Source organism: Schistocerca cancellata, chromosome 1, assembly GCF_023864275.1.
Source record: "Schistocerca cancellata isolate TAMUIC-IGC-003103 chromosome 1, iqSchCanc2.1, whole genome shotgun sequence".
In the NCBI taxonomy this organism is placed as follows: Eukaryota; Metazoa; Arthropoda; class Insecta; order Orthoptera; family Acrididae; genus Schistocerca; species Schistocerca cancellata.
In genome coordinates this window covers 280,082,626-280,226,804 of record NC_064626.1, presented here as the reverse complement: position 1 = coordinate 280,226,804, position 144,179 = coordinate 280,082,626, and positions in this window count along the sequence as shown.

The following is a 144,179-nucleotide window of genomic DNA, read 5'->3' as shown; positions in this document are numbered from 1 at the left end:
AGCCTTTATTAGTTCCCTAGTTCATTTGTACTGGGTGAGCGAATTCTCTATTACATTTACAAATGTCACTTTAGGTGCGATGAGAGTTTAAGTGGCGCTCCTGAGGTGGGGAGGTGTGCTATCCCAAATCTAATCCGCCCTGCTGGTTAAAGATGAGGGCTGGTATACTAGCAAGCCTGTATGTCGGTTTCAGATGGTTTGCCACATCTAGGTGAATACTGGTACATATAATCCATTCAGGGGCAAGGGGATGGCAACAGGAAGGACATCCATCAAAAAGGAGAAGGGAACGAAACTCAACTGTCATGGCCTGAAGACGACGCTGTAGTCGACCATCGTATCATCCTCAGCATTCATTGCCCAATGCAATGTGGAGGAACACAGGGTCAGCACACCGCTCTCACTGCTGTCGATATTTCGACCTGGGAGTAGCTACCTCTCAGTTACCCAGCTCCTCAGTTGACATTTCATGGCTGAATGTAACCAGATTTAGTCCTCCCGTCACATATAAATCGCTCGCAGTATTGGGAACAGAAGCTGGGTCTCCCACTGAGCCTAGGAGGTGGACAGAGTCATTCGTTAAGCTAATCGTTACAAATACGTGAATAAACATGCTGTCCCAATGCAAGACAAAGGAGCATGAAAAAGAAGGAAGAAGAGTTTAGATATGGTGTCAAACATGTACAAAAAATTTCCATCAATCGCTTCTCATCGATCCTAGACAGAAGGTAATAAAATGTTAAACTTCTTTTTCGAACTAATTCAGTTAATCTATGATTTTCTTTGTAAAGTTATTCATGTCCTTGCAACTTATCCATCTTATCACGACCTTTGGGACCATTGTCTCGTAGATGGTTTTACTCTCAAACATCTCAGCCACTCTTAATCATGACGAATCTGTCATTCAAAATCATACACTAGCATAGAAACACTTGATTTTTAGTACTATGTTGTAGTGTTTCAGTTTAGCTCCCCTTCAGATGGCTTTATTGATGTATGGAATATATATCATGGGAAAACTAGTGTCCATTATGTTTTGGCTACTGCTGTAGACATCTCATGTGTAAAGCATATATCCTGCATAAAACCACGCCCATATATTCTCAGCTAGTGTTAAAGGCACATCTTTCGCTAGTTTTCAATTATACTTATTCTCCAAGATATTTAGAACTGTCAGTCCTTTCTTACCATTTGTTTTGTTAATGAGAGCCTGTTTATTATGATTCAAAACATGAATACATATTATTATATACTACTATTACATATTACTGTCTCCTAAAAAGCGAGTAGCTTTTGCAATGGATAGCAGTATATTACTAATTCCACTTGGCATAGCTTCTTCTAGTCCTTCGTACGTTCCAGAGGTACGTTGCACAAGATTGCTATGCAAACGTCAAGCAGATCCCTTAAATTACAAGCCGGTGGTTTATAGGTGGGACCTGGTGCCCAGAAGTGTCCCAGATTTGTCCATAGAGCTTATAACGCGAATGTCTTGGTCAAAACATTGTCTTCAAACCACCACATGAATCTGGCCTTAATATGTGGGCATCTTACTGGAACAAGCTGTCACCTTCAGGATGGACCTCAAGCATGCATGGCTACCCGTAGACCAGAATAATATTCACAAGATGTCTTCGATTATTACCACACATCTTACGGAAGCCCATATGAACGTCCCCTGTAGCATAGTAGTATCCCACTAGCCAGTGTCCGTGGAGTAGGTCAAGTCTCGACGAGCTGTTGCCCTCGATGATGGCGTATCAGAACATGACCAACGCCCTTGTGTAACAAGAAACGTAATTCACCAGACCAAGTAAGACGTTTCCATTGATCCACGGTCCAGTCTTCTCAATTATGCCACGCTCACAGTGTACGTAAATGACGAGGTTCCTGGTTCAACAACGGAACACCTAGTCGTCGTCAGCTGTGGTATCCTACAGAAGACTTGTGCCTGAACGAACATTGTTCTTCATTGTCATATCTGCCAAAGATCACATGTGTCCTGTTTTACAGAGCGGGAAAGCCTCAGACTAGGACGTTCCGTGATGAGGCGTGAACATCCAACACCAGTCGCCTATTCGTGGTTCCCCTCATGCGTCTTGACAGTTTCACCTAACAGTCGACCAGACTTATCGTTCTGAGACGCTCGCTCCCAGACAACAAGGCATGACTACCTGCACTCTGCAGAACTAGCTTATGGTAGTGGATTTCTCCATTTCCGGCGGACATCGTTGTTAGAGTGAGTCCCCACTCGCAGCTCAGCTCGACGTTACTGTTGAGAATGTTGACACACTGTTCCACCATTTGAGGTACCCAAAGGTATGTCCCCAGAGGGTTCCTCACCTGTTAATAGAAAGCCATTAACGGCAACGAAAGACCATCTATTTGGCGCAACCGAGGATGCAGTACGTGGATAACAGGGCAGATACTGATGAGCAAGGCATTGGCTCCGACGTTGACAAGTAGAGTGGTACCATGGCGGCATGCTGGTCTCCCAATAAGAAGGCATAAGGCCGTCACATTAAACGGAGCTTATGATGAAAATAAGGTTTCGGTGGGCAAGAGAGTTGGGGAATAATTTGGTGTATTGGAATCCTGAATAAAACCAACCTGCAGACAGAAAAAAGTATCACATAACTTGTTGAACGCCCTTCGTATTTATCTACCCTGTAGCTGAGTTAGTGTTGTTAAACATACTCGCGAGATAGCCAATACATGGCATTTGAGGTTGATATCTCTTCTGCATTCTTGAAAGCACAGTTTGACGAGCATTTCTTCGCTGTCCAGCTGTTTTTCTTATTCGCTGATGATAATGATATACAAACCGCTGTCGAAGAGAACTGGGGACACTCTACCACAATGCCTGACCCCTTCTTGAGTATCATATTGCTCATATCGCTTGGAGAGCGCATGTAACTCCCTCCCATCCTGACTGTTACTTTCAAACGAATCCTCGTTTAGACCTGCTTGATAATTATCATTCTTTTATGGCACATGTCTGTTCTTTTACTCTACGTAAAACAGTATTTGTTGAGATTTCGAGAATTATTTCCTGGCTCTAGGTATGTTCACGCGTGATCATTATTGTCAGAAGTGCATTTCGTAATTCTCAAGTTGATTACATATTTGTTCCACAGGTCCTAACAAAACAATAGGTACGAGATTTCTAGAACCTGATTTGTCATCTATAATGGAGGAGGTTGTCATGTCCTAGCAGAGGATAGAGGGATAAAGAGGCCACAGCTCAGTTTCCTATTCACAAGTGGTTAGGACCAAATGCAGGAAGACTAACTACTAGTGATAGCATTGCTTGGAAAAGTGCCAAACACTGTCATAGGGAACCTACTAGAGGCGTGGATTTTGAGACTTGATAAGATACTCGTAGGGGACGCAAGGGACTTAAGGGTCCGAATGAACTAATAATTTTCTTCACACTAACTAATACATTGTGTGTCGATTTTAAGCGCTGTAAAAACAAAGTTTTTAACTCATTACACAACAGAAATCAGTGCTTGAGTCGCTGAGGTGAGAGCTACCAGAAGTGGCAATCATTAGCACCACAGTAAGGTAGACAGATTGAGAGCAACCTTCTATGTTATGAAAATAGATGGAGCTTATGCGATGTTGGCAACGAGGGACACGGTATGACTGAGAACACTTTTAATATAAAAACCTTGGGAGTGTAAAGAACAGTGATGGAGCACTATTTCTCCCTATCTATAATCTGTAATCGAAACCAAAGACACTTTAGAGACATCGGCCAATCTAACGTAGAGCTCTTCACCTGCCTACTGCCTCTGGCCTATCACGTTCAAATCATTTGCTCCTCATACTCTGTAGGTTCCCCCCATGAACCATGGACCTTGCCGTTGGTGGGGAGGCTTGCGTGCCTCAACGATACAGATAATCGTACCGTAAGTGCAACTACGGCGGAGTGGTATCTGTTGAGAGGCCAGACAAACGTGTGGTTCCTGAAGAGGGGCAGCAGCCTTTTCAGTAGTTGCAGGGACAACAGTCTGGATGATTGACTGGTCTGGCATTGTAACACTAAGCGAAACGGCCTTGCTATTGTGGTACTGCGAACGGCTGAAAGCAAGGGGAAACTACAACCGTAACTTTTCCCGAGGACATGCAGCATGATTCAATGATGATGGCGTCCTCTTGGGTAAAATATTCCGGAGATAAAATAGTCCCCCATTCAGATCTCCGGGCAGAGACTACTCAAGAGGACGTCGTTATCAGGAGAAAGAAAACTGGCGTTCTACGGATCGGAGCGTGGAATGCCAGATCCCTTAATTGAGCAGACAGGTTAGAAAATTTAAAACGGGAAAGGGATAGGTTAAAGTTAGATGTAGTGGGAATTAGTGAAGTTCGCTGGCGGGAACAAGACTTTTGGTCAGGTGAATAAAGGGTTATAAATACAAAATCAAATAGGGGTAATGCAGGAGTAGGTTTAATAATGAATAAAAGAATAGGAGTGCTGGTAAGCTACTATAAACAGCGTAGAGAACGCATAATTGTGGCCAAGATAGACACGAAGCCCACGCCTACTACACTAGTACAAGTTCATATGCCAACTAGCTCTGCAGATTATGAAGAAATTGATGAAATATATGATGAGATAAAAGAAATTATTCAGGTAGTGAAGAGAGACGAAAATTTAATAGTCATGGGTGACTGGAATTAGAGAGTAGGAAAAGGGAGAGAAGGAAACATAGTAAGTGAATATGGATTGGGGCTAAGGAATGAAAGAGGAAGCCGCCTGGTAGAAATTTGCTCAGAGCATAACTTAATCATAGCTAACACTTGGTTCAAGAAGCATGAAAGAAGGCCTTATACATGGAAGAACCCTGGAGATATTGAAGGTTTCAGATAGATTATATATTGGTAAGACAGAGATTTAGGAACCAGATTTTAAACTGTAAGACATTTCCAGGTGCAGATGTGGACTCTGACCACAATCTATTGGTTATGAACTGTAGATTGAAACTGAAGAAACTGCAAAAAGGTAGGAATTTAAGGAGATGGGACCTGGATAAACTGAAAGAACCAGAGGTTGTACAAAGTTTCAGGGAGAGCATAGGGGAACAATGGACAGGAATGGGGGGAAAATACGATAGCAGAAGAATGGGTAGCATTGAGGAATGAAATAGTGAAGGCAGCAGAGGATCAAGTAGGTAAAAAGACGAGGGCTAGTAGAAATTCTTGGGTAACAGAAGAGATAGTGAATTTAATTGATGAAAGAAGAAAATACAAAAATGCAGTAAGTGAAACAGGCAAACAGGAATACAAACGTCTCCTAAATGAAATCGACAAGAAGTGCTAAATTGCGAAGCAGACATGGCTAGAGGACAAATGTAAGGATGTAGGGGCTTATCTCACGAGGGGTAAGATACATACTGCCTACAGGAAAATTAAAGAGACCTTTGGAGAAAAGAGAACCACCTGCATGAATATCAAGAGCTCAGATGGAAACCCAGTTCTAAGAAAAAAGGGAAAGCAGAAAGGTGGAAGGAGTATGTACAGGGTCTATACAGGGGCGATGTTCTTGAGGATAATATTATGGAAATGGAAGAGGAGATAGATGAAGATGAAATGGGAGATTGGATACTGCGTGAAGAGTTTGACAGAGCACTGAAAGACCTAAGGCCCCAGGAGTAGACAACATTCCATTTGAACTACTGACAGCCTTGGGAGAGCCAGTCCTGACAAAACTCTACCATCTGGTGAGCAAGATCTATGAGACAGGCGAAATTCCTTCAGGCTTCAAGAAGAATATAATAATTCCAATCCCAAAGAAAGCAGGTGTTGACAGATGTGAAAATTACCGAACTATGAGTTGAATAAGTCACAGCTGCAAAATACTAACCCGAATTCTTTACAGACGAATGGAAAAAACTGGTAGAAGCCGACCTCGGGGAAGATGAGTTTGGATTCCGTAGAAATGTTGGAACACGTGAGGCAATATTGACCCTACGACTTATCTTAGAAGAAAGATTAAGGAAAGACAAACCTACGTTTGTAGCATTTGTACACTTAGAGAAAGCTTTTGACAATGTTGACTGGAATACTCTCATTCAAATTCTGAAGGTGGCAGGGGTAAAACACAGGGAGCGAAAGGCTATTTACAATTTGTACAGGGATTTTCTCTGCCTCGTGATGACTGGGTGTAGTGTGATGTTCTTAGGTTAGTTAGGTTTAAGTAGTTCTAAGTTCTAGGAGACTGATGATCATAGATGTTAAGTCCCATAGTGCTCAGAGCCATTTGAACCAATTTGTACAGGAAGCAGATGGCAGTCATAAAAGTCGAGGGACATGAAAGGGAAGCAGTGGTTGGGAAGGGAGTGAGACAGTGTTCTAACCTCTCCACAATTCTATTCAATCTGTATATTGAGCAAGCAGTAGAGGAAGCAAAAGAAAAGTTCGGAGTAGGTATTAAAATCCAGGGAGAAGAAATAAAAACTTTGAGGTTCGCCGATGACATTGTAATTCTGTCAGAGACAGCAAAGCACTAGGAAAAGCAGTTGAACGGAATGGACAGTGCCTTGGAAGGAGGATATAAGACGAACATTAACAAAAGCAAAACAAGGATAATGGAATGTAGTCGAATTAAGTCGGGTGATGCTGAGGGAATTAGATTCGGAAATGAGACACTTAAAATAGTAAATGAGCAAAATAACTGATGATGGTCGAAGTAGAGAGAATATAAAATGTAGACTGGCAATGGCAAGGAAAGCGTTTCTGAAGAGGAGAAATTTGTTAACATCGAGTATTGATTTAAGTGTCAGGAAGTCGTTTCTGAAAGTATTTGTATGGAGTGTAGCCATATATGGCAGTGAAACATGGACGATAAATAGTTTAGACAAGAAGAGAATAGTAGCTTTTGAAATGTGGTGCTACAGAATAATGCTGAAGATTAGATGGGTAGATCACATAACTAATGAGAAGGTATTGAATAGAATTGGGGAGAAGTTGAGTTTGTGGCACAACTTGACTAGAAGAAGGGATCGGTTGGTAGGACATTCTTTGAGGCATCAAGGGATCACCAATTTAGTACTGGAGGGCAGCGTGGAGGGTAAAAATCGTAGAGGGAGACCAAGAGTTGAATACACTAAGCATATTCAGAAGGATGTAGGCTGCAGTAGGTACTGGGAGATGAAGCAGCTTGCACAGGGTAGAGTAGCATGGAGAGCTGCATCAACCAGTCTCAGGACTGAAGACCACATCAACAACAACTCTGTAGGTATGGATGTTTCTGGTGTTTGTATTAAAAAACTCGATGTTTGGTAGCAAAAATACTTCTCTGAAAGCTAAGCGTCGCTGCCCATCCTATTATGGTCAGCAACGACCATGTTTTATGACAGTTCTTCCCACCCTGAGGGATCTCGTGAATGGGACCACTGTTTTAGCAGTTTTTCCTGTTTCCCATCATGTGGCTTACGGAGAATGATGTAAATGTAGATATATGTTCCACTACGTTTCTATTGTTGGCAACACTGATACAGAGAAGCGTAAATATGACTAAAATTTAGAAATATTATACAAATAGAACGTAAAATTCCGAAATCAAAAACACTCTTAGTACACAGTATTAATAGTATTAAAGAATTCCGCTTTCTCATCAGACGTATGTAATTGTGGCTCTAAATATCATGTATGACTGGGCGTTACTCATTAAGAGGAGGCAATTAAGCTTTGTATGCGTGTGTTTTCCTACATTTCATTTTTGACACATGTATGAAAGTGTGTGATTTTATTTACAGCGTCACGAGTGTAATATTTATGATATGTTAAATATTACTTCTCTCCCTAATACCTCAAGCATAATTAAGTTGCACCGAAATTGTTATTCTAATGGTAAATACTAAACAAGGGATTACAATGAGGACTCTGTTTCAGATGAAATTACGCTTACGACTGCTGCAATCCTCAACCCGGTTGCAGCGTTCCTTTTTAGCCGAAAACAGAAAAACAATCTAGCTTGAGTATTTGGGTCACAGTTTTCAGGTTTTAATTTCTCTCGGTATTTATATCTAAATCATGACAGTCTGAAGTGGACTACTCTCGTTAATTCTTTCTTAACTATTTCTCAACACGTACAAAGCTTACGCATACTTGTGCGGTATCTGGATGATGAGGAACTTGAATGGAGAATTCGTTCTGTGGTCCTACGATCTTGCTCAAAGTTTCAAACTTTTTTGCAGATGGATTATGTCATCCACTCGAACTGTGGTACTGCATTTCCGACCTTATAACGGGCGCACGACAGGAATTAACAGACCTTGGACGCAGAATGGTAGTTGGAGCTAAACGAATGGGACAATCAATTTTGGAAATCGTTAGAGAATTCTACATTCCGAGATCCACAGTATCAGTAGTGTGGCGACAGTACAAAATTTCAAGTATTACCTCTCACAACGGACAACGCAGTGAACGACAGCTTTAATTTAACGACTGCGAGTAGCGGCACTTGCGTGTGTTTGGTCAGCGCTAATTGAAAAGCAACACTAAGTAAAGTAACCGAAGAAATCAACATAGGACGAACGACTAACGTATCCGTTAGGACAGTGTGACGAAATTAGGTGTTAATGGACTATGGCAGCAGACGACCTATGCGAGTGTCTTTGCCAACAGGCAGGGACCTAGAGCGTGACATGGTCACATGAGTTCGGTTTCAGTTGGTAAGAGCTAATGGTAGGATTCGAGTGTGGTGCAGACCTCACGAAGCCACGGACCCAAGTTATCAACAAGGCACTGTGGAAGCAGGCGATTGCTCCATAATGGTGTGGGCTGTGTTTACGTGAAATGGACTGGGTCCTCTGGTCCAACTGTACCTATAATTGACTTGAAATGGATATGTTCGGATATTTGTTTCCAGACAAACAGGCAATTTTTATGGATGACATTGAGCCATGTCACAGGCCACAATTGTTCGCGACTGGTTTGAAGAACATTCTGGACAATTCGAGTGAACGACTTGACTACTCAGGCTGTCAGACATAAATACCATCGAATATTTGTGGGATCTAACCGAGAGATTAGTTAGTGCACAAAATCGTGCAGCTGCAACTCTTTCAAAATTACTGTCAGATATAGAGGCAGCATGACTCAATAGTTCTGCAGGGGCCTTCCAACGACTTGTTGAGTCCATGCCACGTCGAGTTGCTGCCGTACCCTATCGTAATCAGGACGAATCCCATGACTTTTGTCACCGCAGTGTAGAAGGACGGTGAGGTGTAGCCCATCGCCTTACCCTGGGCAAGGTCGCTCCCCAACAAGACGTATCTGAAACTTCCTGGCAGATAAAAACTGTGTGCCCGACCGAGACTCGAACTCGGGACCTTTGCCTTTCGCGGGCACGTGCTCTACCAACTGAGCTATCGAAGCACGACTCACGCCAGGTCCTCACAGCTTTACTTCTGCCAGTATCTCGTCTCCTACCTTCCAAACTTTACAGAAGCTCTCCTACGAACCATGCAGAATTAGCACTCCTGAAAGAAAGGATACTGCGGAGACATGGCTTAGCCACAGCCTGGGGGATGTTTCCAGAATGAGATTTTCACTCTGCAGCGGAGTGTGCGCTGATATGAAACTTCCTGGCAGATTAAAACTGTGTGCCCGACCGAGACTCGAACTCGGGACCTTTGCCTTTCGCGGTCAAGTGCTCTACCAACTGAGCTACCGAAGCACGACTCACGCCCGATCCTCACAGCTTTACTTCTGCCAGTATCTCGTCTCCTACCTTCCAAACTTTACAGAAGCTCTCCTGCGAACCATGCAGAATTAGCACTCCTGAAAGAAAGGATACTGCGGAAACATGGCTTAGCCACAGCCTGTGGGATGTTTCCAGAATGAGATTTTCACTCTGCAGCGGAGTGTGCGCTGATATGAAACTTCCTGGCAGATAAAAATTGTGTGCCCGACCGAGACTCGAACTCGGGACCTTTGCCTTTCGCGGGCAAGTGCTCTACCAACTTTTTTTTTTTTTTTTTTTTTTTTTTTTTTTTTTTTTTTTAAAATCTAATGAACCGCTGCAGGAGCAGGACGACGGGTAGGGCAGGGGTCGACACCCGAAGCCTGGCCATCCCGCCGCCACGCCCAAGCAACGTGTTCGAGTTCGAGGATCGAAGGATCAGGAAGATGATGTAGTGGGTTTGTCGATGTTGTTTTATTTATTCATTTCTTTAATTTTTATAACATTTTTTTATATATTTATTTGTGTTTCATTACAAAGAAAGATCCTACAACTGCCGTAGCCGTGCGTCCGAGTCGTCTTCTCGTCTGTTGGGAGGGGTTCCCTCCTATTCCGTCCGTAGAGGATCAATAAGCTCCAGGATTCTTCTTCATTTTCAGCGTCTCATACCCGGAACGCCCCAGTGAGCAGGAGGATCCGCAAATAATGAACCTAAATAATTTGCGAAACGAGTTCTGTACTTCGGGTGGCGGCTGAAAGCTGCATGTGTCGTCATCAATAGGGACCAAAAGTCGAGTGTGCCTTTGGGAGCATCGCAAAACATGTAGTAAACAGCCATGCCTTTGAGCCAGTTAACGGCGTTCGTTCTCGTTGATGGAAAGTATACGCTGTCGGGGCGCAATACTTCATCAGGGGAGATAGACTCCGGCAATCGCCGCAAGAGTAACGCCAGCATGCGCTGCGTCAGTAGCCAGCACTCGCCGGTCGCGGCACACGTCAGACGGTGTGCATCCGAGTCAGCGACGGAGCATGTCGGACACAAGGGGTCGTCCGTCAGATGTATGGAATGTAGCCTCTGACGAGTAGCGAACTTCCCATTCACAACCACGTACCACAATGAACGCACCGTCGTAGGTAGAAAAGGCGTGTGTACCGCTCGCCACACCGTGTTCCAGGCAACTTCAGGGTGTCTGTGGGTGACCGTATTTACAGGTTGTTGCTGTTGATAGAGGCGATAATAGTCTTTTGTGCTGGGCTTCCGTGTCGTCGGAAGTTCTGACCGTAAGTAGCTGAAGTCAATCAAGAACTCTCTGATGTGGGTGAGTGCCGGTGAAATGTGTCCTACAGAAACCGGGGGATGCAGAGAGTGTGGTGTCACTTCCGCTATCAGGGTGCCCGTCAGAGTGGCGTGGGCAGAGGTCCACTGGCGACGCATAGTGTTGAGATAAAGCGATCGCGCACGGTTATATACATGAATTAAACCGATACCGCCCGCTCGCTGCGGCAGCGTCAGGGTGGCGTATCGGACTTTAAAAACCAGACCGGTGCTTACGAAATGTCCATATGCTGCTTGAAATCTGTCGGCCATCGTAGCCGTCAAGGGAAGGATATGCGCAAAATAGTTCAGTTTTGAGACAAGGTAGGTGTTGACATAACGTGTTCTGAGAAGCATATCCAAGCGACGCAGTTTGTTGTCCTGCAGCAGAGCACGTGTCTGGTGTAGGAGCCGGCGGTACGTAGCCGCCGCCGTGCGGCGGACATTGCTATAGAATTGCACTCCTAAACACTTGAGTACGGGCACCTTGTCAAAGGGCACCGCCGTTGTGTGGGAAAGCCCCCCTCCGACATCCATGTATTTTGTCTTCTTCACGTTGATGACGCTCCCAGCGACAGCCCCGTACTGGCGTAGCCACTGTAGCGCCATATGCATTTCATCCTCTGATCTGGCCAGGAACACCACGTCATCGGCGAATGCACCACAACGAAAGGTCTCGTCCCGCAAGGAGATACCAGTTAATCGCTGTCGTAGACCATGTAAAGCTGGTTCAAGTGCTGCAGCAAATAATATACCCGACAGGGGGCACCCTTGTCGCACTGACCGTCCAACAACAATGTTACCGGACTGATAACCGTTGACCATCATGCGGGAGCGCGCTCCGTGGACCAGTCGAAGGACCACCTGTGCAGACTCCGGAGAGAGGCCCATGCGTTGCAAAACTGCGCGTAAGAAGCCGTGGTCGACGCGGTCGAATGCGTGGTCAAAATCTACGGCGACAAGGGCGCCCTTATTTTGCAGGCCGCCGTCAAAGCAATTACGTCGCGGTATGCTCCTAACGCCGTATGAATGTTGCTGACACCACCTAAGCATGTTTGATCGGTGTGGATGGCTTTCCCGATAGCGGTGTGGAGACGCGCGCGGAGGATACGGGCGAAGATCTTGTAGTCGTTGTTGAGGAGTGTGAGTGGGCGAAAGTCCTGCCACCTACAACCACGATTCGGTTTCGGCACTGGGATCAAGATGCCTTCAGTGAATTCTGTGGGGACAGTGAAATCAGGGCGGATCAGGTCTTGAAACATTTGGAGCCACTTGTCACCCATAAGGTGGTAAAAAGTGCGGTAGAATTCCAGGGGTAAACCGTCCGGTCCAGGCGACTTGTTCGGTGCTCCACGTGCCAAGGCCGATGTCAGCTCGTCGGGTGTAATGGGCAACAGCAGACTATCATCGGGTGCCACGTCCCGAGGGGCGGGAAAATCGTGCAACAGCTCGTCATAATCACGTACATTTCGCGGATCTTCCATATACAAGGTCCCATAGTGTCTGGCGAACGTGTGCGCGATGTCCGTTTGTGTCACTGCGCGGCCGCCCTCCTCCGTGTTTACCGCCGTAATGAGCTGACGTTTGCGGTGGCGCCTCTCGCGCACAATGTGATACACTGACGCTGTTTCGTTGGGGATACAGTCTTGCACTCGCGCACGGATGCGGGCACCTTCGAGCTGCTCGGTCCTGATGCGAAGTAGACGAGCTTTGATGCGTTGTACGGACATCTGACGTTCGGGAGACGGCGGCTGCGTCGCCAGCTCACGTAACGCTGTATAGTAAAATTCCGATGTTGCCCTTTGCCAGTTCGATCTGTCACGCCCGTAGGCCATCAAGGTCTTTCGGAGTGCAGGTTTGACACATCCCAGCCACCACAGCAGCGTGGAAGCATACATGGGCAGGCGCCCGATACATCGACGCCACGTGTCAGTGACTGCTCGCCGACACGCTTCCTCGCGAAGGAGGGAGACGTTCAGCGTCCACGGGCCCCTGCTGCGTCTTGTGAGTTGTCGGGGTAAGGTGACAGTGCAGATATACGCGAGATGGTCCGTGAAGGCCGTCGGCCAGAGTTCTGCATCACGGGTTGCTGCGCGGAGGGCACGCGAGACGTATATCCGGTCCAGACGACTGGCAGAATGGCTGGTAAAGTGCGTATATCCACTCTGGGTCCCATGATGTAAGAGCCATGTGTCGTGGAGCGCGAGGTCACGTATCAATGCTTGTAGAGCCGGGCATGGGACGTAATGCGGTATCTGGTCCTCGGGCCGCAGAACACTGTTAAAATCGCCGCCCACTATGTAATGGTCCATATTTCCGTGCAAAAGTGGGGCTACCTCCTCCGAATAGAAGACATGCCTGTCGCCACGGTGCGAATTACCGGAGGGAGCGTAGACGTTAATGAGGCGGACTGCTCCAAGTGTGAGTGCGATGCCTCGCCCGTTCGGCAAGTACGTCGCGTCTGTCGCGTCTATGCCATCTCGGAGAAGGATGGCCGTTCCTCCTGCACCGTCACCTAAGGGTAGGCTGTAGGTGGTGTAGCCATATAGGTCTAAACGCAGCTCGGGACGGACCTCCTGGAGAAGGGCAATGTCCAAGTCTGCCGCTCTGATCATGTCGTGTAACATGCGGGTCTTGACAGTGGAGTGGACACCATTTACATTGACTGTTCCCACACGGTATGACTGAGACATATCAAGTGGCGGAGGCAGTGTGCCGGTGCAAGCCCACAGTGATCTCACACACCACACAGCCATCCATCTGCATGCCGTTCATTACTGTACTGTATGAGTCCCTGACTGGCAGAGCCCTCCGGGCTCAATGTCAGCCATGGGCTCTGGCGGAGATATCAATGTTTGCTGTGCATCATCTGCCTCCATATCGTCTGCCCAATCACCAAGAGACGATTGTGATGTCATTGGGGGCTGGTCGGTTTCACAGGAGTCGACGCAATGCGCCTCGTTTTCTGGGCCACCAGATTTAGGAGAGTGTTCCTTGTCTTCAGGCACCTTCTGGTGAATGATGCCACTGGAGGCCGTTGCAATTGTGGACGAGTCAACGAAGTCGATGTCTTCCGCCGGCTTCACATCCCTGTCCTGTTCTTCAGCTGACAATCGCCTCTTCTTGTGTCGCTTGGGTGATCTTTGCTTTCGGGTCCGAGATTCGACATCCACTAAAGGGCGGGGCTCGACACAGTCTCGGTCGCTAGGAACACCTGTGTCAGATTCCGACAGTGACGGTGGCTGGGTGCCCACGACGCTGCGGTGGGCAGAGGCTGTAGGAACCTCTGCACCGTTGGGCTGCGGCGTCGTCGACGGCGCTGACTCTCCAACGGAGCTGGCAGCGGCTTGAGGAGGTAGCAGGTTTTGATCATCCATCACATCATGGCGTGCCGCCTCCACGTATGTTAGCGGGAGAGAGGTCATAGTGGATCGTTGGGGAAGTTCATTGCGGGGCACCTGAACGAGGCGGCGCTGCAGACACTCAGTTCTAACATGGCCTTCCTGGCCGCAGCCCGAGCAGGTCCTCGGTTGTCCATCATATATAACAATTGCGCGGCAGCCACCAACGAAAACATACGATGGAACGTGCTTCTTAAGTTCTATGCGCACTTGTCGTACCCCGTTAAGGACAGGGTACGTTTCGAATGTGTTCCATTTCTCCTCTGTGTGGCTCAGAACTGTGCCGTATGGCCGCAGCGCATCAACGACTAGGTTGGCAGGAACTTCGAACGGTAGTTCAAAGATGCGCACGGTACGCACCCCCAGACCAGCATGGTCAACTCCTACCACGCTCACGTTACCGTCTGCGTGACAGAAGCGAAAGCCGTTTGCAGATCGTTGGAGTAATCTGTCGCACGCCGCTTCGTCAATCAGTTTGAGGTACACTGTGCTGGTTACAATAGACAGATGAATTCCTATCAGTTCTTGTGGTTCTATGTGCATGATGTCTCGTAGAAACCGTTCAATTTCATGGGCCTTCGGTCTCGTGTACGATGCGTTGAACGTTAGTTTGATTGTAGCTTTTCGATATGAGAACGCCATGTCGGGTCGGTACAGGTACTATACGGCAATACAACGACGCGACCGCGCGCTAGCGGGTAAACAACAACACCTGCGGAGCACTGCCCGGCGCGCCGAGCCCGTCCGCACGGTATCACGGCTGAAAGCCGACTGAGCCCAACTGAGCTACCGAAGCACGACTCACGCCCGATCCTCACAGCTTTACTTCTGCCAGTATCTGGTCTCCTACCTTCCAAACTTTACAGAAGCTCTCCTGCGAACCATGCAGAACTAGCACTCCTGAAAGAAAGGATACTGCCGAGACATGGCTTAGCCACAGCCTGGGGGATGTTTCCAGAATGAGATTTTCACTCTGCAGCGGAGTGTGCGCTGATATGAAACTTCCTGGCAGATTAAGACGTATCTATTCCACAACGCCGTACAGGGGTAAGGCTGCTCGACTAGCTGCTGAATTTATGAAAGCCGTATATGATTAAGGCCGCCACAGATTCTAATCCTCCACAGTCGTAAAGACATCAGGAAATGTCACTGAAGTCATCATCGACGTCTAATCCCTCCAGTCACAGGCTTCGTTCTCTGTAATGTTGAACGCTTATCGTTGTAAGCTAGAGAAGACTATGCCTTGCAATACGAAAGCGATTATGCTGAAGATCGTAAATGGGAGAAGCCGCAGTCTCCAAACTCTCTAACTAACTTAGCTTACATGACCTGAAAATAGTATGTGGACGCCTACTACCAGCAGAGTTAGTTTCTGGACTGTAAAAACTGACCAGGATTCGGTACGAGGGTATCTAGTTTAAGAACTTCCACGTACATAGTAGGCTACTCCTCACACTTACTCTCTCTTTATCAGATAAAACTGAAGCTCCTGTTGCTTAAATTTACGAAATATTCCGCTTCCCCCTTTCGAAAACTAGAGTGCCCAAGTATGCCGACCACATCCGCGCTATCCATTGGCTGAGTCAAACTTTGTCGCCAGACCTCAGGTTAAGATGGCGGCATAGTAGTAGAGAAAATGCGAGAAACGGTCAGTGCGTTGCCCATATAAAGGGAAAAGTATATGCTAGTAACCAACATATAAATAGATGGAACATATAAGAGATGGCAGATCTAAGCAGAAACCTTTCCACTGCCGTTGTTCAAAGAGGTAGGTCTTCTTCTTCCACGCTCGCTGTAAAGATTTGATATATCGATTGTCCGGCTCTGAGGTTAGGTGGTTAACAGTATTGCTCTGTCTCTTTCCCAGCTATTCAGTGATGCTGAACGTATTTTTGTTTATATAAAGTACTCCGTCTTCAGGCCACGAGTGGCCTACCGGGACCATCCGACCGCCCTGTCATCCTCAGAGGAGGATGCGGTTAGGAGGGGCGTGGGTCCAGCGCACTGCTCTCCCGGTCGTTATGATGGTATTCTTGACCTAAGCCGCTACTATTCGGTCGAGTAGCTCCTCAATTGGCATCACGAGGCTGAGTGCACCCCGAAAAACGGCAACAGCACATGGCAGCTGGATGGTCACCCATCCAAGTGCCAGCCGCGCCCAACAGCACTTAACTTCGGTGATCCCACGGGAACCAGTGTATCCACTGCGGCAAGGCCGTTGCCCGCGTATATATACAATTTCATTTATTCTGATTTTCGGACAAGCGTGAATACGTCGTTTGACGTTACTTGTTGAACTGCTTCGAAATAGTCAGTAATTTCACTCAACCATCTCCGATTTATTTCCCTCTCTTAGCCATTTATGAAGTTGTACTGCTTTTGAGCTGCGCTCATATGCAATATTTGAGACAGTACATTATTTCAGAACAAACTATTCAAGTATTCCGTCATCAATAGCAGTATTTTGAATTCTTACTTTTACAGCCTGTATGGAAAGTCAGCATTAGCGAGGCCTTAAGACTTCGTGTCGTTCCAGATTATCTTCGTCATTATCATTATATTTAATGTTCTTTGTGGACAGACCTTTCTATGTGGGATTTTACGTCCTCATAGCACTAGAACTGCCTATACCTGAGGTCACGTCCACACTTCCATATCGTGCTAGGAAACCACCAGGTGTGATCGTGAACTCTGAGTCATTCAAACATTCATTCATGTCCCCCTTTCTTTTCCGTTGCGCAGTGAAAGTATCGCATAATCCTGGTCGGATAGTGTTAGTTGTCGTTTTTGAGTCTAAAGTATGTGTAATAGGCGAGCATTTAAAGGCATTTTACTGATGTCACATATATCGTGTACTCAGTACCTCTCAAGAAAAGAGAGACGAGGCATTCAAACTCTATGACCTATAGGGAAGTAGTCACGCAGTGATTGTATGAATTTCGGTAACCAAAAGCCGAGTATGGTTTGATAACTTGTTCACAAGGTGTCATACTACTCTTGTTGCAGAGGGGTACCATACTTAGACGTTTTCCTGAACACAAGGAACGTGGCCGGTACCGGGCTGTTGCTGTACACAGATTGCTGTAGCACTTCTGATGGTCAAGCACTGCGAGCTGTGATGTGTCAAAGAGCTCAAATTACAGTGCAACACCTAAAGACAATCGTCGAGTGGACATGAAGCTTAGCATGTGTAAATCGTTACCAGCTACGGCAGTAAATGGGTTCATGTAACGTCATCTCCATTAGGTATTGAAGGATGTGTTACGCAGAATGTCTTTCGTTCAGAAGTCGCTTCTGAATGTTGATATGGTATGAGAAAATGCTGTTTCACATCAACCAACAAGTGTCGATATTAGACGGCGTGGCTTTTCGTTCCATGACACTGTATTTTGAACGTTACAGGGATGCTAGCGGAAATGCTGAAGCTCAAGATCGATATAGCGGGAGTTAGTGAAGTGATCTAGAAAGAAGATAAGGGTTTCTAGTTAGACGAATATGGGATTATATCAACAGCAGCAGAAAATTGTATAACTGGAGTAAGGTTCTTTATGAATAGGGAAATTGGGCAGGTAGTGATTTACTATGAATAGTTCAGTGTTAGGGTTGTTCTCATCAGATTCGACAGCAAACCAACGTTAACAACGATAGCTGTGGTACACATACCGACGGCGGAAGGAGAAGCTGAAGAGGTAGAGATAATACATGAGCATATTGAACGAATAATTCAGTATTTAGAGGAAGATAGATATCTAATTTCGTGGGGGACTGGGACCTGGTTGCAAGGGAAGGAACAGAAGAAAGATTCACGTGAGAATATAGGCATGGTAGTAGTAATGAGAGAGGAGAACGGCTAACTGAGTTCTGCAATAACTTTCAGATGATTACAGCAAATACTGTTTTGAAGAATCACACGGAGAGCTAGAGTTTAGGGTCGCGTTGACATGGATGTCATTAGAGGCGAAGCACAGGTTCAGATTGGTCTAGGGCGGAGAAAGAAATCGGCAGTGCACATTCAAAGACAAACCCCGTCATTCATTGGTGCGACTTAGGGAGATCACAGAAAACCTAAGAGTAGATCTCCAGACACTGGTTCGAATTATCGTACTTCCGAATGTGAGCCCAGTGTGCTAACCACTGCGCCACCTCTGGGTGTTCAGTAATCACAAGACGGGGAGGTGCATGGAGAGGACAAGGAGACACGAGATTGTTCTAGCTCGATTACATCATGATCAGACAGATATTTAGAAATGAAATATTGGATTGTAACGCATATTCATGAGCTTATGTACACTCAGATCGTAATTTAGTAACGAGGATGAGTACACTGAAGTTTAATAGAATCATCCGAAAGAGTCAAAGTGGAAGGAAGTAGGATACTGATCTACTGGAGAATGATTAGACGAGTTTGAAGTTCACTAAGGATGTGGATACTGCGACAAGGAATATCAGTTCAGTTAAAACGAACTGGACATCTATAACAAGGGTAACCACAAATGTGGGACAGACATATGTATAGGGAAAATAGCTGCGAAGACACCATGGATAACAGACAAAATAATTAAACTGATCGACGGAAAAAAGAGGTACAAAAATGTTTAAGGAGGGTCAGCAATGTAAATCATTTAGAAACGATATAAATGGAAAGCGGTGGAAAGGAAAGGGTTAATGGCTGCAGAAAAAAATGTGAAGCTATCGAAAAAGACATCATCGTCGGAAGGACTGACTCAGTGGAAAAGACGAAACAACCTTCGGCGAAATTAAAAGCAGGTGTCCTAACGTCCTACAGCAGAAGAGAGAGTGATTAGGCGGATGGAGTACATTGATGGCCTTTACGAGGGGGAGAACTTGTCTGACGAAGTGACAGAAAAAGAAAAGAAATGGAGTAGATTTGGAAGGCATAGGGGATTCAGTATTAAGAGTCAGAAATTAAAAGAGCTATGGAAGACTTGAGATCGAATAAGGCAGAAGAGATAGATAACATTCCATCGGAACTCCTTAAACCAGTGGGGCAAGTGGCTACCAAGTGAGAATTCAAGTTGCTGTGTAGAATCTACGATACTGGGACATGCGAAATGACTTTCGGAAAAATTTCTTCCAAACAATTCAAAAGATAGCTAAGGCCGTTTTAACCTCCCCACAAAATAAATTCCGTAACCTCCCAACAGTAAAAACGATATAATTATTTATTTCATTCAGTGTAACTGCCCAACAGATAAATTCCGTAACCTACCAATAATACAATGTGACTAATCTCTCAGTAAAAAATTGTGGCTCACTTATAACCTTTCAAAAATTGACTGTGAATTTAAACTGGTAAATTTTGGACGTCAGCAGTGCTGCGTCATGGCCCTGAAAGATCATTCTGAAAAAACTGAAAAATCTTACCTCAATTAGGTCGCCGGATAACGCGTATATATCTGCTCTTATAAGAAATTTTTCTGGCGCACCTCTGTGCACTGCTGCCTGTTAGGTATGTCATGTATAAAAAGAAACAACTGATTTTTCCTTTCAATGATCGGGATGACCAAGGATTGGAGAAATTAGTAAATTCTTTAATTTGAAATGAATGATTGTCAAAAGTTACTTTTTATGAGAAAGATTATTATTAAGAGATTTTTTTTAACATTTACATGGGACTTGATATAACAATACTACATATGCGCGAGGCTGCTTTACCTTATACTACAACGCTCAGTCTCCGCCATCGCTCCACCACGACCGGCCCAGCCAACACGATACACCAGACTGTAAGCAACTACTTACTCCAACTGCTACACAGTTCCTACTGCAGTCAACACTGCTCTTTGGTCTCAGATTCTCTCATAGCTTACATATCGCAGGTAGCGCGTGAGCAATCCATCGAAATTACATCTGCTCGAGTGTGCTAGCAACAAATTCCTTAATCGTGAACCTCTTACACCGTTAAGTACGACACCTATCACACAGTCAGCTTAACAGCTCATGCATCCCAGCTGCTGAGAAGAATGTTATACAGAAGAATGGAAAAGAAAACGAGGGATCAGTTAGATGACGGTAGTTTGGCCTTAGAAAAAGTAAAGGCAGCAGAGAGGGGCTCTAAAGTCGTGCCTCATATTGGAAGCGAAACTGAAGAAAAATCAAGACATACTCATAAAATTAGTCTGCCTAGAAAGAGTGTTCGACAAAGTGAAATGGAGCAAGATGTTAGAAAAATTTTGAGCGAAAGAAGGCGGCTATAGGAAAAGACGGGCAATGTGCAGTACTTGCAGGAACCAAGAAGGATCAAGGAAGGAACATAGAGTTTAAAGCCCCGTCCAGATCGAGATCATTAAAGACGGTGCACAAGCACGGATTGTTTCAAGAACGAAGAAGGAAATCGCCGTGCCCTTTCAAAGGAACCATCCTGGCATTTGTGTGGTGCGAAATAAGGACATAACGGAAAACCTAAATCTTGATGACCGGAGCGCGTTTGAACTGTCGTTCTCCCAAATGCGCGTCCATTGCGCTAACTATTGCGCCATGTCGCTACGTAAGAACGAACAGTAAGAGTGAATGACAAAGAAAGAATTGCTCGGATTAAGAAGGGTGTACGGTAGAGATTCAGCCTTTTTCCCCTACTGTTTGGCCTACACTTCGAAGAAGTAATGATGGAAATAAAAGAAAGGATGAAAGGTGAGGTTACAATTTAGGAGCCAGCCGGGGTGGCCGAGCGGTTCTAGGCGCTACAGTCTGGAACCGCGCGACCGCTACGGTCGCAGGTTCGAATCCTGCCTCGGGCATGAATGTGTGTGATGTCCTTAGGTTAGTTAGGTTTAAGTAGTACTAAGTTCTAGGGGACTGATGACCTCAGAAGTTAAATCCCATAGTGCTCAGAGCCATTAGAGCCACAATTTAGGATGAAGTGATGTCAATAATAGCATTCGCTGATGAAATCGCTATCCTCAGTTAAAATCAAGGACCTCTTCTGTGGAATAAACAGCTTAATGAGTATAAAATATGAATTGAGAGGAAATCAGAATATTATTAATGTAATGAGAGGTAGTAGCAATGACAGTTGTGGGAAACTTAATGCCGAAATCGACGACTACGAAGTAAACGAAGCTAAAGTATTCTGCTGCCTTGGAACAAAAATAGGCCATGAAGGACGATGCAAGGAAGATATGAAGAAAATACTATCACAGGCAAGAGAAGTCTATTGGTATCGACTGTAGGCTTTAATTTATGCACGAAATTGTTGAGAATGTATGCTTGGGGCAGAACATTGTATTGCAATGATTCACATACTGTAAGGAAACCAGAACTGAAGATAAAGAAAGCACCTCAAACCGACAGAAGAACGATGATTGAGAAAGAGAAAATGAACATGAGGTGTCGTTGTCACGCACTAGTCGCCGTTTGTGGTGAGGTGAGAAGGCCACAAAGAGACCGGAAGGCTACAACGCTTGTCCCCGCAGCTGCGGCCGCCACCGTCGCCGGTATTTCGGTCACGTGGCGCAGGTTTTCTGCGCGCCCGTGTGATCTCATTTGTAATGGCGGCGGGCCCGCTGGCTCCTATGGGATCCTTGCCCGTTCCCAGCGGGGTGGCCGGACGCCGGCAGGGATCGCCGCCTCCTCGATGGCCGCACAGACACGCATTGTGATTCCCGGTCGCCCTCCGACGTTCTCTCCCCTCCGGCGACGCGGCACTGTGTGCCAGGCCAAGAGCCGAGGATCGCCCACGGCCGGACGTGCCTCGCTTCAGAGGACAGCCCCAGCCAGCAGGTGGCAGAACCTGCGCGGTTGCCGGCGGTCGTGCCGAAATCCCGACCGATCTCACGGACAATGTGAGTTTGCTTTCACCTCTCGTCTGTATGGAACAGAAAAAACAGTACATGATACTCCGCTAACTGCAGCGTTTTAAGAGCTTTAGAATTCGTTTCCATTGAGGCTCATTGGTACCTCAAGTAAAAACATTACACAACTGCGTAGCGGAAAATAGGATAGTATGGAACAGCTGAGGAACATGGAAGAGAGGTGTCTCTCCCCTGTTAGTCACCGCTCTCTCGTTGGAATGTTGTATACTATTTTCGAGAGTTTCCACGATACTGTGGTTTGAGTGTCATCCGCTTGCCAGCATTGCTGTATTCGCTGTTAAATTTCTGCGTTTAAACATTCAAACATTTCCATCACATGCTAGACGTGTGTCTTAAACCTTGTCATTACGTGTTACGCACTATCGAAGAATATTACCTTATTACGCACTGGAACTCATTTATTTGGCGACTGTAACGTGAAAAATGTCAGGTAATAAGGGACATATTGGAGTTCTCATCCTTACTGTTCTAAGTGTTCTTCTGCATTCACACGTTCAAATTGGTTCAAATAGCTCTAAGCACTATGGGACTTAACATCTGAGGTCCTCAGTCACCTAGACTTAAAACTACTTAAAGCTAACTAACCAAAAGACATCACCCACATCCATGCCCAAGGCAGGATTCGAACCTGTGATCGTAGTAGCAACGTGCTTCCAGACGGAAGCGCCTAGAACCTCTCGGCCACAGCGGCCGACCACACCTTCTTCATCAGAAACTTTGATTGGGCCCTTGCACATATCTCCACACCATAATGTACCGTCCACTCACGTTAATGAGACCACCTGTCGAAAGCCTGAATAACCCTCTCTTGCAGCGCGAGCCGCTGCGACACGTGAAGGAAGAGAGTCTGTGACGTTCTGGAAGGTACCAACAATGACGTAGAGCCACGCAGACACCAGTGCCGTGGTTAGCTGAGCTAGGCGTCTGAGATGCGGCTCCATGGTGCGAACAGTCTATCGAAGTGGTCCCACAGACTCTCTACTGTGATTAAACCCGGGTAATTTAATCTTTACAGAATGATGGTAAACTCATCCTGGTGCTCTTCAAACCATGTACTTACACTGCGAGCTGTGTGTCATGTTGAGTTGCCCTGCTGGTAGATGCCAGTGTACCGAGGAGAAACAGACTGCATGTAGGAGTGGAGGTGGCACCAAATTAGATGCATTCTTGTACTGATCTATCTTGCATTCAAAAAGCAACGACGAGATCACACAGGGAGCGCCACGAAAACATTCCCTCGGGCATAAAGCACGCAGCGAATTCGTTTTCAGACGTCTGATGAAGAGTAAAATTTCATTCATCATAATAGACCACCAGTCCCACTCAGTGTACGTACAGTTGTGGTAATGGCGTGCTAATTCCAGCCTTGTCGCCGATGACCAGCATTTAGAATAGATGCGTGAACTAGGCGCTTGCTTATGGAGCAGGTCCGGCCGCCTTGGTGCAGGTCTTATTACATTCGACGCCACATTGGGTGACCTGCGCGCCGGAGGGGGATGAAATGATGATGAAGGCAACACAACACCCAGTCCCTCAGCAGAGATAATCCCTGACCCAGCCAAGAAACGAACGCGGGCCCCTTAGGGCGGTAGTCCGTCACTCTGACCATTGAACTGTCGTGGCATGGCTAGAGGAGCAGCACAGTTTCCTCGGCGCCGTTTTTCGACAGCGGCCAATTTGCCATGCACCGTGAGCTTTAACCACAGCAGCCCTCGAAGAGTAAACAGACTCAGCCGTTTCGGAATTGCTTCCACCCTTGTCCCGAAAGCCAATGATCATACCCTTTTGGACGTCAAATAAATTGCTCCATTTCGACATTAATACTGCAGAGTATCCCGCGTCCACCTACACACTTTATGTAACCTCCGTGCTAATGCTACCAACTGCTGTCAGTGAGTGGTTATTGCACCTCAACGTCGGACATGTTACTGCTCTGCTAAGAAATGTTGTAGAAAAACTGTGACAATGTCTGTACTGACCTGTTTTCCACAAAAATATCAACTAGATGTCCAACCAACGGCTGACCAACAATGCAAAGGTAACGGATGCTCCTAAGGTCGAAAAGTAAAAGGCAAGAACCGGAAACCTACAGACATAACAAGAGGCAGTTTCGCTTTAAGCATCACTCAAGTGGCAACGAGCAGGTTTACATTGTGATGTATCGTCCAAAAGGGATTTCGTCCAGTCTATTGCATTTCGTCCAGTCTACTGCACCGTAAGACGACTTTGCTGAATGTGTCTAAAATTATTTTTTTATTGGCTGTCTTCTCTGACATAATTTATTAAAAATATTGTTTTTTTTTTTTCGACAAGGACTATCCTCAGAAACGAGTGCATCGTTCACTATAATAGTCCTTGCAACTTATTTGCAAATTTGACTGGCTGTGTCATTTGTTTCCTGCGAATTAGGTAGTATAGTTTGGTGATGGCTGGATGGGTTACTCGTTTAACCGATACAGCCTATTCCCGGTGTAGTTCATGTTGATATGTAACCAGTTATACTTCAAAAAAGGAACTCAATCGGGACAATGTAATATCTGTTTTAGGACTAATAAATGCGAATTACACGGGCCAGAACACTATGACTACAAACCTACTATCGATATAAACCCGTCCAGAAGATAGCAGTGTCACCTAACGCGGAATGGCTGCTAGTCAGACACAGGCACGGTGCATGTTTTATCAGTGAGCGTGCTGTCAATGTGTAGAATGGGGAAAGCGCACGATCTGTCTGAGTTTGACCGGGGGTAGATTGTGATGGTCCGGAGGCTCGGCACTAGCATTTCGCAAATTGCACGACTTTTCGAGTGTTCGAGGAGTGGTGTTGTGAGTGTCTTCAACATGTGGTGAAACCAAGGTGGAATGACCTGCAGATGTCACGGGGTGGGCGGAGACCACTCATTACAAATGTCGGACGCCATAAGCTGGGTAGATTGGTAAAACAAGACAGGCGGCGAATTGTTGGGGAACTAACATTAGACCTTAATACTGGGCAAACTGCAAGTGTGTCTGAACACACAGTGCACCGAACACTCTGCACTATGGGCCTCCGCTCCTAACGACCCATGCACGTGCCGATGTTAACACCACGACATCGGCAAATGCGATGGGCACGTGACAATCAGCACTGGACATTGGCGCAGTGGCAGAGCGTTGGGTGGTCTGATGAATCCCGATATCTTCGTCATCATGCTGATGGGTGTGCGTGAATTCGTCGTCTTGCAGGGGAATAGCTGCTTGGCACCTGTATTGCGGGACAGAGACAAGCTGGGGGCGGCTCCATTATGCTGTGGGAAAGATTCACAAGATAATGTATGATGTCAGAAGGCAAGGAGTGTGATGCAGTGGTCCGAGGAACAAATTGATGAGTTCAGTTGATGTGCTGACCTCCCTACTCGCCTGATCTAAACCGATCGAACACATCTGGACAAGAAATTGAAGCATTGGGAAGAAGTGGTCGGATACTAATGCAAATTCATACACTAAAATCCGATCGAACACATCTGGGATGTGACTGAACGTGGCGTTAGAGCTCATCGCCTCCCTCCCGCAATTTACGTTAATTAGATGACTTGTCAGTGAAGACGTAGTGCAATTCCGTCCAGCGTCCTACCAAGGCCTCATTGCTTCCATGTCACGACACTTCGTCGCCGCTATTATAGGTACCAAATGTGGACATAACGACTATTAGGTAGGTGGTCATAATGTTCCGGCTGATCAATGTGTATCAATATTGTAGGAGAATGTCTCTTCTGCGAAAAATACTTATTCGAAGGTAAACATGGAAATGTATGAGTGTTAGGTTTGTCTTGATCTCTGTGAGATCACCTCGATTGTTCTATTACACAGAAGGAAGACTGTTTGTGATTCCTGTAAACAAAATGAGCTAAGCGTAGTGTCACTGTGTACACCAAAATGCACACTAAGTGGGGATATTTAGTGGTGTATATTTCTTGGTGCATCAGCTGTGATGTCTTTATTTTAAAAGATGCCATTCCAAGGTGGAGACGAAGTCCCACCCCATCAAGTGTATAGAAGAACCGACGTAGGGAGCGAGTTAATGTCAACAAAGTGTTGATGTAGGAAGTTATCCAAGTGTGGAGGTGTGCCACAATATATGGTAGACATTGATATCATTTTCAAGTTAGTTAGTCCGTGACATGTTCCATGAACCATTCTGCACGATACATCTTATTGATGTGGAGCGAGTCACTACACATTCATAAGACAAATTAATTTGTACATACGGCTACATTCTGAAAATTACGATTTTCTTTTACAACAGGAGAAACATATGCAGAACTAAGTTAGTAATTCCTACCCACTACCTTTTACACAATACAATAATAAAAACTCTTCTGTGGAGCAGAAGGAGTAGTCAGGGACCAACTTTCTCAGTTAGTTATCAAATTTTGCTTTACTGTTGGTCAGACTTTTGTATCACTGAGAAAATAACGAAATTTTTTTGTTGAAGCATTGTGTACCCGTTTTGTGGTAAAGACCACCTTACTGTCTTTAATGAATGTAATTTTTCCTTCTGGTGTTGTAATTATGTACCTCATATTTCCTGTTCATCTGTAATGGATTATTTACAATAAATTTTATGAGGGAATAAATGTACTGGGAGGCTGTAATCAGAATGTCCCACTGCTTAAACAGATGCCTACAAGATGATCATGGGTGACATTCCATGGTATTCTCAATGCTCATTTTTGCACAATGAAAACTCTCTTTCTTAAAGATGAGGTACCCTAAAACATTATTCCATATGATACTGTTGAACTAAAATATGTAAAATATGTCAATTTACTGATTTATCTCGCCCTGAGATTTACAAAGATTCTGTGGCCGAAGTAAGTTGTTTTATTAGTTTCAAAATGTGTTTTTTTTTCCTATTTAAATTCTCATCAATATGAACCCCTAGGAATTTTTAAGATTCCTCCCTATTTATTATTTCAGCAAAAAATACAGACCTATTTAGAATTTGGTACACACGTGACACGTAATTCTTCCCTAAAAAATAAAGACATACACTTTAGGAAAAAATCAGGATTATGCATTTATTACACACAAACACACACAATAGTGTAGTGTTAATGGTCTTATACTGCAAGAAATCCTACAACCGCTTTTACAAGAGTGTCTATGTCATGTGCAAGAGCAGTATAGTAGCCTTACCACAAGGTTTTGTTAGAGAAGGCCACCCCTCACTCCTCTCTTTGAGTCACATGTAATCCACAATGCATTGATATTGCAAAGATTAACCCACACTTATGCATCCTTTATAGTAATAATCTGAGAATTGTACTTTTTGTATGAGTACCTAATTAATAAAAAGATTAAGTGGAGAGTCAATTGTTTATGTCCTTTTTGGGTCTTGATGGAGTTCTACAGCACCCATATATGATGTAAAATGAAAGCAATAACAGCCCTCGGTCACTAAAAATAAGTATTTTCACCTGGTTTCGGCACAACTATGAGTGCCTTCATCAGGAGTGAAACATTCAAATTGGTATGTCATGTACTATATATATATATATATATATATATATATATATATATATATATATATAACAAAAATAAAGCTTTAGTCACAAACGTTTAAAAAAGAATACATGCAAGGCAAGCCACTATGGGCTGCTCACACATGTCAAGCCACAGGTAGCAACCTGCTTTAATTTTACCTTGTAAACGGTCACTGACCAAGCAGCCATGTTTAAAACTTCAATTATGATGTGGTGTTTGAAGAAGCTGATGTGGACCATGTAGTGGAGATATCAGTTCCAATTGTGGTGCTGATTTTATCAAGTCTTGATACCATTACTGTCAAGACATACATGTAATAACATGTTGATCAACCATGCCCTTCATTCTCCTACACCAATCACGATTTAAAATGACCACTGAAGGGTTTTGCAATTTTTTTATCTGACACTCTTTAAAGGTAAATTAGGTACTATCTGGCTTCATAACAACCCTGAATATGTGTTACATCACATTAACAAGAATCAGGATTGGATGAAATAAATGTTGGCCCAGCTAAAATATAGTAGTTATGAGTAATAACGATGTTACCTTTGCAAGGAATGTCCTCCTAGTTAACAGTTATACGATTAAAGCTATAGGCAGATAGAGAATTACTCCTGTAAAAGTTGCAGGCATGTAACTTTGATTTTCATGAAAAGATCATCTACAATACTGCTGAAAGACCCTTTACTTAAAATGGAACATTCCCAGTTCCAAATAAATGACACTGATGAAATTTGGTGGGTAAATACAGGGTACAAATAATGCAGCAGGTTTTTGTCTAACTTCACTTTTGAGATGTAGAACATACCCCAAAAGGTAATTTGTCATTTTAGGTTTACAAGTAATGTCTTCAAAACCATGAAATGCATAACATGTGTTTCATATGAAAGCTGAAATACAAGTAACATTCTTGAAAACATTCCAATCAACTTGTGTAATAATTTTAAATTTTGGAAATTGCTCACAGGCACTAATTAATTTTGATACATGAAAACATTCACTATAGCATAAAGTAAAGAAGATTTCTCTCCACAATCATCCAAATGTAATAAAGCTGATTTCATAAATGCCATTTGTGGGAAATGCGTAGTTCACAGTGTGTTATTTAAGAGATTTTAACTCATGTATCTAATGATTCGTTATTATGGAAGTTAACATTCTGATCTGTATCTGTTTTGTGTTTTACATTTGTTTTTTAGTTCTAAATTAATGTTTACTGTGTGTATTTTTCTAACAGAGAATAGTAAATAACTCACTGCTGTGATACATAATCATTCCAATAACAATCTACAAAAATACTTGAAACATAACATTCTTACACCATATACATAAAACGAAACGAATTTCCTTACATAAAGTACATGATGGACAGCAAAATTGTGGACAGCCTTCTGCATAGCTGTAAAATATTACATCCACTCACATATGTCTCATGATACCATGACGTTTGGATAAGTATTTAGGTTGGTGGTAGTACCATACCACAATACATTATCAAGTAAAGGGACTATCACATGTGCCGGGATGATCGGTCTATGAAAGTCAATGTCATTCATCTGCAATTACTACTGCAGTAATTCTCTGCCTGTCTATAACTTTTATTGTATACCTATAAACTAGAAGGAGATTGTTCATGCAGATAACATCGTTTACTATATTTTAACAGGCCCAACGTTTTTACTCCCAATCCAAGAATTTGTTAATGTGTTATAGCAGCTATAGAAGTTCCATATTAAGAAATACAATACGTAGAAATGACAGATAAAAAAGCTGTCCCATCCTTCTTTGGTCCACTGGAAAACATGATTTGAGGATTGAGCATGAATGATGTCATTAATCGCCTTGCTATTACATATATGTTTTGCCAAGAGAAGCATCAAGGCTTGATAGAATCTACATCACAATGGGAATTGATGTATAACGTTATTATGTTATCCACATCAGCTTCTCCATACATCACGCCATAACTGGCTGGTGCAGAAGCACATCTTGCCAACAAAAAACCAAAGAAAAGTGCTACCTGTCCAATCACAGATTTTATTTTTTTATTGGTCATATAAAATATTGTAATCTGATATGTTAACTACAGAGTATGCATAAGTGTGGATTAAGTAAGGATGCAGGATGTAAATCAAATGTGTCCCTTTCCAATAAAATTATCTAGTAAGGCTAACACAGTAAACAACTATACCCTATATCAGGACAGACAATATTAGTAGAGGAATGCATCTTCTAAGTGTGTTGCAGTCATTGATGTGCTCTTTCACACGACCTAGACACTCTTGTGTATGAAGTGTTAGCACTCCTTGCAGCATATGGCAATTCTTAATGCACAGTTATATTGGGTGTGTATGTGTTTGTGTGCACATATGTGTGCATTCACAGGTGGGCTCACACGCTGTCTCCATCATTCCACCTGGTTAAATCATCATTACACAACACACACACACACACACACACACACACACACACATCCACAAACACCCCCCCCCCCCACACACACACACACATATATATATATATATATACAAAATATACTTAAAAGCAGTTATTTATAAGATATTTGTACTTTAATAGATGTGCTATCCTAAATTCCCATTGTTTTTATGTCCTCATTTCTTGGGGTGACAACATAAATATGTTTGATCTATGTACCAAAATCTAAACTGCCTGTGTTTTGTAAAAATATTCATCGTGGTTTAATAATCATTTCTGAAATATAGTAGAAGGCATATGTACAAACAGTTAAAAAAGTTTCAAATGTAGCTTTCATAAAAAGCAATAATGTAACTTTATCATCAACTCCTCCTTCTGAAATTAAGAAAATTATACATTTTCTCTGAAATAAAAGCTCATTTGGGTTTGATGGTGTTTCCAACAGAATAACAAAGATTTGGTCCCACATATTAAGTGTAGTCTTATCTGAAATATGTAATGCTTCACTAACGAGAGGTTTATTTCCAGAGAGACTGAAATATGCCATTGTTGAACCCCGCTTTGAGTAACATGATATGAAAGATACCTTTAGTTTCACTGCTGACATGATTATACAAAATATTTGGGAAGGCGTTGTATTCTTGAATAGTATCTCACCTTACCAAGAATAGTATCCTTAGCAAATCATAGTTTGGGTTTCAGAGGGGTTGCTCTACTGTGAATATCATTTACACATTCACTCACAATATTTTGCAAGCATTAAATAACAAAATAGCACTGGTTGGTGTTTTCTTCGAGCTTCCTAAGACATTCTGGTGTATGCCCAATGCAGCACACATAAAATGTGGTAACTGATCTAGAAGTTTAAATGGTATGGCACGTACAACAAAATTTAGAAGCTGTGATTGGTAGGTCACATGACCTAAAGTGTAGCCATGGTATAACTAAAATTAAAGGTTCTTTGGTAATTGCTGCCTGTGCCTATGTTCTCTCCATTATGTTAAACTGTTGCCATCGAGGCATACAGCAAATTTCCTCTTCTTGGTGTAAGAAAAACAGCAGTTATCCTATTATCGTCAGCTTTTATATTTATGTAGTTACTATACAGCAATTTTGGGTTTTGTTCAACAGGGTGGAGTGTCCTTGGTACAGATCCTCTCCCAATAATATTATGAAAATATGCTGGAAACTTAATGTGATGGTAAATCTTTTCCTATCTTACTTTTGCACATGTAATATTGTTAAGCAATATGCATCACATAGTAATAAGCCTATATTTCGCTGGATTTTCTCATTTTAAGGCTATATTTCGGTGTATCTAATTCACTCATCTTATTTCTATCACCTCTACACAAGGTATACGATGGATGGAGCAGAATTTATGCATACACTATTTTAAGCACCAATTCCAAAGTGTATTTCTCTACAAAGATAAGAAACCAGTCCAGGGACTGCATATGCATGTGTCTAAACAGCCATAAAACTGAAACAAATATCTGACAAACACTCGCAATCCATACACACAACCTCCAGCCAAGTCAATCAAGAATTTTGTTTTTCTAGCACCTGCTACAGTAACACTAACGCCCCCTCTCCAAGAAATTCTAAAAATTTCACAGAGAAAAACGTTCGCAGATCCTGAGAGGACCCATACCATATTACGTGTACCTGCAATCTCATCTAACCACTGTGCAATGGGATACATCAGCACTGACTCCTTCACTGTCTCACCAGGGCCACAGTAACCATGCATGACTCACATCAGGACAGCGAAGCTCACTCGCAGCCAACCAGCGTGTACCTATACCCATGCTATGTTACTAATATATAATAATTGGCGTTCTGTAGCAAATACTGTTTCTTTAAAGTGGCTGATTAACTCCTATCGAGCATAAAGGGTATACATGTATAACGACACTGCTGGTCTGCAGAAATAATAACTTAAGAAAGTTGTTTAGTGTAGCAGTAGAACTTTCAGACAATCTCGACCCAGGTAATGTTATATGCTATGCTCTGTCTGCCTATGGTCTTAGTTGCTTTAGTGTAAACTATGTGTATCATTGTTGTTGTTGTTCTTGTTTTAGATGTCTGTTCCATAATCGTATGATATGAAAAACACCACTCTTGGTTAATCCAGCTTGATAGCTGTGTAAGGGCAATTAACAGATGCTCACAAAAAGATCGATCTAACAGGTATATAATAGACCACTACGTTCTAGGATGATTAAGTACTCTCCCTTAAGTTTTCTGCAAATGAATCGAAACCAAGAATATGCTTCAGCTGGTTCCACCCATAAGTATTTTATGAAGATTAATGTTTCCAGTTATAGTGTCAGACAACAGCACTGGATATTTTTAATCATTTTGGAAGTAGGATAAGTCTGCTGCTTCCTCTCTCAACAGAGTCAGGAACAAGAATGACGAGCCTCTTGTAATAATAGGAGTGGATGAGAAGTAGGGAGCTTGATTCTCTTGAACTAGAGTGGAAAAGGGGAAGGGTGACCTCATCCTAGACTATTATCTGTTCAAGATCTCGCACAGTGGTATGGTGACCTCACTTTATATCGTCGAGCTTCCATAGGAGTAGCAGCGTTCATAGGAGTGCTCTCTGTTTTACAGCAGCAGTATCACTCAGTGTAGGAAAATTCAACTTCTAGCTTCATATTTGCTTCTAATATGGATAAATATAAATCATTTACAAAGAGTGTTTTGGCAGTGCACCAAGAGATCCGTTGATGCACTAAATTTCTTCATGGACTCCATTTAAAATCTACCATCCAAACTGAAATTCGAGGAACTCTAGATACTGAGGACATGTTTTCCTGATGATCTAGAGTTTGCTGTAGTTAGTCAGAAGGAATTTTTTCCATATGAGCATTAGAGCAACGAATAAGCATGAGAGTAATGAATTGATTTTACTGCAAGAGCGCTAACCCTCACTTGAAAATCTTAAAAGTTTATTAATAGGCAAAACAACAACTCAAAATGAGGACCAAAAGGGTTACAGCGAATTGAATGTGTTCCTATATATAACATTTGGAGCCTATTCCGACTTTACTTTGAAAGTATAGATCCTACTGTTGGCTGACATGACGGAAACTTTCGTAAAGCATATGAACTATGCCCTGCACAATACCGTACTTCACCTGGTATGGCATGGAATGCTTGCATGAAAAATGATAAAGCAGAATTGTTACTTGCTACTCATATTGTCCAAATGTAGTTTGTTTAGCATGGCATCTGAGGTGGTATTATTCACTGTACACATGTATGTGAAGTTGCAAACATGTACATTTATAACAGTGATGTAAATAGGGACATCTAATGTAATATTCCTTGATGTTAAGAAATGGACCAGCTTTGCAAAATTCTAACATCAAGGAATATTATAATAGATGTCCTTATTTTCATCACTGTCATACATGTACATGTTGTTTGCAAATTCATATATATGTGAACAGTGAACAGTACCACCTCAGAATGGTCCATCTTGCAATACATACCACTCATATTTTGTATGGATGTCTGTTGAGGATTTTGCTGTAATGAACATACCTGATGCAAGCTACAGTTTAGGCTTAGATCTTGGATATTCAGAAAATTTGCATTAACTTCACTTTCATCTACCATTATGTCCAGAGGAAATTGTACCACCACCTATCATCAACAATCAGGAAGTTCCAAATGTGCTCAAATCCAGATTATAGAATATGAAAAATTATGTGATTCATTGAGGAAATTTAAAACACTGTCTGAAGGTTGATCTCGTTATCAGTAAATTTCCCAGACGTTCTCATACTCTCAAGCTGTATGGATTAAACGGTATATTGATGTTAATGCTGAGAAGTGCTTCATGCGAAGAACGATATGGGAAAAAATCCTTAAACTGATAAACAGTGGTGTTTCTGGAAAAACTATGTGAAATGTGAGAAAGATTAATGATGTCAAGCTAGTAACAAGTTGGGAACCTAGATACTGAGCTCTTGCACTGATTACAAGACTGAATGTCAAGTGCAGTCTCATACTTAAGAAGAATGAATTAAATCGGCCTAACAGTAATATTGCTGTAGGAATAGCTGTTTGAGATATTTCACAGACAATGCTTCCAGATTTTCATATGCTGAAGAAGGTGTGGTCAAAATATGTGAAAATGTGTGACACAGTAAATTATACCCTAATTTATAATCTAACCACATGAAGCATTTATGATGAAATTAAGAGTGGTGCATGTAGATGGCTTGAAACTTTGGGTTACCCTGATGATAACATTTATAGCATCCTACATGTCAACAAAAGTAAAGAGTGTTTACTGAATCGAATTGTCAAGACGTAATATCACTGAGTTTATAGGCGAGAGAGCTGTATGTTCACTCTTAAAAGTGAGTTGCAACACGTATTGCTTACAGCAAAATGTATGAAATGGTTATCACTAAAATAACTCGACATTGTCAATTATTTAGAAAGTGTGTTAATTGAGAATGAAACATTGATTGTACAGTGTATAATTGGTTAAAAACTGCAGTGAGTTTTAATCATAAGGCAAGGAAGATAGTTCTTTCAGAAAACATAAAAAGCACTTCAGTGCTACAATTGAGGTACATACTACCACTAGGATAATGGAGATGTCTCATTTAAATATGAATAATGTAAGAGTGTGTGTGAAAAACAATACAGTGTTATTTTTTATTGGTTTCTGTTGTGTATACATAAAAGTTAAAAGTGAAATTAATTTTGGAGTACATGTGGAAAATGTAGCTTATTTAAGGTATGTATAAAAATTTAATAAAACAATGTGTAAGTGCATGCTGTTGACCAGTTGTGCATCTTACTTTCTTCGAATATAATCATTTTACATGTATAGTTATATTGCGAAAAAAATGTGAAAATGTTAAATATGATTTGATTGTGTATGTATGAAAAATTTTAAAAAATATGGAATGTGGACCATTGTACAAATCAAAATCTGAACATCTCTAATGGTTGGCTAGAATATATGTAATACACTGAGCTGAATGATGCATATAAAGATGTGCAGCCAACCATATAGGTCTTTAAATTTTCTTTGAGCCGAATATTTTTAAATCCAGGGTACTTCTTGTATTGTGAGAAAAATGTAAAGAAATGTGAAAAATTGTGAAAAATCTTAAAATGTGAAAAAAGATTGTTCAAATCAACTCAGAATGTCTGTCTTGTCATAGCTACAATTTATGAAAATGTGTGCAGACATACAAATATGCCTCCAACTTTTCTTCGAATGTAATCTATGTGTTACAATAAGTTCTATATCTAGAATTTAATTATATGAGATTTTTCGTTTCCTCATTCCCACGGTAACACGTTACACGGAGATGAATTTTACAGAACATTATTTGACATAAACAGAAAGGTATGAAACCTACTGATGACGTAACAGTACAGAATTTGGCACAAATATCAGTGAAGAGATAGAGAGAGAGAGAGAGAGAGAGAGAGAGAGATAGAGAAAGAGAGAGAGAGAGAGAGAGAGGGAGAGATAATTTACTGCCAAGACAGTAGAACGTTTCATGTAAACATTACGTATGAAGACGAGTTATCATAAAAGGAAATAAATTTGTGGATGAGGTTACTGTTTATGAATTAACTCGTGTAAGTGTATGCTGTATCACACCACATTCAAGCAGTTCGAATGAGGAAGCTTATGTTCTTTTCTTGGAAATACTCTAACATTGCCATTTATCTTTGAACGTGGCGTCAATTCAAGAGAATGTTATATATTTTCCGATATGGCAAAACTACAGTATTTGTCACGGAAGTTGAATTTGTTCTGGAGATATGGCTAATCATCATACGAATTATGCTTCTGTTAAATGGATCATGCAGGAACGTGCTGCCTTGGTTGCGAGAAGAGTAACTTCCAGGATAACAGTTTCTGGCGATGGAGAGGATGGATACTGCACGCTCGGGTACGAAGGCCCTGGGAATGTACACTCCTGGAAATTGAAATAAGAACACCGTGAATTCATTGTCCCAGGAAGGGGAAACTTTATTGACACATTCCTGGGGTCAGATACATCACATGATCACACTGACAGAACCACAGGCACATAGACACAGGCAACAGAGCATGCACAATGTCGGCACTAGTACAGTGTATATCCACCTTTCGCAGCAATGCAGGCTGCTATTCTCCCATGGAGACGATCGTAGAGATGCTGGATGTAGTCCTGTGGAACGGCTTGCCATGCCATTTCCACCTGGCGCCTCAGTTGGACCAGCGTTCGTGCTGGACGTGCAGACCACGTGAGACGACGCTTCATCCAGTCCCAAACATGCTCAATGGGGGACAGATCCGGAGATCTTGCTGGCCAGGGTAGTTGACTTACACCTTCTAGAGCACGTTGGGTGGCACGGGATACATGCGGACGTGGATTGTCCTGTTGAAACAGCAAGTTCCCTTGCCGGTCTAGGAATGGTAGAACGATGGGTTCGATGACGGTTTGGATGTACCGTGCACTATTCAGTGTCCCCTCGACGATCACCAGTGGTGTACGGCCAGTGTAGGAGATCGCTCCCCACACGATGATGCCAAGGTGTTGGCCCTGTGTGCCTCGGTCGTATGCAGTCCTGATTGTGGCGCTCACCTGCACGGCGCCAAACACGCATACGACCATCATTGGCACCAAGGCAGAAGCGACTCTCATCGCTGAAGACGACACGTCTCCATTCGTCCCTCCATTCACGCCTGTCGCGACACCACTGGAGGCGGGCTGCACGATGTTGGGACGTGAGCGGAAGACGGCCTAACGGTGTGCGGGACCGTAGCCCAGCTTCATGGAGACGGTTGCGAATGGTCCTCGCCGATACCCCAGGAGCAACAGTGTCCCTAATTTACTGGGAAGTGGCGGTGCGGTCCCCTACGGCACTGCGTAGGATCCTACGGTCCTGGCGTGCATCAGTGCTCGCTGCGGTCCGGTCCCAGGTCGACGGGCACGTGCATCTTCCGCCGACCACTGGTGACCACATCGATGTCCTGTGGAGACCTCACGCCCCACGTGTTGAGCAATTCGGTGGTACGTCCACCCGGCCTCCCGCATGCCCACTATACGCCCTCGCTCAAAGTCCGTCAACTGCACATACGGTTCACGTCCACGCTGTCGCGGCATGCTACCAGTGTTAAAGACTGCGATGGAGCTCCGTATGCTACGGCAAACTGGCTGACACTGACGGCGGCGGTGCACAAATGCTGCGCAGCTAGCGCCATTCGACGGCCAACACCGCGGTTCCTGGTGTGTCCGCTGTGCCGTGCGTGTGATCATTGCTTGTACAGCCCTCTCGCAGTGTCCGGAGCAAGTATGGTGGGTCTGACTCACCGATGTCAATGTGATCTTTTTTCCATTTCCAGGAGTGTATGAAGCCTTTAGTGGCCCTGGTAACTCCGAGGCTGCTTCGGCAACACAGATCGAAGGTGTTTCAGCAGCTACCAAACGCCGGACGCAGGAAAGTTAAATCATTCCACAGAAATGCTTACTACACCGCTTCTGCGACTTCTTGAGTCGTTATTGAGCCCTGGTGGCTGTTGGAACTCCGAGGCTATTTTAGGAACACAAAGCGGATGTTTCTCGGCAGCTGCTGAGTGGTATCTTTTCTTCAATTGGAATAACTGTGGTGATAGGCCACAAGTTTACAGGGACACTCATCAAGGAGGAGCAAGAGTTGTAGTGCTATGGGGATGGGAGGGGGCAGGGGACAGTGGAAAATGAGAGACTGATGATAGAATATTCCAAGAGTGGAGAGGCCACGATACGCATATCAGGTCCCTGTATCTGAGGAAACAGCGAAGACAATGCTCATTGTCACAAGTACAGCGGCACAAAAACATTGTATAGTTTTGTTTGTATATGGGCACAAATAGTTGAAATTGGTTGAAAACTGCAGGTTATGTCGTTTGTCTGCTTTAGTAGAGTAATGAAGGACTAGAAGTGTCTAAGGGTGTTAGCGAGGCTAGATTGAACCTTTGTTATCGAAATGTTCGGAGGAAAAAGCGTTTATTGAAGAATATAAATACAAAGGCGGGGTTAAACCCCAGTTGCCAAGTGTTAAAAAGAGATAGAAATGGTTATCAAAGGATGTAGATAAACACTTTTCACTGTTAACCTATATCGTCATACTCTTCCAACAGTTAGACTTTTCACCTGTAAGTGTGTTTATAGCATATGTGTCATCATATCATTTTCGGTCTTTCCTGTATTTTTTGTACGGTATGTGATAGTTTAAATCTATGAAAGGTTGTTTGCATTTCTACTGTTCGTTAATCCTCATGAATGGATACTGGATCTCAGCGACTGCCACATAGGCCTATGGGTTCTATTGAAAATAATTATCATTATCTCACGAATGATCCTTTTATACGTATCGCATTCAGGGTCATTGTTAGTGTTCCCTGATGTTTTCGATGTCATAATTAAATTTTGTTTCACCACATGCGTATGTAGTACGTAGTTATACTACTACTTATGTTTATCTTTCTCCCTAGGCAAGCTGCAGCCACAAGCAAGAATAGTATTACATCAAGACTTTTATTATGTGTAAGATGTTTATTCTTGTTACACGCTCCTGTATGACCGCATTTTGTTTGCTGATAAGACTTCGCAACATGTTACAATTTTTAATAACCTAATAATGCTAAAAATCACTGGAAACAATAGCAGTACCGGGACGAACTGTTGCTAAGCCCACACGTTTTGGAATATTCTGCGAAAGTTCTCTGCTGGACAAGAAATTGAAGCACTGGGAAGACGTGGTCGGATACTAATACAACTTCATACACTAAACACCATTAGTGGATATGTAAATGAGTACAGTTACAGTCCTCTGTGACAGAAAGAACTCCAGAGAGCATTACTGTTGTTCGATTCTAGTGTTGTTACCAGAGTTGGTCGGTTATATAAGTGGCGTTAAAATCTTTAAATGTTGAAGGACAACTGTGATAGACACGGTGAGGCCACGTGACCGTACGAGATAGCGTTATGAGCACTTGACAGAGCATGAAAGGTGCCTCACTGTGGATTTCCATTTGGCCAGCTGGCCGAATTATGTAATAGCCAGATCTATAGGGGATATCTTTGACAATGAGGCAATGGTGAGCTGAATAGAAATGTGAGGATATTCCTACTCGTCATTAACTTACCAGCCAACCATTGCTGACCACCATTAGGAAGATCGCCGTATCGGCATCTGCCATCTGGCAACAGGTAAAGGATACGTTGCAAACTCGAATGGTTGCGTTTGGAATGGTACCACGACTGGCAAACATAGACTGCTACTGAATGATATCGCATAATTTTTATCGATGAACCGTGGTTCTTCGCTACCATGGTGTACGTTCTTCGTCAGCGAGTACAACGGCGACAAGGGGAAATGTACCATTATTCCACCGTTTTGGAGAGGTAGAGACTTGTTACTTCTAGTGTGATGGTGCGAGGAGACATCTGGTACAGCTTCAGGTCACAAGTGGTAGCGAATGAGAGAACCCGGACGGATAATGGTATGCCACAGACATCCCGAATCCTCATGTGTTACCAGTCATGCGAAGACATAGTGCGGGAGAATGGTCATTCACGCATGGGACGTGTATCAATGAACTGTCTGAGTGATGCTGAAGTACGCCCATGACCAGCAAGATAAGCAGATCTGTCCGCAATTGAAACTGTGTGGGACTAGATCAATGGTCAACTCCACCCAAGCGCCAGTGTGTAGGATACCAACGACCAATTGAAACAGTTGTGTACAATCTTGCTTAAAGAAAGGATACAATGACATTATTGCACTTCTCCCAGCCGAGTCAGTGCAGGTATACAGATCAGAGGATGTGTAACCTCATAGTGTTAAGTTGGCCCATACTGTCAAGCCCTTTGACCTGATTTTGTAATCACTGTAGTAACATCACATTCTCTCTCAATCCATGAAGTTCCATTACGTTTCCTCCACAACCTCTCGATGTCTCAAATTTTTTATCTGTAAGTGTACAGTCAACAACCTGAAGTTTCATCAGAAGTGTTGCTGCAATATATATTACCATGGTAAGAAGTGTTACCTTAACTTCTTATAACATGACACTGCAGTTCTGAAACATAACTCTTACTCCCAGTTTCACTTTCACAATGGCCTCGTACTGCGCTGTATGGCAATGTTGCAACAATATATTTAGCAGATGTAGTTTGGATAGCCTTTTTGGGCGCAGTCACCATTAACTCTCCAATTAGAAAGGAATCGGTGAGTTGAAAACGGGGTCATTTCCCAGAATATAATTTTTTCGGTAGACACAAGACAACGGAGTTATGAATGGTGTCGCGGATTTGATACGTTGCCATTGGTCCCAGGATGAAACAATATACGCCATTACAACGTACTTTAGCCATAGAGTGTGACGGTATGCTGTTTGAATTCACTGGAGATGACCCTTTTCATAAAATTGCTATGCTGATAAGGCACTCAGTGTTCTGTTTGCAAGGAAGGATAGTGTTAATTACATTCGTTATGGCAGTTAAAGACCATGTTGTGAGCATACAGGTTTATTTAGAGTATACCCACAATACAACCAAAACCAAAATAAAGCAAAGCAGGAAATGGTGGGTATGCTTCGTCATTACCTTGTCCATAATTTGCTGGCCACTGTCAGATAGTGTTATAAAAGGATCTCTGCCCATGAGGTATGTACTGTACATTTTCTGTACATCGCCCTGGTTTCTTCCTTTTTTATTGGAACACGTCCACCGCACATTTATTTTTCTGGACATGTCCACAACTCTAACTGTTTAACCACCTAACGAGCACTTCTGGTAATGAAATATGACGCCTTTTTACCCCAAACAATGGTTACAGACATAAATACCAGTTATCGTCAGTAAACGTAACCTCCAAGAAAATAGGTCATGATCAGATTTCCAACTCGCGAATTCATACTAATTTTCTCTGTTCTTTAAAAAGGCTAAGTAATCTAGCAGTTTAATGGGCAGGTTGAAATGATACAAAATTTATCAGATTCGTTTGTATTGGAATTACGCATTATATATTTTTTGTGACATAATGATTCATATTGCGTACTATAATTCATATTCCGTATAGAACGTGATAGTGTGGGCATATTTTCTTTCTTTGTCCCAACTGTCGTCGCCGTGTTAACTGATATGTACCTCTCTGCTTTATATAAATCAAACATCTATTTTACTTAACAGCTCAATTTTCGTCTCTTATGCTGCAGTTTATAGGCTGTTCATCTCAAGAGATCATTTCGTGTGTGAGTGTATTTCTTTCTTTCTTGATAGAATAGTATTTTCACCTTCCAGTATTTTCTACCAGTTGTGACCTATCCGTTCGTCGCTTCTTTAGGATTATCTATGGCTACAGATCCTCATGTAGGCTTATTGCTGAATGGTTTGTATTTTACGTTCACAGAAGAGCCACCCACAACATCTTTCCGTAGTGCAGTAGCTAATTTTAACTACTAAAGCACGATACGTTGTATGCATGCGTATCTTCCTGGATGGTTGAAATGGCTCTGAGCACCATGGGACCTAACATCTAGAACTTAGAACTACTTAAACCTAACTAACGTAAGGACATCACACACATCCATGCCCGAGGCAGGATTCGAACCTGCGACCGTAGCGGTCACGCGGTTCGAGACTGAAGCGCCTAGAACCGCTCGGCCACTCCAGCCGGCAGCAGATTTCTAGAATCGATTTTGAAGTGCTTACGTGGCCCCCCAGAAGTGGTATTGGTAAATCGGTTGACGAAATCCGGTTTAGGGAGCCCCATGTAAGCGGGTGATTGTGTTCAACGGTGAATCACCGTTCTATGCTATCGAAGACGAGAGTCGTCGGATAGTGTGGCGGCGACCAGTGAATAGGTCTGAAGCTTCCAAAGACTTGAAGAGCAACGATGCTACTACTGGCATCACGGTATGGAGAGGCACCGGGTCATGGCTGGCAGTGGTTGAGGACGTATGTGACGGAAAGCGCTCATCCACACCTGTGGACCGTGTGGTTGTTGCTGAGATGCTTCCGTGGCCATCAATATCCCCAGATCTTCCGTTACACAACATGCGTGGGACCAGCTCGAAAGTCAAGTCTGTCCCAGTGACGTGTCTAGGATATCAAGTACCAGTTACAGCTGTGTGAGCCAGCCTGCCTTAGAAGAGGATGCAATGGCTCTATGACATTCTTCGCAACCGAATCAGTGCTTGTATCCAGTGCGTGAACCGACATAGTGGTAAGTGGTTTCATATTGTCAAACTGTAAATCTGACTCTACACTGCAATCACTGAAATAATATGACATACCGTCTCAGAGCACAAAGTTTCTTTCCGTTTCTTCCCTCCCTGCTCGGCGCTTCACTTCTCTGTGAGGCAGAGTACTTCGCAAAGATGTGTGAGTTGCCAGTCACTAACACAAAAATGGAAATAACACAGCTTCTATGACTTGTAAAAACTATTTAGTTCGGGGAACGAAGAAATCGGATCGAAAGTATCGCAATACGTTGTGCTACAAGCGAAAAACTTACTGCGTATCAAAAAAGAGTTAAAACTGCAAACATTTCGGCTGTGGCTTATGCATCGAGGAAAAAGGAGGGGAAACTGGTTCTCCTCACCCCCTCTCCGCTAGAAATAAAAAGTACTCTTAACTAACAAAACTGGTACCCAAAACTGCAGACGGATACTATTAGTTCCAAAAGGACTAGAATACATAATGGATATTAATTGTTAGCGTATTTACTCTAAGCAACTTGGGTAAAATCTCAAGACTATTACTCATACAGAGCAAAACTCACATTACAGTCACTCCCCCTCTCGTCTAGCTCAAGTACAAAATGGCTCTAAGTACTATGGTGCTTAACATCCGAGGTCATCAGTGCCCTAGACTTAGAACTACTTAACCCTAAGTAACCTAAGGACATCACATACATCCATGCCCAAGGCAGGATTCGAATCTGCAACCGTTGCGGCAGCGCAGTTCCGGACTGAAGCGCCTAGAACCGCTCGGCCACAGAGGCCGGCAGCTCAAGTAGAAGCTACGCTCTTGCGTTTGGTTGTTTCCGTTTTATCACTTGTGCCTTACAGAGAGACAACATTTCTAGATTATGTTAGTTTGGGAACCAAAATAAACCATCGAGAAAGCGTTCTTGGATCTGAGCTGCAAATAACGACGGACTAGGCCTACTAGGCGAAACCTATACAACAGTGAAACAGATATCGCATCAGAAAAGTTACCCTTACATCATTTGGTAGTCTGCTGGAAAAAGGATATACATGTGAATTCCTTTCGACGCTACTGCAAAAACCACGGTAGGGGCACTCTACAGGTGTAAAATGACGAGTCGGGTATCGGTTTGCGTGTGTAAAGCGGTGATCAGGCCCGGCTCACACTGTGTACATACGAGCGCCGTAACACGTAGCCACCGCTCTCCCCCATCTCTGGCGTCGAGAGCTCCGTTTGCAGCACCGCGACTCAGAGGAAAGCCCGTGATGTCACAGGTCTGTGGCGAAGGTAAAAGGGAAGAGCTGCGAAGAAGTGAACTGGGTGGGTAGGTAGGACAGAAGCAAGGAAGGAAGGAAAGAGGAGACGGGAAAGACGGGGAGACGCGCGACCGCGGCGCAGTCTGCCGGCCGGCTGTGTTATCTCGGCGCGCCTCGCGTTACTTCTCGGCTGCGCCGCACGCCGCAGCGGCCGATTTCCTCGAGGCGGATCACAGCCGTGTCACGGCCAGATGCTGCCGCGCGCTGCTTCTCAGAAAAGCACTGGGGAACGGCGCGAGCAGCCAGGCGTTATCGCTACCCGACCGCAGCCCGCCTTCCTCACCGCTGATTGGACGAGTTGCGACAGTGACGATGAGACAGTAACACCACGTCATATTATCAGAAGAAATACAGCAACCAACCACTTTCCGTATAGTTTTCTTTCATGCCAGGGCGTTTTCGGTTCTTTGACTTATTTCATTTGGCTTAACATATTTATACACTGATCAGCCAAAACATTATGCCTAACTACCTAATATCCGGTACGTCCACCTTTGGCAGGGATAACAGGGAAGGAGTTGGCACCATATCTGCACACTCCGTGAATTCCGGGGAGGGGGCGATGAGGTTTGATGCCACAGTAAATCTCATCACAGCTGTGTTCGACATCTGACAAGTTGTAGGGGGTGAGGGAAATTAGTACAGCAACTCGAGATCACCCTTGAACCACTCCATCACTTTATTGCCCTTATCACATGGCACATTATCTTGTTGAAAAATGCCACTGCCGTCGAGAAACATGATCGTCATGAAGGGGTGTACTTTGGTCTGCACCTAGTGTACGATACTCCTTGGCCGTATGGTGGATTGCACGAACTCAACTCTTCCTACGAATGCTTACGTCAATGTTCCCAGAGCGTGGTAGAGCCACAGCCAGAATATCTCCGTCTTGCAGTACAGGTGTCAAGGAGCTCTTCTCCTGGAAGAGACGGACTCACGCCCTCCCATCGGCATCGTGAAGAAAGTAACGTAATTCATCAGACCACACAATGCTCTGCCACTGCGCCAACGTTCAGTACTGACAGTCAGGTGCCCATTTCTGTAGTAGTTGCGATGTTGTGGTGTTAACGTTGTCACATACGTGGGTCGTTGGGTGCAGAGGCCCATCGTTAAGAGTATTCGATGTACTGTCTGTTCAGACACACTTGTGCTCTGCCCAGCATTAAAGCCTGATGTTAGTTCCTCCACAGTTCACCGCCTCTCCTCTTTTACCAGTCAGCCCACCATACGACGTCCGACATCCGACGGATGGCACCGCAAACCGCCGACATCGGGGCGTGATTTCATTTTGATTTCTCCACGTGTTCAAGACACCCACCACAGTGCACCCTCGAACACCACGTCGAATCGTGCAGTTACCGATGTGCTCGTGCTGAACCTCCGGGCCATAGCAATTTGCCCTCGGTCAAACACAGATAGATCGCGCACCTTCCTCATTCTACACACGGGCAGACAGCTGACTGATACTACAAGCACCGTGCTTGTGCCTGAGTAGCAGTCATTCCTCGCCATGTGACTCTGCTGTCACTTGGATGTGCTTATACCAATAGTAGATCGGTAGTCATAATGTTCCGGCTGATCTCTGTATTTTCGTCAAAATAACGCTTGTTTCATCGATAACAGTTTGAATGCAGCAGCTGCTCAAAGAAAAATAACAATATGTTTACGTACTACGCTCCTCTACTTATACTGAGCTACAGTTAATTACATTCTGTATTTTGAGGCTTACGTTTCCACATTTGCACGTATACCGGCAGTCAAATCAATACGACGTAAATGGAAAGAAAGTAAATAAACTGGTTACTATATAAAAAGTAATACTCAAAGCTGTTAGTACATTTACCCCACTGTGAAACAAAACGACCAGTGGGTTAATGGCAAAGTATTAGCGGTTGGCTACGGAACCACGATTCTACCAAGATATGCGCCTGTTCGTCTGGAGCAAATTGAAGGACACGAATATATTTCTTCAGGGCTCTAAAAATATGGAAATCGTATGATGAGGAGGGAAACGCCACCCGGAGATAGTAAAAAAATGGCTCTCAGCACTGTGGGACTTAACTTCTGAGGTCATCAGTGCCCTAGACTTAGAACTACTTAAACCTAACTAACCTAAGGCCATCACAAACATCCATGCCCGAGGCACGATTCGAAACTGCGACCGTAGCGGTCGCGCGGTTCCAGACTGTAGCGCCTAGAACCGCTCGGCCACTCCGGCCGGCAAATGGTAAAATTAGCACAGGGTAAGATAACTGCAAAAGTACAGAGAAGAAATGAAAATCAGACAGGACCAAGAAGAGATATGAATCCGTGGCCGATGAAGTTTTGTTACGTTGATGGGAGCAGTTAAAGAAGAGCAAATATCTAAGCCGTAATTCTTTATTTGTATTTCGTGGACGTTGCCATGTGTGAAAATTGTTCATAGCAGTATCGTAGTATTAGAAACTCCACGAAGCCGCAAATCAATTGGAAATCACTAAATTTCCCTAGTTCGAGATATTTAAGGAATGAGAAGTTATACGGATATAAGGAATGACGGCACGTCGTCTCAGGTCTGTTGTAAGAGGCTCTCGTAACAACACTAATTAATCTCACATAAAAAGGAAACAGAATCATGAAGTCATTACAGAGAGTTTTCGTATGGGCAAGTCCAAGTGTCAACAGGAGTAGTTAGGACGATGGCGCAGGAGGTACTGAGACCAGAAGCATTAAACGGGTCATTCGTTGTTGTTGGCCATTGCTGAAGATATGCATATTGGTGAAGCTTTTATTTTTAATATATTTTCAACAGATGTGAAAGAACACTGAGCAAGAAGCTATGGAGATGAATGACTTGAGTTTATTTGAGTGCGTTAGGCAGCAATGAGGTGATGACGATTTGAGGATAGACGTGAAGATTTAGCAGATTTGAAGGAACGCTGAGCTATGAAGGCATGCCCATCAGGAGCTTTTGCTAGTTTTATGAGACTGTTATGTGATAATTTTTTTTGCATATCCAGATACTCTTGAGAGGGGAAGCACCTGAAGATTTGAAGGAAAACCGTGACGAAATAAACAGAGTAAGAGATGAAAAAGAGTGAAGTAGCCAACCGAGGTTTAAGAAATGAATAAGTTAATCGAAAATTTAATGACGACACAGTACAAGAGATGAAGTGAATTTGTAAGAGGGAAGGTGAAAGACTGAATCAGACTTAAACTTATTAGATGAAGTGTAGCAAATGAATAGAACAGAAGATGTGTAACAAGGTGAGGTAGTAGAATATATGGCGAGAGCAAGTAGATTTGGGTGACAGATAAACTATTCTAACTGCGCAGGTAACTGTGAGTCATGTAATAGGTATTGGTAGAACTCACTTGATTTGCCAACGTGAATATACACTCCTGGAAATGGAAAAAAGAACACATTGACACCGGTGTGTCAGACCCACCATACTTGCTCCGGACACTGCGAGAGGGCTGTACAAGCAATGATCACACGCACGGCACAGCAGACACACCAGGAACCGCGGTGTTGGCCGTCGAATGGCGCTAGCTGCGCAGCATTTGTGCACCGCCGCCGTCAGTGTCAGCCAGTTTGCCGTGGCATACGGAGCTACATCGCAGTCTTTAACACTGGTAGCATGCCGCGACAGCGTGGACGTGAACCGTATGTGCAGTTGACGGACTTTGAGCGAGGGCGTATAGTGGGCATGCGGGAGGCCGGGTGGACGTACCGCCGAATTGCTCAACACGTGGGGCGTGAGGTCTCCACAGTACATCGATGTTGTCGTCAGTGGTCGGCGGAAGGTGCACGTGCCCGTCGACCTGGGACCGGACCGCAGCGACGCACGGATGCACGCCAAGACCGTAGGATCCTACGCAGTGCCGTAGGGGACCGCACCGCCACTTCCCAGCAGATTAGGGACACTGTTGCTCCTGGGGTATCGGCGAGGACCATTCGCAACCGTCTCCATGAAGCTGGGCTACGGTCCCGCACATCGTTAGGCCGTCTTCCGCTCACGCCCCAACATCGTGCAGCCCGCCTCCAGTGGTGTCGCGACAGGCGTGAATGGAGGGACGAATGGAGACGTGTCGTCTTCAGCGATGAGAGTCGCTTCTGCCTTGGTGCCGATGATGGTCGTATGCGAGTTTGGCGCCGTGCAGGTGAGCGCCACAATCAGGACTGCATACGACCGAGGCACACAGGGCCAACACCCGGCATCATGGTGTGGGGAGCGATCTCCTACACTGGCCGTACACCACTGGTGATCGTCGAGGGGACACTGAATAGTGCACGGTACATCCAAACCGTCATCGAACCCATCGTTCTACCAATCCTAGACCGGCAAGGGAACTTGCTGTTCCAACAGGACAATGCACGTCCGCATGTATCCCGTGCCACCCAACGTGCTCTAGAAGGTGTAAGTCAACTACCCTGGCCAGCAAGATCTCCGGATCTGTCCCTCATTGAGCATGTTTGGGACTGGATGAAGCATCGTCTCACGCGGTCTGCACGTCCAGCACGAACGCTGGTCCAACTGAGGCGCCAGGTGGAAATGGCATGGCAAGCCGTTCCACAGGACTACATCCAGCATCTCTACGATCGTCTCCATGGGAGAATAGCAGCCTGCATTGCTGCGAAAGGTGGATATACACTGTACTAGTGCCGACATTGTGCATGCTCTGTTGCCTGTGTCTATGTGCCTGTGGTTCTGTCAGTGTGATCATGTGATGTATCTGACCCCAGGAATGTGTCAATAAAGTTTCCCCTTCCTGGGACAATGAATTCACGGTGTTCTTATTTCAATTTCCAGGAGTGTAAATAACTCTATGAAAACGACTAACAAATAACGTAAGACTACCTAAGGTCCCAACAACTATATGTATTGACAACACTGTCACTATGTAAAGAAAAGAAAGTGTTTCAAAAGTATTAATAAGACAATTATAATTACGAATTAACATTCATGTTGTAAATGAACATATACAGGGTGTTACAAAAAGGTACGGCCAAACTTTCAGGAAACATTCCTCACACACAAATAAAGAAAAGATGTTATGTGGACATGTGTCCGGAAACGCTTAATTTCCATGTTAGAGCTCACTTTCGTTTCGTGAGTATGTACTGTACTTCCTCGATTCACCGCCAGTTAGCCCAACTGAAGGAAGGTAATGTTGACTTCGGTGCTTGTGTTGACATGCGACTCTACTAGCATCAAGCACATCAGTACGTAGTGTCAACAGGTTAGTGTTCATCACGAACGTGGTTTTGCAGTCAGTGCAATGTTTACAAATGCGGAGTTGGCAGATGCCCATTTGATGTATGGATTAGCACGGGGCAATAGCCGTGGCCCGGTAAGTTTGTATCGAGACAGATTTCCAGAACGAAAGTGTCCCGACAGGAAGACCTTCGAAGCAATTGATCGGCGTCTTAGGGAGCACGGAACATTCCAGCCTATGACTCGCGACTGGGGAAGACCTAGAACGACGAGGACACCTGCAATGGACGAGGCAATTCTTCGTTTAGTTGACAATAACCCTAATGTCAGCGTCAGAGAAGTTGCTGCTGTACAAGGTAACGTTGACCACGTCACTGTATGGAGAGTGCTACGGGAGGACCAGTTGTTTCCGTACCATGTACAGCGTGTGCAGGCACTATCAGCAGCTGATTGGCCCCCACGGGTACACTTCTGCGAATGGTTCATCCAACAATGTGTCAATCCTCATTTCAGTGCAAATGCTCTCTTTACAAATTAGGCTTCATTCCAACGTCATCAAATTGTAAATTTTCACAATCAACATGCGTGGGCTGACGAGAATCCGCACGCAATTGTGCAATCACGTCATCAACACAGATTTTCTGTGAACGTTTGGGCAGGCATTGTTGGTGATGTCTTGATTGGGCCCCATGTTCTTCCACCTACGCTCAATGGAGCACGTTGTCATGATTCCATACGGGATACTCTACCTGTGCTGCTAGAACATGTGCCTTTACAAGTACGACATAACATGTGGTTCATGCACGATGGAGCTCCTGCACATTTCAGTCGATGTGTTCGTACGCTTCTCAACAACATATTCGGTGACCGATGGATTGGTAGAGGGGGACCAATTCCATGGCCTCCACACTCCCCTGACCTCAACCCTCTTGACTTTAATTTATGGGGGCATTTGAAAGCTCTTGTCTACTCAACCCCGGTACCAAATGTAGAGACTCTTCGTGCTCGTATTGTGGACGGCTGTGATACAATACGCCATTCTCCAGGGCTGCATCAGCGCATCAGGTATTCCATGCGACGGAGGGTGGATGCATGTATCCCCGCTAACGGAGGACATTTTGAACATTTCCTGTAACAAAGTGCTTGAAGTCACGCTGGTGCGTTCTGTTTCTGTCTAATTCCATTCCCTAATTAATGTGATTTGAAGAGAAGTAATAAAATGAGCTCTAACATGGAAAGTAAGCGTTTCCGGACACATGTCCACATAACGTATTTTGTTTCTTTGTGTGTGAGGAATGTTTCCTGAAAGTTTGGCCGTAACTTTTCGTAACACCCTGTAAATATGGATCTTTGAAAAACAGCAACGAGTCACACAAAATTGCAAAAGAATAAGATACTCATTTGTAGTATGAATGTTTCATTCTTGAACGAAGAGTAGTAGAGGCAGAAACACGTTTGTAATTACGTCTAAAATTAATACATTAAAGTATTGTAAAATGTTTGAGGTCACACCAGTCACACACTGGAGGAACGCACGAGAGACCTGCAAATGCAGGAAGGCTCCGTAGAGTTGAAACACATAACGAAGGTATTGTGGCCCAGCTGTTTGATCTGACGCACTCCCAGTTGCACAAGAAACGTGTACTGCAGGTTGGCCAGCTGCGGCACGGGCTGTGCCACGGTCGCTATCTGCCAATCCGGACAAGCTGCGGCGAGGATAATACGCTCACCACCAATCTGCTTGCCGCTGAATGAGGCCGTCGTGCAAGCTGCGATCTCAAGGGAACTTCCGGAAACCCGTCACCGACTAACCGCGGGCGAATGCACAGCGCTACTACCGAAATTTAACAGCCACAGGACAGGTGTGCTCCAGTACCCACGTTTAACTATGCAAAACAATGATTTCAAGTGGAGAATACTTGTAGCTACTGTCAACAAATTGCTACTATTGCCCGAACAATAAAAGTACTTTCTTTCATACATCATGAACACTGAGATATTCACAACCACACTCACGACTCACAAGGTATTGTGCGTGAACGACACATACTTTTGACTTTAATGTAGAACCTTGTGGCTGGTTTGTAACGTTTGATCATATGAGAGGGGATTATCGACTGTTTCTCAGATGAGCACTGACCACGATGCACTGTGTTGAGCGATTGATAATTTCATTGTATCTTGGGACACTGTCAATTAAGAAAAAGACATTATTACCAAACACGAACAGCGGTAATCGTATCATGGACGTGAGCTCATTTAAGATAGCTTATGGTCACCAGTACTGTGAACACTTGAACTACTGATTTCATACGTGTGTACAACACGGACTGTAGAGACAAACTGAACGTTGAGAACAGTCTTGTATTTTAAACAGCTCATCTTCTTGTGAAGACAACGTTAATGTGCCATGACAAACTGTACTTGCAACATTGAATTTATAACTCTGACACTCATGTAGCAAACATTAACTGTGCCGGTCTTATACGAAGAACATTTTTAGTGCCTCAAACCGATGATAATTCCATTTTTTTCCTTCCGAGTAGAATTTAATGTTTGTTGTGAGTACTAAATTACTGTTGTAACAGAGTCTGACCTGTAGGTCTTGATTTTAAAGAATACGGATACTATTATGATTACTGTAAAATTTTTGTTCTTTTAAACTGCTGTTTTAACTATGAACTTACATGGAGGACAAATGTCTGACGAAATATTTGACATCATTACCTTTATATTTTATTTAATGTTTGACAATATTATCTCTATCACTGTTTACCGATGTGTACACTATTTTGATGTACACTGTCACAAGTGTCAGTTGTGAATGAAAAACTGAATTTTTTTTTATATAACTGAAGATTTGCCTGTATTCCGTCTCAATAACGTTTATGTATATCTTGTCTTTCGTGTGTCTCTCATGCTACGAATGTTATTGTGTGACTACGTACTTTCAGGTTTCTTTAACTGTGTTTACCGTAGCAAGTATATATATTTGCAAAAAGTGTGAGAAGTTAAATTTTAAAAATGATTTGAATGAGAGGCTACATCCATTCCTTCTTCTAACAAACTGTGTCAGAGATTTACACATACACCTAGTGCCACTTTAGGTCAATTTGTTTGGATGCGCTTAGGCTGTAACAAGTTATGAGCACTCCTGCATCTGCATACATTTAAAAAGAACAGGATGGGGTAATGTTACGCAACCGTTTCTCCCAAACTGTTCCGTAAACTGTTATATAACTCACAATTCTCTGCCGGGAGCGTGTCGTTTTCCGTAACACGAGCGGGCGCGCGCTGTAGTTTACACACGTGAAGAATAGTCGTCTTTATGTTACAAAGATAAACATGTATGATCAAAATCATAGCATTATTTAAATAACGTTAAATGAAACTTACATCATACGAGCTAAAGCGTTATTTAATGAAACAGTAATAAAATAAAGTTGCATTATATCACATTGTTGCCACGTACAAGTGATACAATAGAAGCATTAAACAGCGCAGTTTCATCAAATCCTAGCTAAGAGTTTACTCGATTACTAGTTATCTCGTAAATACCTGCTTAGCGTGGGATTGTGCAGACAGCTCGTAAACTAAGTAATGTTCTTGCAGGGATAGTAAATTTCTTCTCACCTGGATCGCTGTTTATTTTATGTTACTGCTGCTAACTTTCAATATGACGACACGACTTACCACAATGTTAGCTGAAGCAATAATGAAGAAATAGGTATGGGTTCGCGACTGTAAAACTACTATGAAATGGTACAAGACTTTGTGTTTTGTGGTTGGTGCAGTTGGTACATAGACGCACCCACTCGAGGAATTTGTAAATGCAAAAAGGAAGTCATATCAAATCAGTATAAATTATTCTCCACGGGAACATGAAATACGTATCGGTACCAATGATTCTCATTACTTAACTCAAGCCGGCCGCGGTGGCCGTGCGGTTCTAGGCGCTCCAGTCCGGAGCCGCGCTGCTGCTGCGGTCGCAGGTTCGAATCCTGCCTCGGGCATGGGTGTGTGTGATGTCCTTAGGTTAGTTAGGTTTAAGTAGTTCCAAGTTCTAGGGGACTGATGACCACAGCAGTTGAGTCCCATAGTGCTCAGAGCCATTTGAACTTAACTCAGAGTGGCTCTAAGCACTATGGGACTTAACATCTGGGTCATCAGTCCCCTAGACTTCGAACTATTTAAACCTAACTAACCTAAGGACATCACACACAGCCATGCCGAGGCAGCATTCGAACCTGCGACCGTAGCAGCAGCGAGTTTCCGGAATGAAGCGCCTAGAACCGCTTGCCACAGCGGGCGGCCATTACTTAACTACGTAGATTATAATTTTCTGTGTTTAATTGCATGTACACCTAAACAAACAGCCATTGTGAAAGCGGGTTGCAGTTGCTTCTGGATGAGGGGATGTGCTGCAGAGCAGTAATATCGGTAGTGAACCAGTCCCAAACGGTAGTCCCAAAGTGCCACGCACCGACTTGCAAAAGAGCATAGCTGGCAGTCGGACCAGACAATATTTTGAAGGAAAGCTACTTTGACGCCGGTTGATCATAGCCACAATGCAGTCTACATCTCTTGGATGTGTAAGGACAACAGAGATTGTTTTGGTGAGCAGTCTGTGGCCAGGGAATGCATGCCATTATTGGTAATTCCCAGAAGAACTGCTTTTCTGTAAAGTGTTGTGGAATGAGCGTGTCCACTTGATGAAAATCTGGCTGTCGCTGAAAAAGACTAATAAAAGTGTCGTGGCAGGACGGTGTGTGTGTGTGTGTGTTGGGGCTTATGGGCGCTCAACATCGAGGTCATCAGCGCCCTGACACACATTAAAAGGAACGAATGTGGAGAGACCTAATAAAACTGAAAATTACACTCAAAGAAAGCAGGAAAATACAACATAAGAAAGTAAAACCGAAGGAAAGGGAAAACATAGCAACAAGAATGCCACACAAAATTGTCATTGGCTGGTCACTTACATAAAATATGGGCGAGCTTGTCACACAGTGACTAAAATCTTTGTAAAAACATTTGACATGGCACAGAACTTTAAAACTTTTACCACATTCGTCCGAGTGTTGCCTAAAAGAGATGGCAGGTCCGCTGGCAAGTCAGCCGCGGCCCGCTGGTCAGAAAATGAAACACAATCCAATAAAACGTGGCGCACAGTGACCTGATCGCCACAAGCACCACACATTGGAGGGTCCTCCCGCCGGAGCAGGAAGCCATACTTCATAGGGCTGTGGCCTATTCGAAGCCGCTTGAGGAGAACCTCGTCCCGTCGATGGGGCTGAAAGGAAGTACACCACACACGCGTTGTGGGCTTGACTATACGGAGCTTATTGTCAGTCACTTCAAGCCACTCATCCTCCCACCGACGCATGACTCGTGAGCTCAACAGCGAGGTGAGTGCGTGCAAGGGGATAGCACACTGAGAGACTTGTGGATCGAGACACGCCTCCTTGGCTGCGAGATCTGCCCTTTCATTCCCAGCAATGCCGATATGCCCCGGAACCCAGCAGAAAGCTACAACCTTCCCCAGTCGCTGTAGTCGGAGGAGGGCATCCTGGATGGTCTGGACTATTTTGTCTGCCGGATACAAACGTTGGAATGAGTGAAGGGCACTGAGTGAATCGGAACAGACAAGATCGTGGCAGGACGGAAGCACGGGTTGTAAGGTAGCACACTTACAATTAAAGTAATGTGGAATAGTAAATAGTATAATACTCGTATATTACTCAACTTTGGTAACTCTGGTTACAGCAGTTGTACAATGCAGGGTCAGTCTGCCGTGCGGAGTCAACAGACACATGAACCCAAACCAAATAATGTTCTCGGAATTAAAGTCGGAAGAAAACTATTCTTGTCTCTTGATGTATTATTCGAAGAACAGTTCGAAAGTAACTCTATTCCGTTAACTCTCTAGACAGGCATTCTCTGTCCGAGCACATTAATTCTATTCATGGTTCAGCACCTACTGAAGATTAACCATTGTTTATTTACTGGCGACTGTTCCTATCTCGCCCGTTGAACGTTCTTCAGGAACCCTGACTGACTTGAAACGTGCACCTGACAACCTCTGTTCGTACACGGTTACTTGAGCGCGCGTCTCACTTTCTGGTGGAGCTGCCGCTCCAACGGCCGTGATCCTCGCGCGCAGCGAGTCAGGTTCCCGGGGAGCGATGTTCCTCCTGCAGACGGACGTCCACGGTACTTCTGCTACGAGGCGTCACAAGCGCTTCTTGTGTGGAATCCCAGTAGGCCACAGAAAGAACTACACAGGATAAACTAGCAAGGAGAAATGCATGAAATCGTGTCTTTGTGCAACAACTAGAACGTAGAGCACAAGCACATGAAACAAGTCAGTCTACTAGGGTCTGTTAATTGACAACGTGACTGGTTTCATATTATTCTTCTCACGCCCCAATGATAGACAAAGGTTGAGAATATCTTCATAAATGACATAAACAGTGGCACGGACTGTTAAATAACACCCCTTACCACGTTGCCTTTCCGTATTGTTCGGATACATGTCTGTGGATCAGTAGCTGAGCAATAGTGTAATCATTCATGCAATAAATAGTTTCTCGCCCTTCTCTTACAGTTTCGTATGGGCACATTACTAACGCGCGGAGGAATTCCCCTTTCTTATCAGCGCACCTGGTCCGGAGCCCCTCTTCTCACCTTTCCACTAAACGGTGATCATACCTGCAAGGCGGGAAGGGTTGATCTTTCAGAAATCTGGCGATTTTCATGGTTTATGTGGTGAGTCGACGCCCCGATGGCCTGAGCTGCTGCCGGGAGCGACATGTCTTTCCGTTTTGTCTGTTAGGGGACCAGTCACGTAAAAATCTAGGAATTGTTTTCGTAATAAAACCGGCGCCAAGTGCTTGCATGGTCACGATCTGATCAGAAAGTGGCCGGAACTATTCTTCCAGAACTATACCTCAGAATGGCAGCCTGGTGGCCGAACAGACTACAGTAGTAGTTACGCAAGCATCAGGCATGTGGTAAGAAGCCGATAGTCGCAGCAAAACTAGCGCCACACAGTTTAATAAATATTTCCATTCATGAGTGGAAGAATCTAACTGGACACTCACTAAAGCTCGCGAGGAAGAGGATACCAACTTCACTCTTCTCTCAACTGGTTGACGGACTGGCAGTTATACGATTTTGATTGGAGAAAGCAAGCTACGCGGTTTTCTTAGGAGCGGCTACGTGAAACTGAGAGGAGGGATAGGGAAAACACTCCAATGCAAAGATCCACGTGGAATAGGTGGTGCGACTTTGGGCCCTCTGAGGGCAGAGTCCGACGGGTGTTGACGCTATCATCACTCGACGACGGCGGGCATTAAGTACGTTAAGCGCGGCGTCGCTAAATACAGTATAACGGTAGACACGATCCGCGTTTGTGAAGCTTCGCAGAACTTACGGAAGAGTGCGTCTCACTTAGCTTAATTCCGATAACTCAACTGTGTGCATTTCTTTAACTCATGTAAGGATGACACATTCGTGACTGCTTAAATGGCTCTGAGCACTATGGGACTTAACTGCTGAGGTCATCAGTCCCCTAGAACTTAGAACTAGTTAAACCTAACTAACCTAAGGACATCACACTCATCCATGCCCGAGGCAGTATTCGAACCTGCGACCGTAGCGGTCGCGCGGATCCAGACTGTATCGCCTAAAACCGCTCGACCACTCCGGCCGGCGTGACTGCTTATACATTGCCCAGCAGACGTCATTTTTTCCCAAGCGTACTTGACTGAAATTTTCCATAGGATCATACGATAAAAGCGATTATTTTTGTCCCGTAAAGGTGCGTAGTTTGCGGCCGAATTATTCTGACATCTTCCATTGCTTGCAACCCCACTACCGACGTATAATGTCCATTTCTTATGTCCTTTCAAGGTATTAATCAATATTCACACGGCTTTATGAGATGGGAATATCTCGTAGCGTATTTACGGCTACTGCGATAGTTATTAGAAACATTAAACAATCTAATACATCCTCGAGCTATACACGATGCAGTCACATTAGTGGGACCACCACGTTGACGTGCATAACATTCATCGGTGGCAGATGGAATCACTAGCAGTGGAGCATATACTAAGCGTGGCGAGACGGTGCGCAAAATGGTGCAGTCATCGTCGTAAGGCGAAAACGGAACCATTTATCTGACAACCAAATGGGCATCATCATTGGTTCTAGAGCAAGGGTGGATGCATTTCAGAAACAGCTAATTTTGAAAGTTGTTCACGTCGCTAAAGTATACCGTGTAAGGCAAAATGCTGCTGTCCAAAACCAGCGCCGAGGCAGCTGTGGAGCGGTCTACAGATGACAGTGCTGAACGACGGCTGCCGAGATACGTACGGACGAATAGACTCGCCAATGTTGAGCAACTGACCACCAAGATGAGCGAAGGGACCCAGCAACATTGTCTACTCAACAACGTTCAGCGAACTGTGCTGCGAATGAATCTCTCCAGCAGGCACCCAGCTCAATTACCCACACTGAATGCTGTTCTTCGGTGACGAAGGCAGGAATTTGCACGCCAGTAACGCAGGTGGACATTCACTAAGGTCCGACAGGTGGCCTTTCCAAATTAAAACTTGTTATGCTCCATCAGACAATCGAACGTTGGTGTGTATAGCTTAAAACGCCTGAAACCAAACATCCTGCAATTTGGAGGGAGCGTTATGGGCTGGGGAATGTTTTCTTGACTTAACTGGGTAATATCGTCTTTCTGAAAGACACAATGGAACATAACAGGTATGCATCTATCCTTGCGGACCACATCCGCCGGCCGCTGTAGCCGAGTGGTTCTACGCGCTTCAGTCCGGAAACGCGCTTGCTGCTACGCTCACAGGTTCGAATCATGCCTCGGGCATGGATGTGTGTGATATCCTTAGGTTAGTTAAGTTTAAGTAGTTCTAAGTCTAGGGGATTGATAATCTCAGATATTTTTATTTTTATTCTCGAGTCATAAACATAAAAATTTACAGTAGCCATACATATCAATAAATATGTACATCTATATATACAAATTCTACTTATATTGCATGTGCCCAGTACTTTGCAACCTCCAAGGCGCTTGGAGTGGTTTGCAGGAGATCAATCTTCGTGCAGGATGTAGGATACAAAAGGCACTGGAGCATGTGGCTTGTGGTTTGTTCTTGTCCACAATCACAGGACGTATCTTCTGTTATGAAAGCCCCATCTCTTCAGGTTGTATCTGGATCATCCAACTCATGATCGTAATCTGTTTAAAGATATCCACACCAGCCAGCTCTCTTTGTGTCCAGGTGGCAGTTCTTCAGCTTCTGGCGTCTGCAGGTGAGGCGTCGACTTCTTCCATAACTCCAGCCTCGCCTTCTCTGGTGAAATGGTGAGCTTCTCGGATGTTCTCAGGAAGCTCTTTCGCGATCTCAGCCGTTGCTGTGGTGGATTATGTCCGTGCAGTGGTGGGCACTGTCCTGTTCCACTTTCAGTCTCTCCTTGTTGGCAGCCACTGTTCTGCGTACCCATGGTGGCGCTATTCCAGCCAGGCAGTAGAGCTTATCAGTTGGGTAGGTCTTAAGCAACCTGTGATCAACCTGCAGGTTTCGTTGAGAGCAATGTCTACTTGTCTGGCATGAGATGACCTGTACCAGACTGGAGAAGCATGTTCAGCAGTAGAAAAGCACAGTGCCAATGCAGAACAGCGAATAGTTGTGGATGTGATCCCCACTGTGTCCCCGCTAGTTTGCGAATTAGGTTGTTACGAGCGGAGATCTTCATTTTGGTGTTCTTGCAGTGAGTTTTGAATATCAGAGTTCTATAGAGAGTGACTCCCAAGTATTTAGGTGCGTTTAAAAAAAAAAAGAGATGGGGTCCCTCCACGCCCGCACCAACGTGGTGACCAAACCAAAAGTTCTACTGTCACCTCCGTAAACATGTTAGTTATCTAGTAAGTGGATCACAGGATGCTGGGCTGTGATGTTAACCGTGCGTCTGGGTAAGGCTGCGCATTAACGCGGTCCATCAGGTGATAGATAATGGACGAAACGCGAGTGAGGGTAGCGATTTGAAGAGCAGAGGGATAAAAGTGCCATGGCTCGTGCCGTGGGAAAAAAACCTCTGCGACAGTGGGATGGGTAGTAAGAACAGTAGTGGCTTACTAGCTGCGATAGCTCATGCAAGGTTGGATTTGTTAGTATAGGTAACATGCATCATTACCATGACAAGCAATGGCGATGTATCCCAGTTGCTGCAGGTGCTACATTCCTGGAGCAATCAAGATCGTTATACAGTAGTGGGAGATCGGCCATACATCATCTCACTGTGTGGGGGATGTGTGGAGCTTGTTTGCATGCAGTGTACGGTACGGCTTCCCTGTGTGGTGCCAGTTATTCGGCATTGTATTTCTGCTGTATTTAGGTGCGTGATGATGCTGGAGCTGGATGCCTGACCACGCAATATGTAGCTCACGATTAGACTTGCAATCGGGCGTACCCTTGGCGTTAGGTCTCTCTGGCGCCAGATCCTTTCACACCAGAAACATCATCTTGGTCCTTTTCAGGACCACAGTTGACCATCAAAAATGGTTCAAAAGGCTCTGAGCACTATGGGACTCAACATCTACGGTCATCAGTCCCCTAGAACTTAGAACTAGTTAAACCTAACTAACCGAAGGACATCACACAACACCCAGTCATCACGAGGCAGAGAAAATCACTGACCCCGCCGGGAATCGAACCCGGGAACCCGGGCGCGGGAAGCGAGAACGCTACCGCACGACCACGAGCTGCGGACAGTTGACCATCATTTCAGATGTTAAGTCCCATAGTGCTAAGAGCCATTTGAACCATTTGGACCACGTCCAGCCCTTCATGCAGTTTGCTTTTCTTCGGCACCAGTGCACCTACCAGCAAGACAATAAGATCGTGTCACACAGCTCGCGACGTACGTGCTTGCTTTGAGGAGCACTGGAATAGGTTGGTCGTACTCCTCAGGCCATCAAACAACACGGGTTAAAACCCAGTCGACAATCTGTGGGACCAACTCGAACGGGCTGTTAGCTCCATGGATACTCAACCGAGAGACTTAGCGCGGGAGGCTACGGATCTGGAGCCGGCGTGGGTCCACATCCCTGTCGGTACCTTCCAGAACCTATAAATATATACAAAATAGTTATTAAGTCATTTTTAAAATAGAATTTCAGAAGTACATTTCTGTTATTTGGGATTCATTGAGCGCACTGCTCACTGAATTTCTTTTAGCAATGCTATTACGAACAGAGGAGTATTTAAATTGGATGAAGTGGCAGGAAAATTCAGTGTAAGTTTTATAGAGGTATCTGCCTGTATTTCATTCGATACAGTGACGAAATGTCTCTATAAAATTCTGTAAGAGTAATCTAATTAACATATGCAATGACACCAAGTTAGAAAAAAAATTGTTGTGCATTTCAAAGTTGTGATTATCGAGTACGAACCTACACAATACAATACGTAACTACTTTTTTAATTTTTTCTCTTATGGATGTTGGTTAGATCTTGTTCCTTCATGAAGCGAAATTAATTAAATGAGTTAGGTATGAAATGATCGATTACGTTTCGCGTAAGAATTCAACCAGGAGTAAAATTATATAACATGAAAATTAATTGAAGTATATAATAAATTACAGATAAAATGAGCTCTTATCTTTCAGGTGGCATATTGTAAGAGTTTGGTGATGCACGAGGAAAATAAAAAGATGTTCAGACGCTTAAGCATACTGTTAGTAAACAGGAAGCTATTAGTAACAAGCAAAATGAAAATTAAAATGTACTGCAAATTTTTTAATATTTTCTGTATTTGGATTTGTTGGAGAATCTAAGGCAAACGAGCAAGGCGTCACTTTCTCTATATTCGTTCTGAAAATAACAATAGATTGACCTGGTAAATTAAGTGTGCGTTGATAACGACTTTCTCAAAAGTATGTAGATCCATGCGGAAATTAAATTTCCACGGACGTATTTGTGGGCACATACACTCCAAATTTTGCTTTCAAAAATGGTTCAAATGGCTCTGAGCACTATGGGACTTAACATCTGAGGTCATCAGTCCCTTAGAACTTAGTACTACTTAAACCTAACTAACCTAAAGACATCACACGCATCCATGCCCGAGGCAGGATTCGAACCTGCGACCGCGCCTAGAACCGCTCGGCCACACCGGCCGGCAAATTTTACTTTACATTCGCATCAAATAATGGATGCTTTGTCTTGTAATATCTGATGGAGGAAAAGTTTCCTGGTGAGCCCTTGTCGTACATATAGAGAACTGTTTTTATCGCCAGTTCTGCGAAGCGTCCTGTACAATGAAGTTTGGAATGTGAAAAGGAAGTGACGTTTGGCTTCACGAGGCACAGGCACGGCATCTGACTTTTCGTCCACTGCAGAGGTGTTCGTCCGTCACCTCGAGGGAGAAACGCTGTCTCCGGGTTGGCAACGCCGCAGCCATTTTAGGTATACGGCCACCGAGAAGACGGCACCTCAACGGCGGAGTTTTGTAATTGAGACAGACGTGGGGCTCGCCAACCGCTCCCACTGTTGGCCAGGACACTAGGGAGAGCAGTAAGAGGTGGAGAATTTTTATCACAACCAGTGCCTTCCTGAGAGCTGCTCAAGAGATGTGATGCGGTTGGGTAAAATTGTCGGGCTACCAGGCAACTTTAAAAGGCATGATGTTCGTATAAATGACACTCATACATTTTTGTCAGGTTCAGAAGTGAACCAGAGCTGGAGACCTGGAGCGGTCTTACGATGCAGAGCCGAGAACATTTAACAAAGCCTTTTTGTAACATGCTGGCTCTTTGGTAATGTATAGTTGTATTTATCTGTGACAACAGCTGTCAGATAATTTCCCAAGTACAGAGGGTACACACTGACGGACTGAATAAGGTACTGAATATGTAATACACGAGCTGCGTCTGATTTTATTCTAATGCAGACGGTCCTCTGGGTTCCCTGAAGCATGAAAACTGTTCATGTTACCATAAATTTTGTATTGGCAAACCAGATGGCAGCAGGAATGTTTAAAAGCTGTAAAAGCCTAACAAAGAGAAAAATACCAAAAAGCCTAATAAAATTAAAATAGTGTAGTAACCCTTACAAAAGGAAGAAATTACGTAGACGGCAGCATGGTTGTCTTAGCTTTCAGGACCGAGGAGTAAAATTATTTGATAGCCTAAAACTTACAACGAATTCAAATCCCTAATTGCGCAGATGTTAAATACCCTCTTGCAACGGTCGCAGAATGTGTGCCTCCATAAGAATAAATTAAACATCACAATCCAGTCACTTGGAGCAGTAAATATTCCATACTGAGGTACAAGCTAAAGTCAAGAACAAGAGTTTGTGACTGTGATATTGGTCAAGCACAACACACTTCTTCTGTCCAAGAACACTGTTCTGTCAAGACAAAACATTTTTCCAGGTCGCTGAATGCCTGCCCTGGAAGCGGCACTGGAGGAAGCAAACAGAATGTAATAGTTAGGAACGACCATATATACTGGTCTGTTAGAGTGTTAATGAACCTTCAGGCACGTCTAAAATTCGCAGAGACGACCTTGAGTGACGGCACTATGACAGAACTTTCCTCTTTCCTGATGATAATACGGGCACTCATGATAAAATTCATATCCAGTTTCAAAATGCTCTGCCAAAGTACAAACCAACTAGTTACATGGGAACAAAATGGAGTCAACATTTCTATTCTCAGATTTGTCCGGTGTCTAACCCGAGCTGCAACGGCCTTGCCGCAGTGGATACACCGGTTCCCGTGAGATCACCGAAGCGCTGTCGGGCGTGGCCGACACTTGGATGAGAGACCATCCAGGCCGCAACGCGCTGTTGCCATATTTCTGGATGCACTCAGCCTCGTGATGACAATTGAGGAGCTACTCGACCGAATAGTAGGGGCCCCGGTCAAAGAAACCCATCTTAACGACGGGGAGGGCGGTGTGCTGACCACACGCCCCTTCTACCCGCATTCTCACCTGAGGATGACACGGCGGTCGGATGGTCTTGATGGGCCACTTGTGACCTGAAGACGGAGTGCTTTAACATGAGCTGGTAATACGATAAGTCCACTTACGATGCCCTATTTGACACAATGACTGAACGAGATACTGCGGACAGGTGGTATCATATTAATATGTAAAAGAACTCAGGTGAAAGTGGCTACCCTTTTACCCAATCGAGTCACATTAATGCGACAACCACCTGTATTCGACGTCAACATGCAATAACTTATCACTGACGGCAGGTGGCAGCAATAGCAGTAAAGGGTATAATTTTAAAGCGTGTGGCAGCGCACGAAGAAATACTGCAGTCGTTGTCGTAATACGGAAACGTGGCGATTTATCTGACGACCAATAGGGAAATGTCACTGGCTTTCGATCCAAGAGTTCTCGAAACGGTGCTATCCAAAATCGGCGCTGAGGAAGGTGTGATGCACCACGGACCGTAGATGACGGCAGTGAACGACAGCTGTGGAAATGTGTACGAGTGAACACAGGCGAAACTGTTGAGCAACTGAGCACTCAGGTGAATCAAGGGCTACCGACAGAACCTCTTTATTAAACGTACAGAGAACGGTTCAGAGCAGCCGCGCGGTATTAGCCGAGCCGTAAGGCGCTGCAGTCATGAACTGTGCGGCTGGTCCCGGCGGAGGTTCGAGTCCTCCCTTGGGCATGGGTGTGTGTGTTTGTCCTTAGGATAATTTAGGTTACGTAGTGTGTAAGCCTAGGGACTGATGACCTTGCCGGCCGCGGTGGTCTAGCGGTTCTAGGCGATCAGTCCGGAGCCGCGTGACTGCTACGGTCGCAGGTTCGAATCCTGCCTCGGGCATGGATGTGTGTGATGTCCTTAGGTTAGTTAGGTTTAAGTAGTTCTAAGTTCTAGGGGACTGATGAACATAGATGTTAAGTCCCATAGTGCTCAGAGCCATTTCAACCATTTGACTGATGACCTTATCAGTTAAGTCCCATAAGATTTCACACACATTTGAACATTTTTGTTGCTGCTTATGGGAACCGCAGCACCGTCTTCTACTGCAGTACAACGGCGTCAAACTAGACGTTCACTGAATGGCGATAGGTGGTCTTTTAAGATGAGTCTGATTTTATTCTCTGTCAGATAGATGACCGCTGCCAAGTACGTCGTGAAACGTCTTAAAGCAAACAGCCTGCAATAATCGTCGGAGAGGTCCAGGGCGGACGAGGGAGCATTATGTTCTGAAGAACCACCTGGCATTCCCTGGTTAATCTCGTCGTTCTGGAAATCGCGGTGGATCAACACAAGTATGCATCTGTCCTCGGCGACCAAGCCCAACGCTACACGCACTTTGTGATTCCTCGCCACGAAGCATCTATCAGCAAGGCAATGTAACGCGTACAGCTCATAGCTGTATAAGTGCGTGGTTCGAGACGAGTTAACCGTACTGCGCTGCGCAAAAAAAACCACTAATTTAAAATCAGTCGAGAATCTGTGAGACCATCTCGATCCGGCTGAACGCATCATGGATCCTCAATGGCGAAACCTAGTACAACATCTCTGTTGGTACCTTCCAGAACCACACTGACTCACTTCCTGCACTCCTCGCTACGACTCGCGTTGCAAAAGTTGGTTATTCGTGCTTCTGACAGCTGGTTATGCAGTACTGGTCATTAAAATTGCTACACCACGAATATTACGTACTTCAGACGCGAAATTTAACCGACAGGAAGAAGATGCTGTGATATGCAAATGATCAGCTTTTCAGAGCATTAACCCAAGGCTAGCGCGGTGGCGACACCTACAACGTGCTGACATGAGGAAAGTTTCCAAGCGATTTCTCATTCACAAACAGCAGCTGACCGGCGTTTCCTGGTGAAACGTTGTTGTGATACCTCGTGTAAGGAGGAGAAATGCGTACCATCACGTTTCCGACTTTGATAAAGGCCGGATTCTAACCTATCGGGATTGCGCTTTATCGTATCGCTAAATTGCCGCTAGCGCTGGTCGAGATCCAATGACTGTTATCAGAACATGGAATCGGTGGGTTCAGGAGGGTAATACGGAAAGTCGTGCTGGATCCCAACGGCCTCGTATCACGAGCAGTCGAGATGACAGGCACCTTATCCGCGTGGCTGTAACGGATCGTGCAGCCACGTCTCGATCCCTGAGTCTACAGATATGGACGTTTGCAAGACAACAACCATCTGCACGAACAGTTCGATGACGTTTGCAGCAGGATGGACTATCAGCTCGGAAACCATGGCTGCGGTTATCCTTGACGCTGTATCACAGACAGGAGCGCCTGCGATCGTGTATTCAACGACGAACCTGGGTGCACGAATGGCAAAACGTCATTTTTTCCGATGAATCCAGGTTCTGTTTACAGCATCATGATGGTCGCATCGGTGTCTTGCTACGACGTGGTGAACGCACATTGGAAGCGCGTATTCGTCATCGCCATACTGGCGTATCACCTTGCGTGATGGTACGGGGTGGCATTGGTTACACGTCTCGGTCACCTCTTGTTCGCATTGACGGCACTTTGAACAGTGGACGTTACATTTCAGATGAGTTACGACCCGTGGCTCTACCCGTCATTCTATCCCTTCGAAACCCTACATTTCAGCAGGATAATGCACGACCGCATGTTGCCTGTCCTGTACGGGCCTTTCTGGATACACATAATGTTCGACTGCTGCCCTGGCTAGCATATTCTCCAGATCTCTCACAAATTGAAAACGTCTGGTCATTGGTGGCCGAGCAACTGGCTCGTCACGATACGCCAGTCACTACTCTTGATGAACTGTATTATCGTGTTGAAGCTACATGGGCAGCTGTACCCGTACACGCCATCCAAGCTCTGTTTGACTCAATGCTCAGCTGTATCAAGGCCGTTATTAAGGCCAGAGGTGGTTTTTCTGAGTACTCATTTCTCAGAATCTATGCACCCAAATTGCGTAAAAATGTAATCACATGTCAGTTCCAGTATAATATATTTGTCCAATGAATACCCGCTTATCATCTGCATTTCTTCTTGTTGTAGCAATTTCAATGGCCAGTAGAGTATTAGTCGCTGGGCACTCAGCAGGGTGGTCAGAAAAGCGCAAAAATTCAGCGCCAAATAGCTCGGACACGGAAAGACGAACTGAAATTCTTTCTTAACGCCTATTTCTCAGCACAACCTACACTGCATAACCCTTTTAAGCTTTCCGGACTGTATCCACGAAAATTTTTATGTGACGCTTTGACTAAGACCCAAGGTTTGAGTTGTTTGTTTTCTTATGTGTTCGCTACTGTGTAACGAGCACACCACCAAACTTCGAAGTACCATTTGGTTACCAGCATATTTCTACCAAACACCCGACTCGGTATATGTCGACTTTCTTTTACCCGTATTTCTTAGAAATGGTGGGTCAAGTCATTAATGACGTGGAGTACCGAAAATGTTATCTAACTCGCCATGTTTACTCTGACGCGTGAATTTCGTGGGCGGCTGTGGTTAATTGGTTATTATTCGTCAACCCTCCAGTTCTTTGGTCCCATATAAATTTTCTACTCGTCCTGGTGAATTTAAACGTCGTGTGCGATCCATACGTGGCTTTAGAGACCTTTTTATTAATTTTATTCCTCCAAAACAAATTACTTTGACCTACAACGTTGCTTACAGAGTATCGCGTCCTATTATAAAATTAAATTATACAGTTAAAATGTGATCTGATCTGAATTACAGCTTTTCTTACTACAGCAAGTGTAAATATTTAATGAAAATATTAATGGCTCTGAGCACTATGGGACTGAACTTCTGTGGTCATCAGTCCCCTAGAACTTAGAACTACTTAAACCTAACTAACCTAAGGACATCACACAGATCCATGCCCGAGGCAGGATTCGAACCTGCGACCGTAGCGGTCACGCGGTTCCAGACTGAAGCGCCCAGAACCGCTCGATCTGTATTTCAGCCATATCATTTATTTTAAAGCACAGATAGCAGAACTCATCTACTACTTTTAGTGCCTCATTTTCTAATCTGATGCCTTCAGCATCACCTGTTTTTTCTGGACTACATTCCACTACGTGTTCACAAAAGAAAGACCAGTAGTCATCTTCACTTGATAAAGAAAGGTTTCCATACACAAAACAGGTGACCATTCAAAACTGTACACCGTGAATTGTGGAAGGTCTTGGTCGCCAATTAATTTATTGATGATTTTCGATGCGTCATCATGAGACATACGAGGAAGTTAACAAAAAAGAACACATGAAAGTGGGCACTTAAGGTACTGAAAATACAGATGTCATGTACGTGGAGTCAGGAGCCAAAATCAAAAGTTGACACAGATAGTAGATGTCTTCAGAGTACAGATATCTAGGTTTCGGAATACCGAATTCAACTTATATTAATATTTCACGACCCATCAACGACCTGAGAGAGGCTGCGAAGTTCACTCTCTTAGAATATCTTCACTTACGAAATTATCAGTAGCTTTGTTGATTATTGTAGGTAACTCCTCATTCGTGGCTGTCGAGACAGGAAACATCAAACAACTGATTGCTAAGGACTATCACTACAGAACTGTACGGTATTTAAGTAGTTTTCCGCACAATAGACAGGACAGTTTCTCTTGAACGGCCATATGTACAAGTAGGGTAAAACTACACTGTCGGCAGCGATTCCCAGGTTGCTGGTTGAGACTAGGTACACGCTCACGCAAATACAGCATTGATACCCAGGCAGTCAACCAATTGTATCCGTTTACAGAACAATACCATACACGGAGAGTGACAGAAAAATTCTGGCCTTCGGCCTACGCAAGCTGCAAACGAATAATGAATTAAATACCTTACGATAAATTGTTCTTTATTTAAAAAAAAAAAAGGTTCAAATGGCTCTGAGCACTATGGGACTTAACTTCTGAGGTCATCAGTCCCCTAGAACTTAGAACTAATTAAACCTAACTAAGCTAAGGACATCACACACATCGATGCCCGAGGCAGGATTCGAACCTGCGGTCGTAGCGGTCGCGCGGTTCCAGACTGTAGCGCCTAGAACCGCTCGGCCACTCCGGCCGGCTCTTTATTACATAACTACCCTAGTATCACATGTCAAACAGTTGAAAATCCGGGATGAAATGTAACAATATTTTCCCTTTAGCTGCTGTGGACGTGTTAACGCTCGCGCCTTTGTTCAGGGACAGGTACAAAGAAGCGCACGTTAACACATCCAGAGCAGTTAAAGGATTATGAAAAGGACAACTGCTACTTACCATACAGCGGAGAAGCTGAGTAGCAGATAGGCACAACCAAAGAACTGACACAAAATAATCCAAGTCTGGCTTCAGCTGCCAGAGACTGTGATCATGTGTGAGCGAATTACGCCTGCCTCATTGTGTGCCCGTGTGTGTGTGTGTGTGTGTGTGTGTGTGTGTGTGTGTGTGTGTGTGTGTCTACGGTCTATTTTTGACAAAGGCCTTTGTGGCCGAAAGCTTATTTTGTGACGGTCTTTTGGTTGTACCTATCTGCGACTCAGCATCTCCGCCATATGGTGAGTAGCAACTATCCTTTCCATGTTATTCTTACAAGTATCAGATGTCTCATTTTATTATAATTCTCTTTAATTTGTGGTAGGTAAGATGGCAGTGGGGAACCACGTTTTTCCGTCTGTGGAGTTATGAAGCGTATTGAAGACATATTTTCCCCAGAGATGCAACTCTGCTTAAAACTTAGTGACTCGTTTCAGGCCTTAGCATTTCTCCATTGAACGTTAAGTATACATAATATGCTCTATAACATCGTCGGACAGGGCAACAAGCGATGCTGTCATTAAAGTGTTTCTTCAGGGTCGGCGAATATCCATCAAAATATAGTTGAGGTACTGGACACGCCCCACGAACGAGTTGATGTCATCATTGACAATGCCCTAGACAAGGATAAATGTGGCGACACCACTTGCGGCGACTGGAATTCCTCGCGACCTGTTGCGGCGCGGTGGCGAGAGCGGCGCGAGTGTGGCACCATCTGCTTCCAGCCGGTCCTTGCCGGACACATCGCGACAGCTCCGTGCTGATCCAGCCATCCGTCTACAACGGTCGATGAGTCAGCTCGCCCTCCTGCAGCACGCCGCTCGCCGTGCCGCTGCGCTAACCCTTTGGTCGATAACTGTATCAGTGCCACTGCCACTGAACTTTGTTATGTTTTTATAAGTGATTAAGAAAGACTTTCTTTTGCTTGTTTAAACCTGTGAGAGCTACTGAATGACTTAGCCGATGAATTTTAGCGGGATCTGGGATTTTATCTGGTCGTGCGGTAGCGTTCTCGCTTCCCGGGCCCGGGTTCCCGGGTTCGATTCCCGGCGGGGTCAGGGATTTTCTCTGCCTCGTGATGACTCGGTGTTGTGTGATGTCCTTAGGTTAGTTAGGCTTAAATAGTTCTAAGTTCTAGGGGACTGATGACCATAGTTGTTAAGTCCCATAGTGCTCAGAGCTATTTGAACCATTTTTGGGATTGTACCGGAGCTGATTCTTTCTTTTGGTAAACGGACACGTACTGTGGGCTGCCATGGACACAGATTTTTTGTGGCAGTCTCGTTCATGAAGTCAGTTCTAAATACATCGTAATTTAGAGTGGTGCATTCTCCAAACCATTTATCTGTGTACCAAATGAGCCACTTAAACGTTCAACCGACCTAAGTCATTGGCATCAACTGTTTCAAAGTGCGTGTGATTATTTGTATCATTCTAATTTGTTATATCAAAAATTATATCAAGTATTTCTCTTACTTGTGACCTTGGAATTTTAAAATGTTTGCTGTGTTCAAAACTATAATAAACAGATGTTGTTCAAAAGAATGTTACACCTACTTCTTCCTAGCCCTTCCACCCACTGGTTCTACTATAGTGAGAACTGAAAATCCGAGACAATAAGAGCTATTTTCCTCCATTTTGATGCTACAAAGTACTTCTTAGTTACAAAAGTGTCTAAGGCTAACACTTGGCTGCAAATTTATTATCCCGAAAGCAAGCGACAGCCAGAGTAATGACACCACAGTAGCTGTCTGCGATGAAACCACTTCCGCAACCACAAATGTCATAAAAGCTTCGTCCGCAGCTCGTGGTCGTGCGGTAGCGTTCTCGCTTCCCACGCCCGGGTTCCCGGGTTCGATTCCCGGCGGGGTCAGGGATTTTCTCTGCCTCGTGATGACTGGGTGTTGTGTGATGTCCTTAGGTTAGTTAGGTTTAAGTAGTTCTAAGTTCTAAGGCGCTGATGACCATAGATGTTAAGTCCCATAGTGCTCAGAGCCATTTGAACCATTTGAACCATAAAAGCTTCACTACGTCCACTTTCCGGGAGTAATATGGTATGCTACTGAATATAAACTTAGAGTCAGTTCCTCAGGAAGGTGTACTCTGTTATCTGTATGAAATAAAAGACACTATTATAAATATATGTTTACATAAAAATACACGCACAATTACCTAATACTTATTCCAATCTCCGATATTATTGATTATAGCTTGGCACCTTTTAGCATGCTTTTCATGAGATTTTCTGCATATTCTCTCGGTAACGATCTCCATATCGTTAGGATTTTGTATGACAGCTGCTTCAAAGGATATTTTGACTTCCCTTTAAGCTTCATGTTAATATACGGCCAAACACTCGCGTTCGGATTTGCTTCTGGATACTTTTCAGGCTAATCCATCGTGGATACCACATTGTCTTGTTTCCACGCTGTACAGAGATAGCTGCGACGTTTCGGATCATTATCCTCTTGAAACGCCCAGTTTGCCTCTGTCGAACCAAATAACGGACCTCTGAATGCGTTTTCGATAAATACTGCACATTTTTCACTGCGTCGTCACGCATCAGATGGTTTGCTCTCATTTTAAACTGCAACCGACAAAACAAAACATGCAACTTTCACACTATTTATCTATACATTGTGCAAAACCGCATTGAGTAGAGTTTTGAGACCACTATCAGAGATGTTATATTTAAAATAATAGCGTACACATTCTTATGGAACTAACTGTACCTGCCGATTGTCTTATAACCGGAGAGTATTGCTTGAGGAACAAGCAACGGAAGAATAAAAAATTTTCATCCATTTCGAATCAGAACAAAGGACACTTTACTAAGATAGCCCATTTTTTTAACTGTAGGGAAGGATTCCTCGTGGAGAAAACTGTAAAGAAAATGCAATTTGTTGCAATATAATGCCCTCGGACTTCGATGCAAAATTACCTTTCGCATGGTGAAAAGTGAAATCATTCAAACAGCAGATAACAGCGTCCACTGAAACGAAAAAGTATTCTTTGTAGCCTCAATGTTTCTGCGTAAAATATTGTGTATGTACAATCGTCAATGAAAACTATAAATGATGAATGGGAAATTGATAACAGTCGTTAGTGAACATTCTTTACGAAAAATTATTATTACTTTAGTATCTGAGTGATTCAGTGAATGACAGCATCAGCTAAAACTGTACTGATAGTGTAAAATTCATCTCTGAAGGAAGTAAGTGATACGAATTCTCTGTTATTTATAAGAGGATACAACTTTTTTCCTTCTTTTCTTTCTAAAAAAGCTTAGACTCCGTTCGAGTGAATGACTCAAATTCAATAGGATAATTTACTTTTCCAAAGACGAAGTGCTTAGCTATGCTGGAAATTAAGCACAAGTATGACCTGTGACCGTAAGAGACTAGTTAGAACATTTAGTCCTACACACAACAAATTTAAACAAGAAATATAAGACACCACATAAGATGGTGCAAATAAATTGCAGTGGGCTTTGTTTGTGCTGATAATATCGCAGATTCACGGAAGTACATTAAATGTTCGAGAGCATTTGATTAAACTTTCTTACTGTCTCGTGCATCTTACGTACGATGGACTTTATATGGAGTTGTTTGGGCCTGTAAAAGATATTTTCTATGCACTTCATCTTTCCTTCCCGTTACACACGGTGAGCTACCACGAACTGCTATACTGTACATACATAGTAGAAAATAATTTGCTGGACTGAATATGTATGTGGCGTGACCCAAAGATGTTCATCTTTGAAGATGTACGTCTAGCTACGGTAGGAAAGAAAAGTAAGGTTAAGTAATATTTAGGTACTGAAGACCGAACGTGAGGCTACTTACATAATTAGTGGAAAAAGTATTTTAATAAAGTGTAATATTATCGAACCTCAGAAGTGTGTGTGTGTGTGAGTGAGGGTGTTTGTGTGTGTGGAAATTTGAAAATTTGAGGTAAGGTCTTATGGGACCAAATTGCTGAGGCCATCGGTCCCTAACCTTACGCACTACTTAATCCTACTTAAGCTAATTCTAAGGAGGACACACACACATCCATGACCGAGGGAGGACTCGACCGCCGACGGCGGAAGCCACCGGGGCCATGACAAGACGCCCTAGACCGCGGGGCCACCCCGCAGGGCTGTGTGTGTGTGTGTATGTGTGTGTGTAGACCAATATTACTAACATTCAACTCGTCCAGTGATATGGAGAGAGACTTGGAGAGAAGCAGCGATATTACCTGTGTGACACGTAGTTCCACGTTCGACAGCCTCGCAGGAACGAGGCTGGGTTCCATCGCGCAGTGAATAGGATTCCTCAGGACTCTGTCACCCACTCTCCTGAAGCTTCAGGCATACATTCCTTCAGGAGGTTATGGTAATGTGCCTTTGGTTCATTACTCATCTAAGACAGCAATGTTACAGGCGAGATGCACCCTGAATGGAAAGTCAGTCCTTAAGGCAGTGTTATGTAACTTTGCTAACAAAATGAATCTAGATAGCACACGCCATATGGGCACAAACTCAGTCAGCGCGATGGACATTTCGGAGCAGTTCCAAACGACCTCCTTGTTCATCTGGTAGTTTCTCCTTTTACCCACACGTTGGCAGTGGACATGAGCACAAATGATGTAACAATCGTGCTCCAGGAAAATACAGACTCCTCCGCAATACTTACCAGCAGCTTGGGTCACCAGCACTTTGGCTGTTTCAAAACCAGCTGAAGAGCTTATAGCAATAATGACGTTGCAGTGATGGGCCAGTCTAGTCCTACAATCTGGTGTGAAGCGACAGACCTAATAGCCAGATTATTAGTCGTCGAGACGAAAATAACCACCATCATTTTACTGCTGGACCTTTTTGTGAAAGTAGGTCTCGATATGCACAACTACACCAATCAGGTAAGGGTCTTCTTTTTAGCATGCGTCTTCAGGACCTCCTTATAAAATGTGCTTCCATTTGTAATGGTCAGACGTCAGATCACATTGCAACCGTATGCGGTTCCTTGTTTTTCCAAAGGAAGAACTGTTTTATTCAACTTAATAGATTAGGTTGGAGCACCAGTGGTTACAGAACAAATGAGTACTAAGTCACCTACTTAACCGTTTGCGCAAAGAAGAGAAGTGTGCTTTGTCATCCACTTGTCAAACAGCCTGCCAAGTCCTTAAGAATGCTCTCCTCCAGCATACAGGTCTTATAGCTTACAATCCCCAGAAATTGATCTTTGTTGTTACAGACGGACTGCGTTACAGGTTTGTAGCAGTTCTTTTCCACAAATTATGTGGAGTGGAATGCCCTGTCGCCTTCGCGCACAAAACTCTTGTGCAGCCCCTACATAATTACAGCCACACTGAGAAAGAGGTCCTGGGAATCAGTTTTCCTCTCAATAAATTTCAACGAAGTCGATACAAGAGAATGATCACAAGTTGTTGTTCTCCCTTTTCTGTGTGAGTGTGGGTGTCACTCAGAAAACGGTTCGCGCTCCAATGATGGGCCATTTTTTGTAGACGCACACTTTGACGCCCAGTTACCACTCCACCTAGAAACACGCGAACGCGGACACCCCTCTCCCATCTTCCAGCAGGTCAGGCTGCAACTTTTCACACACCGCCAAATGTATGTTTCTGTACTGACTAAAATTCTGCAGAAGCATCATATAGTTTTCGATCCACAACAAGTTACTTCCGGGTGACCTAGCCCTGCATGATATGGCACGTTACACCAAAACGGATGTCCTACGGACACGAACTTAAGCAGCAATCAGGATGTGGCAGCGTACCGGCACCGCCATCGTAAAATCTCTTTTTTCAAGGGTGTTCGCCTCCTCCAGGCCGCAACAGAAAATAAGAATAAGTATTCCAAAAGTCCTGTAAAAATACATCCTGGACCTACTTCATGAACGCCACGGCGGCGTGGCCTCCATGTGACGAATTGCCCGAGAAAGTTTATATTGGCGAGGGCACCGTCCCTCGTTTCCGACCATCGCAACATAACCAGGAAGGACCTATGTGGAAGTAAATGCCATTGTCTCAGTCTTTCTTGTTTAACTGACTTGCAAAGTTACTTAGCAGGCCCTATGTTGTATTCGTATTTGCTTTATGTTGTCTTGTTTTTTAGCTGTTTGATGTGTGCAGTTTTCTTTGCCTGTAATCTGTCTTTCCATATCATCATTTTAATTGCTTTAATTTGATTTTTGTCTCACTTCGTTTTTTTAATATTTAACTAGTTTTGAGACGACTCTTTCTATTATAGATTTGATACTGTCCCATTCTTTTGCATGTCTTTACTCTCTTTTATTTTCGTATTTTATTAATTCAGTCGCCGACCGGTGTGGCTGTGCGGTTCTAGGCGCTTCAGTCTGGAATCGCGTGACCGCTATGGTCGCAGGTTCGAATCCTGCCTCAGGCATGGATGTGTGTGATGTCCGTAGGTTAGTTAGGTTTCAGTAGTTCTAAGTTCTAGGGGACTGATGACGACAGATGTTAAGTCCCATAGTGCTCAGAGCCATTTGAACCATCTTTGAATTAATTCAGTCGATCCTGATTTAGTTTTCTAGCGGACGTTTCTTTGAGAATGTAGGTTTTCAACTACTTGTTGCCACTACTTTCATCAGACTTAAATTTCACCCGCTGTGTTTAATGTGTACTGTTGCCATTACTAGGCAATCATCTCTGTGTAGTTCTATACCACCGTACGCTTTTACATCTCTAAATGCGAAGGCAGCTTTTTGATTAGCAAGAAAGTAGTCAGTTATCTACTGTCTTTCACTCTCTCTCCAGGTTCTATTGTATATTTCATTACGCTTGAAATACCTATTCGGAATACGAAAGTTTTTGAAACATACACGATGTCTCAGGAATTTTCTCTATTAATCCGCTTCATGTTATCAACTAGGATATTTTCCGTTCTTCCAGTCATACAACCAACACTAATGACAATTTTTTATAGCGTCTACTGTTTCTTGGAACGCTTCTTAAAGATTTTGTTTATTACTTTTCTGGAGAAGGGTAATAATTTTCCATTTTTCATTTATTAAGTTTACTATACCTACAACACTATACCTACTGAGGCTCCAAGTTCTTGTGGACGCCACTGCATATGCCGGAAAATGTTCTTACATTTTCAGATGCCTCCCGTTTCTTTTCTGTCTTTTTTATTAATGAAATATCTGTTTTGCTTTTTTTCAGAATCCTTAGTAGATCATTAGTCTGTTGTTACACTCCTTTCAGGTACTATATTATACTAAGGCTCTTATTATGATCCTCAACGCAGAGTATTGATGTACCACAATAATATTTACTTTACTGTTTGTTACGAATCGGTTTCCGCGAATCTCAGACAGCTTAACGCTAAACACAAAGTCCACACTGCGTCAGCGGGAGTTTAAAGCTGTGCAAAGACTTTTTTCCCGATGATGTGTTACGTTTTACAATAATGTATCTATGCATTTCCATATATCTACAGAATCTATAGACACCTATACATACATAAGTTTAAAAGATCACGTATGTTTGGATAAACAGTATTTGTACAACTACAAACTCCTGTTCATGTTGTGTGGGCTCTCTATTTAGTCTAACGTTGTCTGAGGATGGTCTAAAGAAAAAGCCCGTTCGTAACGAAATAAAATATTATTGTGTAACACAAATATTCTTTATTTATGTTTTTGACATATCTATTTTCCTCCTGGTACCGATGACACATTCTATAAACCTTAAAACTCCTGTCTTTCTTCCGTTTCCGTTCGCCATTGTAGTTCGTGTTCCTGTTATGCGAGGCTTTATTTCCATTAGGTCAAATGTCTCCCAGTAGCGTTCTGGCCTGCGAGATGTTTGGCAGTGTCAAGGAAAGGTGTCGTATGAAATACATTCCTTCCTCGCGTACTTTATTTAATTACAGGACATATGGCTTCACTAAATATCTGAAGAATATTGGACGACAGCAGGAAGGCAACTCTGCCTGCGGAGGGACTAGAACGAGTAATCGTGATGATCGGCAGTTCATTCACTTAAGAGATATTATCGAAGATGAAATGGTGGAAAAAGGCTATGAACGAATAGGCAACCTCATGTGGCAGTGTGCAATCATGGTGGCGTAACTTAAACGAAATAGCAGAGGAAGTATCGAGAAGATAGTTGGAGTCTTACTTCCAAGAAAAAAAAAAAGGAGAGTATCTGAGTAATGATAAGGAACTAGCTATATAAGTCGATGTGACAAATTATCGCCGTGGAGACTTTTCTTCAACTGCATATGGTGTGGTGGCAGTTTATGGAGAGCGCCGAAGGAGGTACAGTGCTTATGGTGTCAAACAGTGTGGCCGAGAAACAAGTGCAAAAATACTGCCGGTCAGAGGAAAAACTTGAGTTGGCACCGGTATCACGAGATTCAAACTGTTTAGCCCAAATGAAATGTACTGGATACTATCTACGGTCAGAGATCGCAAACATAAGCTGCTTCCCAGGTACCGTTCAGTTAAACATTTTAAACGCATTACACAGAAACCAATTTGTGACAATTATTAATATAGTTAACGTTTGCAGTCATTTACAACGAAGGTTTAAAGCAAAATAAATGGATCTAAGAAAGTTAGTAGTTAACGTAGTATGAAGTTAATTTGGTTAGTAGATAGTGTTGTAATAGTCATTATATGTGTAGATGTGAAACATTAGTTCCCTGCACATCATTATTAAACAAAGTTATCGGATAAAACAAAATAAAAAAAATTATAAACAATGAATAGTTGCCGTCAACTGTAGATTTTAGATATCAGACTGATATGTACAGCAGTAAATCGTAAATAAATAGCCATAAGACCAAGTGAGAGAAAATGTTTACATTAGCAACCAAAGTTTATATGCAAGAAACGTGTTAGACTAAAGCACTACCACAACTGGATAGTGACCTTGGTTCGTTATGAAGTAAAACACGGCCATGATGGTTATGAATGCTTTGTCTAGCGCTGCACCAAGTCATTTGCCTGGAACTAATGGACCCTTAATTCGGACTTTGTTTTTTGTTTTATTTCCTGTCACAGTATGGGGCAACTCTTGCTTAATGCAGAATGTTTGACAGATGTTTACCTTCACTACCTTTATGTGTATCCTTTGGACAGGCAGAACATTGCTACACAACCCCGATTTTTCGAATAGAATTCAAGAAACACCAGAAATGCATTCACCGTCATTGTTCTGTAGACTTCCAAAGCTTCATCGTCACTGCATTTAGCGCAGGTCGGCCACTGGTCGCATCCGCCTACGCTGCATAGCTGCCGACTACAATTAACAAAGTCTCTGTCTTGCTTTGATTACATGAGCATTGCTACGAGGTCGGAGAAATTCAAGGGGCTACGGTGTTGGAATCCACACGGCTTTCGCTGTGTGCCAGCATCAGGAACTGACAAGAGGCACTCGAGAGGCTGCTGGCCCACATGGCGTCCAAAGACAAATGAAGTAACTACCATGGTTGTTTCCATTATTTTGCGTAAGATGTCATCTCACTTACACCCATGACGATCTTCCCAGGACTTCGGAAGTCTGAAGTCTGATAGCGTATGATTTACGGAAAAACTTCAGAAAACGTAAGTAATGCTATTATCTCAATATTTGCTTGTATACATCATTTATTGTGTTTCAAACATTGCATGCTTCCTAGTGGCACAACATTTTAGGCATATGCGGAAACAGACCTTTAAGAATCTACACGAGTTACAGAATGTCGAGCAAGAAGTCAAATATATACATGTACGTTAAAATATCTAATTATAAAATTCTTTTGCTACAGTCGCAGGTTCGAATCCTGCCTCGGGCATGGATGTGTGTGATGTCCTTAGGTTAGTTAGGTTTAAGTAGTTCTAAGTTCTAGGGGACTGATGACCACAGATGTTAAGTCCCATAGTGCTCAGAGCCATTTTTTATAAAATTCTTTATGGTATATTTTTTTCTGATTATGAAGTATGGTATTTCTTTTGCCCTCTGTGCCAGAAAATTTTGTGTACTGCATGCCTTAATTGTAGTGCAGAAAGCAGTTTTCACTAATATACCGATATAGTACGCAGTGAATTTATCAGTATGAATTTACAGTATATATTGTATTTTTTCTAAGACTACTCACGAAACGCACTGGTGTCAAAAATTAAAGCAACAAACCACATTTCTCTTTTCTGCGTCTAATTCACCGAACTCGTCCACATAACGCATTCAAGAGGTACGGCTAATACTAAGATGTCAACTCCAACGGGAGGTCACTAACAGCTTGGGGCCAGTGTGGATAGTCCTTCTCCCATCGTACTCCTATTACTGAGTTTTTTCAACCTGAATTTGAAGAGTAATGGTTGAATACACTTGCATGATGCCTCTCTGTTTATTGTGTTACCTGTTTTCTAACTGACTAAATGCTGATTATCTCAATCTTCAGTACTATGCTGATATGTTTACCTCAATCTACATCTTACATATAGCTCTGCTACTCCCCAGTGATAAACGAAAATATTTTGACCACTTGCTTAATAGTGTGTTGGTACACCCTTAGAAAGCAATATAGTAGCGATTCGGCATGGTAGGAATTCGCCAAGATCTTGTTAGGTTTCAAGAGGTAGGTTGCAATTTCGGGACGTAGGGTGTAAATCCTCAACAGCGTGAGGGAATGGCTGGTTGTAACAACCTAACCGTTCACTTGAGGGCTGTAGCTACTCGCGCGGGTTTTGAGGACACAGATACTCGCCCGGAGTACAAATGTACTCCACCACCTTTTTTTTTCTCAAAAATACGTTTCTTCTCCATTTAATTACTTTATTTGCTTTTTACGTCCTTTGCTATGCATGAGTAAATTCGTTACTAATACTTCTGAAATGAGTGAAGGAATTAAACATTTCGTTTTATAAACGCAAAATGAGTTTTTCTCACTCCACCCATTTATTACTCACAACATGCTACATCACACAAGAAGTAAATAAACCATTCAAAACAACTTAAGAAGCTTAAAATACACAAGAAAGTAATCACAGTCGATATGTACAATAAGAAATCACCTACAAGTGTTACAAACAATGCTAGCTGTCTAATGTTCAACACACACCCATTCGTTACACTTTGCACACAGTCTTCATGTTGATTTATTTCTTGATATGTGACATATTTTACAAGGTTCTTCAGCCTTTTTTTTTTAGTTTGCCTATTTCCATTTTTTCTTCTGAGTTCTCTCCTAACAACACCAGTGATCGAATTTTTAGTTGTCTGGGTATCATGGACTGTTTCATTCATGAATCTGCGGATTCACCATTTGCCAAGTAATATCATCAAGTAAATCAGCTCGTTTCACTTGACATAGTTTCTGTTTACTCAATAAATTCATAAAGCATTGATAGCGGCGATATTTAAAATATTGTAAAAAATTGCTGTTGGACATATTTTAGTAGTTCTTGCTGTATCATAATTGGGACAAAGTTTATCGAGTACGTCAACTACAACTTTTGTGCTATTGTAAAATGTAACAATATCTGGTTTCAATCACTTCATCATTGTGCATACTTGAGAGTGAAATTACTGCTTCCTTGTTCCTTTCCCAGTAGAATACAAGTTTTGCATTATGTCTGAAGCCGAAAACAGACGTGTTTAATCCTAGAGATTTGCTGAGTAAAAATTTCTGGGGTATTTCTTTGTGTGTCTGATTGTTCCAACATAAGTTGCCTTTTTCTCAAGCAGTTCTTGAAGCAGAGGGTAGCTAGTAAACCAATTATCGCTCGTGATGTTACGACGTGTGCCTAAAATTGGTTTCGCAATTCTAATGACGAAGTCCATTGCTGCACTGCTTACGCGAAAAGGCCCCGCCGGCAGTTTTCCACAATAAATTTCCATAGTCACAATACACACTATTCTACTATCCACTAATGCACACACCTTCAGGCCATAACGAGCAGGTGTACTAGGTATAAACTGTCTGAATGGACATCTTCCACGAAAACCAACCAGCATCAGTTGTGAGGTACTCCCCAGGAGTATATTACCTCTGAAAGTTTTCTAACAACAAATTCGTAAGTTCTCCTGTTGGTGCCAATTTTTCGAGCTTTTTTCTCTTATTTGTGGTGCTTGCGTCATAAAATCCGAGGCAACGTAGCAAGAAATGAAATCTGTCCCTTAACATAGTAATATCGACTTTTTCTATACTACTGCCTTTCTCATTGTCCCATATTTTGCAAGTATTCATCTTGGAAGCATTCCAGTGAAAAAAGTATACCAAGAAGGGCACCCATTTCACATTGACATGTAAATTTTGAATCTCGTTCTCTAGAAACTTTGTGGCTGATTGTTTCTATATAAATACTGGTTCTTTTCACGATCAACTCTATTATTCTGTCATCAGTAATCAAGTTAATGCTATCGGTTTCCGATTTTACAGTTTTTGCTTCTCGTTTTGGAACAGGAATACGAAGAATGATAGTGCTGGACTTTTTTTAACATTAGGACGAGGCGTTAATTTATTCCATTTCATTTTATCTTTTCCAAAATAAAATTCAGGTTCTTCACTTGCTTTGTTGAAGTTCTCTTCCTTGTCGACAATATCTTCTTCCGATTTTTCTTCACTTGCCTTGTTGAAGCTCTCTTCCATGTCCACACTGTCTTCTTCCGATTCTTCCACGACGTTGTTTCCAGTTTGCTCGTGTGATCGATCATCATTGTCGCTTGTATATCTATCGCACAGATGAGAATCTCAATCTGGAGGCTCATCAGTCTGCAGTTCTTCCTCTACCCATTGCATCCAATTCCTTTCATCAGAAGTGCGATCTGCCGTTATACGTAAATAATAACCATAAATTAACACTACAATAGCAATCCCAACACATTTCAAATATAATGGAAATTACAATTTTTACTTACCATTTAAAATATGTGCCTGTACTTCGATACTCGCATGGAGTACAAGTTTGGACCAAACACGACAGGGAACACTCATCAGAACATCCTTGCAGGACGGCGCACGTCAATTACTGTAGGTACAGGTTAGAACAAGAACGCAAGACTCTGAGAATTTCTGCCCCTCCACTCTTGCCAACAATAAGAAAATAACGCAATAACGTTTAGAAGGACAAATGTACTGCGCGCGAAGACCCGACGGCTAGACGTGTACACATCAGTCGCACGCCGCTCGAGTTCCGTTTCCTCACGTTGCGCCCTCTAGAATTGCGTACCTTTCGCAGAAGATCTTTCATGGTCGTGGTTCTGGTGATGATTTGGTTCTGAGAATCTGATACGGGGGATGTATGCGTCTACTTTCCAGGAATACGTAGTTTTTAAGAGTACTAGGAATTTTTAAGTGTTGCAGTGGTTGATTCAATCGCAGTTATATCTCGCTACACACATCCAGTTTAATGACCGTAATCTGTTGTATAATGTTATACGCAGTATTGCACAATGCAATATACGAGCTTAAACTCTGCGTGTCTCACTCGTGACGTCATTAAGGACTGTGGAAGCCAGTGACTCCATCCATCTTCCGTAAAGTTGTAGTGGATCTGCCATATCAGTGGCAAGGAAGAGCAACGCTGACATTTCAGGCTTTGCGACAACCTTCGTGGCCAGGACTCAAGCTGTACCTACCAATACCATGAGACACTACCACCACAATGGCACATCGATTGCTAGGTACCTTCGCCGTTCGGAACAGCCGTGTCCACATGGTGCTCGCCAATTTGGAGATTACCATCTGCCTCCATCGCCACGTCCATTAGCGCGTCATATTATGCTACCTATAGTGTCGTCCGCCCCGGTAGCTGAGTGGTCAGCGTGACAGACTGTCAATTCTGAGGGCCCAGGTTCGATTCCCGGCTGGGTCGGAAATTTTCTCCGCTCAGGGACTGGGTGTTGTGTTGTCCTAATCATCATCATTTCATCCCCATCGACGCGCAGGTCGCCGAAGTGGCGTCAAATTGAAAGACCTGCACCAGGCGAACGGTCTACCCGTCTGGAGGCCCTAGCCACACGACATTTCCATTTTTTATTTACCTATAGTGTCGCCAGTGATCAGAGAGAGCGCTGTGGACCGTGGACACTTCAGGTTCCCCTGGTTCTGACACAGACGAAGATCCGTCCACGAACGGGCACGAACGGAGGTGCACTCACTAATTTCCTGCAGTGTACATAGTTCCCACAGACCAGAATATCCTACAATTACGCTATAGTACTTAGTTCCGTGAGTTGCAGTCAAAATGTAACAGATCCGACTTTGCAGTCATTATTTCCAGAACAATACTAAGAGCCAAGAATTAGTGTCTCTATAATACATTCAGTCGTAGTGATTGTATTACTGATTGATTGGAGGTATAAACTTGTTTTTAATTTCGTTGTATTGGATATAGGACAATCCAACTGTGTAGCTGACTAGTTAGTGTAGATAGCTGCTTTGGGGGGACGAGGGGTCTGACACATGTTCGACATTTACTACTGCCAAGGATTTTTCCTTGGTGGGAGGATTGGACCAGCGTGTACTCAACCTCGATATGCCGATTGGGGAGATATCTTTGACAGGCAGCGACTCCAAGGTATCAACGTCGACAACGGCTGGAAGATCGGTGTGCTGAACCCATGCCCCTCCATACTGCATCCCTATGACGGCATATGGAAGAAGATGACACGAGGGCTATTCCACATCGCGTTGTCTTCAGTACCTGAGCGTGGAGTTCCGTTTATTAGATGCAGAACATCAGGTGACATGTCTCAAATTGTTACCAAAGTTAAGTACAGCTATGTATCGTAACTATTGTTAAATATTGTTGGATATTTCTTATTAACATGTCACATTCCTGTTCTAGTGCTGTCCTGTCAAGTAAGGGTTACGTAGATTTAACTAGGGTCCGTAATGGTGGATTCAACTACAGTCCGTACTGCCACCTTACCAATAAACTGTAATAGATTTGCAGAACGATAGCTGGGCCTGCAGAGGATTACGGGAAGATTATTTTTAATGGTCATCAAGAAGTTTCACTGATTCTCAGTAGAGAAAATACCAAACATATTTTCTCAGATAGTAACACAAAGTCGAAAACACGGGTGTCTGAGACAGAGAAAATATCACTGTTTAATACCTCAGTAAATTATCTAACTAGCTGACTCTTAGAGCTCCGTCATTGAGATTTAAACGGACTTGTCGCACCAGAAATTGGTAAATGGACGTAGCAAGCTGAATTCAATACATTGTTCGAAAGAGCTATAGATGTAATTTTAGCTTTTCGGACAACAGAAATATGTTCGCCAGAGACTGCTGCATATTCGTTTCAATAGCCATAATAGGTACATCTGAATTCATCCAAATATACCGTAGGAAACAATTCCGGCAACTTTAGCGGAAAGAATACCGTGCAAGCGCGTATTAAATGTACTGCAGTTTCAGTTGCTGTATGATGAAGAGAGAGGACTAGAGAAATCCCCTCACGAGTCATATAGAGCTCCAGAAGCGCCCCGGACATCATAGATAATTGACAACCAGATGAAGAGACAATGAGAGAGAGCTCCATGAAAAAATAAATTCAGAGCTCCATGAAAATCTAAATTCAAAGACGGTAATTTTATTATAATTAGTAAATATATGGCAGCAGTTGGGAAAGGCTACATCCACAACTAGTCTACGGTGATATTCAAACTTCTAGCAGTTCAGGAGACCAACCGAAGAATATATCTGCTGGAAGATTACAGGTCACAGTCTATAGTAGGAGGTTTCGACAGCACAGAATTACAAAAAAAGGGAACTCTCCATCCAAATATCTAACTGAAAAAATCATATGGTGACACAAAGAGAGAGAGAGAGAGAGAGAGAGAGAGAGAGAGAGAGAGAGAGAGAGAGAGCGAGAGAGATAGCATTTGGTATTTGGGTTCTAGCTTTGCGCTATAGGAGCAGAAGAAGCACGCGTAAGTATGTATGCATGTGTGTGTGTGTGCGCGCGCGCGCGCGCGCGCGCGTGTGTGTGTGTGTGTGTGTGTGTGTGTGTGTGTGTGTGCGTGTGTGTGTGCAAATTTACGCAATTCAGAGATAAATGACTCTGAACGTAGCGTTATCTTATGCCACTCAGAACCAAAAATGTTTGGGCATGAGGTCATTTCGAGTGAAGTTTACGTAATTTTTTCCAATATAATACATATTCTCGGTGCAATTTTCATGCAGTTCAGCTACATGACTACTAAATTTTAATATCATGCTGAAATTGGGTTGAGACAGGTGTACAAAGTACAACTGGGCAAGACCGCCATCTTGACTATATTGTCCACCATCATCTTCATTCTTTTTAAATGCTGCGGTGGCTAGTTACAGGAAGTTGAGCTACGTGCTTGAAGCCATGCCACATGAGACCGCCCAATTAGAGATGAGAAAACGATCTTGATGTGAACGTCGATGCCCTATCTCCTGATCATAATGCAATAAGCTAAGCAATACTAAGATTTAAGCCATACTGCACAACATTAGACTCAGCACTATATTAATCAAACGTGAATTATTGGTATTATTATTTACATTTTATGGCCTTCATTGGACCACTCTAGCCAACTTTATACTAGGAATTTTCCAGTTTTCTGTCAGCCCAATACTTTTTCACTCATCGGATCTTATCCTTCTTTCTTCATCGGAAATCACCCATACTATTGTCTGTTTGTTGATTCTCGTTCAGTCTGGTTTGTCTATCTGTCAGTTTTCTGGTTTTGTCAATTTTGTTTCTTAGGTCTTCTAGTGTAATCTGTAGCTCATCCATATCTTCCTCGATTTCTGTCATCCACTTAATGTTGTACTTACTATTCCAAAATTTTTCTGTTATTCTACATCTACATCTACATCCATACTCCGCAAGCCACCTGACGGTGTGTGGCGGAGTGTACCTTGAGTACCTCTATCGGTTCTCCCTTCTATTCGAGTCTCGTATTGTTCGTGGAAAGAAGGATTGTCGGTAGTGCTCTAATCTCTCTGATTTTATGCTCATGGTCTCTTCGCGAGATATACGTAGGAGGCAGCAATATACTGCTTGACTCCTCGGTGAAGGTATGTTCTCGAAACTTCAACAAAAGCCCGTACCGAGCTACTGAGCGTCTCTCCTGAAGAGCCTTCCACTGGAGTTTATCTATCATCTCCGTAACGCTTTCGCGATTACTAAACGATCCTGTAAAGAAGCGCGCTGCTCTCCGTTGGATCTTCTCTATCTCTTCAATCAAATCTATTTGGTACGGAACCCACATTGCTCAGCAGTATTCAAGCAGTGGGCGAACAAGCGTACTGTAACCTACTTCCTTTGTTTCCGGGTTGCATTTGCTCAGGATTCTTCCAATGAATCTCAGTCTGGCATCTGTTTTACCGACGATCAACTTTATATGATCATTCCATTTTAAATCACTCCTAATGCGTACTCCCGGATAATTTATGGAATTAACTGCTTCCAGTTGCTGACCTGCTATATTGTAGCTACATGCTAAGGTATCTTTCTTTCTATGTATTCGCAGCACATTACACGTCTACATTGACATTCAATTGCCATTCCCTGCATCATGCGTCAATTCGCTGCAGATCCTTCTGCATTTCAGTACAATTTTCCATTGTCACAACCTCTGCAAAAAGCCTCAGTGAACTTCCGATGTCATCCACAAGGTCATTTATGTATATTGTGAATAGCAACGGTCCTACGACACTCCCCTGCGGCACACTTGAAATCATTCTTACTTCGGAAGACTTCTCTCTATTGAGAATAACATGCTGCGCTCTGTTATCTAGGAACTCTTCAATCACACCATTGGTCTGATGGTCCATATGCTCTTACTTTGTTCATTAAACGGCTGTGGGGAACTGTATCGAACGCCTTGCGGAAGTGAAGAAACACGGCATCTACCTGGGAACTAGTATCTACGGCCCTCTGAGTCTCGTGGACGAATAGCGCGAGTTGGGTTTCACACGATCGTCTTTTTTTAATCGACGTTAGAGATATAGGTCTATAGTTCTGTACATCTGTTCGACGTCCGTTCTTGAAAACGGGGATGACCTGTGCCCTTTTCCAATTCTTTGGAACCTACGGTACACCGCTATAAGAAGGGGGGCAAGTTCCTTCGCGTACTCTGTGTAAAATCGAACTGGTATCCCATCAGATCCAGCGGCCTTTCCTCTTTTGAGCGATTTTAATTGTTTCTCTATCCCTCTGTCGTCTATTTCTACATCTACCATTCTGTCATCTGTGCGAGAATCTAGAGAAGAAACTACAGTGCAGTCTTCCTCTGTGAAACAGCTTTGGAAAAAGAAATTTAGTATTTCGGCCTTTAGTTTGTCATCCTCTGTTTCAGTACCATTTTGGTCATAGAGTGTATGGACATTTTGTTTGGTCCACCTACCGCTTTGACATAAGACCAAAATTTCTTAGTATTTTCTGACAAGTCAGAACATAGAACTTTACTTTCGAATTCATTGAACGCCTTTCGCATTGCCCTGCTCACACTTCATTTCACTTCGCGTAATTTTTGTTTGTCTGCAAGGCTTTGCCTATTTTTATGTTTGCTGTGAAGTTCCCTTTGCTTCTGCAGCAGTTCTCTAACTCGGTTGTTGTACCACGGTGGCTCTTTTCCATCTCTTACGATCTTGCTTGGCACATACTCATCTAAGGCATATTGTACGATGGTTTTGAACTTTGTCCACTGATACTTAAAACTATCTGTACTTGAGACAAAACGTTTGTGTTGAGCCGTCAGGTACTCTGAAATCTGCTTTTTCTCACTTTTTCTAAACAGAAAAATCTTCCTACCTCTTTTAATATTTGTATTTACGGCTGAAATCATCGATGCAGTAACCGCTTTATGATCGCTGATTCCCTGTTCTGTGTTAACTGTTTCAAATAGTTCGGGTCTGTTTGTCACCCAAAGGTCTAATATGTTATCGCCACGAGTCGGTTCTCTGTTTAACTGCTCAAGGTAGTTTTCAGATAAAGCACTTAAAAAATATTAACTGGATTCTTTGTCCCTGCCACCCGTTATGAACAACAGCTGCTGAGCCAAGGGTCCTTATGATCCTGTTCTCTGGTTTTCTGATTAGATGTCAGAAAAATGAAATGCGTTTCTTCCTGATTGTCTCATTACTGGTTCTATTTCCTTGTAGACAGTTTCATTTGTAGCTACTTTCCAGTTTCCAACTTTCTGGTACGATTAGTTGATACACATTCTGGTGGTTCTTCTCTATATTTTGAGTATTTTGTCTATTTGTGCAGTGTTGGTTGTTTGGAACATGGTTACACTTGCGTATGTCATTTCTGGTTGAGTGACTTTTGTAGTGTTTCAATTTTGATGCTATTGACAGGCTCTTTTTGTTGTAGGTGTTCTTTGAGATATATTGTGCTCTAGTCAATTTGTTTACTCTGTTATGCTGTGTTGGCTTTTCATTGACATCATATGTTATGATTTCTCCCAGATTTTTAAATTTATCTACAGTTCTGATTTCTTGGTTTCCTATGGCAATTTTGTTTATGAATGGTGGGTGAGTTAACATGATGACTGTTTTTTCAAAGGATATTCCAAGACCTATTTTTTGTGCTACTTCCTGCAGTGAGATAAATTATTGTTTGGTTTCCTGAATACTGTTGGACAAGAGAGCAGGGTCATCAGAAATTCCTAGACAATTTAAAATTATTTTGTCTTTGGGTCTTCCAAGTTGGGTGTTTTTTGGGTCAATCATGTACCATTCCTTCATTATGTATTCTAAAGCACAGTTGAACAGCCGGGGTACCAAGCAATCTACTTGTCTTAAACCTGTTTTTATGATGAATGTCTCAGAAAGTTCCACCATAAACTTGACTTTTGATACAGTGTTGGTTAAGGTGAGTTCTATCAATTTGATTAATTCTGTATGGAGCCCGACATTTTTAACATTGAATGTCTACAGACACAGGCATATGCATTTTTAAGGTCCACAAAGATTATTACAAGAGGTTCATTTCGTTTCTCGTAATATGCTATTACTAATTTTAAAGAGATGATCGGTTCTGCACAGCTTCTCCAAGGTCTGAAGCCTCCTTGGTGTTCACCTAATTCTTCCTCTAGTTGCTCTTTGATCCTCTTGTATAGCATTCTGGAGAACATCTTGTGTGTGCTGCCTAAGAGACAGATACTCTGTAATTATTTGGGTTACTTTTATCTCATTTTTGTGGAGTGGGTGGGTTAAGGCTGTGGTCCAATGTTCCGGAAACTTTTCTGTTCCAGATTTTTGTTATGGCTATGTGTAAGGATGCTCGAACTGCATCACTGGCGTATTTCCACATTTCTTCATAAACTTGTTCTTCTCCGCATTTCTTACAATTTTTGCTCTCTCGGAGTGCCATTTCCACCGATTGGATTGTTGGAGGACTTATGAGATCAGGTGGAATCTTGATGGGTGTGTCTGTATTAATTACTAAAACATCCAGGGGTTCCCACAATTCAAAAGTTTACGAAATGCTTTTGCCATAATTTCGGCATTTTCCTTGTCATTATGTGCCATTTTTCCATCTTCCCTTCTCAGCATTAACGCTGGAGGGGCAAATTTTTGTAATTGTCTTCCAAACATTTTGTAAAAGTACCTGGAATTTGTTTTATGGTATTTTTCTTCTATTGAGTCAATTAGATCTCTCTTTGATTGTCTGTTGGTTAGCCTGACAATTTGTGCGAACTTTTCCCTGATATTTTTGAGGCTGGTTTAATTTTCTTCTTTTTTGTGTGTTTGAAATTTTAACCATGCATGATGTCCTTCTTTATGAATTTTGTCACATTCTTAGTTCCACCAGACATATGTTTTACGTGGGGTCAATAGGCCTAAATTTTCTGCTAGTTCCCTGATAACTGAAACCAGTTATTCTAAATAGTCTGTCAGTTTTATGTTTTGTGTACCATGTCTATATTTATCATTTCTAATTAATTGGTGGGGATCGAAATTCCTCTTTCGTTTATTTCATTTTGGTTTCTTTTTTAGTGGTGTGAACTTAATTTTGATTTTGACAATCTAATGATCTGAACCTGTATCTAACACTCTTAATACTTTAACATTGTATATTTCTCTGTGGAAGAATTTATCCATAAATTCATGATCCAGAACGATGGGTTCGATGACGGTTTGGATGTACCGTGCACTATTCAGTGTCCCCTCGACGATCACCAGTGGTGTACGGCCAGTGTAGGAGATCGCTCCCCACACCATGATGCCGGGTGTTGGCCCTGTGTGCCTCGGTCGTGTGCAGTCCTGATTGTGGCGCTCACCTGCACGGCGCCAAACACGCATACGACCATCATTGGCACCAAGGCAGAAGCGACTCTCATCGCTGAAGACGACACGTCTCCATTCGTCCCTCCATTCACGCCTGTCGCGACACCACTGGAGGCGGGCTGCACGATGTTGGGGCGTGAGCGGAAGACGGCCTGACGGTGTGCGGGACCGTAGCCCAGCTTCATGGAGACGGTTGCGAATGGTCCTCGCCGATACCCCAGGACCAACAGTGTCCCTAATTTGCTGGGAAGTGGCGGTGCGGTCCCCTACGGCACTGCGTAGGATCCTACGGTCTTGGCGTGCATCCGTGCGTCGCTGCGGTCCGGTCCCAGGTCGACGGGCACGTGCACCTTCCGCCGACTACTGGCGACAACATCGATGTACTGTGGAGACCTCACGCCCCACGTGTTGAGCAATTCGGCGGTACGTCCACCCGGCCTCCCGCATGCCCACTATACGCCCTCGCTCAAAGTCCGTCAACTGCACATACGGTTCACGTCCACGCTGTCGCGGCATGCTACCAGTGTTAAAGACTGCGATGGAGCTCCGTATGCCACGGCAAACTGGCTGACACTGACGGCGGCGGTGCACAAATACTGCCATTCGACGGCCAACACCGCGGTTCCTGGTGTGTCCGCTGTGCCGTGCGTGTGATCATTGCTTGTACAGCCCTCTCGCAGTGTCCGGAGCAAGTATGGTGGGTCTGACACACCGGTGTCAATGTGTTCTTTTTTCCATTTCCAGGAGTGTAATATTATGAGTTGCAATGTAAATGATCTGGTCTTGTTTAATCCAGTTCTTATGACCTGGCATAAGAATGGGTGATTGCCAATGCTATGACTCATTGACACCTTCTAGGTGGCTACCCACCGCAGAGGCACTACCCTAGATGTTCATGGTTTTGGGTTGGCATTTCCTCCCAACCCACTAACAAGGTATGATTTCTCCGCCAATACTCGGGTGGTTGATTGCAGTGGTTTCCCACTGGGCGATGGGGTGGCCATGTCCCTACGCCACATAAATGTTAAGACTTAGCTCCCTATATCAACTTGAGGTCAGGCAGTTCCGGTATGTATTGGTCGGTGACTTGTGAGTGCGGACCTGGTGCCAAATAAGGTTCCAGATTTTTTTTTAATGAACACACGGTCATTTTATTGTATTATTGTTTATTTAATTAAGACCCAGACCTTGAGCTTTTAAGCCATTTTCAAGTGACTGAGTTAATGTCATGAACATTATTGCAGGACATCAAGCTCAAAATAGACCATAAATTATTAAAAATGTTGGCTCCCCACGAATGTTGGCTCCCCACGAAACACCACTTGAAAATGGCATAAAAGGCTGAAGCCTAGGTTGTAATTAAATAAAGAGTAATACATTCAAACGGCAGTGTGTTCATTTAAAAAATTTTATTCACTGTTGGGCAGCTACACCAAGAACTCTTTAGTTGCAGATTTGTTCAATCGGTTTCACACAAAGGGAATCTGGTGGCTATCATGCTCGTCTGTCTGTCTGTAAATCGGATTTTGTCTTGCTGGATGATACCACTGTTGCGGCCCACATGTAGTAAGCTTGGAGTATGGCAAAACAGAGGCATGCCGGCGACCGAGGCGTTGCGAAGTAGGCAGGCACAGATAGCCTTGTTGACAGCAGCAGTCTACCAACATATTGATGCAAGGATGCACACAGACCGAGCGCCGAGCGAAGCCTGAGAGTGCTGAGTAAGGGGAAGTGAGGCCAGCACGCTAAGTTACGCAGTAATTTACTGTGGGAGTAATAACAAAAAGCTAACACCGAGGGTCCTCCTGCTGCATATAAGTAGTGGTGCGCAGGAAGCAACAGGCAGAAGCCATTAGGAAGCTGTTCGGATCTGAGGACGGACGTGGTCTGTGTCCGAATGTTCACTCTTCGTAGGTGACGATCCTGGAAGTCTGTTCCAGCTCGCAGGAGTCATCCGTTCACTGCCAGATGTCACCTTCAGCTCTGGAGGTCAGCCCGAGTTCGGTCGGCACCATGGCTGACTAACTACAGCGAGAACTTTCAGCAAGGCTTGCCGCAGCGCGGTCTTAGTCACGGGCGCAGCCGGGGACTGACGCCCGGACTTCACGGCAACCCAGCCCCACGGCGCGTGGTCCGTCCATGACGGAACCTAGCGGACATCGCGACTGATGGCTTTCCAGCCGCCAGTGCAGCAGGAGTCGGCAGCTGACCTCACGGCGACGGGGTCCTGTGGGCACCGAGCGGCGACGAGTTCATCTCAACCACAGGACATCGTGGCTTCAGCGGAGCACTGGTGGCCTGAGGCTCCCGAGTGCGATCAACGGTTCCGCGTTGCGCGCATTGTTGGAGAATCTACACAGCAGCAGCCAGGCGGAGGGATCCGCAGGGCTGGGCATCGACGACGAGGGAAAAATTGTAAAGAAAGTTCAACAAATAATTGTAAAACTCCACGTCGTCTCAGTCTTTGGCGCAGCCACTGTGTCTGCTGGTAACAAGTGGTGAAGAAGTCACAACACCACCGCTGTCTGGGTGAATGGATGTATGTGGTCAGTAAATGTTCGCTTAGTCCACAGCTGTCGTGGTGACTTAAGGTTCCATAGAAGCCCATGTAATTGTCCACCACAACCAAATACTAAGGCTAGTCTGCTGCTGAGTCCCATCTTAGCAATCTGCCTTCATCAGTTTGCTCCGAAACACTTTTACCAGCACCAGAATAGCAATCTGTCGTGAAATGTGCCTGAGATCACGCTCTATCCTGCTTTACAGGCTGGGAAAGTCTCTGACCTCCACATCCCGTCCTGAGAAGTCGACGTTCAAACCTTGTCGAGTACTCGTGGTTTCACTATCTTTCAACAGCATTCCATAGACGCCCACAACAGCAACACACGAACAACCGAACAGCTTCGCCGCTTCTGACTTGGTCGTTCCCCAGCGCTGAGCCATAGAAAACTGCCCGACGTCAGAGTCTGTTATGTCAGTGGAATTCCTCTTTCCCGTCCCATATAGTTGACAGAATGTTACCTCATGACATGTCTTTGCATTTATTACAAGTTTTCCTTTCCGCATCAATGGCCTGCGACTCCCCTAGGAGATATTCATTCTCGCAGTCGACAATAGTCATCCGTATGTGTGGAGCCACTGTTCACTCATTACCATTATTGTCCGGTTGTAGACACCTTTCGGGTAAACGGGATATATTCTAAAAAGTGGTTTCATCGTGGCGCCAAAGGGTAAACGAGTATTACTAAATCACATAATGCGTTAGTAGCCCGATGTTTCTTACGACTGCACCTAAGTTAGGTGGCGGACTAAGTAATGTTAATAAGTCTCTAGCTATCACTGAATTTACCATATGATATAAGATATTTGAGTTATATGCGTAACCCACATTGACATCGATTTCTTCTAGATTTTTGCAACATATTTTGAGATCTAACATAATGATTTATCTCGAAGATAATGACCTCCAGAACGGATCCAACCAGAACAGATTCGGAAAATATCAGTCATGCGAAACTCAACTCACTCTTTCCTCACATAATACACCGGAAGCTTTGAATCAAGACGTCGATTTCTGAAAAGCATTTGACGCAGCGTGACATGTACGCTCACTGTCAAAATTATGATTGTATAGGCTATAAAGCGCTAATTGTGATTGCCCTCAGGACTGTTTTTGGATAGGGAAGACGAAAAATGTTATTTTGGATGGAGAAGTAGCTTCGGATGTGCCGCAAGAAGCCTGCTCGAACTCTAGCTGTTCACTTTGTGTACCAGTAACCTTTGAGACACTACTAACCGTACCTCGTACTTCTTGCAGATGATACAGTAATCTATAATGAAGTACTTTATGAAAGCAGCTGAATAAATAATCAGCCAGATATTGCCAAGATTTCAATGTGGTGCAGAGCCTGGCTACTTCGTTTAAATGTTCAGAAATGCACTTCTCGAAACAGAAAAAAACATAGTATCCTATAACCACAATATCAATTAGTCACAGCTGGAATAGGGCAACTCATAAATATACCTGGACATAACACTCTGTACCGATATGAAATGTAATTTTTACCTAGACTTAGTTATAGATAAAGCAGTTGGTAGACTGCTGTTTATTGGTTGAATATTTGGGAAATTCAATTAGTCTACAAAGGACATTGCTTACGAAACACTAGCGTTACCCAGTCTGGAACACTGCTCAAGTGTGTGACAACCATATCAAATAGGCCTAACACGGGAGACTGAAAGTATATTGCGAAGGGCCGCACGAATGGTCTCAGGACTTTTGGACCCGTATTAGAGAGTCACAGAGATTCTGAAGAAACTACACTGGCAGATTCTTGAAGCAACACTGCTTAAGTTTCAAGAACCGGCTTTAAATGATGACTAAAAATATGTATTACAGCCCCCTATGTATAGCTCACATAGAGATCATTAGGACTAGATTCGATTAATTACAGCACGATCAGAGGCATTTAAACCATGATTCTTCCTTCGCTCCATATGTAAGAGGAACAAGAAGGAGCCCTAACAACAGGTGCAGTGGAACGTACCCTCTGCTGTGAAAATCATAGTGGTTTCTAGGGTACAGATGTGGATGTAGATAAACAACATTTACTCTTGAATATCCAGATCTGAAATCTTTTCTTACGAATCTGTACGTAGTTACATAAACTGCTAGTACACAATCATCTGTTGAACTGTAGATAGTCCTAAGAGATAAAGAAACAATTTAAGGAATGTTTAGATCGAATTCAAAATCTCTTAGAGATTGCTGCTGTTCGTGTGTCTGAACGCCATGCCTGCCTGTACGTCCTCGAATCGGCTGCAGTTGGTGCTCAGTGCTTGTACTTCAGCCTCCAGGTACCGAACTTGTATTCCGTAATGGACTGTCTGTTAACTCCAGTCGCTACATTTAATAAAAATATTACATTCTTGATCCAGTGAATTTTTACTAGCTTATTTTGACAAGTTTATTGTAAGGCGCTACAAGTGATTTTAATTTAAAATACGTATGTCTTTGTCCATACCCTATTATGCTGAATTATGAATGAATACCTGCCCCTCGGAAATGTAAGCGGGCCATAAGACGTCCGTCAGTAATGAAGCCTGTGTGACAGCAGTCTGAGATAATCATTAATTAGGTGCAGATTTCAAGTTTTACACAAATAATCTTTCCTAATTTCTTTTCCTTCGTTACACAGCGGTGCGAATAATAGCATGTGGTTATTTTTGGAAAAAAATCTGTTTACGTATTTGGTGTTGCACGCATTTTCCCCGCACATTTTACAACATAGCAAACCAGAATACATTCTCATTTTACCATTAGCATTGGTACTTAATACATGTAAAGAACCAACACCACCTTAAGGGTGAAAAATGATACAAAGGCACTTGTCTCTGACACAACTAAAACGTCATCGGCAAACCTCAGAGTTCTTAATTTCTTGTTCCTGAACTTTAATTCCTGCTCCAAATTTTTCTTTGGTTCCCTTTACTGCTTGTTCAGTGCAAATACTGAATATCTTCGAGGATAGTTTGCAACACCGTCTCACTCCATTTTCTACCCGGCCTCCCTTTCATGCTCCTCAAGTCTTGTAATTGCCATGTGTTTTCTGTAAAAGTTCTAAATTGTATTTCGTTCCCTCTATTTTACATCTGATATCTTCAGCATTTGAAATAGAGCACTTCAGTCAACTTTGTAAAACGCTTTCTCTAGGTCCACAAACGCTATAAATGTATGTTCGCCTTTCCTTAACCTATCTCTTAAGATACGTCGTAGGGACAGTATTGCCTCCCACGTTCCTACATTTTTCTAGAGTCCAACTGATCTTCCCTGAGGTCTGCTTCTACCAGATTTTCCACTTTTCTACAATGAATTCGTTTTTGTATGTTTCAATCATGACTTATGAAACTGATTGGTCGGTAATTTTTAAACTCTTGTCAGCAACTGCTTTCCTTTGAATTTGAATTACTACATTCTTCTTGAAGTCTGAAGATATTTCGGCTGTCTCATGCGTCTTGCACGCCAGATGGAAGAGTTTTATCATGGTTGGCTGTCCCAAGGCTATCAGTAGTTCTGACAAACTATCGTCTAGTCCGAGGCCTTGTTTCGACTTTGATCTCTCAGAGCTTTGTCATATTCTTCTCGCAGTATGATATCTCCCATCTCATCTTCTTCTACACCCACTTCCCCATCTAGAGTATTGCATTCAAGTTAATCGTCCATGTATAGACCCTCTATTCACTCCTTCCACCTTTCAGCCTTTCGTTCTTTGTTTAGGACTGGTTTGCCATCTCAGATCTTGATATTCATAGAACAGATTCTCTTTTCTCGAAAGGCCCCTTTAATTTTCCTGTAGGTGGTATCTGTATTTCCTTTAGTGAAATATGCTTCTGATTGCTTACATTTGTCCTCTAGCCATTCCTGCCTAGCAGTTTTGCTCTTCCTGCCCGTCTCGTTTTCCTAACATTTGTTTATCCTTTCGCCTGCCACATTTGCTGCATTTTTAAATTTTCGGCTTTCATCAATTAAACTCAACATCTCTTTTGTTATTGAAGGATTCCTACTACGCCTTGTCCTTTTTATCTACTCCATCCTGTGCGGCCTTCAATTGCCTAATTTTTTTAGTTTCTTTAGTTTTCATCTATTGTTCATAACCAATAAATTGTGGTCAGGGTCTACATCTGCGTTTGGAAGTACCTTAAGATTTAAAATTTGGTTCCTAAATCTCTGTCTAACCTGTATATCATCAATCTGGTACCTTCCGGTGCGTTCAGATCTCTTTCATGCAGACAACTTTCTCTTATGATTCGTAAACCAAGTGCTAGGGATGATTTAATTATACTTTGTGCAAAATTCTACCAGGTGGCTTCCTCATTCATTCCTTTCCCCCCAGACCATATTCACCTACTATTTTTCCTTCTCTTCCTGTTTCTACTATCGAATTACTGTCCCTCATCACGGTTAAATTTTCGTCTCTTTTAACGATCTGAATAATTTATTTCACCTCATCATACATTTGTTCAGTTTCATCATCATCTGCGGAGCTAGTTGGCACGTAAACTTGCGCTACTGCAGTTGGCGTAGGCTTCATGTCCATCTTGGCTACGAAGATGCGTTCGTTGTGCTGTTTATAGTAGCTTACCCACATACCCCAGTGTTATTGTGTTGGAATAGCAAATTACCATCGTCAGGTCTCTCATACATAAGACCTAATTCAATTTCGAGCATTACTGCGTAACCGTTCAATTTCATTTTGAGGTGCACACATGCTATGCTGGACGTGCCTTTAGCACGAAATGTTGTCCAGATCTTATTGCTGCCACCACTAAAGGGTCTACTCGTCCGAGAGTGCTCTTATTGATGGAGATGATGTCAGTAACACTGAAAGCCATCGGGCACATCCACGTTAAACTTCTTTTCATCACTGAAAGTTACTTTGTTCAATTTTACGGTCCACGACATATCTTCCGCAAACTTCAGGCGAGCCTCCTAATGTGCATTGCTTAAAACTGGCTTATGGAGTCGTTTATTGAATGTCAGATTCGTGTGTTGAGCCAGGATTTGTCTAACTCGCCAGGAAGTGACTGATAACGGCAAATTTGTCGCTATTTGAGAGGAACACAAGGCGCTGATTTTTACTTTGCACAGAATGAAACGCGTATCTGATCCTGATAATTTTCGTGTCCGGCCACATTTGCCATTTTTGCCGTAGTGTACACAGAATCTGACAAAGTTATCAGTAACACAACTGGGACGCCATCATTTCCTAGCAATCCAGCGATTATACTGTCCCTCATCATTGTACGGATTAATATTTACTTGCTCTCCACGCAATAGAGGCTTTCCGCGTAACATTCTCACATTAATTGGCGTATGCCGTTAGCAGACACACTTCCAGATTGTAAGCGTAGCAAACTGTTGACATTCACCACTGTACGCTTTATCTAACGGACCTACCTTTATACTAAACTCCTCGCCTTCCTACCCGAAAGACCGAATTTGATTAAATTTTTAAGAACTCGGTATAATTCTAATTGTGAGATGGATATGTATTTTGTTCACCTTTGCTGTAAACTGAATGGGAAAAATTCGCGCAATATTAAATACGTAAATAGTCTTTCCAAAATAGTGACTTGCCTTTATACTAATTTCCACTGTACTTTGTTGTAAGGGTCGTCTGTCAGTAAGAACAGAGTTCTTAATTGAAGTTTGAAAGTACGCTAAGAAAGATAACATTTCGCGACGTCAAGGCAGCTAGAGAAGGCGTAGCATCAGCCCTCAGACCGTAATCCTCCCGGCTGGACTATTTCCTCGTCTGCCACAGGGCATCTCTCATTAGCTCTAAGACCTCTTTTTGCTAGACGTCCGATTCCAGTGTTGTAACAGGGTCGCTAGAACTTTAATTAAGGCTCTGATCCGCTTGCGTTCTCATCCTTTCTTCCTTCCCTTCTTTGTTCTAGATGTGGTGCGCTGTAGAAGGGCTACATTACCAGAAGATGATGTCTGGCGGGTACTACAAAACACACACACACACACAAATTGTCAGTAATCTATTAAAACTTGAGCATGGCAATTACTTAACTTTCGAAACATTTAGTATCCCCACATGTGACATGTATTTAACACTGTGGTTGACACTTATAACATTTAGCACCACCTTCATTGTAGGATGGAAGTTCCACATTAGAATACAACTGTCTGTGGCGTGATACAAAGCTCCGAATAACTGTTATATTAGCACGCAGGCATATCTTTGCTAAGGTGATACGGTCGTCGTAAGCATTGATGACAATTGGTCGCTGATTACATGGAGACTAAACGATTACGTAGACAGTGGGCTCGGCGGTTTTGGTTATAACATTAATAACGTTCCGGCTGTGGCGGCGTAAGGAGAAAGATGGAGGCGTGTCTACGACCACGTCTCCGATTCTCTGATGTGTCAGGCGGCGACCGTCTTTACTTGTGGTGCCCTCCGGAGGTACCTATATTACCACGTCACTTCGTTCCTCAAGCAAAACCAAATGAGATTTATTGCCACTTGTTGCTGATTCGGTCCCACTTATTTAAAGCATTCCCCAAGGTCGTGTTTCGATTTACGATGGTCAGTTACTGTATATTAGAGATGCTTTACATACAGGAGAAAGAAAATCCATAGGAAGGTCTTTGGTTTATTCTGTCTGGAAAGAAGGTTAGGTATCTCCAAATCGGTATGAATCGCCTTCTTTGTTTGTAGTAAGCGTTAAACCTTTAGAATATTTACGATACTTTCGTTCCAGAGTCTTGTGATAGCCTGAACTTACCTTTAGAATATTTACGATACTTTCGTTCCAGAGTCTTGTGATAGCCTGAACTTTAATTAAGAGGCGTTAGATTTCCTATACCTTTCTAGTTCTGAACATCTGAAATTATCTAGTCTGTTACATCCACCCATTAATATGTGAACAGCTGTGTTTCTTGAGAGCCGTTGTTCCACTAAAATAAATTAATTTGCCCTAATTTAATAGTGATAATACAGTAAATAGTTATATGAAAATGTAGTACTAGTTTATTTCTATATATTATTTTTCAACCTAATTGTCACTTGCCTATCGACAGTCAATAATGAAATCTTTGTTATCCAAATTACTGATGATGTATTAATTATAGTGTCACCACCAGTGGATAGGATTTCTAAATAAATTGTCCTTTTTTAAATGCTCCATACAAAGGAAATCCATGATTTCCACTTGTCTGAAATATTTTCGTATCACATAATAACAGTTTAATAAAATATTAAGGCACTTATGTGTCCATTTTTAAACATGAATTTAAAAGTAATATGCATTTACAGACATTACTAGATTTATAAACAGCACGTTCAAAGTTTGAAATGTTAATACGTCATCTCACCTCTATATTATAAGTATACAGCTGCCAGTTTAAATTGAAATAAAGTTGTAATGAATGAAGGTGTATTAGGGCTTATGGTCCCATGAGGGGAAGAATAGTAGAGGCGGAAACTGTGTTGTGCCATACGACAAAAATCTGAAATATTTAAACAGATGTAATTAACAGCACATTTTCCCCCGAATAGCCCATAATTTTCCAGTGTTAATGTCCAATAATTTTCTGATAATTGAAAACGTATATTTTCGATTTTTGTCTCCCTACTCACGTATTGGGTGTCATACAAATAACACACCTTCCACTGAATTCCTCAAACAATTACGGTTAAATTCGTATGCCACATGATATAGTCACGTGAAAATGAATGAATTTTATTGATACGCAAATCGAATAAACAATCTAACATCTTGTGAATATAAACCACTGACACTCATACTATGAATTGCATGCAAGTAATTTCCCATACCAGAGCTATAAGACGCAGTCATGAGTAAAGAAGAATTTTCTGACAGAGCCCATCCTAGCCGAAACCTTAACAGTAGGACATCCAGCGGATGCAATACGAAACTGCAGTCACGACGCAGGGTGGCGTAGAAAGCCGCCCTTGTCTTTGCTTTTAACGACAACCCTTTGGAAAGTCTTGCTGCAGGAATATGGCTGGCGATGGCAATAGAGGTCCGTTAGAAACCCAATCAAAACACTATAGCCACCTGTGTTAAAACACACGTCAAAGAAACCAGTTTGTCTCAGCATTACACAGCAGAAGTTAAACTCAACCCTAAGAGAAGAACGATGCCATTGATAGGCTACAGAAACTCTAATGGGTAGAATTATAACAAGTACAAACACTCTGACTTGCCAGAAAGAAAACTGTGTGGATACCAGCTTTGATATATGCAAAATGCAGACAGAAAAATTCGCTCTTCTCTTGCAGCAAATCGCCAAGTGTCTGAGCTAGGCGACTATTCCAGACAAATCGCGTGTACCATGCCAATTATCTTAGCTTGGGAATAATTAGGAGTATCGGCTTCACCGATGACGTAGGAAATGTATCAGACTGGTGTTTAACAGTCGAGAGAGATTTAGAAGAGATTCTCAAGTCACAGCTCGCTCCGACAGCAGCCATTGCCACCGCCAACGAATGGTAAACAGGGGCGCTCGTGCTACGCCAGCAAGTGATATTGAATTGACACTCAGAACTGCGGTCATCTCCGTCCCTCCTATTTTTATCATACATTCAGCCATGCTCTGTAGTTAAACATATTCATGATTGCCGGGCTTCATTTAATCAGAAACGCGAGATATCTTATTTAGTGGAAAGAACTGATCGGCCACACAACAGTGTTTTATACTCTGTAGTTATTGAAGCGTTTTAACTGTGCAATTCTGTCTGCAGTGACATTTACGTATCCTATATAGGCCCCCATTTACATTTAGGTATTTTCATTGTGCATTTTAATTTAATTGATTTCTCTGGCCCCAATTGTATTTAATTCTTTTCTATTTTATCGCCTTCCCCAGACATGGTCATCAACCTTCTTACTATTAAAGAACTTTAGAATAGTTACGAATTTTGCTTCAAAGCTGTGAACACCGAATATCAATATTTTACCATCCTGTACTTCTTATGACTATGGTTACTATGCCATATAGTCACACTTAGAGTAATAGTTACACCTGAATCCATACACTGATTTCTCTTAGCCATAACGTTTCCTTCATAAGGAGGGTAGTGGAACCTACATTGAGATCATTATCTGATTCCATCACTGTCCATTTTGCTGCATTCTTCAGAACTCGGCATAATCAACAGGTTCCTTCTTTCCTTGTAGGCCATAGGTTCAACACAATTTCAAAACACACTCACAGAACGTCCTTCGGCAACTGTGGTAGGAAGCCTGATCAGAACAAGTGTCACACATGTTAGAAAATGGCATCCATCCAGGATGGTAAATACCATGGTAAGGTGGTGGACCATGTGTAATTAGTAAGACAGAGAAGTATCCTCTTAAAAATTTTTCGTAATAAATTTTTTTCTGTTGTGTCAACCATTGTTAAATATCAGTGTCTACTGACAAGTCAGTAGGGAGAGTCATATTCAGTATCCTCGTAGTGTAGTTGTAACACCATTATTAGCTTGAAGGGGAACCACTCGTGAAAATGACAAAAAATTACAAAAAAAATTTCTTGATCTATAGAAAACAGCATTTCATGGTGATTTTTTAAAAAAGTATGTTTTATGGGCATTATCATTTTCCGTTCGTTCTTACATTGAGATTGAGCATAATGTTGCAAGGGGCCACGCCCATCTGTCAGTTTGAAGTGAGTCAGAATACGTGATGCGTCATTTTGTTCTTCCATTTTTTCCATCGTTAGTTAAGTAATGTTAACACAGGTGTATTTTGAAAGGCACTGACTCCCGGAACCAAAGTACAAGCATGTGTAGCAGGCTTTGGTTCGAATGTAACCGAAGATCTGAGTGTATGATTTCGGAATTTCATATACGTGTGGTTTTGTAGTTATTGTGTGTTGTTTTGTTTCTGTGTGTGTGTTTCCTGTGCTACAAATGCCGATAGTAAAGAAATTTATCCCCAATCGAAATTTTCGCGACAACCATTTCCTAACACAACCGAATAACACATCAGTTACTTCAAAAGTCGCCCACAGACACTGTGTCTACGGCCAGTGCTTCTAGACGTAAACTTTCGCTTTCTGAATGTAATAATTACAAGGCTAGTAGTATTGTGAGCAGCAATAAGGACGGAAATGTTATTGTGAACCTAAATATGCTGTCAATACTTTTGAAGAGTGCTGTGAAATGTGAGTACTACAATTGTGAAGGTAGTATTGACGCTTCTGAGGACATTTAAGGAAGAAATGGCCTTTCAAGTCGGTTTGTGATTGCCTGTAACTCGTGTAAGATGCACAGTGATATTATGACATCGCCAGTATCTAATAGTCGACATTACAGTGTAAATATTCAGTTTGCTTATGCAATGCGATGTACTGGAAGGGAAAAGAGAGCTACCCAGGCTTTTTGTGCAGTGATGGATTTGTCTCACCTGCACTGAGGGTTCACAGATACAATAAATTAATAAATAATGCTTTACGTGATGTAAGTGAACATTCAATGAAAAGAACAGCAGAAGAAGAAAGAGCCTTGTCTAAGAATACAGAAAATGTAGCAGCATTTGATGGATCTTGGCAGAAGAGATGTCATACTTCTCTGAATGGGGTTGTAACGGCCTCATTTATTGGAACTGGTAAGATACTAGACTAAGAATGTGCAACAAAGCACTGACAGGGGTGTTCAAGAAAATTTATTGGCGCCCATGTTTGTGTAAAGAACTTTGATTGCCCAAGTGGAAATATGGAAACGGAAGGAGTTCTAAACATTTTTAGAAGATCAGAGGTCAGTCGTGGTGTGAGGTGTGTAGGCTACCTTGGCGCTGGAGACTGTAAAGGACACACTACGGTTGTTAATGAGAGACCTTATCGAGACACACTGATACAAAAGCTTGATTGTGCTGGGCATGTACAAGAAAGATTAGCAGTTCTGCTGAGAAAATTATGTAAAGACTTCAGTGGAGAAAAATCGCCTTACGGAAAGTGAAATTGATTTTTTGACTCAATATTATGGACTAGCAACAAGGAGAAATGTAGGAGATTTGGAGAACATGGGACGAGCTGTTTGGGCAGCATGGTTTCAGAGTGTGTCAACAGATGAAACCCCACAGCATGGTTTGTGTCCAAAAAGGGAAGATTCGTGGTGCAAGTACTGGTTGAGCAATGCTACAGGCATACAATATACACATAAGCATTATTTACCACTTGCTGTAATGGAGATAATTGGGGCTAGATATAGGGAGCTGTCAAATAAAAAATCTATTTAGGAAATGTATTCCCTGGTCTCTCTCAGAATTCAAATGAAAGCTTCAACAGCTGTATATTGGAGAGAATACCCTAAACTGTACTTGTTGGGCTGCTGAAGATTGTTGTAATGGATGCAATTATAACATTCAATGATGGGGCAATTTCAAGGATCAATGTTATGAAAAAAAACTGAACATCCAGACGGTAAGGAATATGGCTTCAGCTCTAACTGCTATTGATAAGCGATGGGTAACCGAAGTTAAGACAGCTGCAAAAACTGCTACCAAGGAGTCAAGGGTAAAGAAAGGAATGAAGAGAAAGAGTATGGAGGAAAAGGAAACAGGAGGAGAACTGGAGTATGCAGCTGGAATGTTCTAAACGAGCGTAGTGGTAACTTAATAAATCTGTAAATCTCTTTTGCGATTTACCGAAAACTTGAATTTTCATCATTCAGGTACACTTTTCCTAAGTGACTGAAGTTAAACTCACAAAATTAGGTATAGATATTTAGAATGTCCTCCTCTACATCCCTTGTCTACTATTTCCTGACAAATTGATAACATGATGTCGTAGTAAAATAAATTACTTGTCTTTCTCACAGGTAAGCATCAGGGAAGGAAATTGGAGGCATAAAACACTTATGAGAATGTTGTCTGTACTCTGACTCTTTTTCCAAGCTGTGCAGTCAGTGGTCCCAAAGAAAATGGTACTGCAGTGAAATAGTGTTCCATTTTTATACTATTATAAATATTGTTGTCAGTACCAAAATATAATAAATATATCAATGATTTTTGGAGAAATGCTCTCATTAATGACCCTAATTGTGCGTAAGAATTTTGAGCTATCTCTCATTTATAGATCAGTTGCACTATGAGGGTGAAGATAATGCTAAAAATCTAGGCCGTTCAGAGGCGTGTCCCCTTGCGTTTTTCTTGCAAGTGCACTGGTGGTTCACACAGTGTTGATAAATTTGTTGCGTTCCTAATGGTAAGTGACCATCGTACATAGCTCTTATTGTCTGAAGGGAATTATCAACAGTAGAGAAAGTGTGATGGAAATAACGTTATGAAGCGAGTAAGGTCGTATGACATTATTACGCGAAGTAGGGCGTGTCAGTTAAAATTGTGAAGACGGGAATCTGAGAGATTAGCAATGGCAGATGGAGACCTAGACCAAATAGAGGCAGACACCCAGCAAAATAAAATATGGCAACCACAGGATAGAACAACTGGCAACACAATGCTGTGAAAAATAGATCAGGGAGCACATCAGGACGATAGTGCACTACAAGGCGCCGAAAGCGGCGATCAACATATTGTAGAGGGCAGGCTAAATGGTTCAAATGGCTCTGAACACGATGGGACTTAACATCTACGGTCATCAGTCCCCTAGAACTTAGAACGACTTAAACCTAACTAACCTAAGGCCAGCACACAACACCCAGCCATCACGAGGCAGAGAAAATCCCTGACCCCGCCGGGAATCGAACCCGGGAACCCGGGCGTGGGAAGCGAGAAAGCTACCGCACGACCACGAGCTGCGGGCGTAGAGGGCAGGAAGATGGAGAATGGCTTGAATACATCGACCCCATGGTACATGTAATAAGACCTCCCTCACAACCCATTACAGGCAGAAATGTGTCACCACACGATTCAGTGCAGTCAGTCGTGGAAAGACATGAGACTGAGAATGTACACTCATGCTCATAAAATAAAGATAATGCTGATACATGGAGAGACAAGGCTCTGGTGGGCAGTTGGCGGGTTTAAATCCCCTCGGCATATGACCATGCAGTGCATTTGACTGCGGTCGTCATACGATGGCGCTGGCAGCAGTCCACATACGCTGGGGTGTGTTGGTGCATGTCAGAGTACAGTGTAGCGAGTAAGTGTGTAGACGTTTTCAGACTTGCGAATGGCGACTGTGTGTTGAAAATGGCTCAAAGAACAAATATTGAGGGCGTTATGAGGGGTAGAATACTAGGGCGACTGGAGACTGGTCAAGCACAGCAGGTCGTAGCACGGACTCTCCGTTTGCCACAAAGTGTGATCTCAAGATTATGGCAAGGATCGTAGCAGACAGGAAACGTGTCCAGGCGCTGCAGTTCGGGACGTCCACAGTGTACAATACCACAAGAAGATCGATATCTCACCATTAGTGCCCCTGCTTTGCCTTGCCTTGCCTTGCTCGGGACCTTACCGCAGCCACTGGAACAGTTGTCTCCAGACACACAGACTACTGATGACTGAACAGACATGGTTTATTCGCCCGGAGACCTGCAATCTGCATTCCACTGAACCCTGGTCACAGGAGAGCCCATAAAGCCTGGTGTCAAGAACACAGTACATGGTCATTTGGGCAGTGGTCCCAGGTTATGTTAACAGACTAGTCCAGGTATAGTCTGAACAGTGATTCTCGCTTGGTTTTCATCTGACGTGTACCAGGAACCAGATACCTACCCATTAATGTCCTTGAAAGGGACCTGCGTGGAGGTCGTGGTTTGATGGTGTGGGATTATGATTGGTGCACGTACACCCCTGCATGTTTTTGACAGAGGAAATGTAACAGGTCAGGTGTATCGGGATGTCATTTTGCACCAGTATGTCCACCTTTTCAGGAATGCAGTGGGTCCCACCTTCCTCCCAATGGAAGATAACGCACGGCCACACCGAGCTGCCATCGTGAAGGAGTACCTTGAAACAGAAAATATCAGGCGAATGGGGTGGCCTGCCTGTTCTCCAGACCTAAACCCTTCTCGGTTGCTCTCGGTCGAGGTATCGCTGCACGTTTTCAGACTTCTACTACACTTCAGGAGCTCCGATAGGCATTGGTGCAAGAATGGGAGGCTATACCTCAGCAGCTGCTCGACCACCTGATCCATAGTATGCCAACCCGTTGTGCGGCCTGTGTACGTGTGCATGATGTTCATATCCCATATTGATGTCGGGGTACATGCGCAGGAAACAGTGGCCTTATGTAGCACGTGTGTTTCCGGACGGTTTTCTCAACTTATCACCAATACTGTGAACTTACAGATCTGTGTCGTGTGTGTTCCCTATGTGCCTATGCTATTAGCGCCAGTTTTCTGTAGTGCCACGTTGTGTGGCACCACATTCTGCAATTATCCTTAATTTACGAATATGAGTGTAGAACGAAGGTCATTGGAAGATAAGGTTGTAGGATCCATTAATTTGTCGGATGTACTCCAGCAATTAAAACGTAGCATAACGGCAAAAAATGTGGAGATAGAGAGACAAATTCGTGATCAGAATGCATAAACAACGAAACAACTAAGTGCAAAAAACAATTACATCACATTGAGGAAGAGGCAAAAGAACCCCGAGATGTGATAGAAAATTTAATAATAGGTCGCACACAGTTAAGAGAAGATACTGACAAGGTCCCACAGGACGTGCAGACATTACGGGATGACACCCAGGCTGAAATAAAAACGTTGGCGTGAGGACACTCAGGTTGAAATTTAAACATTACATGATGACGTTAAAACATAATGTGATGATAACAAAACATTAGGTGATGATACTCAAGGTGAACTTGTCAAGATAACCTAACATTTCATGCAAGTACACGCCAGGCAGTGGGTACAGCACGACAAATAGTTGCAGATAGTGTGTTGCGAAAAAGCATCACAAAAGCACTTCCCAAGACATACGATACTCGTATCTTTAGGATACAAGCAAAAACAAAGCAGCAATTCCAAAAACTCAAGGAAGAACTTGCGAACTATACAGGAGCGGAGTGATCAGGATCATAAGAGCTCAGATTCTGTAACAACTTTCCGAGTCAATAACGTCATCAGAAAAGCAAGAAGTTTCCGCAGAAACGAAACAGGATTTTACGCAAATGCGTTTCCGATGATCGGCGGAAGTGAAATTACAAGGCGTATAGTGACTGGTAACAGGACAGGCACGTTTCCAAATCTTTGAAGTTCATTCAGCAATACGAAGACATCGGGTACCATAAGCACAATTTTTGGAACAATTTAGACCACTTCGTGAAGCAGCCAGGTTAGCCAGACAAGACATTGAGCCAATAAGTGACAGGGAAATGGAAGGGCGGGAAGTTTACAGAGTAATGCATGTCGCCACTCGCGCTGAGCCAATGGAAGAATGTCACTGCGTTCCTTTGCAACGATATCATGCAAGAGTGGGCGAAAGTCACAGTGAGAAATATCCAATGCATTTGCCACAACCTGAAAGACTGACACTTGAAATGATCATAAACAGAAGCGGCGAGGATTCTAGTATTTCGTACGGTACCATGACGAGGTATGACAACGATCATTTCCTCATTGTAAGAAAGCTTCATGTTTGAATGTGCCATACAGCGATTGATTAAACTGTGTACCATGAAGCTACCACTAAAATACCAACAGTCATTGATAGGGCGCGAAGACAATGACCTGTAAGCCTTGGAGGAATTTTGAGAGAAGTAGAATTCATATTCACGGAAGACAGGCAAGAAAAAAGCGAAACTCGCGTGAAAACGTGTAAGAAAAACCACGGAATGCACCAGATACTACACGAAGGAATGTCAGCTTTTACAAACGGCCTTATAACTTCGCACTGAGAAGTGACAATAAAGTCCAACAAAGAGAGGGTTATGGGAATGGTAATAACTACACTCCTGGAAACAGAAATAAGAACACCGTGAATTCATTGTCTCAGGAAGGGGAAACTTTATTGACACATTCCTGGGGTCAGATACATCACATGATCACACTGACAGAACCACAGGCACATAGACACAGGCAACAGAGCATGCACAATGTCGGCACTAGTACAGTGTATATCCACATTTCGCAGCAATGCAGGCTGCTATTCTCCCATGGAGACGATGCTGGATGTAGTCCTGTGGAACGGCTTGCCATGCCATTTCCACCTGGCGCCTCAGTTGGACCAGCGTTCGTGCTGGACGTGCAGACCGCGTGAGACGACGCTTCATCCAGTCCCAAACATGCTCAATGGGGGACAGATCCGGAGATCTTGCTGGCCAGGGTAGTTGACTTACACCTTCTAGAGCACGTTGGGTGGCACGAGATACATGCGGACATGCATTGTCCTGTTGGAACAGCAAGTTCCCTTGCCGGCCTAGGAATGGTAGAACGATGGGTTCGATGACGGTTTGGATGTACCGTGCACTATTCAGTGTCCCCTCGACGATCACCAGTGGTGTACGGCCAGTGTAGGAGATCGCTCCCCACACCATGATGCCGGGTGTTGGCCCTGTGTGCCTCGGTCGTATGCAGTCCTGATTGTGGCGCTCACCTGCACGGCGCCAAACACGCATACGACCATCATTGGCACCAAGGCAGAAGCGACTCTCATCGCTGAAGACGACACGTCTCCATTCGTCCCTCCATTTACGCCTGTCGCGACACCACTGGAGGCGGGCTGCACGATGTTGGGGCGTGAGCGGAAGACGGCCTAACGGTGTGCGGGACCGTAGCCCAGCTTCATGAAGACGGTTGCGAATGGTCCTCACCGATACCCCAGGAGCAACAGTGTCCCTAATTTGCTGGGAAGTGGCGGTGCGGTCCCCTACGGCACTGCGTAGGATCCTACGGTCTTGGCGTGCATCCGTGCGTCGCTGCGGTCCGGTCCCAGGTCGACGGGCACGTGCACCTTCCGCCGACCACTGGCGACAACATCGATGTACTGTGGAGACTTCACGCCCCACGTGTTGAGCAATTCGGCGGTACGTCCACCCGGCCTCCCGCATGCCCACTATACGCCCTCGCTCAAAGTCCGTCAGCTGCACATACGGTTCACGTCCACGCTGTCGCGGCATGCTACCAGTGTTAAAGACTGCGATGGAGCTCCGTATGCCACGGCAAACTGGCTGACACTGACGGCGGCGGTGCACAAATGCTGTGCAGCTAGCGCCATTCGACGGCCAACACCGCGGTTCCTGGTGTGTCCGCTGTGCCGTGCTTGTGATCATTGCTTGTACAGCCCTCTCGCAGTGTCCGGAGCAAGTATGGTGGGTCTGACACACCGGTGTCAATGTGTTCTTTTTTCCATTTCCAGGAGTGTATTACCGGTACAGCAAGAATAGCAGTAATTGCAGTGGGTATTGAAGGATAAACAGGTCGACAAATTACCGGCAACGAAACCTGTTTCACGAAGACTAACAAAGACGGTAAAGACCGAAAGAAGACGAGGAGATAAGGCCACTGAACGCCGCTAAACATCTGAATGGACGACAGAGCGCCCAGCCAAGGAGAGCGGCGCACCTACCCAAGCAAGCAGCAGCAACGTAACGAGGGGCAAATACACCTTATCCCGAGAGGCAAAAGATGAAGGAACAGAACCGCAGGGGCCAAAAGAAGTCGAGATACTGCAAACGTGAGATTGGACAGTAATTACTTGAGATGATTTCGTAAAAAAAGAAAAACGGACTACCGGAACAAAATGAAGCAAGAATAATGGAGGTCGAGTTAAAAGGCAAAGCAGTTAGCATTGTAGAGTTATTTAATACTGATACTTGCGATAGCCGATTCTAAGAGGATAACGTACCATTGAGAGAAATAAACATTTGGTCAGGACAGGTAACAAATAAGGAAATAGGATCTAAGGGATCAAACAAAGGTAGGAAAACAACAACATCAGAAGATGGTTCAAACGGCTCTGAGCACTATGGGACTTAACATCTATGGTCATCAGTCCTCTAGAACTAAGAACTACTTAAACCTAACTAACCTAAGGACAGCACACAACACCCAGTCATCACGAGGCAGAGAAAATCCCTGACCCCGCCGGGAATCGAACCAGGGAACCCGGGCGTGGCAACAACATCATGCTGGGGAAAAATTAATTTGGAGGATACCGACGAAGCAAATGTTAGCCAGAGGCAGATCAACGGAAGAAGAGGATAGGGACGGAGAAATTAAAATTTTTGAGTTATTTCAGGCTGAAACCAGGTAAGGAAACTTCAGGAGGATAATGCACAATTGACGGAATTTGAAAATAAATTAAAACTAGGCACAGGTCCCAACGTGTACAATGGTGGAAGTTACGGAAATATAATAAGTGCATTTAGTTGCAATTATTTGGGTGTTTCCACGAAGAAAGATGAGACAGATGTGGTTGAGTTGATGGAACACGAAAATAAATGTGAAGAAGAAATTGTAGACAAGAGAGGTTTAGTGGTCTAAGCTTATCCTACAAAAGGTTCGAATTCACAGGTAAAATCCTAAATAGCGGATACTATAATGCAGGGAGATGAAGAAGAACAGAGCAAACCAGTTGAGATTCAAGCAGTTGTGAAGGCCACGGTAGCAAAAGTCCCAGTTAATGTAGCGGAAGTGACCTAACCGTGATTTTGGATAACTTACTTAACCAACACAATGTTAGTGAAGAATAACCGACTTTGAAAATGAAGAAGATTAAAGTGAAGGGTCCCATCAGAAATCACACTGCCGTTGTCAGTAAGCAAACAAGGCTAACTCTTTCATGCCAAGGTCAAAAGAGCCAAGCCAATTTCGTTATCATACCGAAATTAACAGTAGACACGACAATATGTGCGGATTTTCTACATCAAACATAGACTGTGATAAACATGGGAAAAGATAGCGTTACTTCTGAGAACACTACAGTGCTCTCTGAGCCAGGACTGTACAGTGTGAAACAAAGGTGGAAGAGGAAGGGCCTTCCAGACCTGAGGAACGATGTTCCACAACTCAAACAAAATGGCGTAGACAGAAAGAACTGAGCATAGAATGAGATAGGGAAGGGTTTAGGATTTCATCAAGTAAGCCATATTTAAAGGTATGATAAATAATCTCTTATAGGCATCAGAAAATAATATCAAAGAAGCTGTCAAGTTCGTTTCCGACAGGACGTGACCAAGAGTGTGAGGAAAAGAAGAGACGGAGAAATGAGAAGTACCTCAAATTATTATATGTAGAAACTAACATGATATGTAGACTTTGTAAAGGTGAAACAAATAAGTCATGATCAAACAGCATAACACAGAAACGTGCCACTCCATGGCACCAAACATAACGAACATAAGGAGTCTCATTAGTTTAAGATAGAAGGAACAAATGGGAACCTGATAGAGAAACTAGAACTTTAACGCAGAGATAGGGAGCTGTAGCATGTAAATAATTTCTTCAGATGTGTAAATTAGACATTAGGCTTAATGTAGATTATAAGAAAGGGCATGGCGAACAGACAGCAGTAGAGTGACGTTGGATCCAGGACTTGTGAAAATTCACATTCGACCGATATTTAGAAAAAAAGGAATACATCTTAAATCGCACTGTCGCCAGCAGACTGAGATTTATAGCGAACTACAGAGCTGAAGGAAAATCAGTTAATGAACTACCTGTCCTACTCAGCGATTGAAACACTAACGAATGTAGAACTTCAGAGCAACTCGTATTCAATACTTTCCTATATCCAGGGCAGAGAAGAGAAAAGGTTCAAGCGTGAAGAAATGAAGAAACTAGGAAAAACAGAAGATGAAGAGTCCCAAGCCAGAGACTGAAGAGAGAAGATGGACGAAAATATTTCAAAATACACCTTTCGCTAAATCCATCCTGTTGCAGTTGTCTGCAAAGTGTTACATAATTATAAACACCTTTAGCAATGCCTTGGTAGAAATACACATGTTTTTAAAGCCAATAACCCACGAGACTCTGCACTAAAATATCCTCATTATTATGAGGCTACAAAAAACTACAGCAACATCCAGTTGCTAAAAAATCGACGAAGAACGACGCTGTCCACCCACAAGTTGCCGACGATCACCTCGCTCAAGTCCACTTACCTCGCCTGAAGAAATTCGCCAACCTCAGACAAGATCATTCGTAGATATCGTATGAAGATAATTGTTGAAGTAGTGTAATGATCAGTGTAAGACAGTTAAAAAGGCAGCAAAAAGAAGAAAAGAAAGAAAGATAACCATTAACGTAGGACTTCGATGTGTTAATACCGATTTGATGCAGTTTACGTCTCTCTACACAATATATGTAAGTATCTGAATAATAACTGTATAACGGTCCTTCTGAAGAAAAAGAAACTCTTCCTTTATGAGTCATGCAGGAAAACCGTTTTGTAAAATAATGTTTATGTACTTACAATGGTAATTAAAATAGTATCTTAAAAAGAAAGTCCTTTCATGTATATTGTGTCCTTTTAATTTATGCATAATTATCAATGCAACATTTCTTAAAAACCAAATTGTCTGTTAAGATAATGTTTTTGTTATAGAATCACGTGGGCGTACCAACGTTTGTTTGTGACTATAATACACTCCTGGAAATTGAAATAAGAACACCGTGAATTCATTGTCCCAGGAAGGGGAAACTTTATTGACACATTCCTGGGGTCAGATACATCACATGATCACACTGACAGAACCACAGGCACATAGACACAGGCAACAGAGCATGCACAATGTCGGCACTAGTACAGTGTATATCCACCTTTCGCAGCAATGCAGGCTGCTATTCTCCCATGGAGACGATCGTAGAGATGCTGGATGTAGTCCTGTGGAACGGCTTGCCATGCCATTTCCAACTGGCGCCTCAGTTGGACCAGCGTTCGTGCTGGACGTGCAGACCGCGTGAGACGACGCTTCATCCAGTCCCAAACATGCTCAATGGGGGACAGATCCGGAGATCTTGCTGGCCAGGGTAGTTGACTTACACCTTCTAGAGCACGTTGGGTGGCACGGGATACATGCGGACGTGCATTGTCCTGTTGGAACAGCAAGTTCCCTTGCCGGTCTAGGAATGGTAGAACGATGGGTTCGATGACGGTTTGGATGTACCGTGCACTATTCAGTGTCCCCTCGACGATCACCAGTGGTGTACGGCCAGTGTAGGAGATCGCTCCCCACACCATGATGCCGGGTATTGGCCCTGTGTGCCTCGGTCGTATGCAGTCCTGATTGTGGCGCTCACCTGCACGGCGCCAAACACGCATACGACCATCATTGGCACCAAGGCAGAAGCGACTCTCATCGCTGAAGACGACACGTCTCCATTCGTCCCTCCATTCACGCCTGTCGCGACACCACTGGAGGCGGGCTGCACGATGTTGGGGCGTGAGCGGAAGACCGCCTAACGGTGTGCGGGACCGTAGCCCAGCTTCATGGAGACGGTTGCGAATGGTCCTCGCCGATACCCCAGGAGCAACAGTGTCCCTAATTTGCTGGGAAGTGGCGATGCGGTCCCCTACGGCACTGCGTAGGGTCCTACGGTCTTGGCGTGCATCCGTGCGTCGCTGCGGTCCGGTCCCAGGTCGACGGGCACGTGCACCTTCCGCCGACCACTGGCGACAACATCGATGTACTGTGGAGACCTCACGCCCCACGTGTTGAGCAATTCGGCGGTACGTCCACCCGGCCTCCCGCATGCCCACTATACGCCCTCGCTCAAAGTCCGTCAACTGCACATACGGTTCACGTCCACGCTGTCGCGGCATGCTACCAGTGTTAAAGACTGCGATGGAGCTCCGTATGCCACGGCAAACTGGCTGACACTGACGGCGGCGGTGCACAAATGCTGCGCAGCTAGCGCCATTCGACGGCCAACGCCGCGGTTCATGGTGTGTCCGCTGTGCCGTGCGTGTGATCATTGCTTGTACAGCCCTCTCGCAGTGTCCGGAGCAAGTATGGTGGGTCTGACACACCGTTGTCAATGTGTTCTTTTTTCCATTTCCAGGAGTGTATTTTTGAAATTTGTATGGTTTATTAATATAGAATTTCTAAAAATTTAAATCAGTTGAATTTACTAAACGAATATGTTTATGCTTGACTGTTTGTAATAATTGAATGCAGACATTTTGTTTTTTCTACTGTGTGAAGTCATTTAAAGTTTTAGGTAAATTTACAGATAAGAAAGAAAACTAGAATTTGAAGTCATTTGCTAAAAGGTTTGAATATTAGAAGACTAATGTGAAACGCTCCTCATCTTCAACATAAAAACTTAAAAATACACAACACATCTAATTAATTAAATAAAGAAAAGGAAATTGATATCAGCAATAATAAAAAAATTATATTCTTCTTTTAAGGGAGACAGTTAACTCGTTAACAGAGTTTCCAATGTTGAAAAATAGAGTATATTAACCGATAGAATGAAGTGGAATGAGGACTAGACCAATTGGTTGACCAGTATTCATTGCTTGAGAAAAACTATAATTTTTGGCTGGGTCAGATAACACCTCAACCATTGTCTACCCACAGCATACAAATTATCGCGGAGGGTTGGTGATATGTAAGGTGTCAGACAAATAACACACCTTCCATTGAATTAGTGGAACAATTCTGGCAAAATCGATACCTCACAGGACATAATTATGCGGAAATGTGCAAATTTTATTCATATTCAAATCGAATAAACAAGCCAACATCTTGTGAATATAAACTACCGACTCTCACACTAGCAAATACACGCAAGTAATTTCCCAGGCCCAAACTATAACATGCATTTCTGAGTAAAGAACAATTTTATGATGGCAAAGCCCATCCCATGTTCAGCTGAAATCTTCACAGCAGGACATCCAGTAGACACAATAGGACGCCGGAGCCATAACGCAAGCCACATTTGAAGGCCGCCCTTGTCATTGCTCTTAACGATGACCCTTTGGGAACCCTTTCTCCAGGTATACGGCTAGAGATGGCAGATAGGCGTGCAGAAAAAAACCCATACAAAACACTGTAACCACCTATGTTAAAACCCAAGTGAAAAAAATGTTTTTATCTCAGTATTACGTAGCAGAAGTTAAATTCGACCCTAAGAAAAGAACGATGCCATTGATAGCCTACAGACACTCTAGTGGGTGGAGTTATAACAAGTACAAACACTCTGACTTGCCAGAAAGAAAACAGTGTGGATACCAGCTTTGATACATGCAAAATGCAGACAGAAAAATTTGCTCCTCTCTTGCAGCAAATCGTCAAGTGTCTGAGCAAGGCGACTCGCGCTGCACTGAGATGATTACGAGCCCAGTTGTGTGGACATCTGTTCACAGGCCAGTCTTAACTCCCAAGGAGCTACACCGCAACGTCTCCTAGTACGGAGTATTGCAATGAGGACTGACAGTTAATGCTTGCGCGCAATTTCAGGGCAACGACGTACGCACTGTTCCAGCCAAATCGCGTGTACCATGCCAATTAAGTTAGCTAGGGAATAATTAGGAGTGTCGGCTTCACCGGAGACGTAGGAAATTGATCAGACTGGTGATTGACTGTCGAGAGAGTTTTAGAAGAGATTCTAAAGTCACAGCTCGCTCCGACAGCAGGCACTGCCGTCTCCAACGAAACGTAAACACGCGCTCTCGCGCTACGCCAGCAAGTGATACTCAACTGACACCAGAACTGCAGTCATCTCCGTCTCTTCTATTTTCTTTTTCGTACTTTCAGCCATGCCCTGTAGTTAAACATACTTACGTTTGTCGGACTTATTTGAAGCCGAAACAAGATATATCCGATTTAATAAAAAGAACTGATCAGCGACTGTAGAGTGCTTTATACTCTGATGTAACTGAACTGTTTTAACTGCGCAACTGTTTTTGCAGTGATATTTACATACCCAATACAGACCCCCTGCACATTTGGGTATTTTGATTGTGCGTTTTAGCTTAATTAGTATCTTTAGCCGCAATTGTATTTAATATGTTTGTATTTTATCACTCTCCCCAGTCGTGGTCATCGGCCATATTATTATTAAAGAACCTTAGAATCGTTACGAATTTCGCTTCAAAGTTGTGAACACCCATTATCAATATTTTAGCATCCTGTGCTTGTTATTACTATATCATGAAGTTATACTTAGAGTAAAAATAAACATTAATAACGAAAATCTAAGATTTTCTATTTTGATACCATATAGCGACGCCTGAACCCGTACTCTCATTTCTGTTAGCCATTAATTTTCTTTACAGGGAGGGTAGTGGAACCTACATTGACAGCATTGTCTGAGTACATCGCTGTCCATTTGCTGCAGTCTGCACAAGTCTGCATCAGGATCTGGTGTCTTCTTACTTTGCAGGCCGTATTTTTGACACAAATTCCTAAACCACTCACAGAGCGTCCTTCCACAACTGTGGTAGGAAGATAAATCAGAATCATTCTCACACGTGTCAGATATTACTTAATTACAAAACAACAAATTACATATCTTTTGGAATATCATGTGCGGTTCACTTCTGAAACGTTATTTTCTGCTTTGAGAATGGGTTTCTGAAATAAAATTTAGGGTTTTTTGCTTGAGCACTAAAACTTCCCAACATGTGTAACGGGTCACCATCGTTATGCCGACAGCCATTTCACAATGGCGGGGGAGCGGTAAGGGCTTCTCATAATCTCTTGGACTTGGGGGCGAGAAATAGCTCCTTAAAGACGAAAGAACAGAGATGAATGATGGTGTGAGGATGCAGATGGCAATGGAAACCAGTACGTTAAAGACAAACAATGTTTATCGGTAGCTCAAGTATAATGTAATGGAAAGAGTGTCATATTGATCTCTCTAGTGGCAAATGATTCCTTATTAACCACCATTCTGATCTCCAGGACGGAGCTGGCAATGGGGATATAACTACAAGAATAAGAATGAATAACCAACGAAAGGGTAACATACTCTGAATCGGTTTGTGGGATGTCACAGGTTTGAACGTGTTAGTGAGGCCATAAAATCTGGAAGGAGAATTGCAAAACTCAGTCTACGTACAGTGGTGGTCCGTGAATTGAAATGGAAAGATGATAGGTGTCTCTGATCACACGAATATAGGACAGTATCAAGAGCAGGAGAAAATAGTGAAACGGGGTAGGACTTGTTACGAATAGGAAGGTAGGAAGGGGTATGAGTTACTGAGAACAATTCATTTATAGGTATTTTTCTCATTAGATCGACAGCAACCAGTACCAATATCAATAACTCTGGTATTCATACTGATGTCAGATGCAGAAGTTCAAGAGGTGGAGAAAGTATCTGCGGATACGGGTAATGCAGTATGTTAGAGGAGACGATTATTAGATAATCATGGAAGATACATATGCGGTATTTGAGGAAGAAATAAAAGAAATAGTTGCGGGAGAATACGAGCATAATAAGAGGAATGAGGGAGGAAAGAGGTTAATAGACTTCTCCAATAAATTTCAGTTATTAACAGCGAACATACTGAAGAGGAGGAATACTTGGCAAAGGCTGGATATACGGGAATATTGCAGCTTGATTATGTCATAGTCAAACACAAATAAGACACTAGATTGTAATGAGTACTCAGGAGTAGTTATAGACTCAGATCACAATTTAGCAATGACGAAGAGTAGGCTAAGGTTTAAGTTTTTTTATGCCACAATTTTAATATGCCACACACTTCACTCACAGAACATCAAGGTGAAATTACTGCTCTGTCAATGTATGGGTCAGCATTGCAGCATCAACACTTCTTACCGTGTCGTTGATTCATGCATGAATTGTGTTGTTGATCTTTGACGTAACAACACTAAAATTAGACTAATGACATAACATCGGCAGAGCATTGGGGCCAGCATGACCCAACAAGCTCACAGCAAAGTGTCTTTCACCACATACCGAGCTTTCAAACTTCAAAGACGGTCGGATGCAGCATTTCGAACTGTAGCAGCCGGAACTGTTCGAGTTTGCCCAGGTAAACCATTTCCGGTTTCGTCTTCTCTGCGAAAAAATTAAACCATCGCTCTATCGTACATTAGGCTGCACCAAACAATTATGCTCCCAGCTATCATGGATGTGTGTTGTGTGGGTTTTTGGAGATCCAAATCGTAAAGTTGTCGTGGTTCACATGTCCAGAAATGTGGAATGTTCATTCCTCTGAAGGCAAGCGCTATTTGATGTAATCATTAGCAGCATCTTTGGAGACCAGCATGGAACACGCAGATGCATATTGCATAGGACACTCATGTGGCTGAAATGCTTCGATCATTTCCATCTTGTACGCAAAACGAGTAACCGCTTATGTAATAATTTATGAACAGTTGACCTTGAATCCTGCAATTGTCGTGATACACGACAAATTGACTGCGGGAGGCTGAGATGAAATGTTACTATTGCGCTTGAGACACAGTGGAAATCGTCAATTCACTACCTTTGTCTTAAAATTTTTTGAAGCTCCTCTTAATGTTTGTTTTTGGTGACGGTGCCCTCCCATAAAGGCGTCGATAATTCCACAGTATCCTTGTCAGTTATTAGAATTCTGCATAAAAATTAACGCAATACGCGTTCTCCTAGTTTGTCGCCGTTTTCGCAAAGAAATCCGCAAGAAATAACGAGGAACAAATCTCTCAGAGCTCCTAAAAATTAACAACACACCACCTATCTGAATTTATAGTAGTTTACAAATCAAGATCTGTTCCAAATTTGGTCTCCATCTATTTGCAAACCATTTTACATAGCGATCGATGAGGAATAATCAAATAATTGCTTCTAAGGACTGATGGACTGCTCAGAGAATTATGGCTCATGTGCTTCTCTGTGTGCAGTTTGACATACTGGTATACACAAGACGTAAATACCTTGTATGATTTTTATTTCCAACTGTTTTGCATACTATAAACAAAAGACATTTGCTTCTTCGATATTCTTTTGGTTTTGGTAACTTTTTAAGCATTATCATAAATTACAGTGGTGCCCTGGCTGTAATCGTAATGAAACCACACTTTGCACTAGATTTTTGGATACATAGAAATATTTTATATTTCAGTTTTCGTCCACTGGTGCCATCTTGCCCACCGATATAATTGTGGCCCATTTGGCGAAGAAGTTTGGTGCGTTGACTGTGATGAGTAATACGACCGCTGGAATAACGGCACTTCCTGTAGATGTACATTTAACTTCCGATTTAGGCATCCCCGAGTCGTTTTCACTCGTTAACTGTGTTCATAGTACTTTTACGCAAGCAGACTAAGTCCACGACCATAGATATTTGCTGCTGCAGACCACAAAATAAGATTAAGAAAAGCACAAATTCATGTCACTCTAATGAATCTTACTTGCTTCCTTTATTCGTGATAGTGAACAAAGCGTCTCGGGGCTTGCAGAAATTTACCAGGACTTTACTGTTGCGTGAGCGTAAATGTAACGGAGAAAGGCTAATGGAAAGTTTTTACATAACATCTCGAGAAATCGTATCAGCTACTCTTTTATTCTTACGTGGATAGTGGTAAGTCGTGGGCATCAATGTTCATATGATTGTGAAAGGCATGCCAGGTATGCCTTTGAATAAGGAAGGCGATAAGAAGAACCAGCTGATACTGGGGGTTCTTTAGCCATGGCAGAAGCCAAGAAATCTCTCCAAAAGCAATTATTCCTGTATGGTGAACATCCCAGTATTCCCCTACAAAACTCCTGCACTTATGAATAATTCCACATGATCCCGTCATTTGTTCAATTCCATTAGTACCTGTAGTTGATGAGGTAACGTAAAACGGCAGTGCTGTTTTAGCTTCTAACAACTACTCGTGTTTTTATTAGCAACCTGTTTAAGATATACGTCTGATAAATGATGCTGAAATTCGCTACGTCGTACCGGAACTGGCACTAACCTTTGGACAAGCAAGGACACTTTGTTCACGTCTTAAAGAAATTTACTAGCGTGCATGAGATATAAAAACTTCAGGTCAACGGGATTGGAAGTAGAATTGTTGTAAATGTGGATATTTGAAACAAGTTACTGTTCTCTAAGAAATACAGGGAGGTTGCCACAATTACCGTTGTTTCTTCTTAGATAGTGGTAGCAGAGTTATCTAGGAAGGAAAAACACACTTGGTGTGCCGTAGTAATAAAGATACAATGATTCGTTTCATATGAAACTGGGCTTATGAAAGCTGTTAAGAATACTGGGGACGGAAAATATTATTTTCAATGAGAAAGATTCCCAACAATAACAAAATGATACTTATAAAATATGGTAAAATACTCAACTTCTTGTGAAATGTCCAGCACATTTAGACATTTCAATTTATTATAAGTCCCGTAAAATATTAAAGTCTTGTCACTGTGCCTCTTAGTGATGCCTACGTAATGTCCAGAGCTGCTCTACGATGCCTCAGGAGCCGAAGTATAGGAGACGACGGACGAACACTGCAGCTAGTAGACCCATCACTGACTGGAGGCTGTACACAACTCGGCCTACTGTAGAGAACTGTCCGCCGAAGCTCAGTGCTCCGGTATTTAACGTGGTTTCGACCAATTGCTATCCACACGCATGATACTCATGGGTTGGCAGCTGTGGGCTCTGGCCGACCTCGGTATATTTCGGACAGCTAACCCATACAGCTGCAGCGCAGCTAGTGTTTTGAGCGCGGTTTATCAATTCGGGTGTAGTATTCTCTGGAGACGGGAGTACCGTCACCACAAAGACGACACAGCATACCTGTATAACAAGTTTCGGGAATTGAGTTGTGTGAAAGTGAATGAAGTTTAGTTTTTTATGGGCACAAGCAGTCACTTCCAAGACTTAATGAGCAGAACTAAATGACATATATGTGTGGCATTCCAACCAATGGTAGCCATTAGCTAATTACGTTAACGTTGTGCATAAACGTAGTTGGCAGTGCAGGCACGTCTCTCAAAATCCTGTCTCCCATCAACAGTTCCTTGCCGACAACTTACGTTACGTTGGAAAGGTACATGATGAACGTTTACATCACCGTATCTCTCTTATTGTTTCTTAAAACTATGGTCGATTTAGTGGAGAGATATTAGTTAACGCATATTTTCATCACGATATCTCTCTGATAGACTCATGCAACTATGGTTGATTTAGTGCAGTTGCGTTTGTTAGCTACTGCTGCACGCTTCGGTGAGAAGAGCCAAAATTTCAACACAAAAGCAAGTCTACAGCCACGAAATTCACACAAGAAACAGAAATTTTGCTAATGACGTATGTTCCATATGAAATGTTCGCGTTTTCTATTTATGTCATACTTACAACTGCTCCAAGCAGCAATAAACAATGTAGCTAGATTACTGCCTGTGTGTCATACTTTTTTGAATACGTTCCATGATCCCAGATGGTCTGACTTGAAATTGACCCCACGCATCTGAATATTATCCTAGTGTCGGCTTTCTAACTTTTACCAAAGCAGTGTGTTTCAGTGACAAGTTGCAGTTTTAAAGTGTCCCATTAATTACACAATGCGTACTGCTTTAAACATCTATAGCCGAATACATGCAATCTTAGCTATGCATTATCAATTTCAAAAAGTTTTAGCTACAAGTGGCTCCAATTATTATTCTTTAATCGTAGAGTTAAGAGCTGAGAGAGTATTAGGTTTAGTGAAGTACATGTTACATTTTTCTGTGTCAAGACCCAAGAGGCTGTTTTTTATTTTTTACTTTCTTGGAATTTATTCGACATTTCTTTATTATTTGTCGAATAAAACTTCATCCTATGAAACTTTGTATCTTGGTACGGCCCTGCAATGAAATTACACACATCAAAAAAAATTTTGCATTACCCAAGTTCCCAGAACTCTTGAAGATAGACGTTCACTGTGGATATTGTATCACAGACACAGTCCCTTTGACTGTTCAGAGATGTCACTAAACCCACCCAAAGATGTAAACAGTCATACATGAGCAGCGCCTATCCACCAGGAATGAGGCTCGTGTCTGTAGCTCTACTATCCCTAGACGGTCAATACCGTGATTCGATCGCGTCCGCATTGTTACTTTGTGCCAGGAAGGGCTCTCAACAAAGGAAGAGTCCAGGCGTCTCAGAGTGAACCAAAGCGATGTTGTTCAGACATGGAGGAGATACAGAGGAACAGGAACTATCGATGATGTGCCTCGCTCAGGGCTACTACTGCAGAGGATGACCGCTACCTACGGATTATGGCTCGTGGAAAGCTGACAGCAAGGCCACTATGTTGAATAATGCTTTTCGTGCAGCCACAGGACGTCGTGTTACGACTCAAACTGTGCACAATAGGCTGCATGATGCGCAACTTCACTCCGACGTCCATGGCGAGGTACATCTTTGCAACAACGGCACCGTGCAGCGCGGTACAAATAGGCCGAACAACATGCCGAATGGGCCGCTCAGGATCGTCATCACGTTCTCTTCACTGATGAGTGTCGCATATGCCTCCAAACAGACAATCGTCGGAGACGTGTTTGGAGACAACCCGGTAAGGATGAACGCCTTAGACGCACTGTATAGCGAGTGCAGCAAGGTGGTGGTTTCCTGATGTTTTGTGTGACATTTTGTGGGGCCAACGTACGCCGCTGGTGGTCAAGGAAGGCGCAGTACCGGATATACGGTAGTTGAATGCCATCCTCCGACCAGTAGCCTAATAATATCAGCAGCATACTGGCGAGGCATTCGTCTTCATGGGCGACAATTCGCGCCTCCACTCTGCACATCTTGTGAACAACTTTCTTCAGAATAACTCTATCGTATGACTAGGATGGCCAGCATGTTCTCCAGACGTGAACAATATCGAACATGCCTTGGATGATTTGAAAAGGGTGTTTAGGGACCACGTGACCCACCAACCACTCTGAGGGACCTACGCCGAATCACCGTTGAGACGTTGGACAATCTGGACCAATACTGCCTTGATGACCTTGTGGATAGTATGCCACGACGAATACGGGTATGCATCAATGCAAGAGGACGTGCTACTGGGTATTAGAGGTACCTGTGTTTACAGCTATATAGACCACCACCTCTGAAGGTCTCTCTGTATGGTGGTACAAAATAGAATGTGTGATTTTCATGGGCAATAGAAAGGGGGGAAATGATTTTAATGTAGATCTCTATTCCAGTTTTCTGTACAGGTTCCGGAACTCTCGGAACCGAGGTGGTGAAAAACTTTTTTAATGTGTGTGACTACATCGACATCGTTAGCTATACAAGTGTGTCATCAACGGACGTACCGCATCAACTTGTGCAACCTGTAGGATACCGGAGCGATGACTCTACCCAGAAAAATGTTTTATTTTCTGCTGTCGAACAGCTTCCGGGCCATTCATATAGTTGGTTACACATGGCGATGTCCAGTTATGGTAACCAATCATATCTGCGTCGATTTGGCGCTGCACCTTTCAGTAGTTTCCGCTAATCTCATCTTGAGAAACCGCTCTACTAACTGTAGGACAGTGTCAGTTTCCTGACACTAGCGAGCAATTTTATTCTGACATCCGCTATTGAATTACCTATTATGGTCCAGGATGCGTACATTCTTGGCGCAAATGACAGGGAAGCTCCCAGCGGACATTCGTGGAGTTGTGCGCTGAAATCACATATCACATGGATGGCAGCAGTAACAGTACACTAGCAAAGGAGGGTGTTAAGGCTCGCCTACATTCAAGCAGAGTACTGTTTCATTTACTCCGTTTCTGGCCGATAGATTGACATCCCGGAATAACTGAATTCCAAAGCAATCCGCTGTCCAGAAATGCCCTATGCCACAGGAACTGCATTTAACCGCCAATTGCTACTTAGTCTCTTCTATTACAGTCAGGCTTCAATCATTAAAGAAAGTTTCACGTTAAATGTGGAAATGCAGTAGCGAAATGTCGTGATAATATTAACTGACCGATCGAATGTAGCTGAATGTCTTTCAGTTCAAAAAATGGATCAAATGGCTCTGAGCACTATGGGACTTAAAACCTGAGGTCATCAGTCCCCTAGAACTTAGAACTACTTAACCTAACCAACCTAAGGGCATCACACACACATCCATGCCTGAGGCAGCATTCGAACCTGCGACCGTAATGGTCGAGCGGTTCCAGACTGAAGCGGCTAGAACCGCTCGGCCTAGCCTTTGTGGGTGCGCATTTTTTTGTTTCTACATCTACATCTACATCCATACTCCGCAAGCCACCTGACGGTGTGTGGCGGAGGGTACCTTGAGTACCCCTATCGGTTCTCCCTTCTATTCCAGTCTCGTATTGTTCGTGGAAAGAAAGATTGTCGGTATGCCTCTGGGTGGGCTCTAATCTCTCCCATTTTATCCTCGTGGTCGCTTCGCGCGGTATATGTAGGACGGAGCAATATCCTGCTCGTCACCTTGGTGAAGGTATGTTCTCGAAACTTCAAGAAAAGCCCATAACGAGCTACTGAACGTCTCTCTTGCAAATACTGAGGGACAACGACGTTCATTCAACCAACAAAATGCAGATGGTAACTTAGCAGCAGCTATATGGGACTTTGGTGATCATTCGCAGCATTCATTCGCCTAAAAGAATAAAAAAAATGCTTGCTATAGACCTGTAGATAACATAACTGCGATCGTCCGCGAGGGTGATGCCCTGCCTTCAGTAGTTACATGGGCGTAAAGCCTAGGGCTTAAACTAAATAATCCAGATCTAAGTAATACTACTATCCCATCAGAAAGTAACGAGTCCTGAATCACGCATACAACTGCCTCGTACTCCTCTCGACAATATTTCAATACCTCATCAAAATACTTTCGTTTGCCGCTAATGCCTTAACAAGTTTCAGAACATATTCCCACAGTATGTGATAAGTAAAATTGTGCAGTCACTCATTCTAGCGAATCTCCTCTATTGCAATGTAAACCATCACAGCACGCGTTGGGCGAATACAAGCCTGTTATAACTAACTAAGAATGCTTGCGTGTGTTCCATCTATAATATCCGTCTATCTGACCATATCATGCTTCGTAGTTTAGTTAGGTTCACTGCAGTCAGACTACTTACGTGACTATAGCAGGCTACGCTTACTTCGTCACCTCCTCGGTGCATACACATTCCACTACCTTACATCATACTCAATACAGAAGTTTCACTTATATAGTACCCTTGCAGTGTCGATCCTTAAAACAAAAACAATCGCTAATTCCTTCTCTGTTACTAACTTCTGCCTCTGTAAAAAGTTACGCTGCCCTATGTGTGCAAAAGAAATTTTTGTTTATTTTGCTGTCAGAAATACAGCAATAGTAAAACGGATAAAGTGATGTTAAATACCCTGTTGATTTAAGAAGTTAAAACACTTTCTTCTGCAACCACATAGCGTTTCCTTAAAAAACTTATCTGGCCTGATTTCCTCTCTCTCCAACGGTAACGTAAATGCTTCACCCTCCCCGCAATTACTCTCCTTACTGTGTTCTTTTACCGGTAAGTTTCATCAGTTTCTTTTTCTCCATCTTTATTAATTGTGTTGTAAGACATTCCTCTTTCTCTTCAGTACCTTCTCTTACGTCTACTGCTCCTAGTCCTCATACTTTAAATCTAACTCCATGTAACTTGTCACTACTGTTGTACTCATGAACGAATGTAGGCTGTGTTTATTTCTCACTCACCATTATAGGAATTACTAAATATTTTAGAATGTGGTGTATTAGATGTAACTTGTGGAAGGCTTATTATAATGAATGGAACCCGCAACATGTGAATTGCCTGGTTAGATGCAAGAAAGGCCAGGGTATCCGTAACTTCCCAGTTTCAATAAATAAAAATATAAAATTATACATAAAGGGAACTTACTTATCCTACGCATTCATCGACATATTTTAACTTTAATCACGGGCATACAAAACAAAGAAGGAGAAGTGGGGAGACACGTTATGCCCAAGAGCCCTCCAGTACTGTAATGTGTAGATTGATTTCCTCCAGAAGATTGTAGATTACGCATTGGACATTTTACAGTAATGTCCGATTAATATGACGGTGCAATCATAAAGAAATTTTCATGAGATATGTGTTAGAACTCCATAGCCGGCCGACGTGGCCGAGCGGTTCTGGGCGCTTCAGTCTGGAACCGTGTGACCGCTACGGTCGCAGGTTCGAATCCTGCCTCGGGCATGGATGTGTGTGTCGTCCTTAGGTTAGTTAGGTTTAAGTAGTTCTAAGTTCTAGGGGACTGATGACCTCAGATGTTAAGTCCCATAGTGCTCAGAGCCATTTGAACCATTTTTTAAAACTCCGTGTGTCTGCGCATGATATTGAGATTCAAACAGAAATTAGTATGTGGGGCAAGCCTATCAGAAAAATCATTTTACAAAAGAGAATTAGAAATCTGAAACACAAATTTACCATTGATATATTAATAGATTTGGATCAGGAAATGCAAAACCTACATAATTGTACAGGATTTTTTATTAGCAGTTCCTATGTGCTTCATCAGATGTGTTTTCATCAGATGTACTACTGCTGTAATGTGATGATGGCTGTATAGCGTATACACAGAAAGCCAATTAAAATAGCTAAAACCGTATAGCAGCGTATTTAAAACTAAGCAGATTGAAAGACAAGACGTAACCTCCCTACGGTCGAAGGGACAATAAAAACTCACATTTAATACAGTATGCAGTCGTTGCTACACCGGAAGCTACCAGCCGCCTCCCACTTGTTGACACTGATAAATCTCCTCTAGGGTCAGTTCAATCCGTCGCAGCCTTCAGATGCGAAGAGCAGCCGAACTGTTGCCCAGTAGCGACACAGCTCTGTCTTTCTCCCGTCTGCATTGTTGCGCATTGCAGTAAGCTCGCGCTAGTGCGTCGTCTGTTAAGCTGACTGAATTAAGGTCATTTCTAGTGGGCTGATACACATCATTATTCATTCAAATCCAAGACTGCGCTCTCTCTTTAGTATCCTCGTCTACAGTGGGTAACGACAGTGACTTACACACAAATCTCCAGATGGCAGACACTCAGATAAATACCAAAAGTTGTATATCGACAGAGTAGCCTCCCATGAACCATGGACCTTGCCGTTGGCGGGGAGGCTTGCGTGCCTCAACTATACAGATAGCCGTACCGTAGGTGCTACCACAACGGAGGGGTATCTGTTGAGAGGCCAGACAAACGTGTGGTTCCTGAAGAGGGGCAGCAGCCTTTTCAGTAGCTGCAGGGGCAATAGTCTGGATGATTGACTGGTCTGGTATTGTAACACTAACCGAAACGGCCTTGCTGTGATGGTACTGCAAACGGCTGAAAGCAAGGAGAAACTACAGCCATAATTTTTCCCGAGGGCATGCAGATTTACTGTATGATTAAATGATGATGGCGTCCCCTTGGGTAAAATATTCCGGAGGTAAAATAGTTCCCCATTCGGATCTCCGGGCGGGAACTAATCAAGAGGACGTCTTTATCAGGAGAAAGAAAACTGGTGTTCCACGGAACGGAGCGTGGAATGTCAGATCTTTTAATCGGGCAGGTATGTTAGAAAAATTAAAGAGCGAAATAGATAGATTAAAGTTAGATATAGTGGGAATTAGTGAAGTTCAGCGGCAAGAGGAATAAGACTTTTGGTCAGGTGAATACAGGGTTATAAATACAAAATCAAATAGGCTTAATGCACGAGTAGGTTTAATAATGAATAAAAAGTTAGGACTGCGGGTAAGCTACTACAAACAGCATAGTGAACGCATTACTGTGACCAGGATAGAAACGAAGCCCACGCCTACTACAGTAGTACAAGTTTATATGCCAACTAGCTCTGCAGATGATGAAGAAAGTGATGAAATGTATGATGAGATAAAAGAAATTATTCAGGTAGTGAAGGGAGACGAAAATTTAATAGTCATGGGTGACTGGAATTCGACAGTAGGAAAAGGAAGAAAAGGAAACGTAGTAGGTGAATATGGATTTGGGCTAAGAGATGCAAGAGGAAGCCGCCTGGTAGAATTTTGCACAGGGCATAACTTAATCATAGCTACCACTTGGTTCAAGAATCATGAAAGGAGGTTGTATACATGGAAGAACTCTGGAGAAACTAGAAGGTTTCAGATACATTATATAATAGTGAGACAGAGATTTAGGAATCAGATTTTAAATTCTAACACATTGCCAGGGGCAGATGTGGACTCTGACCACAATCTACTGGTGATGAACTGTAGATTAAAACTGAAGAGACTGCAAAAGGTGGGAATTTACGGAGCTGGGACATGGATAAACTGACTAACCCAGAGGCAATGCCAAGGAAAGTGCTTCTGAAGAAGAGAAACTTGTTAACATCGGGTATAGATTTAAGTGTCAGGAAGTCGTTTCTGAAAGTATTTGTATGAAGTGTAGCCATGTATGGAAGTGAAACGTGGACGGTAAATAGTTTAGACAAGAAGAGAATAGAAGCTTTCGAAATGTGGTGCTACAGAGGAATGCTGAAGATTAGATGGGTAGATCACATAACTAATAAGGAGGTATTGAACAGAATTGGGGAGAATAGGTGTTTGTGGCACAACCTGACCAGAAGAAGGGATTGGTTGGTAGGACATGTTCTGAGGCATCACGGGATCACCAATTTAGTATTGGATGGCAGCGTGGAAGCTAAAAATCGTAGAGGGAGACCAAGTGATGAATACACTAAACAGATTCAGAAGGATTTAGGCTGCAGTATGTACTGGGAGATGAAGAAGCTGGCACAGGATAGAGTAGCATGGAGAGCTGCATCAAACCAGTCTCAGGACTGAAGAGAACAACAACAACAACAACAACAACATCAATGAAAACATCGGTTTAGTTCATGCTGTGTGTTGTCGTCCAGTACAACATGCGTAAACTGTAATGAAAAGTAACACGAGAATTACGGAGCACAGGAAAAGGTTATTTGTTAGAGATTGTTTCGCAGACCTCGCGTGGGTGGTCTGGAAGAGCATCAAGTCGTCGCAGTGAAGGTACCACGTTCATACCCCGCTGATGACAATTTCTTTGAAAACTTTACCTGTGAGACTGTTGTATGGTATAACATTATCCTGAGTTATAAAAGAAGTTTTCGAAGTTTGTAGCAATGGTTCTTTGGCAGTCTGCGTTGGCTTCGTTAGTTAAAAGTAGCAAACCTATAGAGTATATCTGTATAGACAGGGGTTGTGTTCTGTCGGACATGTGCGACCGACCACTACATCTATCCATTCAGATGTGCTCTATAGGTTTGCTACTTTAAATTAAGGAAGCGAAAGGAGACGGCCAAAAGAACTTTGCCACAAACACCGAAAACTCCTTTCACATGTCAAGAAAATGTTCTCCCATGTAATAGATTTACGCGTAAACAGTTAAAACAATGGTTATCCGTAGGGTTTGATCACGCCATCTTTGACACGATGCCGTACCAATTAAACCACACGAGATCCTGGACGCAGCTCTTCGTAGATACAATTTTCCTGTCCTCCTTTGTCTGGTGTTACATTTAATTACAGTTTACGCATGTACTACTGGACGACAGCACATGGAACGCACTCAATCGGCGTTTGCGATGATACTCTATCGATATGCAACGTTTGGTACCGATCTTGGTACGGAAAGTAGTCAGAGATGCTATAAGCCGCTTTTGCGACATTCATGGCCTCTGGCCGAAAGAGGTGCCACAGGCGTGTCACGTGTACAACACCATGATGTCCAGAGAAATACACACATAGAAAACTGCGAACATCTGCTTTTCGACTGGTACAGTGATCCCATCCCCCCCCTCCCCCTCCTCCACCAGAGCTGTATGGACGTCGCACTGGTGGAAACACAAATCCGTGTTACCTTGACACGAAGCGAGGGCAGAACATGGTGTTGAAGATGAAAAGAACTGTCTACGTTTTCTAATCTACAAACAAGCAGAAAGCATTGTTCCGATTCAGAATATGCCTGAATTGAAGTATAATGCTTTCTTACACGTCTCTGCACTACACATTTAAAACATCTGGGTGTTTTTGAATGAAATTTTTGTACCAAATTTGGTAGAATACGTTTACATTTAACATTTTGGAACGCGGTTTATAAACGATTTTCTAGGATACTACCTTCATTTTAAATACTAAAACACAAGTTAATTTTGTGGACTTAAATCACAGCATATTTTCACACAGCATCCACGAAATACTGCATCCCCATCTAGCACTAATAGAACGACTGGTCGTCTGTAAATTTCGCATGTATCTCACGAAATTATCGGACTCTGAACATACGTTTGTAGCAATACTTATGTGCTGATTGAAATCTAAAGGTTTTTATGATTTCTATTTCTGTTGGTTTATGTAGGATGTCTCACATAAAAACGGTACGCCACACGCCCAAGTTTCCAGTAACAATGAACTAACTCGAAAAGAATAGGTATTAGCAAAGTTAAAAAAAATCGTATAATTACCCTTTTATAAGAGATGCTTGAAGTGGTGGCCATGGACATCCAGGCATCGCTGGCTTCGTGTGATGACGTTACAAGCAACAAGCTATAATTCTGCAGTCATGATGTTGCTAATTTGTCTAGTAATGTTCCGTTTAAGATCCTCTAATGTGTGAGGAATGTCAGCGCAAAATTTGCTTTTTTTGTCTGCCCCATAAATAAAAATCACACGATGTTAAGTCTTGGGCTCTTTGGGACCAGGGGCCTCTATTGACAAGCCTGGGTTTCGGAGAACATGTTGGTGATGTGAGACACACATTGGTTGGATGTGTGAGTAGTTACTCCGTCTTCTTGAAACACAACATATAGCTACTCCACATATGTAAATCGTGCTTAATAATAGTGAAACACCATTAGATATCTGGCACTGTTGATGGTGTAGTTGAAACATATAGGGTCAATGATGTGTATGCCGGACAAAACAAAACAAACACATATCTTCTCTGAGTAAAGAGGTTCTTCATGCACAATATGTTGGATGTCCTGCGGCCACTATCTGCAATTCTTGGAGATTAAATGACCTGACAGAGGAAACTAGGCCTCATCTCATATAATCTAAAGTAAAGGGTCCTAGTACCTATTAGCAATTAATGTTAACAGCCACTTACAATAATGTACAATTTTCTTCCTGATCCTCAGATTTCAACTCTTGCACAATAATCACACGACAGGCTTTTAATTTAATATCTTTTCATACACAATGGCACAACGTACGATATACACCAACCATCTGCGATAACCTCCTTACTGACTTGACGGGACTTCTCGTAATATCCACGCGAATTCTGTCCGTGGTACTAGGAATCCTCACTATCGGTCGGCCATTCCTCTGCACATTCTGAACGGATCCTCCAGAACTCCGCTTCTTGTACAGATCTAGAATAGTGCTGATCGTGGGGATTTTCCTACCCGGATACTTCGCATGAAACATTCCCTTACATTTCTTGATGGAGCCTGACTTTCTGTACCACTCCACAACGTCAATTTGCTACTCGAATGCAAACTGCCCCATTTCTGAAACAACTCTGTAGTACGAGCTTCTCAGACACCTGACGCTCGAGAATGTAGCTGCACTCAACTTTTCCGATAAAGTGAAGTATAGTATAGCCAACTTTCGAGACAGTGTTGCTAGTTCACAAGCAATTCGACTGGAGATGATTAATCGGTACGTGAGGCGTAGCGTTTTATGTGTGACGGCCTCTATTTGCGTATTACTCTACAGTAACATTCGTCTTCATGTCATACGAAATAAGAAAAACAAAACAAAAATTACTGCTTCTTCACTTTTCTGTAATTACATAAAACATTATTCTGCAACAGATACAATTGCTTTGCAACTTTTCACGGGAATTATACTGCTAACGTTTTCTGATATGCAACAGTTAACATCACTCAACCTACTTCCCTGTCGCCAGATCCATTCATTTACAACTAACCTTTTTTCATTTGCAATTTAAACTCTAATATGCATGATTTCTTTCTCTATTCTGTCCTGTGATACCTTCCATAGCTTCTCATAATCACTATACATTTAGTTCTTCTTTCTCAGCAATTTATGTATCTATATTTTCTTTTGTTATGGTTTTTGTTTTTAACACCCGCTGGTTGTGTTGAAGGGAAAGGAGTTCGTGAACAGATCATCAACATAAAACAAATAATAGAATAATCAAGAGAGTTCTGTGTTCCTGTTGTCATCTGCTTCCTTAGCTATAGGAAAGCATTTGACTGTGTTGCCTGGGAAAAGTTGTGGCAGGTGCTTACAGAGTTCGGTGTCCCGCCCACTTCACAGCATTAATCAAAAGTCTATACAATAATCACTTCGCAGTTGTAAGTACAAGTGCTGGCACTTCTGATTCCTTAGGAGTATCAAAAGATGTACAAATGTACAACACCTATGCAGAACGTGTCATTAGGAAAGCTCTTGATGCTTGGACCAAAGGCTTCTCAATTGGTGGGAGAACTATCAACAACCTCCACTTTGCTGATGACACAGTACTTTTAGCCAACAGCGAAGATGGGCTTGCTGAGCTACTAACAAGAGTAAAGGACATTAGTCTAGCCTATGGATTAGACATCAACCTCAGCAACTCCAAACTCATTATAATTGATGTAGAAGAACAGATCCAGCTCACAGGTCGATTAAAAGAACTGGAAGTCGTGCATTCCTTCATCTATCTTCGGTCAACCATCTGCAACACGGGAGGTTGTGAAGACGAGATAAGAATACGGATCACGCTAGGGCGAGTGGCTGTGAAGAAGCCCACCAAGATCTGGCAGAGCAGAGCAACAACAAATAGCACAAAAATCCGGCGAGTTGAAACACTTGTGTTTTCTGTCTTCCTCTAGGGTTGCTAAAAATGGACACTCAAGGCCAGAGACAAACAGCGCATTGTTGCGTTTAATCTTTGGTGCTGACGTAGGATGCTACGCACAAAATGGACCGAAAGAAGAACAAATGTGTCCATTATTGAACAACTGGATATCTCCAAACGCCTTTTTTTCGAGTGACCGAAAAAATTCTCCAGGTCTTTGGCCATATGGTGAGAAGAGATGGACAAAATCTAGAGAAAATAATGTTGAAACGAAAGGTTGAGGACACGAGACCAAGGGGAAAAGAAAAGAGCAGTGGATGGATCAAATCAAGAAGATTCCAGTCTATCTCTTCAGCAGGCGCTAAGAGAAGCTGACAACAGTCCGGGATGGAGAAGCTTGGTTCATGGGGTCACGACGCTCAGAAATGAGCACAACGACTTTTGATGATGAGGTATGAAAATTGGAGAAAAACGCTTCATCGTTCTTGGACTCATGGATTCTTCAAATCGCGTTTCTACATGAAAATACAGACATATGTATTTATGGCGTGATGGTGGCTTCAGTATATAGCACGATAAAAAATATAGTATTGTCATTTGTGGTGGCCCCTTGTCTAGTGACGCTGTCGGGAAAGAAGTGGATACGATAGACTGGAGGAAGGGATGCGTAGCCAAACTACCCGCCATAGGTGGTGTCCGCCAGTCTCCGGTAGACCCTGGTGTCCTGTCTGTCGAGCAACTAATCTCGAGACTGAAAGCTATGGAATAAGTACTCAGATACACTGTGTTCATTTGTAACGTCGGTGATTACACTCAGACTGCCAGACAGTCGCGACCGCTCCGGCTCCAGAAATACTCAGCACAGGTCAATGTCAGCCGAGCTGGGAGCTCAGGCGCAGACAGCAGTCAGCGGAGATGGCTACTAGCGCAGGTAAACGAATCAGGCGACCTCAAGGGCGCGCTCGACACGGCCAGCCGGAGGCGCAACTGCGGCAGCCAAAGGGTTAATGAATGTGGGGGAAAAGAAAATGATGCGACTGACCGACAAATATCAAGAGGAAAAAGTATAACTGGGAGAAGATGAGAGCTTTACAGTACTGTTCGACAGAGGGGAAAACCGACCAAATACTTTAATTTTTGGGGAAAACACTATGAGGGTGACAGAAGGAATCGTTTTAGCTGCTGAAAACCAACAGCGCATATAACATTAATTTATCATATTGTTGAATGCTGTATATCTTGAATTAAAATAGACGTTTATTTGTGGACTGATTGCAGAGTAGCTTATTGAATGTGGAGGTACTAGCAACAGAGGAGGAGTTAGCGAATGTTTTAGTTTTATGGAAGGACACAGCCGGGTACTCAATAAGTGAGATGTTGTGTTTCGAGTGTGATGTGGAAGTGTGTACACTGATCACCAAAGACATAACGATCGCTGCCCACCTCGACGTTGGATGCGGGCAAGTGACGCGACAACAAACGAATGCTAGCGGAGCAGACACGAGCAGGGGATTATCCTAGGGAAGATAAGAGCTACAAATGGGGAAATCGATTCAGATGAGTGCCTTTGATAAAGGTCAGATTGTTATTACGCAGAGCCTGTGAACGAGTATCTCGAAAATGGCGAAGCTGGTCGAATGTTTTAAGTACAGATAGTGTTGACGATCAGTGGACAAAGTTCAAAACCATCGTACAATATGCGTTAGATGAGTATGTGCCAAGCAAGATCGTAAGAGATGGAAAACAGCCACCGTGGTACAACAACCGAGTTAGAAAACTGCTGCGGAAGCAAAGGGAACTTCACAGCAAACATAAACATAACCAACGCCTTGCAGACAAACAAAAACTACGCGAAGCGAAATGTAATGTGAGGAGGGCCATGCAGGAGGCGTTCAATGAATTCGAAAGTAAAGTTCTATGTACTGACTTGGCCGAAAATCCTAAGAAATTTTGGTCTTATGTCAAAGAGGTAGGTGGATCAAAACAAAATGTCCAGACACTCTGTGACCAAAATGGTACTGAAACAGAGGATGACAGACAAAAGGCCGAAATACTAAATGTCTTTTTCCAAAGCTGTTTCACAGAGGAAGACTGCACTGTAGTTCCTTCTTAAGATTGTCGCACAGATGACAAAATGATCGATATCGAAATAGACGACAGAGGGATAGAGAAAGATTTAAAACCGCTCAAAATAGCAAAGGCTACTGGACCTGATGCGATACCAGTCCGATTTTACACAGAGTCCGCGAAGGAAGTTGCCCCCCTTCTTGCAGCGGTGTACCGTAGGTCTCTAGAAAAGCGTAGTGTTCCAAAGGTTTGGTAAAGGGCACAGGTCATCCACGTTTTCAAGAAAGGACGTCGAACAGATGTGCACAACTATAGACCTATATCTCTAACGTCGATCAGTTGTAGAATTTTGGAACACGTATTATGTTCGAGTGTAATAACTTTTCTGGAAACTAGAAATCTACTCTGTAGGAATCAGCATGGGTTTCGCAAAAGATGATCGTGTGAAACCCAGCTCGCGCTATTCGTCCACGAGACTCAGAGGGCCATAGATACGGGTTCCCAGGTAGATGCCGTGTTTCTTGACTTCCGCAAGGCGTTCGATACAGCTCCCCACAGACGTTTAATGAACAAAGTAAGAGAATATGGACTATCAGATCAACTGTGTGATTGGATTCAAGAGTTCCTAGATAACAGAACTCAGCATGTCATTCTCAATGGAGAGAAGTGTTCCGAAGTAAGAGTGATTTCAGGTGTGCCGAAGGGGAGTGTCGTTGGACCGTTGCTATTCACAATATACATAAATGACCTTGTGGATGACATTGGAAGTTCACTGAGGCTTTTTGCGGATGATGATCTGGTACATCGAGAGGTTGTAACAATGGAAAATTGTACTGAAATGCAGGAGGATCTGCAGCGAATTGACTCACGGTGCAGGGAATGGCATATGAATCTCAATGTATACGAGTGTAATGTGCTGCGAATACATGGAAAGAAAGATCCCATATCATTTAGCTACAATATAGCAGGTCAGCAACTGGAAGCAGTTAATTCCATAAATTATCTTGGAGTACGCATTAGGAGTGATTTAAAATGGAATGATCATATGAAGTTCATCGTCGGTAAAGCAGGTGTCAGACTGAGATTCATTGGAAGAATCCTAAGGAAATGCTATCCGAAAACAAAGGAAGTAGGTTACAGTACGCTTGTTCGCCCACTGCTTGAATACTGCTCAGCAGTGTGGGATCCGTACCAGATAGGTTTGATAGAAGAGATAGAGAAGATCCAACGGAGAGCAGCGCGCTTTGTTACAGGATCATTTAGTAATCGCGAAAGCGTTACGGAGATGATAGATAAACTCCAGTGGAGGACTCTGCAGGAGAGACGCTCAGTAGCTTGATACGGGCTTTTGTTGAAATTTCGAGAACATACCTTCACCGAAGAGTCAAGCAGTATATTGCTCCCTCCTACGTATATCTCGCGAAGAGACCATGAGGATAAAATCAGAGAGATTAGAGCCCACACAGAGGCGTACCGACAATCCTTCTTTCCACGAACAATACGAAACTGGAATAGAAGTGAGAACCGAAAGAGGCACTCAAGGTACCCTCCGCCACACACCGTCAGGTGGCTAGCGGAGTATGGATGTAGATGTAGATGTAGATGTAGAATGTTCACTTGCTAATGTCGTGAGCAGCTACGGAAAGATGTAGGACAGTGACACTACTACTAGGCACTAAATGGTTGGACGTCAACGAATATTCACACAACATGGAGTTTCGAGACCTGTATGCTCTGTAAAAAATGACAGATGGTCGTCTGTGGCATTTCTGCCGAAAGAGCTCAATGCTTTTGAACGCAGAAGTGTTTCGGAACACACCGTTCATCGTACATTGTTCAACATGGAGCTCCGGAGCAGAACACCGCTACGTGTTCACATGCTAACCCAACGACATCGTCAGTTACGATGGCAGTGGGCACGGGACCATATGGATTCGACCGTCCATCAATCTAAACGTGTCGGCTCATCGGGTGAATCACATTTTTGCTACACTTGTTCGATGGCCGCCTTTACAAATACCGTTATGGAGGTGATTGGCGGCTCCAAAGCAGCAGCGCGCCACGGGCGCAGGCTATGGGAGACATTCTCCTGCACTTTAATGTGACCTGTGAAAGTAATCGAAGACACGCTGACAGCTGCGAAACACCTGTATCTCTTCACGTTTGATATGTCCCCGACGGCGATGCCATCTTTCAGCAGTATAATTGTCCGTGTCTCGGGTCAGAACCCTGTTACATTCGTTTGAGGAGCATTATAGTGAACTCACGTTTACGTCTCTGGTACCGAATTCGCTTGATGTAAAGCCCATGGGGATCCGGAGCAGACGACCGCTACGCGTTCACATGTTGACCCAACGATTTTGTCAATTACAACTGCAGTGGGCACGGGGCCATCGGCCGCCATCACCGCTTGCACAAATCAGTGGCCCGCTATTTATGTGATTTATATGTAGGCAACTAACTCCACATTCCTCTAAAAATATATCAACAAACTTTCGAATAACTTTTACGCACCTTCAGTGATAGATTTGGTTCCAAAGAAGGAGAAACAAAACTATCAAGCAGGTGGTCATGATGTTTTGGCTTGCCAGTGTATGTGGAATAAGTAGCTCACGAAGTAAACGTAGCGTTCAATATCTCTGTGTCCGGATTGCTCAGGAATCTAAAAGCCACTCACAAGGTTAAAGGCTGGTCAGGTAGATTGTCTTTTTCCATGTTGTAGGAAGTGCTCAGTATCTCATAATATCACTATTAACACGAAGGCTCTGTTTACCTTCAGGACGGGGTGTTTTTCATTATTGGTATAGAGTTAGTGCGCAACTTAATATTCTTGCCTGTTTAGTCTCTCTTCTAGGGATTTTTAAAGTCTCATCTGCAAGCGAAAGCGGTCGTATATATTTTTCCCGCTGTCAAAGACGTGATATGAAGCGCTATCGATAAGCAAAACGTAGTTGCGGTGAAAATAAAGCAGATTTTTTTAATACTACACCTCAGCTCCGTCTCCTCTCGCGCTACACAGAGCGCTGAGACAGTTTGATTCTGTACGGACGCATTTTGTCATTGCTCCGTAACTTCAGACATTTTGTTACATACTGAACACAGCCAGATTCAAAGAGGTGCATCGACGTACTCATTTATATTAATACACTGCCGGTAGCTGAGTGGTCAACGCGACAGAATGTTAATCCTAAGGGCCCGGGTTCGATTCCCGACTAGATTTTCTCCACTCAGGGACTGGGTGTTGTGTTGTCCTAATCATCATCATTTCATTGCCATCGACGCGTAAGTGGCCGAAGTGGCGTCAAATCGAAAGGCTTGCGCCCGGCGAACGGTGTACCCGACGGGAGGCCCTAGTCGCACGACATTTACATTTTTAATTACTGCGAAGCCACAATTATTATTTATATGTGACTATTCACAATTTTTGTGCATATGTGATTTATGGAATATGTATTTTATTAATTTCGATGTCTTATTTCATTTTTATAGTTTTAAGAATAATGTAAGCGGCTGCAGCATGGCAGAGGTTTGTGTGCAATCTGATGGAAAATCACAAAATCTTAGCATAAAAGAACCGTAAGTCAATCTTCACGGCAATTTTACTGCAAGAAGTCAGATATTTTGTTTTGGGTACTTGCAAGGCACACTGTAATGCAAAAATACTTAGCAAACGCATGACATCAGCCAATGATGTCATTGTTCGCACGCCAGACAATGTGTGGGGAAATAATATTGTTTAATCTTAATACTTTGAAATATTATTAATTATCTGCTTTGCATTCTCATCCTGACAAGCAGAAGCATATTATTATTTATATTACTTATGGACTGCATTGTAGTAAATGTTCGAAAACATCGGTGAATATATCTATGGCACTAGAGAGCTGTAGAAAGTAAGAACAGTAAGAGTTCGCTTCAAAGAGCATTGGGTCCCGCAAGGCTCTGTACTGACCGTCCCCCTCTTTTCAATTGCCATTAATGGGCTCGCTGCAGCAGAGTGGTCCTCAGTATCCCCATTCTTATATTCTGACGACATTTTGTATTTCCTTCTCCTCCTCTTCTATTGGTGTGGCTAAAGATCGACTACAGGGAGCCATACGAAACGCAGACTCACAAGCCCTCGCTCACAGCTTTCAATTTTCAGTCGCCAAGGCTTGCGTCATGCAGTTCTGTAGTTGTCGTACTGTCCACCCACACCCAGAACTTTACCTCGATGACCAACTACTTGATGTAGTGGAGACTCACGCTTTTTGAGACTGGTCTTCGATACCCACTTAACTCGGACTATCCATCATCTTCATCAGTTTAAGGAAAAATACTGGTGGCGTCTTAATATTACTCGTAGGTTGAGCCACACCGACTGGGCTGCTGACTGCCTACATATCATCGCCCTACAATGCTGCAGCTGTACAAAGCCCTTGTACTGTCTCGTCTTGACTATGGGAGCCTGGTGTACAGTTCAGCATCGAACTCAGCGTTGTGGCTGCTGGACCCTATACATCACTGTGCAGTTCGACTTGTGACAGGAGCTTTCGGAATGGGCTCAGTAAACAGCATCCTCGTGGGCGCTGACGATCCTCCATGCGGATCACACGACCAGAGTTGCTTGCAAATTATACCGCCCACTTTCATAGTTCGCCTTATCATCCAAATTACCATCTCTTTTTTCCTAACAGAGAGATCCACTTCCCGCAATGTCGGCCCAGATCAGGGATTCCAATTGTAGTTCGTGTCTAATCGCTACTTACTGAACGCGACACTTTCCCTCTATGACCTTTACTGCTGATCCGCTTACGTACACCTCCATGGGCCATGCATCGGTCACAGCTTCGTCTGGACATATTGCAACGCCCTAGAGGCTCAGTTGCATCTGAGGCCTTCTGCTGGCAATTTTTCTTTATTCTCGGCGAGTTCCAGGGCTCAGAAATAGTTTACACCGATGGATCAATGGTTAACGGTCACGTTCGCTTCGCTTACTCTCACGCTGGACGTACTGAACAACGCACCTTGCCTGATGTTTGCAGTGTGTCCACTGCAGAGTTGATAGCCACCTCTGGCGCTCTTGAGCATACCCACCCCTGCTCAGGTGAGTGCTTTGGCATGTACAGTGGCTCCTTAAGCACCCTACAAGTTTCAACCAGTACTTCCCTCATCAGTCTTTGATAATGACGATCCAGGAGACTTTTAATGCCGTCAGAAACAAATAACATTCACTGTCCTTCATTTGACCTAAGGACATGTTTGGATCCTGGGCAATGACCTTTCTGACAGACTGACCAAACAAGCTACTGCTGAACCAGTTCTGGAGATCGGACAGCCAGTAACTGATCTCCAATTGGTCTTACATGGTAAAGCTTTTGGGATTTGTGATACTAATTGGCGCACCCTACGTATACCAAATAAATTACGTGTTTTCAAGGAGACAACTAATTTGTGGGATCATCCATGCAAGTCACTCACAGGGACTTTGTTGTCATTCGACAGCTCCACATTGGCCACACTTGACTGACTCATAGTCACCTCCTCCATCGCAAGAACTCACCTCAGCGTCACTGTCGTTCCCACTTGACTATGGTTGACATCTTGTTGGCTTGCCCAATTTTAGCCGCTCTGTGGCAGGCTTTTAATCTTCCCATCACACAGATAATGGTTTTGGCAGACGATGCCTCAGTGGTTGATATAGTCTTACGTTTTATTCGTGAGGGTAGATTTTTATCACACAATCTAAGGGAGGCCGTCTGGCCTTCTTTTCCAGGTCTCCACCCTCCCTCCATTTTACCTCTTCCACTCTCTTTCTTAGCTGTTTCTTCGACTTCGTCTTTTCCCTGTCTGTGTTCCTCTAGCCTTCTCTTTTAGGCTGGCGTTTTTAGTGTGTTGCAGAGTGGCTGGATCATCCTTTTTTCTTTTTGAAATCAGAGGGCTCAGGCCACAATCTATATTACTTAAATACCTACTACTGCCTTCTTCCTTTTAGTTCACATTCTCCCCTTTTTGTCTTGCCTTCAGGAGCTCAGCATTCATTTGCTGAGTACAGGCTTGGTGACCTTGGGATTCCTGAGCTGGAGACTAATAAGCACTGCCAGTCCTCTGTCATCTTAAGCTCTGGGCATGCTTCAGCAACCAACATGTGGTGGGGTGGTGTAACATTCTATGTCTCAGGGAACAGGCACCTTGGTTTGTCCAGCTGGATGACGAGGATGGAATAAACCTCTACAGAAGAAACCCTCAATCTCAAGGAGGGCTGCACACTGACGAGATGCGTGGCTGTTGAGGTGGAATAGTCATTAGTGGGCAACCTCTGGGCAACCTGACACACCTCAGTTGTATAAGGCTTACTCAGGCACGTGGGGCACTGCCTAAGTGGACTCTTATTTTTCTAACTGCTCGTGGGACCAAGATGGAACCCTTGCAACTTCTTCTGCTACTCCCATCTGTAAGTCCCACCACCCGATAGGGCAACTGCGGGACACTAGCCCTCATGATAATCTGAATCATTTCAATTCTAGTAACAGGACTCAAGGAGTCGTAAATCGAAATGTGTTTTTGGTGGTTGGGAGGAAGGAGGAAACTTTTTAAAAAGTGTCCACCTTCTATATCCATAAAGGCTTGGAAGGACTTGCTGGAAGCCTAAAGTCTATAAAGCGGCTAAGGAATGGTTCCCTATAGGCCAAGACTAACAGGACAAAGCATTTTGAATTACTTTGGAAGTCCAAAAAATAGGATGAATATGATGTATGTGTTGACGTGCACACTTCCTTAACTGTAGCAAGGATGTGGTCACATTCCATGGCATTACAGACATCGAAATAGTCGAACCTAACAAGGAGTGTGCATTGAGAGGACAGTGGCCTTAGAGCAAGGGAAGCATAGGAATAATCGAGAAATTGTAAAGACTGCTACATTTATGTGACCTACTATTCTCCAACGATGCCTGACAACGTAATGGCAGGTTTCCTATGACTTAGGGTTAGGCCTTACATATCTAACACTAAGCAGTGCTACAAATGGCAGGGTTTTTGGTCACACAGTGCTGTATCCAGCTGTCTGCGTTAACTGCTCTGGGAGCCACCCAGTGTGGAGCTGAGACTGCCCTCTTTACGTAGAGGAACCAAAACTTCAAGAACTCAAAGTCATCAAGCCGATCCCCTATGCCGAAACCAAAAATGAATATAAGGCGATGAAACCTACCGTCTTTACCTCTTGTTATGCTTCCATGGCGCAGAAATTTGTTCCTGAGGTCGAAGATTCGACGAAGACGTCGTCCAGCCTACAACCATCCAACAGCAGCACCTGTACTTGCGTGTATACATGCCAAGGCATAGCGAGTAATGATATAGCAATCCAAGCAGCCACCACAGAAAAGATCTGCAACAGTTCGGTAGTGAGTCAAAAGGCACACAACAAGCAGAGTGCCTCTCAACGCGAACTTTTCTTCTCATCCTCGAAGTGACAGGGTGCAGGTTCCCAACGTTTGGGTCGAAAGCTGTCCCGAGTGGCATCAGACGTCATTCCTTCATGAATGTTGACTCTTGAGGAAGACATCATGGATGCCTCGGATTCAGGCAGTCTCTCCACTCCCCCTCGCTCTACAAGTGCTTCACCTCTGCTGTGCAAAGTTAGAAGTAAATTAAAACGACATCGATGAAATGGCTAACACCTTACAGCGGAACTTGCAGTGGTTCAGGATGTATGTGGAGGAATTCTGCCTCTTGCCTCAAGGTAGACCACTGTGTCTATGTCTCCAAGAGACTTCCCTGAGCTACGAGGGTATGTCCTACTTAAAAAGGACGACCTGAGTGGAGAGAGAACTAGAAGAGGCGCAGGCATTTTCCTCAGTACCGGCTGCCATTCTTTTGTCTCTCCCTTACAACGACTTTATAAGCAGTTGCCATATCAGTGCATGTGTGTCATCTATTGACAATACGTTCGCTTCAGTTGCCTCCACATTATGTGCTCAATGAAGAGTTCATAACCGGACTTATTACACAGATTCCATCCCCCTTCATCCTCTGAGGTGAATTTAATGCAAAGCTATGGGGCTCTGCGACTTCCTTCCCCAAGGGTAGAGCAATTGATAGGCTTCTGATGTCACCACTCACACACTTGCTAAATATGGGACAGAGCACACATTTCTTCGCTGCAACTGGGTCATTCTCTGCCATAGATATCTCACTTTATGACGATCGATGACCTGCATGGAAATGATCACGTCCCGATCTGGATTCATCTGTCAGATGGAGTGGAACTGGAAAGTAAACTAGCACTATGAGTGCCCAGTAGAGCTGACTTAATGCTTTGTAGCCAGTTTGCCCAGTCTGAACACTATGCCAATGTCGAGGTATGGGCGGGTCACATTACAACAATGATCCACTGCGCTGCTGAAGCTTCAATTCCACAGTCCACGAGACAACAGAAGACGCAAGCCATCCCTTGGTGGAGTGACGAATGCCATTCTGCAATCATGATTAGACATGCGGCTCTGCATTGGCCGACTGCAGAGAAGCTTGCAGCCATTCGTGTGGCGAGAGCAAAGTGTCGCCGAATTATTCAAGAGAGCAAGAAAAGGTCGTGGCCAGAGTTCCTGAACGCCATTAATCGTTCCACGAAGAGTTCAGTTTTGTGGGAGACAATCAGGAGAATTCTGTAAGAGGCTGGGGGTGCCTCATGGCTGCTGAAATGGGCGACGGCTCTCTCCAAACCAATCCACGAGACGTTTTCCAGACTATGGCGGCCTATTTTGCCACAGTTACTGCAGCTTAATGTCAGGATCAAGGTTTCCAGTGACATAGAGTCGTTGCCGAGAGGTGTAGCTTGATCTTCCGATCCACCTCTGGTGAAGATTATAACTGCCCATTTTCTGTGTGGGAGCTGGATTCTGCATTGTCTGTGTCTCGTGACACATCCCCTGGTCACGACAGAATCCATTGCAGCGTGACGGTGCACCACACAAAGCGAAACAAAGATATCCTCCTCGCCCTTTTTAATGCCATTTGTGTGTCAGGTACTTTTCCCAACTCGTGGCGTGAGGCAATTTTGATTCCTCTTTCAAAACCTGGGCAAGACCGTTCATGGCCAAGTACGTACCATTATGTTGCCCTCACTAGCTGCTTGGCAAAGACCTTGGAGCAGATGGTCAACCGCTGCCTTGTCTGGATGTTAGAAGCCAGGCCACTCCTTAGTGACTTTCAGTGTCCATCTTTGATAACCTGGCCCTCCTGCCAGCGGCTGTACAACAGGCTTTCCTACGCTCGCTTCACCTTGTAGATATATTTCTTGAAATTGAGAAGGCCTACGTTACTATTTGGAGGCACCTTATCCTCGAGGAGCTTCACAAATGGTATTTTAGTGGAAGCCCTCCCATTTTATTCGATACCAAGTCGGTACGTCCTGTCTGGTCGCTCTGAGCAGGAGAACTGTGTCCCTCAAGG